At 36.8% G+C, this 103,407-nt stretch overlaps 1 protein-coding gene across 1 annotated transcript; it reads left to right on the top strand.

Annotated features, from left to right (window-relative positions):
• Nucleotides 1-2,287: 2,287 nt before the first annotated feature.
• On the top strand, nucleotides 2,288-99,958 carry ANAPC1 (anaphase promoting complex subunit 1). Its single transcript, XM_069494102.1, has 48 exons — nucleotides 2,288-2,497; nucleotides 4,488-4,724; nucleotides 5,707-5,868; nucleotides 11,065-11,119; nucleotides 11,321-11,421; nucleotides 12,027-12,109; nucleotides 13,475-13,548; nucleotides 15,257-15,402; nucleotides 15,626-15,846; nucleotides 16,731-16,940; nucleotides 19,743-19,838; nucleotides 21,288-21,378; nucleotides 21,557-21,622; nucleotides 28,115-28,249; nucleotides 31,094-31,234; nucleotides 31,795-31,855; nucleotides 34,146-34,333; nucleotides 38,834-38,908; nucleotides 41,286-41,554; nucleotides 42,892-42,983; nucleotides 43,788-43,936; nucleotides 47,829-47,907; nucleotides 48,303-48,339; nucleotides 48,436-48,506; nucleotides 50,815-50,993; nucleotides 53,576-53,790; nucleotides 56,665-56,783; nucleotides 59,945-60,216; nucleotides 61,864-62,098; nucleotides 64,586-64,677; nucleotides 66,432-66,566; nucleotides 66,742-66,824; nucleotides 67,704-67,782; nucleotides 69,174-69,248; nucleotides 70,139-70,215; nucleotides 70,737-70,827; nucleotides 70,928-70,981; nucleotides 72,216-72,409; nucleotides 77,215-77,301; nucleotides 80,283-80,400; nucleotides 81,349-81,426; nucleotides 81,782-81,849; nucleotides 82,879-83,017; nucleotides 84,890-84,976; nucleotides 85,910-86,005; nucleotides 87,638-87,836; nucleotides 92,922-93,056; nucleotides 97,898-99,958. The coding sequence occupies exons 2-48, from the start codon at nucleotides 4,512-4,514 to the stop codon at nucleotides 98,011-98,013; spliced, it is 5,838 nt and encodes a 1,945-aa protein (XP_069350203.1). The 5' UTR covers nucleotides 2,288-2,497; nucleotides 4,488-4,511; the 3' UTR covers nucleotides 98,014-99,958.
• Nucleotides 99,959-103,407: the final 3,449 nt, after the last annotated feature.

Raw genomic sequence — 103,407 nt, 5'->3', positions numbered from 1 at the left:
TCCTGCCTTGGGCTCGTGCTAGGATTACAGGTGTGAGCCACCACACCCAGCCTCTCACTGTGGTTTTGATTTACATTTCCTTAATGGAAAATGATGTTGATCATCTTTTCTTTTCTTGCTTTTTTTTTTCTTTCAGGAGTGTAGGACCTTTCTTTTTTGGGGGATGAGGTTTCACTATATCATCCAGGCTAGTCTTGAACTCCGGCCTCAGTCTCCTGCATAGTTGGGATTACAGGCACCAGCCACTGCACCCAGTCATCTTTTCTTAGGCTTTCTGGCCACTTGTACCTCTTTGGTGAAATGTCTATTCAAATCCTTTGCTCATTTTTAAATTGGGTTGTCTTTTTATGTTACATTTAAGACTTCTTCACATACTCTTGGGTAATCGACTCTTATCAGATATGATTTGCAAATATTTCCTCCTAGTCTGTGAGTTATCTTTTCACTTCCTTTATAATGTCCTTGGAAGCACAAAATTTAAAATTTTTTATAAAGTTTAATTTATCAGTTTTCTTCTTTGGTTCCTTGTGCTTTAGGTGCCATATCTAAGAAATCACTAGTTAATCCAACGTCACAAAGATTTACACCTATGTTTTCTTTAAGTGTTTTATAGTTTTACTCTAACATTTAGGTTTTTTTTTCCTTCCCCCTCCCCCTTTTTTTTCCATCTTAGAATCTAATTCCAGAGAAATATTTAGGTCTTTGGTCCATTTTAATTTTTGAATATGGCATGGTATATGGGTCATGATTCATTTTTTTCCTATATGGATATCCAATTCTTAACAGCAGTTTTTTTTTACTTTTTATTTGTTTAAATTATTTATTTTTTGAGACAGAGTCTCACTCTGTCACCCTAGGTAGAGTGCAGTGGCATCATCATAGCTCACTGCAACCACAAATTCCGGGGCTCAAGTGATCCTCCTGCCTCAGCCTCTGGAGTAGCTGGGACTACAGGTGCTCGCCTCAGATACCCAGCTAATTTTTCTATTTTTAGTAGAGTTGGGATGAGACTCGCTGGGAGAGGCATCTGAGGTATGTCCTAATGCAGATTCTCCTAGAAAGACCTGGTGGGAGAGGAAGGTGACTTTTGCATGCTGCCGAGACTGTGGGAAAAAACAGATAAAAGTTAAAGATAAGATGTGATTGTTAATTTAATCTCACTTGAGCTAGGCTTGGTGGCATACGCCAGTAGTCCCAGCTATTCAGGAGGCTGAGGCTGGAGGATTGCTTGAGCCCAGGAGTTTGAGGTCAGCCTGGGCAACATAACAAGACTCAGTCTCTAAAAACAAACAAATAAAAAAACCAAAAACAAAACTGTTACAATTTAAAAAGGACAAAACCCAATTAAAAAAACCCACAACTTTAACCTCATTTGTATTCTCAGGCCAGGGAATTCTGGGAATATTTTGGTTTCAGGTAAATGACTATAGTCAATGGCAAGTCTACTCAAAGTTCTAAGAGATGCTCCTTCCTGTTGGACTGAAGCCTTCTGAGAAGGGGCACCCCAAAGGATGATGTTCCAAGAGACGAGAATGAACCAAGACCCCTAGGTGCAAAATGTGTATGGGGAATCTCAGTATTATGTAAGTGAAGACGTAAAGTTGAAGTCAACTTTACATTCTTGGGTAAAGAAATGGACTTCATTTCTTAGGCAACAGGAGGCCTGTCAATAGTTTTAATGTAGAGATGCTAGGCAATGGGAAATCAGAGCTCAAGGAACCGTTCCTGTTCCCAGCTGAACCCACAGACACGGAGGGAGGGGTAAAGCTGGGGTTCTTAACCTAGGTCTATGAATCGCCTGGGGAAGTGTTTGTGAATCTAGGAAATTGCAAGCAACGTTTCTGTGAGGGCCTTCATACCGTTCATCAACTTTCAAAGGGTCTGGACCCCAAAGGTTATAATGCACTGGCACACAGTGAAAATCAGCAGCTAACCCGCTCTACAGCCCCTATCCTGGAGGCACATAACTCCCCGTGTCATGTTAGCCAGGAGGCAGAAGCAAAACCAGTCAGGAAAACCTCACTCAGAGTTAGGAGGCAGTTCAGGCTCCTAGTGACATGATCTGCACGCCAAATTTGGAAGCCAAGAGGGTCCCATCGTAGAAACAGTCCTGCTTTGGGGATCTCCCCAAACGTAAGGATGGGCTAAGTACCGGGTAAGTTCTCCCGGGCGCAGTCTTCCCGCAACTGCGCAGGCGCTAGGACCGCAGGGACGCCTCGCGCCTCTCGTGAGGCCCCGCCCCGGCGCGAGGCAGGACGGGAAAGCCAAAATGGATGCGCCCATTTGATCGTATCGCACACCTGCCTGCCATTAGCAGTCGCGTCTATTGCTGCTGCCCATTCTTCCTCCAGGATAGGGGAGGGAGAGGGGATGAGAAGCTACTGCGACCGAGGAGTCACTGTGACCGACCCTACCGCTGCCCTCGGGCCTTCTCGGCCCCTGCGCCTCCCGGGAGCAACCGGGGCTCGCCGCGCCTGACGCGTCCCGAGTTACACAGGTACGGGCCCGGGTCCGCAGCGCCCGGTGGCGTGTCGCGCGCCCCCAGACTTTCGCACCCGATTCACGTCCGGTGACCCTGAAGGCTAGGAACCCGGGGGCGGCCCCTGAGCGTGTCTGGGGGCTAAAAAGGCTCCCGGCCTGCGGGCTGGGTTGTACTTCCCAGCTCTCTCCTTGTGGTTCTCTTTTCTTAGCTAAACGCGGTATCTCATATGTGGCCTCAGCTTCTAGATTGGCCCCCCAGACCCCGTGAGCGGGTTTTCTGAGGCCCAGTCTCTTAGTCTGTTGTTTACACCGCCCGCTAAAGAGGCTGAGGAAGCTCTGTCTTTTCGTGGAGGCTCATTTCCAGGTCCCTTCTGTGTTTGCATTTGGGTCTCCTTTTTTTTTGGCAGAGGAGGTTTTGTTTCTAGCAATTAATGCTGGTATTTTCACTTGTAGCGTATCAATTTAATATAGTGCTTTTATGTGTAGCTCTTATGCTGCCCGTAACAAGTAAAAACATTTATGAAAGTTTGGGAGTGCTGTAAAAGTATTAAATATGTTACCTTTATCAGTACAAAAAGACACTGCGCTGTGAAAATAATCTTCAATTAATCATTCTGTATTTTTCTCTCAAAGTTATGAGAAAATAACGTCACAAAATTGCACAACTAAAGTTGGATAAAGTCGCAAATCCTTTAATGTTTGTTATCCTTTTGGAGAGAATATAGGAAGACCAGCTGAATTGTGTTGTTTTGTAAGGCATTTTTTTTAGTTCTGTCCCAAGTTCAAATGTTTTCAATACTGATTTATTTCTAGCAGGAAGAAAAAAAAAACTTGTGCCCTATTTTGTGACCTTATAATAATCTCAGGAATAATGTTAATTTGCACCAAAATTTGCGAGTCTAAAGGAGTGGCATAGGTACTATATAGACTTTGAGGTGTTTGTGCAGCAAAGAAAACTGATGCCAAAAAGACCTCAGATGAGAAGTCTAAGTCAAATTTAATTGAACTCTATTAATTTTGAGTGCTGTTTCACTTCAAAGATTGTAGTGCTGACATCAGATGTTTTGATTTCTGTGTTTGAGGATTGCCGCTTAAATGTGATGCCATGCATCCTGTTTTTATTGTAGATGTTGTCTCATAGACAACACTGGCACCCACATATACTACATTATACAGTGTCGAATTTTACCATCTGCCACTTCCTGTACGTAGAAATGTTTGGGAGGTACAGCAGCATGTTTCTACCCACACTTCATCCACATCTTTGCAGCAGTAAACTATATACAGTAATGGATTATATTAATTAAAAGCTAGGACTCTTAAATCTGCTATAAGCATAACTATTCCATGGCTAGAGTTATTCATGCCTTGGTTTCCTGCGTTTGGATAATTGAAATTGGAAAATTGATCCATAGTTATATATTTAGGTGGGATTGGGTTGTCAAAGCTACTTATGACATTTGATAACTTATTAGGTCTTTTGTGGATTGGTCAGCTGAAAGCAGTAGTTCAACTTCTGATGAATTAGAGAAATAAGTGGGTATTTTGGTTTGCTTTATTCCATTATGCCAGTGATCCCTTAGGCATGCTTTTCAAGTGAAGTTCCAGCATCTGAACACAAATGACCTTAAATGTTGAGAAGCCATGTAGTTATGGGACTATAAGGTACAACTTGTCTAAATACTTTATATATGAATTGTGGAAAATTAGTGAGGAGTAGTAGGAAACATGGGATAGGTATTGTGGGAGGGTATAATTATTTGTCTTAACTCAGTGGTTTCCTACAGTGGTAACTATTTGTCAGTCTGCAACTAAAATGTGACAGTAACCACAATTGCCCAATAGAATCAAACCTGGAAGGCCCTTTGATGTTGTAATACTTATGTACCTACAATATGATAGGATTGACAGTCATCTAAGGATTAATGACCTATGTAAGTGCTTATGGTATTTTTGTTCTGGTATTGAGTCTAGAAGCTGACCAGAATGTGTTTGAATTCATACAGAAATAATGTTGATATTTGGAACCCATGTCGAACTTCTATGAAGAAAGGGCAACGATGATTGCAGCCGGAGATTTACAGGAATTTGTTCCTTTTGGTCGAGACCACTGCAAGCACCACCCTAATGCTTTGAACCTTCAGCTTCGCCAGCTGCAGCCAGCCTCTGAATTATGGTCTTCTGATGGTGCTGCTGGCTTGGTGGGATCCCTTCAGGAGGTTACACTCCACGAGAAACAGAAGGTTCCATTGAATTTCCTGTTTTATTTTTGAAATGTAGGGTGATATGATCTACTGGTAATTTACAGTACCCAGATGCAACTGAGAAATGAGTATGATGCTACTTCTAAGGTAGAGGTTAAGGTTTGGTAATTTTAATCAATGCTAGAATATTGACTTTATTATAGTGTTCATTTAGACATACTATCTATCTTGTGGTTTTATAATGAGAGTCAAGTTCAGTACTATGATTATGATCCATTTCAAATCTCTTTCTCTCATGTAGTATGGGGGACCAGATTTCATGTTAGCTGATGCTTAAATGGTAGAGATCAGAAATGGTCCCTGCTACAAAAGACTTCCATATTTCTAAAGGAGGGAAGAAATGCCACATAAGTAGGTAGAGTAGTAGGGGAAGGAGTTGTGTGTGTCAGAAAATCACCCCTGCCCACCTTACTCCATTTTCATACCCTTTTCGGATACCAGAATCTCAGGGAGGGAAAGTCTGTGTAGTTAGAAATTGAAACCGCTCTTTCTTTCTTTCATTTCGAGGGTAGTACAAAGGAAGGAAGGTGAATGTATATATGTAATAGCTATGAAATAGGGAGTTCTGCATTGTATATAAACTCCCCCAATGAGTCCCATATGCGTTTCATTGATCCCTCTTCACCCACCCTCCCATATACTTAATATGTCTTTTTAGTTTCCCAAGGATGTGGTTTCATTTTTGAACCTATAGATAAGGCATAATTTTTGTTTATATTATTGGCAGAATAATATAGTGATATAATACAAAACATTTAACATAGAGAATTCTTGAGCAAACTCTTGTTCATGAAATCCGGTAACATATAATGCACATATACATACTCTGTTAATCAGTGCACAAAACCTTCTAGGAGTTGGGCTTAGATTGAGTCTTATGCCACAGGCAAATAAATCTTGCTCTACACTATTGAAAAAGAAAACAGTGCTTAAACATGTCTGTCATGTGTTAATTTTTAAGGAAAGCTGGCAGCTACGGAAGGGAATAAGTGAAATTGGAGAGGAAGCGGACTATGATGAGGAACTCTATGTTGCTGGAAATATGGTGATCTGGAGCAAAGGAAGTAAAAGCCAGGCATTGGCAGTTTATAAAGCATTTACCGTTGACAGTCCTGTTCAACAGGTGAGTTGATTTGAATTTTAACATTTGATTGATTATATAATGCATTTTTTAAAAAAAGCTTTTGTTTTAAAATTTAACAGAAATTATAACAGCATAAGGGTCCCAGCAGCTGGTTGTACATTGTAACATGTAGTGAAGATAATGGCAGGGGAATAAAAATTTCACTTTATTTTATTTTATATATCATCACTTTTTTTTTTTTTACACTATCCTTTGTCATTTTAATGATAAGCTTTAAATACTTTTTACTTGGGTAATTCAGTTTGTTACTGCCAAAAAAATGTTATAAGATACTAAAGGTACAAAAATTATTGTTTTTTGGGAGACAGAGTCTCCAGACAGAGTCTGTTGCCTCAGGTAGAGTGCAGTGGTGTTATTGTAACTTACTACAACCTCAAAGTCCTGGGCTCAAGTGATCCTCCTGCCTCAGCCTCCTGAGTAGCTAGGATTACAGGCATGTGGCAAGACGCCTGGTTAATTTCTCTATTTTTAGTAGAGATGGGGGTCTTGCTCTAGCTCAGGCTGGCCCTGAACTCCTGAACTCAAGCAATCCTCCCACCTCGGCCTCCCAGAGTGTTAGGATTGCGGGCGTGAGCCACCACGCCTGGTCCGAGTACAAAAATATTTTAGCACATGATTGTTATAATGGATTGCAAAATATTGAATAAATAAAAATCATTGGGTTCATAATGATACTCAGAAAGAGAAAGGAAAAAAAAACATTAATTTCCTACCATTGCAGTTGGCCATTACACCTAACTCCATTATGAAAATTGGTAATGAAAGGGAAGGAATTAAGCATTTGCGGTTTTTTTTCAGGAAGACATGCAGTTCATCTCCATTTGATTAAGGAAAACTCATAGAAGAATGCTAGTTAATAAATGTAGAAGGAATGGTAAAATTAGAAAATCACTATTTTATAACCTCCAGTGCAATAATTGATTTAGGCGAGGCTTGTAAATGGATATAACACTGTTGGGTGAAAGGATATTATATGGATCACTTGCTAAACCTGAAGAATTAAATGTATCTCTACTTTGGGGTTATCTGTGAAGTGACTGAGAATTAACAGTGGGATGAAGGAGTATTCATGTGCTTCCAGCTATAATGCTGAATGAAGTACATGATGTCATCTATTAAGTTTTCTTCCCAGAAATATTTAACCCAAACATTTAGACCTAACTTCCAGCTTATAGGAAATATAGAACCTAGAGGATCAAATTTTAAATACTGTGAGATAAAGAGTGAGTTGGAGGTATAGATGAGATAAGAATGGCTGAAAGTTGATAATTATGAATCTGGCTAGTGGGGCTTCATTATCATATTCTTTTTACTTTGTATATATTTGAAATTTTCCATCATTAAAGTTTATAATCTACTTTCTGGTCTCTTTTAAAAAGTTAGTCATGGAGAGAGAAAAAAGGTGGGGACTATCCTAGATTAAAAGAGACAAAAGGGGTATCACCAGGTGCAATATTTTTTGAACTTTGTTAAATGAACTTTGAATCTTGATTCTAGAAAACTAGCTAAAAAAAGACATTTTTGGGGAAAATTTGGAAAGTTGAAAATGGGCTGGATTATTAGGTGATGTTACAGAATTACTGTTTTTTTTTAAGGATGGATGGCGGTTTTGTGGTTTTATAGGAGAATATCTTTATTTTTAGAAAGTGCATGATGAAGTATTTAAGTGTGAAGTGTCATGATATGTGTGCAATTTATTTTCAAAGAGCCAGCACCCCCCGTTTCAAAAATTCCACATGTACCCATTTGCACACACATAAACAAATATGGCAAAATGTTAATGATTGTTGGATTTAGGAGAAACATGTTCACTGTATTACTTCAATTTTTCTTACTGAAAATTTTTAGAATAAAAAGTTGGGGGGAAAATCTAATACATTTATGGTAGTTGAATAGGTTTGACAAGAGGTTTTGGAGACTTTGACTAATGTTAATTTCTACATTTGTGAATACCGAAATCCTTGTACTAGGACACTGTTTCTTCCTTCCTCGCACCCCATTGACTATTTCCTTTTTTTTTTTTTTTTGAGACAGAGTCTCACTCTGTTGCCCAGGCTAGAGTGAGTGCCGTGGTGTCAGCCTAGCTCACAGCAACCTCAAACTCCTGAGCTCAAGCGATCCTCCTGTCTCAGCCTCCCGAGTGGCTGGGACTACAGGCATGCGCCACCATGCCCGGCTAATTTTTTCTATATATATTTTTAGCTGTCCATATAATTTCTTTCTATTTTTAGTAGAGATGGGGTCTCGCTCTTGCTCAGGCTGGTCTCGAACTCCTGAGCTCAAACGATCCGCCCACCTCGGCCTCCCACAGTGCTAGGATTACAGGCGTGAGCCACCGCTCCCGGCCTGACTATTTCCTGATGAGCATTGTACTCTTACTATTTATTAGAAAGGGTAAGCTGAATTATTATTCAAAAATTTGAGGGCACATGTGAAAGCATTTTTGTCTAGGGGTAGTGAAGCTAGTGATCTTTTTGATGATAATTTTTCTCATATAACTCATATAGTTAGTATAGATGTGAAAAGTGGATTTCACAATGTCCAAATAGTTCATTGTATGTTTTAGTCTTAATTTCTCCAAGGAACAGTTGCCCATTTACTAGATTCAGTGGATGTGCAGTTAGATGTAATGTCTCTTTTAAGATCACTTGTAAGTGTAATCATAAGATTTGTAATTTCAGTCCTTTTGGCCTGAAAAGTATATTGTAATTTAGTCTTCTTGCTAATATGGAGAAAGATAATTTTATATTTTGGTTAAGACATAATACCAGCTGTGTGTGACACATTCTATTTGTTCGTTCTTTTATTCATCCTATAAGTATTTAGTCTAACTCTGTTTCAGACATTGTGCTGAGCGCTGGGGCTACAAAGATGAATATACAGTTTCTGCCCTTGAAGGACTCATAGCCTAGAAAGGAGAACAGATAAGCTAACATGATGTATTCTGAGTGCTGTATAATAACTGGGCGTCCACAGTGTGGTGAGAGCCCAAAGGACTGAGGTCCAAAGGGAGGGTTTTTCAAAGAAGATGCTATTTGAATTGGAAATTGATGAAAGAAGGGCATTCTAGGCAGAGGGAACCACAGCAAAAAAGAATTATGGAAAACATTACTTTCTCTAAGTTCAGAATGGCTATACACAATGTATGGGTATGGAAAGATGTAAGTGGGTGCTAGAAGTATCCAGACGGCAGGGCCTTATATATAAACCAAGGAATTTGGTTTTAAACTGTATGCAGAAAGGAGCCTACCAAGGATTTTAAAGTGGGAAATAATCAGCTTTGTATTTTCAGAAATGATTATTTTGTTGGCAGTATACAGATAAGTTTGACTGGAGAGTGGGGAGGCTGTTGTCAGGGAAACTTTTTTGTGATAGTTCAGGTGAGTGAGGTTGGTTCCTTGAAGAAAGAGAAGACAGGTGAGAAAGCTGAAGGAGATATGAAAAGAGGCTAGTGATCTCTTAGATATTGGGGATAAAGGAAATGTTAAAATTTTTAGTTTTAGAGACTTTGAGGATGGAATTTCATAAAAGGAAGTTGAGACTTTAATAGGTGCAGTGTAGATTTTGGACATTTCAAATTGGAGTACAGCTCTGATGACTGTTTTTCTTCATGATTTTTCATTTGGTAACCATTAAAAACTTCATCTCAACAACAACCACAGAACAAACAACCCAATTAAAAAATGTGTGAAAGGACTTAAATAGACATTCCTTTTTTTTTTTTGACCATGAGAAATTGGTTTGAAGAATAGACATTTCTTTAAAGAAGATATACAAGTGGCCAATAAGCACATGAAGAGATATGCTCAGCTTTGCTAATCATTAGGCAAATGCAAATTACAACCACAATGAGATTCCACTTCATTGGGTTGGCTGTTATCAAAAAAATAAAAATAACAGCTGTTGATGAGAATGCCTAGAAATTGAAACCCTTGCATATCGCTGGTAGGAATAAAAAAAATGATGTAGAAAACTGGCAGTTCCAAAAAGTTGTACATAGAATTACCATATGATCCAGCAATTCAACTTCTAGGTGTATACACTAAAGAATTGAAAGAACTGAAAGGAGGGACTCACAGATACTCCAATGTTTGTAGCAGCACTGTTCGTAATAGCCAAAAGTTGGAAACAACCCATACGTCCATTGACAGATGGATAAACAAAATGTAGTATATGCAAACAGTGACATGCTATTCAGCTTTAAAAAGGAATGAAATTCTGATACATGCTACACCCTTGAAATTATTATGTTAAGTGAAATAAACCAGACACAAAAGGATACATATTGTACGATTTCAGTTATTAATATATGAGGTACCTAGCGTAGGCAAATTCTTAGGGAAAGTGGACTAAAGGTTACTAGAGCTAGAGGAAGGGGGAAATGGGGAGTTATTGTTTAATGGGCTCAGAGGAAAAGTCCTGGGTAGTGGTGAGGTTGTATAACATTGTGCAACCTCACAAATTATACAAACCTTGTAAATTTAATGTTAATGCTACTAAATTGTAAACTTGAAAATAACTAAAACGGCAAATTTTATGTTGTGTATATTTTGCCACAATTAACAAAACACAAAAATGCTGCTAAATAACTTCAATAAGTGATTGTGAAGCATGCCAGTTAAAGTTTAATAGTTTTTCCTTGTTTATAATTTGCAAGATGGGCCTTTAAGAAAGGGAGATGTTAGTTTTTCTAAATATTTTTCTGAAATGAGTCCAAGGAGAGTCTAAGAATGATGAGATCAATTGGTAAATCTGGAGACTGTAAAATAGCTTAGCAATTTTAAACTCTTCTGATAATATTTAGCTTTGTGTATAGGATACAGGGTTTGATACCAGTTGAGCCATTATTTGAATTTTTGTTATAAGATTTCTTTCTAGGAGGTTTTTAAATTTTGTCTTTTCTTTTTTCATAAAATTTATTTTTTTTATTTTTAAATTTTTATGGATCTTTTCATAAAATTTAATTGCAAACATAGTTTTTCTTTCCTTATAAAATTTGTCATTAATTAGTCTAATTTTATTTTTGCATATTCTATTTTGTTCCCATGGTGTATGTGTTGAGCTGAGAATGAGGGAAAGTTATTATGTAGATGCCATTATTATTTAGATGCCATTAGTTAATAGATCATTATTTAGATACAATTTTCTTAGGTAAGCATTTTGTTTTGATTTTAGGCATTGTGGTGTGACTTCATTATATCACAGGATAAGTCTGAAAAGGCCCACTACAGTAAGTTTCTTTGTGAAATTTTATTTCTCTTATGATGATTCTAAATGTTTATCTCATTGTTTTTTTCATTCAAAATAAGTAGCCACTAATAGTGGTTTAGCTTAAGCATCTTTTTTATTGTGAATTAAAGAATTTGTGTCGTTAGGATTGAATTCTTTAGGGGAAAAACTCCATAAATCTTATTGTACGCTTTCTTTTCAGGTAGCTATGAAGTAGAAAAATGCATATGTATATTGCAAAGCTCATGTATTAACATTCATAGCATTGAAGGAAAGGATTACATAGCTTCCTTACCATTTCAGGTAAGCTTGAATGTTTCTATTTTTTGTGTGTATTTTGTTGGAGAATATTTTTAATTAATTGATTTCAGAGGTATGTCCTGTGTTATGTCTTGTAGTAATCAAGAATGTTATTTTAACGCAAATAAAATAACTACATTTTGGTGGCTTTAGGGGTTTACCATTTTTCTATACTTCCCATAAAAAATAAATCATTTAATGAAGTGAATTATGAAGTCTTAGAGGTTTTTTTCATCAGTTTAAATGGCATATAAGAAACTTTGATTATATTAAATAAGGCATGGGAACAATACTGGTCTTTTTCCTGTTGTGCCTCCTCTTTTTAATGCCGAGTGCTATTGTTAACATTTTTATCACATTGTCATTTTGTTACTGATACTGGCCACTGGCAGGAATTTCACATTGGAAAACTCCTCTTCCTTAGATTTGATTTTATTTTAGAGTTGTCTGTCAGAATTACTTTTTAAAAATAAACTTAATGATCATTTTACTTTAGAAAGTTCTTATTGAATTAGAAGAACACCTAATGTTTTGTAATGTTTCCTAAAAACATTTTATAAAGGGTAGCTACTCTAATTTCTGTCTTTTCCCACTCTTTTACCTGATAGGTTGCAAATGTTTGGCCCACTAAGTATGGATTGTTGTTTGAACGAAGCAGTTCTTCACATGAGGTACCTCCAGGTCCACCCAGGTATTCATTTTATTCAGTTCAGAATATTACTGACTTGGGCTTTTTTAGTGTTGGTTCTGAGGTAAAATTGTTTACCTAAAAATTTAGAGTGATGATAATTTTTGTGCTAACAGCATAGATACACTGCCATTTTCTCTCATCTCAGTACAGGTTGAGTATCCCTAAACTGAAAATCCCAAATGCTCTAAAGTCTAAAATGTTTGAATGCCAACATGGTGCTCAAAGGACGTGCTCATTGAAACATTTGGAGTTTCGGAGTTTCACACTAGAAATCCTCAACTGGTAAATATAATGCGAATATTTCAAAATCTGAAAAAATCTGAAATCCAAAATACTTCTGGTCCCAAGCATTTTGGATAAGGGATACTCAACCTGTATTGTATAATTACGAGCTTTACTCACTTGGCACTTAATTATCTACAGTTTTTCCCCCACCAGGTAGTAAAATTGAATGAGCAAATAGCTTGAAAATAACAAGATTCAATTTTTAGCTGTTATTTTTTCATTGTACTACTTTGGGCAGATCATTAGAGCTTTCTTAGCTTTAGTTTCCTTATATGTTACAGGAATGTGATCATTTACCTCTTAGGATTTATGCAAAGATCAAATGAGCTAAATATATATAAGCCTGGTATGTGTTAGGTGTGCAATAAATGGTAGAGTTTTATTGGTAGTGTGTTTACCTTGTCTCCCTATGAATTGTGAGTGCATTGAAGTGTAGGAACATACAGCACCTATCTTAGTGGGGTAAAGAGGTAGACATTTGCTAAGTTTAAAAAATACTGCTTGTAGATTTTAATCTCTTTCTGTTTTGATAGAGAGCCTGTTTTATCCCTCCTTTTAAAAAGTACTCCTTAAAAAATGTAGGCTTTTAATTTACTTGAAGTAGTTTTCCTTCTTTTTTTTAAGTGTACTCCTTTGTAAGCAGGAGACAAAATTTCTTTCTTAGCTGCCATAGACACACTGCTACTAAGAGAGGTAAATAAAAAAAGACTGCCTTATGCTCATTACTCCATTGGTTCTGTAATGCTGCTACTAAGGGAGGTAAATAAAAAAGACTGCCTTATGCCCATTACTCCATTGGTTCTGTAATGTGAGGACTGCTGTTTGCAGATATTCCCTGGGTTATATTGATTTCCCTCTGTATGTATATGTAAAATTATTCTAAGGAGAGATTTCCAGGATTGAAATAGAAGATATTGTGAAAAACAATATGTAAAAAATTTAGAAGGTTGCATTTTGAGATGATGGGTTTACAGTTGCTCTTGTAATCTGGAGAAGACATTTCTTTGCAAGGAAAGTGCAAAATTTGACAAATGTAGTCATCTTATATTGGTGATTGATTATTTATTTCTTTATTGCTAGAGAACCTTTACCCACTATGTTCAGCATGCTGCACCCACTAGATGAAATAACCCCACTTGTTTGTAAATCTGGAAGTAAGTGTATTTTTATATTCTTTTATATGAGCTGTTTTTTGTTTTTTATTTTTGACTTGGAGGGGATAAGAAGGGAGCTTATTTGAAAAGTGACATGTAAAAATAATATAATTTAAGCATTTTACAAAATTGACCTTTTATTATGGAAGTAGTTCAAATTAAAGCAAGAATTTCTTCCTAATACCATGGTATTAACTGTTCAACATTTATTTTAGCAAAACAGGGAAAATGAAATATTAAAATTTACACAGTACAGGCATAAGGCCCTACATTTTTTTCTTCAAACAAAAAAATTTTAGTTCATCCTAATATCTATCATTTATTTATTCATAAGGAATGGAGTCATCTACAGGTAGTTTAATAAATATATCAGTATTTGTGATTGATTTATATATCTTATTTTTACTAGAATAACTTTTAATATTTCCTACAAGCAGTTCTAGCTGCTTATCTTTAAATTTTTAAGTTTGGACAAACAGGATAAATAATGAGGACCTGAAGGCTGAAAAAATATTTATATTCTTTGACATTTTTATATTTTTAGGACTTTATTCCAAGTGCATATTCTGATATTACACTGAGGCTTTTATCTACTGTATCATGTGTTGGCAAACTGCAGTCCATAGGCCAAATCCAGCCTGCAGCCTGCTTTTGTAAACCTTATGAGCTAACAATGGTTGTTACCTTTTTAAAAAGTTGTAAAAAACTATAAAGATTATGTGACAGAGTCAGTATGTGGATTGTAAGCCTAAACTATTTACTATTTGATAGTTTACAGAACTTTGTTGAGAATTTTATATTAGTAGCAGTTAGAGAAACCTAAATAAACATGTTAGAGCCTATGATTAAGTGGTATGCAGCCATCATTGATCATGTCTTTGAACAGTATGTAATGACCTCAGGACTTGCTTATTCATACTGTTAAGTAAGATACAAAATTATAAGCACAATATGATTCTAATTTTGTAAAAACATATAAAGTGTGTGTATATGTATGGAAAAAAATTGGAAGAAAAACTCCCTAGCATATTAATAGTTGATATTTTGATATGGTGGCATTGTGAGTGATTTTTATTTATTTTTTTATAAAGTATGTATTTCTTAATTTTTATAAAATAATCCTTTTTAAAATTTTCAATATTTTAACTGAGAGGGAAGCATTTAGGAAACATCAAAAAAGGATATCGAAACCAGTCCATGGTACTTAGGAAGTAAAAACTAAACTCACTAGGAAAAAACTTATTTTGCATGTGTAACCAGTTACACAGAAACAGTAATGTCCTGTTCAGCACTGTTTGAATAATTATTATAGAGGACAGATTTCATACAGAAGAAAAGAACCAGTAAGGAAGTTGAACTTGGCAGAGTAGTTGATGCAATTTATAGATAATTTGGTTCCTGAAGGAGTCACAGACTTTTTACCTATGACTGCTGAATTTAATGGTGAGTCATCACAAATCTTTAATATTTAATTGCATGTATGTGAAATTGAAACTTGTAATGCTTTCATATTTAATGTATTTTAAGGAAGTTGATGATCAAAGTAAATTATTAAAAATTCAGAGTTAATGTTGTAGTATATTGATGGATTTTGTACTTTGATGACTTGTTTTCTTTTTAGGAATTTTAAGAACTTGGTTCATAAAGATCAGAGCAGACTTGTAAAATCCGTTGTTCTATAACTGATTGTTTCTGTTTTATTTTTCAGGTCTTTTTGGTTCATCACGGGTGCAGTATGTTGTAGATCCTGCAGTGAAAATTGTTTTCCTCAACATTGACCCCTCCATTGTAATGACCTATGACGCTGTTCAAAATGTGCATTCGGTGTGGACTCTCCGGAGAGTCAGATCAGAGGTAAGGATAAAGCCAAGTCACTTCTCCTTAATATGAAAGGGTAGTTAATACTGAACACCTTCCTATGTTTTTGGAAGAATCATTTGTGAAATAGATTGAGCTTCTTGAAGAAAAAGAAATATTGTATCTTTAGTAACTGATATCTACTCTGCATTCTCATAAGGAAATTGCCCTTTTATTCTAATTACTGCCTCCCCCCCCCTTTTCTTCATTTCAACTTAAGGAAGAGAATGCTGTTTTAAAGTTCTCTGATCAGGGTGGAACCCCACAGAATGCAGCCACTAGCAGCTCCCTCACGGCACATCTCAGAAGCCTCTCCAAGGGAGATTCCCCCGTGACTTCACCTTTCCAGAATTACTCCTCCATTCACAGCCAGAGTCGCTCAGCCTCATCACCCAGTCTGCACTCTCGCTCACCTTCCATTTCGAACATGGCAGCTCTAAGGTGCGAGAGTTTCCTTGTTTTCCACAAGATACCCCAAGCAAAAGACACCTTTTTACAAGCTTTCTCTTCTGTGTTGAAGGATTTAGAATTTACTTTGATAGCTTTGGGTATTTTTAAGGGAAACTAGCCATTATCCCAGTTGGGCTACTTTTACTAAGACTTCAAAGTCTACTATGTCACTTTCTTGGCATTTAGAAGCTGCTTATGCTTGTAAGATTGGTTGCCTCATTCCTATCACTATGTGACAGCAGTTTGATGAATATTAATTCCCAAAATACTTTGGTACTATTTTCTTTTGCCTTATATTAGTTTTTCTTTTTTCTTGTTAATTGATATCTCTATATGTCTGCATATATATATTTGTATCACCAGCTATAGATACATACATATATCTGTTTTTGTTGATTGATATATATATCTGGTGCTATAGGGACATAGTTTTGTTGGTGTATATATGACTACAGGAACATTAGACCTTTCAGAGATGATGTCTCGCTACATTGCCCAGGCTGGTCTCGAACTCCTGGGCTCAGGAGATCCTCCTGCCTCAGTCTTCTGAGCTGGGACTGCAGGGATGGGCCACCATGTTGGTTTAGATCGTTTTGAATAATATAAACAATGCATTTTCTGAGGAGGAAAATGAATTAATGTTTAGTTTTAAAAGAATGAATTCTAATAAGAATTCTAAATCTTTAGAATATAGTAAAGCACATTGACATGAACCATTTAAATAGCTACTCTTTTTTGAAAAATTTTTATTTCTGAGTAGGATTATGCCATGAATGCTCTTCCCTTGTAGGATTTTGGCAAGTATCATGGGAGCATGTGCCATATAAGCCTGCATTGCTAATTGTTATGCACTCTTTTCTCTGTTTCTTTTGCAGTCGTGCTCATTCTCCTGCCTTAGGAGTACACTCTTTTTCCGGGGTACAGAGGTTCAACCTTTCAAGCCATAGTCAGTCTCCAAAGAGACACAGTATTTCTCATTCTCCAAATAGTAATTCTAATGGCTCCTTTCTTGCACCAGAAACAGAGCCAATTGTTCCTGAACTGTGTATTGACCATTTATGGACAGAAACGATAACTAATATAAGGTTTGGAGTATATATTTTTATATTCAAAGAAAAATGTTGCTAAAGTCTTGGAAAATATTTTTTTGCTTGAGGTTTCCATTTAATATCTGTTATTAATGTGTGCAAAAATAGAGATGTGTGTTAAGGCCACCTCAGTTTCAGTAGAGGATATTAGTGATATTAAAGTGATCACAAAAATATTTTGTCATTTGATATTTCTTATTAGTAATAATCTCTCAGATTTGAGGTGTTTAATGTTACAGGGGAGAAACAACTAATTTCTGTAGATTAGGAAATTTGGAGTTTTATAGCATTTTTTGTAAGTTTTATCTTCATGTTAGTTGAGTGTCAGCTTTACTTTCTGGGAAACACAATTCAGACCTCTCTTCTGTGTGATCTTCCTCCTTTTATGTTCTCTTCAATAATTCATTTATTAATTCAGCCATATGTCAGTGTGTATGTTAATTAATGGTGTGATAAGTCCCTCTCCTCAGAAGAGAGACATAGTTGAAGGATAGTCTCACAGGAGGAGGGACTACTTCTTGTGTTGGTAGGGCTTTGGAAAGATGAGTAGGTATTTGGTGGGCAGGTAAGTGGGGAAGGCCACAGTAGCAGCTTGGATCAAAACAGAAGTTCTCGTGAATGTGTGGTATACTCAGGGAATTACAGATACTTCCATTTTGGTTTGTGCAGTGGGGAGAGAAGGGCTGAGAAAGGAAGCTTGAGTGTAGGATTGCAAATTGCCCTTTAGGACTGTTCTATTTGATGACAGTGGTGAGGTGCTTTGTATGTGGGTTGTAAGCTCAGGGGAAGGACCAGAGCAATAAATGTGGAAATTGTCAGCTTATAAGTGGTGATTGAGGTGAGAGGGTTGGATTAGAATTTAAGGAGTGTGTAGAGGTGAGATTCATGGGGTTCCTGGAAGGCCCGTGGATGAGTTTGCAGTTGCAGGGCTTCTGTTAACTATGAAATTGTATTCAGTAATCATGTGTATGTGCAATGGTTAGTCTTTTTCCTAAGGAGAGGGTTTTAACGTTCATTAACGTATTAATTGCCATGTGAGTTATATTTAACTCATGCTAGTTTTGAGCCTGGGGCCTCATGAAGCATATGTAACTCACAAGTCTCTTCACCTTGGAAGCTGTGAGAATAATTTTTCAAGTTGCATATAATTCATACATGGAACACAGTAAAAAATAACAAATTTTTTGTTAGATTAGAAAGGATCATTTTTGAAGTTTTTATTTTATTTTCGTGATAAAACACTGTGGCCCCAAGGAAAATTTTTTTTTCCTAGTGTGGCAGTCAATATGTTAAATTCTCAAAGGGGTCTATAACCTCCAAATAGTTAAAACCCAGTGGTGTAGAATTACAAGGTGGTTAGGGACTGAAGTCCTTGGAAACTTAAGATTTTGGGGGTAAAAAGAGACAAAGCTGCTGCAGAGAGACAAAGCAAAAGAGGTCAGATGGGAGAAGCAGGATGGAATATCATAGAATACAAAAAAAGAGAGCATTTCAAGAATAAAGAGGTACCAATACTGCTAGGTACTGGTGAAGTGTGGCCCTGAGAATTGAGCCCAGAGAAGAGGTATTTGGGTGGCAGTGGGTTCACTGGTATCCTTGGCCAGAGCATTTTAGGCTTGGAGGGTGGCAGAGAGTAGGGGGGAAGTGGAGTAGAAAAAGTAAATGGGGACTGAGGATGTCAGCATAGGCATATGGACTATTTTAAGGAGTTTGCCTTTGAGTGGGAATGAGGATACAAAACTAGAGGGAATTTCAGGATCAAGGAGAGTTTTGTTTTTGCTAAAGTATATTAAGGAAAATTAGTTTTCATGACATCTTTCCCCTAAATACCACAGTGTGTATCTCTAAGAAGTTTTCTTAACTACAATACCATTTTTATATCCAACCAAATTAACAACAAGTTGTATATATGTCCTCTAATACTCAGTCTATCTTCGTATTTTAAGACTTTTAATATGAGACAGTAGGCTATAAGGACTATACTCAAAGCAGGTAAAGCATTGAAAATATAGGAGAGAGGAAATGGTTGATGGAACAAGGAACCAGAGATGAGCACAAGTGGAGAGGTTAGCCTTGGGGAGAAAAAAGTGATGGTTGATCAGATACATAGGGCAGGAGGTTGAGCTCAAGCCTTGCAGCCTGATTTTCTCTGTGAAATGGAAGGCAAATGCATGTCCTTAGAGGGTGGGTGGGAGGTAGGTAGGCCGAGGAAAGCCAAGATGTAGATACAGTGTTAAAGAGGCTTCTCTCTGTTCTTCACATATAAAATAATTTTCTACATTTAAAAATTATTTTTCTTTATCCTACTTGTAAGTTCAATACATTGTAGATCCTTATTTTTCAGACTTACGGTTTTCTATAGCACTTCAGAAAGAAAGATTTGGGAATTAGAGGTATAGTTTTTAAAAAAGAGGTGTGAGGTGGGGCCTAATCTGAGGAGAGGATAGACAGGAGAAGTGATGTTATAAAAAATCTGACCCTTTAAGGGGTAGGAATTTAAGTTTGCATTACTTTACAAGTAGGTGGCTTGCATAGTACATAATTAAAAAGTCCATTGATAATGATTAAATTTATTGTAAATTTCCCCAACAAAGCTGTGTAATCGGCTCATAATCAAAGAGCTGAAAGGAATCTTAGAGATCAGAAAGTCTAATTTTAGAAGTGTTTTTGTGTCTTCAGGGTCATTGTTTGATCTAAGTAGTTTTTAGATTTCTTGCAGAATATTTTCAGAGATCTTTAATATTTACTGTAATAGGTGTTTGGACTAATACTGACAGTTACTTTGTTAATGTATTATAGAGAGAAAAATTCACAGGCCTCAAAAGTGTTTATTACATCTGACCTATGTGGGCAAAAGTTCTTGTGCTTTTTAGTAGAGTCCCAGCTTCAGTTACGGTAAGTGTATGTGTTTCTCGTGTGTATGTAATTTAGGGTTGCTTTGTCTTTTTTTCCCCCCTGGCTTAAGTAGCTTTATTGAGAAATAATTTACATATCATAAAATTGACATGTTTTAACTGTACAATTAAATGAGTTTTAGTGAATTTACAAAGTTCTACAATCATCGCCACAACCCAGTTTTAAAACATTTCTATAACCATAAAAAGGTTCCCTTACGCCTGTTTGTAGTCAGTCTCATTTCCATTTCCAACCTCAGACAACCACTTTAGGCTTTCTGTCTCCATTGTTTGGCCTTTTCTGGACATTTATATATGTACATAAAATCATAAAATATGTAGTTTTTTTATGTTCAGCTACTTTCATTTAGCATGATGCTCTTTAGGATTCACCATTTTGTAACATGATGGCTCCATACCTATTGATATGTAGTAGTCTATTGTATACATCTACCACATTTTGTTTATTCTTCATTTGATGACATTTGATTTGTTTCTGCCTTTTGACCATTGAGGATTATGGCACTATGAACATTTGAGCAGAAGTCTTTGTGTGGACATATAGGATTTCATTTCTCTTGGGTACATACCTAGGAGTGGAATTATTGGGTTGAATGGCAAATTCATGTTTAACTTTTTAAGAAATTGCCAAACTGTTTTCCAAATAACCGGCACCATTTTATATTCCCACCAGCAATGTATGAAGGCTAATGTCTCTTTGTCCTTGACAACATTGGATATTGTCAATCTCTTTGTAGCCATTCCAGTGGTTGTGAAATGGTTTCAATTTAAATTTCCCTAGTGTTATTCTAACATTGATCATCTTCTCATGTGGCTATTAGCCATTCATTTATATTCTTAGGTGAAATATCTATTCAAATCTTTTGCCAATTTACTTTTTATTTTGAAATAATTATAGATCACAGGAAGTTGCAAAATAGTAAAGAGATCCTTGTAGCTTACACTCTTTATCTACCAAGAGTTAACATCTTACATAACTATAGTACATTATCAAAACCAAGAAATTGATGTCAATACTACCCACGTACTTTATTTCAAATTTTAGCAGTTTGACATGTACTCATTTGTGTGTGTGTGTGTGTGTGTGTGTGTGTGGTTTCATGCAGTTTTCTGACATGTATAGATTTGTATAAATACCACCACGATCAAGATACAAAATATCTTTATCATCTTAAAGATCTCTCTTGTGCTACCACTTTATAGTCGCATCCACCTTAGCGTCCCGTGTTTCCCTATGACCCCCAACTCCTGGCAATCACTGATTTGTTCTCAATGTCTGTAATTTGGCACTTGAGAATGTTGTATAAATGGACTCATCCAGTATGTAAACTTTTTAGAATTGTCTTTTACCATTCTGCATAATACTCTTAAGACCCATATAGGTTGTTGCATGTAAATAATTTCTTTCTCTTTTTATTTTAATATTTAGCTGTATAAAGTTTCAAGAGAGTAATGATAAAACCCAGCTCATCTTTGGCTCTGTCACTACCATACCAGCAAAGGATGCAGCACCAGTGGAGGTAAATGCATGCACATTTCTTTCTTTTTTTTTCCCCTAAATTTTTTAAATCTGTAATTGGTTGTGAAAATGTAGGCATGTTTCTTGAGAAGTTGAAAATTATTATGCTTCATCAGATTTTTCAGCTGAAAAGTTTGTGCATTTGCTGTTTGGAAATAAATTTTTTGTCTTTTCTGTAGAAGATAGACACCATGCTGGTCCTGGAAGGCAGTGGAAGTCTGGTGCTGTATACAGGAGTAGTTCGGGTAAGCAATAAATTGCACTTCATGCTTTTAGTAGGACCAACTCTGTTCTTATTTTTTAATGTTATTTTAGTTTGAGATTTAAAATCTATTACTCTCCTGGCCTGTACAATTTTGTAGAAGATTTTTGTTACGAGTTGACAATGAAGTTTCCAATTTAGGTTGTCCTAATTTGGAGTGCTGGGGCTCGCTGCTATTAGGTGCATTGGTGCTATAAACCTGGGAGAGATGGGGAACCTTTAATGAGTATAGGTAGATTTAAAAAAAAATAAAGTTAGTTAACTTATTTGAAATTGATGTATGGGTAACTTTGTTATGTACCACAGTTTTGGTAAAGTTTCATTGTATTAAATGTATATATTGGCTTCTTTTTTTAACATTTGTGAAGTTTTATGTACAGAATAATGTAAATTTTACAAATTTAAAATATGAAATTTATATGCATACAATTTGAAGAATAATAATGAAGTGATCACTCATATAACCACTACTCTAAATCAGGTTAAGAAATAAAATATTGCCAGGATCTTTATTTTTATCGTGTTCTTTTCTGATTGCATCCCACCTTCTCCCCTAGAGATAGACACTATCCTGAGTTTTATGATAAATCAGTCCCTTGTTGTTATTGCTAGTGTTTACAATTATACATATATATATTACTGAAGAATAAATTATGTAGTTTTTTGTTTTTGAATTTTTACATTAAAAATATCATACCATAATCTTCTTCAACTTGCTTATTTTGCCCAACATTAAACTTGTTTTAGGTTTATCCATGTCATCGTTGTTGTTTACTAATTCACTGTTATGTTTAGTATTCTGTTGTATCTTGTTTTATTATGCTTCATTTTATCATGCTTTCCACATAGTGGGTTTTTTTTTTTTTTTAAACAAATTGAAGGTTTGTGGCAACCTTGTTTTAAGCAAGTTTATCTGCCATTTTTTCAACAGCATGTGCTCATTTTGGGACTTTGTCACACTTTGGTAATTGTTGCAATATTTCAGACATTTTCATTATTATCATATCTATCTTCATGATCTGTAACAGTGATCTTGATGTTATTGTAATTGTTTTTGGGGCACCATGAACCGTGCTCATATAAAACAGGGAACTTAATCGATAAATGTTGTGTGTGTTCTGACCATTCCATCAACTGGCTGTTTCCCTGTCTTCTTCTCTCCTCAGGCTTCCCTATTTCCTGAGACACAGGATATTGAAATCAGGCCAATTAATAATCCTATAAGGGCCTGTGAGTGTTCAAGTGAAAGGAAAGTTGCATGACTAGAAAGCTTAGCGAGGAAGGCATGTCGAAAGCCGAGATAGGTTGAAAGCTAGACCTCTTGAACCACCAATTAGCCAGATTGTGAATGCAAAGGAAAAGTTCTTGAAGGAAGTTAAAAATGCTCCTCCAATGAACAAGCAAATCATAATAAAGTGAAACAGCCTTATTGCTGATATGGAGAAAGTTTAAGAGGTCTGTTACATGTGGCCTTCTGGATCGCTGAGTGTGGCCTTTTGACTGAATCCAAATTTCACAGAACAGATGCTTTTAATAAAGGGTTTGTTAAAAGGGTTTGTTTTGTGAAGTTTGGATTTGGTTGAAGGGCCACACTTGGGATCTGGAGGGTCTCATGCGGCTTTAAGGCTGCAAATTTCTCACCCCTGGAAGATCAAATCAGCCATTACACTCCCTTAAGCCAAAGCAAGGTCCTAATACTTCTAATTCTGTGAAGGCTGAGAGAGGTGAGGAAGCTAGAGAAGAAAAGTTGCAAGCTAACAGACATCGGTTCTTGAGATTTAAGGAAGGAAGCTTTCTCCATAACCTGAAAGTACAAGGTAAAGCAGCAAGTATTGATGTAGAAGCTGCTAAAAATAATTGATAAAGGTGGCTATACTCAACAACAGATTTTTAATGTAGGAACAGCCTTCTATTGGAAGAAGATGCCAGCTTAGATTTTTATAGCTTAGAGAAGAGAAGTCAGTGTTTGGCTTGAAAGGACAGGTTGACTTTCTTGTTAGGGGCTAATGCAGCTGGTGACTTTAAGTTGAAGCCAGTGCTCATTTACCATTTTGACAATCCTAGGGCCCTTAAAAATTCTGCTAAATTACTCTGTCCTTGCTCTAGAAATGGAACAACAAAGCCTGAATAACAGCACATCTGTTTATAGCATGGTTTACTGAATATTTTAAGCCTGTTGTCAAGACCTACTGCTCAGAAAAGATTCCTCTCAAAATATTACTGCTCATTAATAGTGCACCTAATCACCCAAGTGCTTTGATGGAGGTGTACAAAAAGATTAATGTTGTTTTCATGCCTGCTAACAAAACATCCATTCTGCAGCCCATTGATCAAGGAATAATTTTGACTTTCAAGTCTTAATATTTAAAAAGTACATTTTGTAATGCTATAGCTGCCATAAATAGTGATTTTTCTGATTGATCTGGGCAAATTTAATTGAAAACCTTCTGGAAAGGATTCACCATTCTAGATGTCATTAAGAACAGCTCTGATTCATGGAAGAAGGTCAAAATATCAACATTACCAGGAGTTTGGAAGGAGTTAATTCCAACCCTCATGGATGACTTTGAGGGGTCAGTGGAGAAAGTAACTGCAGGTGTGGTGGAAATCGCAAGAGAACTAGAATTAGAAGTGGAGCCTGAAGATGTGACTGAATTGCTGCAATCTCATGATAAAACTTGAATGGATGAGGAGTTGCTTTTTTGTAGATGAGCAAAGAATGTGGGAACAAACAGAAAACAAATATTTAGCACAGATTTAAATCCTATCAGGTCACTAATTACATTAAATGCAATGGCCTAATGTAATTAAATGACAGCCTAGCAGAAGGGATTAAAATAAAAATAACCCAGCTATATGTGTGGGCTATAAGAAACTCACTTTCAAATATAATGACATAGATAAGGTAGAAGTAAAAGGATGGAAAAGATAAATCATGCAAACACTAATCAAAAGAAAGTTGGAATGGAGCTGTAAATTAGACTTGAGAGGAAAGAAATTGACCAGGTACAAAGAGACTTTCATTAAAGATAAAGGGCCAAGGCCGGGCGTGGTGGCTCATGCCTATAATCCTAGCACTCTGGGAGGCCGAGGTGGGAGGATCGCTCAAGGTCAGGAGTTCGATACCAGCCTGAGCAAGAGCGAGACTCCGTCTCTACTAAAAATAGAAAGAAATTAGTTGGACAACTAAAAATATATAGAAGGCCGGGCGCGGTGGCTCACGCCTGTAATCCTAGCACTCTGGGAGGCCGAGGCGGGTGGATCGCTCGAGGTCAGGAGTTCGAGACCAGCCTGAGCAAGAGTGAGACCCCGTCTCTACTAAAAATAGAAAGAAATTATATGGACAACTAAAATATATATATACAAAAAATTAGCCGGGCATGGTGGCGCATGCCTGTAGTCCCAGCTACTCGGGAGGCTGAGGCAGTAGGATCGCTTAAGCCCAGGAGTTTGAGGTTGCTGTGAGCTAGACTGACGCCACGGCACTCACTCCAGCCTGGGCAACAGAGTGAGACTCTGTCTCAAAAAAAAAAAAAAAAAAAAATATATAGAAAACATTCGCGGGGCATGGTGGCGCATGCCTGTAGTCCCAGCTACTCGGGAGGCTGAGGCAGGAGGATCACTTGAGCTCAGGAGTTTGAGGTTGCTGTGAGCTAGGCTGATGCCACGGCACTCACTCCAGCCTGGGCAACAAAGTGACTCTGTCTCAAAAAAAAAAAAAAGATAAAGGGCCAGATCACCAAGAAGGCATACAAATTCTAATTGTGTATGCACCAAACAATAGAGCTCCAAAGTAAATAACTCAAAAACTGACAGAAGTGAAAGGTGAAATAGACAAATCCACAATTATATTTGGAGACTTTAACACCCTGAGTAATTGATAGAACCACAATTATGTGTCAGTACCTCAAAACTCTTGTATCAATACAAAAAATGAAAAGAAATTGCCATGGATGCAGAAGACATGAATGACATTATCAAACAAATTGATTTAATTGACGTGTATAAGATACTCCACCCAATAACACAAAATGCACATTATTTTCATATGCACAGAACATTCACTAAGATAAACAATATTCTAGTACATGAAACAAACTAAAATAATTAAAGGCATACAAATTACTTTCCTAAACTTAAGAGAAATAAACTAGAAATTTGTAACAAAAATGTTCGAGGAAATCCCTCAGTCTGGAAATTTAACAAAACATTTAAAAAATCATATAGGCAAAAAACCCACAATGGACATTAAATATGTTTACTTGAATGAAAAGAAAATTACACTCTTAACAAATTTGAGTGCAGATATGAAGCCTTGCTGAGAGGAAATTTTATAGCACTAAACACTTATATTAGAAAAGAAAAAAGGTCTAAAATCAATGAGTGAAGCTTACACTTTTCAGAAACCAGAAAAAGAGCAAATTAAATTGGAAGTAAGTAGAATGAAGAAAACAATATAATTAAGGGCAGGAATCAATAAAATAACAAAGTAAAAACCAATGAAATAAAAGGCTGGTTCATGGGAAAAAAAATCAGTAAAATTGATTAAAAAAAGATAATATAATACATGATGACCAGATAGGATTTGTCCCAGAAATGCAAGGTAGGTTTTAACATTTGAAAAATCAATCAGTGTAATTAACCATTAATAACAGACTAGGCTGGGCGTGGTGGTTTATTCCTATAATCCCAGCACTTTGGGATGCCCAAAGAGGGAGGATTGCTTGAGGCCAGGAGTTTGCCACCAGCCTTGGCAACATAGCAGACACTGTCTCACCAAAAAAAAAAAAAACAAACCACACAGACTAACAAAAAAATATGATCATCTAAATTAAGGGTTGGTAAACTTTTTACATAAAGGGCCATATAAGAGTTTTAGCCTCTGTGGGCCACATGCAGTCTCTTATTACATATTCATCTTCTTTTCCTTAACCATTTAAATATGTGCAAATTATTCTTAGCTCATAGACTGTACAAAAATAGGATGTAAGCCAGATTTGGCCATGGAACATAGTTGGCTAATCAAACATCTAAATAGATGCAGAGAAATCATTTGACAAAATGTAATATGTATTCATGACAAAAAATATTCTCAGCAAACTAGGAATAGATGGGAACTTCCTCAAATAAATGAAGGGGATTCAAAAGTTTCATTATACCTCCTGGTAGGGAGGATGGGAGGGCTGTGGCTTTTATCTTGGTGTTTGCATGGAGTAGGGCAGGTATAGCAGAAATGTTTCTCTCCTGCTTGGTCAGTCTTTTTCTAGCAATTTTGCTGGAAAGGACAAGGTTTTGGGGGGCCTCTTTTGTCTGTGACCATCGACATGTCTCCAAAACAAAACCAAACCACTAAAATCTAGGGAATTCATCATTAGGTCATTCCTGGGTCTCAGATCTCTAGGCCGTTTGTTGTCTTTTCCCCACTTTTTGTGAGACAGCGTCTTGCTCTATTGCCTGGGCTTCAGTACAGTGGTGTCATAGCTCACTGCAACCTTAAAACTCCTGAGCTCAAGTGATCCTCCTGCCTCAGCCTCCCAAGTAGCTAGAACTACATGCATGTGTGAGCATGCCTGGCTAATTTTTCTGTTTTTTGTAGAGACAGCGTCTCACTATGTTGTTCAGGCTGGTCTCAAACTCCTGGCCTTGAGCAATCCCTCCTGCCCTGGCCTCCCAAAGGCATGAGCCACCATGTCTGGCCCAACTTCTGTTATTTTATTAGCTTTTGAGTATTATATTAATATAAATATGTGTATCATTAAAATTTCACTTTAGGTCTGAGCATCTTTTTTTTAGTCTTTTTAAGTTTTTTAGCCCATATGGATGTGAATTTTTGTTGTGTTTTTCCTGGAGAACCCTACAGATAGCTTAAATAAGAGGTGGGTAGCATGGATTGTCAGCTCATTCTTTTAAGATCAAAGAATTTATTCTACTTTGTGTAAGTAATTTTGAGGAAGAAATATTTGAGATTTATGGTGGAAGACGAGAGATCATGAGCTGGAGAGCACAGTTTGAATTAGGTTGGATTTAATTTCTTCAGCATCACCCAGACTCATTTTTTTAGCACCTGGGGAGTAATCGGTGTTCTTTTTCTCTTCCTCAAGACTTAGTTAACAAGATTGTTGCGTGTAGCCTCTGAAAGCTGTCCTTGCTGTCTTTAGCACTAGTCAGCTAGAAAAAAGCATAGTGTATGGAATTTTGTATAATGTCTTAACTATATTAACATCCCCCCTTTCCTGCAAAAAAAAGTCTTCAGTAACAGAGAAGGAATCAGACCAAGAAAAATTATACCAGAGTATTTGCAGTTGGATAGTGGAATTTGATAGATTATTAAAATTTTAATTGTTTTTTAGTTATGTTTGGTGAGCATAAACTTTGAAATATCAAAAGAAATAAGTGCTTATATGTCTTAACATTTTATTTAAGGATGTGGTGCATTAAAGTCCATTTTTTTCCTACATTTTTTTATTGCTCAAAGGTGGGAAAGGTTTTTATTCCCGGACTGCCGGCTCCTTCCCTGACGATGTCCAACACAATGCCTCGGCCCAGTACTCCACTTGATGGCGTTAGTACACCTAAGCCTCTTGGTAAACTACTTGGATCATTGGATGAGGTAAGAAATGGATTAGGTATTGTAAAAAAAAATTAATATTGTTTTAAAGAAGTTTGGTCCAATATTAGTTCTTACCATGATTAACTTAATTTTAGTGCTTGCAGAATAAATGTTTTCAAACACAGATGATTCAGTTAACATACATTGACCTCCCTTGTGATGTGTGTGGTACCTTTTGAAGGTGCTAGGCAGGTGAAAATGATACATTCTTTTCCATCTATAGATCTTACAATTTACCTGGGCAGAATAGCTGTACTGTCTATATAAGACACTATATATATATATATATATATATACACACACACATATATATATATTTTTTAAACTTAGAGATAGGTTCTTAAGTCTTGATCTGTTACCCGGCTGGAATGCAGTGGTGTGATCATAGCTTATTGTAACCTCGAAGTCCTGGCCTTAAGCGGTCCTCCCACTTTGTCCTCCTAAAGTGCTGGGATTACACTGTGCCTAGCCAAGAAATTATAGTTTAAAATGGGCCATTAAGACTTATGAAAGAAGAACAAAGAATATCATGGTAAATTCATTTATGGGAAGATACATCCTGGTGGAATGATATGATAAAACCAAAGCCTCATCTCTGAGAGTCATGTCAGACTTGGTTTAAACCTTGAGGATAGGTAGGATAAGTAGGTGGAAGGGGACATTTGGGGCAAGGAGGAATCACATAGTACAGGCAGGAAGGAGATGGCAGAACATTTTTTTATGTATATTTGTTTCTTCATTTCCTAACACACAAGTTAAGGACTGATTCAACAGATCTGTGGAATGAGTAATTATAAAAGTACAAGTAGTGTGTTGGGAGAGGCAGGATGGGAGTGGGATAATAATAACCTTTTTTGGACATTTTATATGTGCTAGGCACTGTTCTGAGTGTTTTATAAATATTAACTCATTTATTCCCTTAGAACAGCTTTATTGAGAAGGTACTGCTATGATCTTTATTTTACAAACGAGTATATAGAGGTACATAGAAGTTACTTGTCTAAGGTCATAAAGCTAATAAGTGGTAGAATTGGGATTTACACTCCTACTAATATGCTCTTAAAGGCAGAAATGATGAAAAGGTGGTTTTATTCTGAATGCAGTTTTCAGGGCACTACAGGTGTTTGAAGAAGGAGTTATGACTGTTAGGATCTGAGTTTAGATATGTGTATCTTGGGAGATTAATTAGACTACAAGTGAGGTTGTCTGTGTCAATGTAAGAGGTATGAAGAGCATCTGAGCTGAGGCAGTATGTATGGGAAGAAGGGAGTGACATGAGAGGCCTAGAGAAGTGGAGAGGACAGAGTTTATCAGCTGATTGGTTTTGTGCTGCCGAGCTGGGGAGAGGTGATATGGAGCAAGGCTCAGAATTTTGTGAGTGACCTGGCTAGGTACCCATATTTGCCAATTTAGGAAGCCTGGAGAAAAGTGGTATTTTAGTGTATTTTAATTTAAGTGTGTTTTAGGGACATCTGAGTGCAGATGGTCATGGCAGTTCAAAGGGAAGGTTAGTGTTGGCAGTTGTATTGGATAATGTCTAGGCCCTGATTTTATTTTAAAATGTGCAACATTGAGCTTTGTCCCTTTAGGCCAACACATTTGCAGAACATTCAAAAGGGGAACTGGAGAAGTGTCAAGAGTGTTTTGTATAATTTGGAAGAATGTTTTTTATAATGGAAAATGGTTTCCAAGTTTTTTAGAATTCCATAAGTCCAGGAATGGTTAGTTAGTATCTTTTTGCTAGTGTAAGGTCACAGGTCATTGGCTGATGGCTTTCCTGCTCTTTTGGCAGATTGTGCTGCTAGGCTTGGAGCCAGGACCAATAAAGCTGAACTTTTCCTGGTAACTTTGGAAATAGAAGTTGGAATATAATAGATAACATCCTAGGCTTAAATTGTTGTCAGTGTTGACAAGATATTTACTTAGAAATGTTCTATAAATTGAATTAAAGGAATACAAAAAGGGTCAGTGGTTATGACTGGAGATTTAAAATTGGAAGCATCTACATGTAGTTAGTAACTAAGGTCATTTAAATTTTTTGTTTTCATATTTGCAGTTAAGCAAATAAATGCTGTCTTTTATATTTTTGAATAATATTTGCCTCTAGGGGAAATACCACTAAATACCAGTCTCATTTCTTTGGTTTTTCATTGCTTTCCTTTCTCCCTGGGTTCTTAGTTCCTTAAGTCCTGTTTGCCTTGGCCTCAAATTACAGTTTATGTCTCCAGCCCTGTAAGGTTGGAATGTGCTGCTGGCTTCTCTTCCTTCTATCCGTGGCCTTCTTTGCATATTTTTACCCTTTCCATATGCTCCCCTCACCACCAAAAATTGCAATGCCTCGAGCAGGTAAAGCAGGATGAAAATGTTGGACCTTCTTTCTCCCTGTGGATCTCTCCTAGATTTTGGTCCCTCAGGTCTGGGTTGCTTCCACAGCTTTCCAGTGTCATCAATCAGATGTTTTGCTTTTATCTACATCCTAGTTGTTCTCTGTGAGGACCTTGGTCTGCTGCAAGGTACTTCATCATAGCTGGAGCAGAATGTTTATTATTTTTTTTAAATAGACGGAATTTCACTATATTACCCAGGCTGGAAGTGCAGTGGTTGTTCACGGGTGTGGTCATAGTACACCATAGCCTCACACTCCTGGGCTCAAGTGATCCTCCTGCCTTAGCTTCGGAGTATCTGGGACATAGGTCACCACTGCGCCTGGTTTGGAGCAGAATGTTTTGAATCATTACACATAATTGTTTATTGGACCATGTGCACAAAAGAAATGGTTGAGTTTCTTTATCCTTAATTTCTCCAAGAATACTTCATTTGTGTTGTATTTATGACTTTTTACAGGTTGTTCTGTTGTCTCCAGTTCCAGAACTAAGGGATTCTTCAAAACTTCACGATTCTCTCTATAATGAGGATTGTACTTTCCAACAACTTGGAACTTATATTCATTCTATCAGAGATCCTGTTCATAACAGAGTAACTCTAGTAAGTATATTTTAAAACATTAGGTAGCTTTTCAAGAGATAGAGTTGACATTTCAAATTTATCAGAATGCAAAATTTTGTCTGAAAAATGAAAAACATTTTGTATGATTTAAAAAATCTGTTGTAATGTGTCATTTTTTGCATGATTTTACTTTTGACTATAAAGCAATTCTGCTTAAGTTTTCTAAAGTTTCTATTTTATTAAAAATTCATTGAAAATAAAAACTAATTCAGTTAGTTGAATTGTATATTGACATGATTTTTGTACTTTTATTAAAAGTAGGTCTCCTCCTTTTGATGATTGACTCTTAGTGTCTGTATAAAAATTAGGCACTTTTTATTAAAATAAGAATTTTGAAAATGTTTTACAAATAGTACATTTATAGTTTCTGAAAGGTGGAACTGTTCATTTTTGTTTGAAAAATAATGCTTTTCATTTATTTTATTGAATTTTACTTAGGCAAACAGTTTTGTAAAGCACCAGCTATTTTTAAGACATTCAAAGACTTAGAATGCACAAATCCTTTTTTCTTTCTCATTTGTTTCCTTTCTTTTCCCTAGGAACTGAGTAATGGCTCCATGGTTAGGATCACTATTCCTGAAATTGCCACCTCTGAATTAGGTATGTTTGAGAATCAGACCTCACTTGTGTGTATTCACAGTTTGATTTAGAAGATTTGGAGCAGTTGGTGATTTATGTTAATAATTGGGGCTTTAAAAATTATTTTGCCATTTTTGAAGCTACTGGATTAAGTTTTCTGCTTTGCAGAGAAACTTTAAATTTTTTTTTTTTTTTTTTTTTTTGACAGAGTCTTGCTCTGTTGCCCAGGCTAGAGTGAGTGCCGTGGCGTCAGCCTAGCTCACAGCAACCTCAAACTCCTGGGCTCAAGCAATCCTTCTGCCTCAGCCTCCCAAGTAGCTGGGACTACAGGCATGCGCCACCATGCCCAGCTATTTTTTTTTTTTTTCTGTATATATATATTTTAGTTGGCCAGGTAATTTCTTTCTATTTTTAGTAGAGACGAGGTCTCGCTCTTGCTCAGGCTGGTCTCGAACTCCTGACCTCGAGTGATCCACCCGCCTCGGCCTCCCAGAGTGCTAGGATTACAGGCGTGAGCCACTGCGCCCAGCCTGCAGAGAAACTTTAAAGAGCTGAGGAGTGCTTTGTGATGTTTACTCTATGTGTGCTAGAAGGCTGGAGTATAGTTGAAGGATGTGCTAATTCTGTTTCTCTGAAATTCATAAGTTGAAGAATATTATGCAGTAAGATTACAATATATGGACATGCCTCTTGCAAGAAAATCTGAGAAACAAGAAGCCTAAGCAACTGAAATATTTCTTGGCACATTTAATGATTTTAATCCTAAAATAAATTTCTCCATTTTTAGATAAGTTATAAAATTAACATATTTGCCTTAATTGAATAAAACTTAGTATTATTGTCAAAATATAATTAGAAGTATTTTGATAAATACTGGATTCTGCTTGAATTATTACTGAAATGTAATTTGGAAGATACTAGGGGAGAATATTTCAGAACATAGAATAGTAAACAAAATGTTAGAATTGAAAGGGTTTGCCAACAAATGTAAGTTAAGAAAAGAATGCATGTATGGTATAAGAAAGGTCATGATATCTTTTAGTTTTAAAATCTAACTGCCAAAGCAAAGCATTGGCAGATTATAGACTAGAATGACTTTTTCATTTTAGGAATTTTTTTTCATCAATGTGGTAAATGATATTCCAAGTTGTTATATAGATTCCTTGCCTTTCTAAAAGGTATTTAGTTAGTAATCGCAAGGGCAAGTACCTAGAAGTATTATAAGCCTAAACAAAATATATAAACAAATAATAATGGAGGAAATAAAATAAAAACAAAATAAAGTCTTACTCCTTTATAGCCAAATTGAAGTCATATAGTTCATGCACAGAAGTTTATGTACTCACAAAGGGTTGGTTACACACTCATGCAGCATCTGGTTTACACTTATTTTGGATTCAGCTTTGACATACTTAGTTATGTGGTTTTCTAACATTTATTGCCATTTGCTTCCAACTTTTGCACCTAGCAAATTGGTAAGAAAAAGGATATGCTGCTGAGGATGGGCCCATTGACGGTTACTATAAAAGAATCCTATAAAAAGAAGATACGCGAATGCAAAAACATTGCAGTTTGAGGTTGTTTACTACTAAAAGCAGATCCAGGCTTCTTCACAGAAATAGCCCTGGCCACCTTGAGGGGTTGACTGTGTGAGAGTATAGTACTATCACTGATGTTCATACTAATGATTTTCAGGCATAAATTATGTGGTATTTAATCCATTTAAGACAGAGAGCATGTAAAACACTTAAAAGACTGAATGCTGTCAAAAATAATTAAAAGTTATAAAGCTTTGGTTAACAGGAATGTTCACTCATTTAGACCATCTTGTATTACTAGTAGGCATTGCTATTTGTGGGTGTGTATATTGAATATTGTATATTTACTGAAGTATTTAAGCAATATTTTTAATACATTTAATAAATTTTAAGAAATTGTATGTCCTTCATAGAGTGACCTTTAATTTATTCAAGCTAGGCCATTTTTGAGATTGAAAGGGGGAGTGATTAGTAATTGCTGGGGCAGTGGATATAAATTAGGACTGTCTCGGGTTAACTGGGCTTTGTGATCACCTTATTTCTGATCCAGAATTAGTAATCGAAAAGCTGCCCTCAGACCTCTTGCAAACCCTGTTGAATTTAGTAGTTGGTTTAAACTTCAGATTATTGGCTAGGATTGGCTCATAAATGACAGTTCTCTTTTCATAGTAATTGACTGTTACATAGTAGAAGTTAAAAAACTTTTGTCATTGAAAGAGGAAAAGAAATGCATGCAGAGGAAACATACTAAAATAGATCTTTGCTTTTAATAGTACAAACATGTTTGCAAGCAATTAAGTTGATCCTTCCAAAAGAAGTAGCAGTTCAGATGCTTGTCAAGTGGTATAATGTCCACAGTGCTCCAGGAGGACCCAGTTATCACTCAGAGTGGAATTTATTTGTCACTTGTCTCATGAACATGATGGGTTATAACACAGACCGCTTAGCATGGACCCGAAATGTAAGTAAATACAATTGTTTTCTCCATGAGTTATTCTGTTATCACTGTTATGGTTACATAATTGTTACTATAACATTCTGTATATAACAGATAAATTTAATAATAAGCGTACCTTATTCAAAATAATGGAGTAGTACTAGGCTTATTGTATCTATGTATTATAAATCTCATTTAATAGTTAATGATACCATTTTACTATCAGTTATAATTATTGAGTCTTTATAATGTGCTAAAACACATTTGACTATTTCTCATTTCATCTTTGTAAAATGACTGTAAATTATGCTTGGATTAGTAATGGTCTTGCTTTTATTCTTAAACTGAATCACAAAGAGATCATAGAATTGTGATTTGCTCAAAATTAGGACTGAGTCTTCTGACTTCTGGCTTAACGTTCTTTTCTGAAGATAAGACTTGTTTTTTTATATGCATATTGCTTGATATATGGGGAAGAAGGTTTGATCTGAGGGGGATTTTAAGTGCGTTAGCGTAAGTATCTACTCTGTTAATGGTATAAAGCCGTATCCTTCACGCTTTTCCCACAGAAACTTTCTTACAGGCCCCTAATGGATTATTTACCAAATCAGCAGGGTAGTGCCTTCAGTATCAGGGATTTCCTTTTAGCTCTGGTGATGATCACTCTCAGGACAACCTTGCCTGGGTCACTCTGAAGAAATTATGCTAGAACACACTTCAACCTTTGTCCAGATAACTCTGCTGTACCCACCTGTACATTTTAGTCTTACACTAGCAAATCCATTTTAAAAAATCTTTTCTTCGTTATGAAAGGGAAATTGAGCAATTAAGAAGAAAATAATTTTACTACTCAGAAGATTACTGCTCTAAACATTTTTGATGTTGCCTTTTTGATAAAAATGATACCAATGAAAACTTCCGACCTCATATAAAAATTCTTTTTAAAAACCCCTTCATTTTATCACAATGTAGCTTTATCATAATGAACCAATAGCTAATAATTGTGCACCATTCAATCTGTTTTTTTTTCTTACGAGGAATTTGCAAACATCCTTTTTCATACAAATCTTTAACTACATCTTTAGTCACTTCCCAAGCATTGAATCTTAAGAGGGACTACTGGGTCAAATCACATTTGGAAAGGAGTTTTCAGTCAATATTCTTATAAGCATCATTGAAAAGTGCTCATTTCACCATATTATTTGTAATGTGGTGAACCTTTGCCAAATTCAAAATTTTATCTTGTTTCTGTATAAGTAAATGGGAATTTCTTTTTCAAATTCTCATTGATCAATTATGGTTCTTATTTTTTGATTTTCATTTCATGTCCTTTGTGTTTTAGTCTTTTCTCAGGCTAGCAGCCAAAGTAATCCTGTCTGATAAAGTAAGGACATGTTATTCAATCATCTTCTCAGAATCCTCCAGTGGCTTCCCATCTCACTCAGAGTCAATGCCGTAGGACGGCAAGATGCAGTGTGACCGAGCCCTCTCTTACCTTTCTGGTCTCATTTCTTACGCCTTGCATACATCGTCCCAGCCATACTGGCTTCCGCTCTGTTCCTTGACACACCAAACATGTTTCTGCCTCAGGGTGTTTTGTACTTGCTGTTACCTTTATAGAAAATGCTTTCCCCCAGACAAGACATACTTAGGTGTTTATTCACATGTCACCTCAGTGCCTCTTGCCCTGTCTATTCTGTGTAGAATTGCACCCTCCTCCATACATTTTGTCCCATTTACCTGTCTTATTTTTCTCTTAGCATTTAATTAAATATACTATATATGTTACTTATTTATTTTATTTGTGTGCTCCTCCTCCCCCCCATTGGAATATAAATTCTATGAAGGCAAGAATTTTTTTTTTTTTTTGAGACAGAGTCTCACTCTGTTGCCCAGGCTAGAGTGAGTGCCGTGGCGTCAGCCTAGCTCACGGCAACCTCAAACTCCTGAGCTCAAGGGATCCTCCTGTCTCAGCCTCTCGAGTAGCTGGGACTACAGGCATGCACCACCATGCCCGGCTAATTTTTTCTATATATATTTTTAGCTGTCCATATAATTTCTTTCTATTTTTAGTAGAGATGGGGTCTCGCTGTTGCTCAGGCTGGTCTCAAACTCCTGAGCTCAAACGATCCGCCCACCTCGGCCTCCCAGAGTGCTAGGATTGTAGGCGTGAGCCACCGCGCCCGGCCAAGGCAAGAATTTTTATTTAGTTTTGTTCACTACTCTCTCTTTAGGACTTGTGATAGTTCCTGGCATAGATGGATGCTCAGTGAACATTTGTTGAATGAATTCCCTTTTCCATCTAAATGAGATACTGTTTTTAAGAGTTTGTGTCCATCCTGTTGTAGCATGTGAAAGAATTGCCCTCTGCAATTTCCTTGAGAAAAATCTTACTGGGAAAATAGGGACAATTTTCTTTTTTTATTCCAAACATTGCATCAAAGTTACCTCATCCCTAATTTTTCTGTTCTTTAGTATGTATGAAAAGATTAGGCCTTATAGGAACTGAGGATTTCTACATAATGAAAAAGCACTTCAGCTTTTAGTAGTTTTTGTGTGTTATCTTATTGTTGACAAATACAGATTGTCGTGCTCTAGTCTCTGGCAGAGAACCAATGCCCCTCACATTTCCATGTTATGGAGAGGACTGAGTACCCATTCTTTTTTCCTTTGTGAAGAAGGACATGGCTCCTGGCTTATTTATTGCATGTTAGTTCTAAAGGAAGCAATAAGGATATCAGTTCTTGAGGCTGAATTGCTTTCACATTTATTTATAGGACCACATAAACCCTTGCTACTTTTTGACCTCATAATCAAAGCTCAGGGTGAAATGGTCCTCATTTGCAAATAGTTTTTATTTCTCTTTGTCCAGATTTATCCTCTTTTTGTTTTTATTTAAATAATGTGGTAAGGAGTACAGAATATCTGCCAATGACTAGCTACACAATTTTTGACATTTCATTGAGCTTTCTTTAATTTATTGGTGTGTGAAATGAGAGCATTGGACCATACATTCTGTGGACAGTTGTAATTGGGGCCAACTTTTTGTGTCCTTTTTTTTTTTTTTTTTTTAGACAGATCTTGCTCTGTTGCCTGGCTAGATAGAGTGCAGTGGTGTCCTCAGAGCTCAGTGTAACTTCAAACTCTTGGGCTCAAGTGATCCTCCTGCCTTGGCCTCCCAAGTAGCTGGAACTACAAGCATGTGCCACCATGCCTGGCTAATTTTTCTATTTTTTTGTAGGGACAGGGTCTCGTTGTGTTGCCCAGACTGGTCTTGAACTCTTAAGCTCAAGCAATCCTTCTACCTTGGCCTCCCAAAGTGTTGGGATTACAGGCTTGAGCCACTGCACCCAGCTTTTTTTTTTTTCCTTAGTTAGATAATTGAACCCCTGCCATGGGCCCTCATCATTTCATCCAGTTGGTTGCAATAGACATCCACTGTAATGGCTTGACCAGGTTTCATGAAGCCATAGTGGATAAAAACAGCACTGGGCTGCCAAACAGATACCATTAGCTTTTCTTGATGAATGTTCAGTTTTGGACTGTGTTTTGGCACTTCATCTTTATCCATCCATCCATTGTGCTGAACGCTTGAGATTGTCAGAAAGAATCCATTTTTCATCACACATAACAGCATGGTGTAGAAATGGTTTGCCTTTATGTCGTGACAGCAAAGAAAGGTAAGATTTGAGACAATTTCTCTTCTGATGCTCGTTTAATTCATGTGGAACCTTGCTGATTTGTTTCAATTGGTCCAATATTGTTGGACTAGGAACATCAAACCTTGCTGCTAATTCACACGTAGGTTGAGATGGATTTGCTTCCACTACAGCTTTCAGCTCATCATTATTCACCTTGGTCTTAGGTCGCCCACATGGCTCATTTTCAAGATTAAAATCACCAGAATGGAACTTCTCAAACCTTTGATATACTGTATTCATTAATTAGCCGCATCCTTCCCAACACTTCGTTGATATTTTGAGCTGTCTGCGCAGCATTGGTTCCATGATGAACTCCTATTCGAAAATAATATGAATTTTTGGCTTATCCATGGTTTCACAAAAATTGCTCTTAAAAAATTTTTTTTGAAAGATAATCCCAGGCCACAATGTGTGTTTTATAGATTGAGGATGTACCTTCACAATAAAAGTAAAACAAGAAGTGTCAAAGTGAAATGTCAGAGATAACATCTGTCAGACTTAGTCCTTAAGGACAGTGGACATTTCATACTTAATAACCCAATACTAAAGGTATTATTACAGAAGTAGGAGAGGGGGGGAATCTGCTATTGCAGTGCCTATGAGTCCAGGCACTGTAGTAGATGCTTTACATAAATGATTTCATTTTGTCTTCACAGTGACCTAGAGGAAAAATATTTGTGTCATGATTTTCCAGATGAAAAAAATGAGTTTTAATGGTTTTTCTTAGTTTCCTTAATTAGTAGAACTAATTTCTGAATCTTTTGAATTGATCAGTTGACAGTAATAAATTTATGATTTTGTCTTCTCTTTTGGGGTTATCCAGTTTGACTTTGAAGGTTCACTTTCTCCAGTCATTGCACCCAAAAAAGCAAGGCCTTCTGAGACTGGATCTGATGATGTAAGCATTATTACTTCTTGCTAATATAAATTAATTTATGGATACTCATACTATTCTCCCACTGCTTTGGTATTCCTGTCAATTTGTCTATATTTCCAACACCTTTTGCCTTATTTATTTTAAAACCAATAAGTTATTTTGAAGGATTGGATCTTTTATGTTTTCTTTGGTCACTTATTCACTTTTGTCTTTAATGATAATGTAAAAATTACTATACACCTGTGTATTGCTGCATGATTTCACTTTGGGCTTATAGGTATTTTATTACCAACTCATCACCTAAGATGACAGCATTTACCTTTTTATGCAGTGTTTCTCTAACTCAGGTTCTCAACATATTAGATTCTATGGGTATATTCTTAAGTGGTCCAAAAATTTTTTTAATTGAGGTATAATTTACATAAGTGAAATTTTCACATTTCAGTTTGACCAGTTTATTTATTTATTTATTTTTTTGAGACAGAGTCTCTCTCTGTTGCCTGGGCCAGAGTGCCGTGGCATCAGCTTAGCTCACAGCAACCTCAAACTCTGGGCTTAAGCAATCCTTCCACCCCAGCCTCCCGAGTAGCTGGGACTACAGCCATGCTCCACCATGCCCGGCTAATTTTTTCTATATATTTTTGGTTATCCAGATAATTTCTTTCTATTTTTAGTAGAGACGAGTGTCTCGCTCTTGCTCAGGCTGGTCTCAAACTCCTGACCTCAAGTGATGCTCCTGCCTTGGCCTCCCAGAATGCTAGGATTACAGGCTTGAGCCACCGTGCCTGGCCCAGTTTGACCAGTTTTGACATACACATACTCATGTAACCCACACTCCTATTGATACACAGAACATTTCCATAGCTCCATAAATTTCCCTTGTGCTGTATTTAATCAGTTTTTCCCTCTTCAAGCAACAGTGCTCTGAATTCTATCACCATACCATACAGTAGTTGTGCGTCTAGAACTTGATATAAATGAAATAATATAGTATGTAATCATTGGTTTAAGATTTCTTTTATTCAACATGATGTTTTTGAGATTCATCCATGTTATTACAGATATCAGTATTTTGTGACTTTTATTGCTGAGTAGTGTGAATACACCATAGTTTCCATTCTTCTGCTGGTGGAGATCTAGGCTACTTCCATTTCTTAAGTCTTATGAATAAAGCTGCTACCAACATGCAGTAACAAGTCTTTGTGGACATACAGTTTCATTTCTTTTGGATAAATACCTAGTAGTGACATTGTTGGGTCATTGCTGGCTCCCAAACTGGTTGTACTATATTATACTCTGACCAGTAATGTATGAGAGTTCCTCATGTTTTACATCTTTGCCAGTGTTTGCTGTTGTCAGTCTTTTTCATTTTAATCATTTGAGTGTGTGTGAAGTAGTTTCTCCTAAAGGTTTTAATTTGCCTTTCCTTGATGGCTAATGATGTTAACCACTCTTTCATGTGCTCATTAGCTACTTATGTATCTTTTTGTGAAGTTTCTGTTCAAGTCTTTTACCTATTTTTAAATTGGATTTTCAAAAATATATTTTGGAGCTATAGAAGTTCATCATATATTCTGGACATGAGTTCTTTACCATATACATATGTTGAGAATATTTTCTCGTAGTGTGTGGCTTAACATTGTCTTATGAAGAACAGAATTTTTTATTTTAATTATCCAGTTTATCAGTTTTTCTTTTATGGTTCTTTCTGTATCTGGTCTAAGAATAAAGTTACAATAACATACTATATTAAGCCTTATAAAAACATCAGTATATTCCAAGATCTGGAAATAGCATAAACCACATTCTCTGAACACAATACAATAAATCACTAGTAGAAGCTAAAATAGACCCACTACTTGGAAAATGTAGTACAATCAGTCTGAATATAAAATTCAGTTGATTATGTTACCAGCCCCAGCATCTTATAGACATGGAAAGATAAATATACCAACTGAATACAGGTAGATCTTCTCTCTTACCAAAACACAAATCAGGGTAGAGGCCACTAAACCTGCCCATCTATGCTTCCCACTTTTTATTTACTTTTGGCTTCATAAAACATAGCCTAAGATAATCTTAAATTTTCTCTGTTAATCCCTACATACATAGAATTCTTTTCTCAAAGTCTCTTCCCTAAAAGGGCATGACTAGATTTTTTTCAAATGGTTTTTAAATGTGGCTTGTTTTAATATTTGTCACTGGCATCTGGAAATTGCTTGCTATTTTGTAGTTGTTCCTTCTATTTTAGCAATGTAGTTTTTTTCATTTCTTAGGTTGACTTAATGTGGAAATGGAACTTGAATTGGTTTGAGTGAATTTGGTTTCTTTTTTTCTTAATGATGACATTACAAGGAGGCATTATTTAAAAACTTAATATCCTTTTTATTCTTCTTAGGACTGGGAATATTTACTAAATTCAGACTACCACCAGAATGTTGAGTCTCATCTTTTGAACAGATCTTTATGTTTGAGTCCTTCGGAAGTTTCACAGAGGAAGGATGAGGGTATTTCACAGAACCTCAGTCTGGATTCTTCTACACTTCTCTTTTCTCATATACCTGCAATTTTTTTTGTTCTTCACCTTGTCTATGAGGAGCTGAAGTTGAATACTCTAATGGGAGAAGGAATTTGTTCACTTGTTGACCTTCTTGTTCAGCTGGCAAGGTAAATATTGTTTGTAGGTTAGAAACTGTCAGGAGATACTTAGATGACTGTCTTTTCTATGATATCATATAGGAACCTTATAAATACATTTCTGAAATCTACCTTCTCAGAAAACTAGAGCATTTTCTATAAACCCAGTACTTGGAAAATGTAGTACAATCAGTCTGAATATAAAATTCAGTTGATTATGTTACCAGCCCCAGCATCTTACAGACATGTAAAGATACTGGTTATGTAAGGGCCTGTGTGTCATGCTGGGATTTTTAATCTTTATCTTAACATTAGTGGAAGGTCACAAAAAAATTGGGATTCATTTTGACAAGACAACTGGCTGCACCATGGTGGAAGTTCTGTAGTAACATCTGCTGTTTTGTAATAATATCTATATTCAAGTAGTGCTTTATAGTTAACAAAATCATAGCCTACTTGTAAAGTGTAAAAAGTGTCAAAGTAGGTATTATGATCCCTATTTTAGCGTTAAGGAAAGTTGCCCACGTTTGTTTCTGAGAGCATGAGTGTTGTATGCTAGTTGTGGACTGTCTTTGCTGTGCTTTCCTTGTTGCAAACTGTGGTCATTCCCGTCTTTCAGGCACTCATAGTGGACCCACAATAAGATAGCCCTAATAATATGTTACAACTATCTTTTTAGCACCTGTGTTTGGCTTTAAATTCTAAGGGTCATACTTAGGTGCTATTTGAGCCTTTGTAACCCTTAGTGATAAAGAAGTTGTATTTGAATTAAATTGTCAACCTCTGAATTAAGATAATAGCACATTTTTGAACTTCTGTGATGTTCCTTAAGATCCTGAAATTCTTTCCTGAGACATAGGAGTTTTAATTGATGGTAAATTTCACTTATGACATCATTCCTATTATGGAAATTCTTTTGTAACTAAATAATTTCCAAACATAGCTGTCTCAAATAAGTAACATTGTGTCATATTTTACATTTCATAATATATTTTTCACATATTTAATCTTCAAAACTTCAGAGTAAGTTAGCTGGTGTTTCCCCATTTTCTAGAGGAAAATACTGAAGCTTATAGAGATGACTTGCTGAAGTTCACACAGCTAATGAATAACAGAGCAGGAATTAGACCACAGTACTTTTACTCTAGTTTTACAAATTTTACAAAATTTAACTAACAGAAGGAGATTGGGTTGCTTTTGTCTCATTGGGTACTTTAAAGTCCAGAAACACATTAAAGAGAAGCTAGATTTGATTATCTTTCTCATAAGTAAGTTATTTTAAATTAAAATGTTCAACTGATGAATCCTAACTCTGCAGGGGAAAAATGCTGTAGTACCCTGTTTTTGATATGCTCTCATTGTTTCAGGGACTTAAAATTGGGACCTTATGTAGATCATTACTACAGAGACTACCCAACACTTGTCAGAACTACGGGACAAGTGTGCACAATCGATCAAGGTAAGTGTTTGTGTCATTAAAGATTTTCTGAACAGTGTAGTGACATTTGCTTCTATCTTTTTCAATGAATAGCAGAGGCTATATTTCTTACCATTAGCCTCTAAGTCAGGGCAGACTTTAATTTGTTGTGCTTGCTTTCTGATTCATAGTAAGCCATACCTTCTTTCATGTATAGGGAAAATTTAACCCATCCTTGAGGTTCTGACTTGGAAAAGTTTAGAGAGAGCTTCTATTGCCAAGAATGCTTTAACCTAGACCTGTGTTGTCCAGTTAGTAGCCACTAGCCATATATTACTTAAATTTAATTAAAATAAAAAATTCATTTCCTTAGTGCACTAGCCACATTTCAAATGCTCAGTAGCCACATGGGGCTAGTGGTTACCACATAGGATGGCACAGATACAGAACATTCCTATCACCACTGTATTGTCTAAGGCCCTGAGATAAAGGGACTCAAAGTTGGGGCCAGTTGTTAGAGCTGAATCCTGGGTATCTCTTCTGTTTTTTTATCTTTAGGGTTAGGCCAAAAAATTTTGGTTAGATTCTTTATATACCCTGGGCACAAGAATTTGCTTAGATTTCCATTCAGGATAGTATAAAATAGAAGTCATTTAAATTCTACTTGTAATAATATAGTCAGTTACTTACTGTGGCAGAAAACATGAAGCATTTTGGAGAATATGGAAAAATGTCATTCTGATTGTTTCAAAATGACAGGTACTGTTGATCATCTTCCTTTTAGAATAAAATAGTATTGTCTTCATGCATTCTTATATCTTTATGAACACTTGTCTAATTTTAAAGGCCAAACAGGTTTTATGCATCATCCATCATTTTTTACTTCTGAGCCGCCAAGTATTTATCAGTGGGTGAGTTCTTGTCTGAAGGGTGAAGGAATGCCACCCTATCCTTACCTCCCTGGAATCTGTGAAAGAAGCAGACTTGTAGTCTTGGTATGTATTTGGAATGTTACATATCTTGTTTAATTTTTTTCTTTTTCTTTTCAGTTTAATTTAAAAAATTACAATATGTAAAATTAATTTTTTTCTTACAATAACTTGTGGAAGAAAGTTATTTTCTTTCTATGTACAGGTCCATGAATTTCAACGCAAATATAGATTCATATAATCACCACCTTAATTAGGATATAGAACATTTACATCACCCGCCAAAAATTCCCTCATGGTTTTGAGATTCATCCAAGTTGTTGCCTGTATCAACACTTCATTACATTCTATTGCTGATTCATAGTTAATTGTATGGCTATGCCACAGTTAGTTTATCCATTCAAGATAGTTGGGTGGGTTTCAGTTCTTAGCAATCATAAATACAGATGCTATAAGCATTCATGTTTAGGCTTTTGGGTGAACATTAAGTTTTTATTTCTCTAGGATAGATACCTAGGAGTGGGATTGATGGGTCATGTAACTAAGTATATATTTAGTTTTTTAAGAAACTCTGTCAGCTATTTTCCAGAGTATTTGTTCCATTTTAGATTTCCTCCAGCAATACTTAAGAAATCTTTTTCTTGCACTCTTGTCAGTATTTGGTGTTGTCACTATTTTTTCATTTTGTCATTCTGATAGATGTGTAGTGATATCTCACTGTGGTTTTAATTTGCACTTCCCTAATGGCTAAGATGTTTTTGAGAGTTCTAGATACAAGGTTTTGTCAGATAGGTGGTTTGCAGATATTTCCTTCTGGTTTGAGCTTATTTTGTCTCATCATTCTCTTTTTTTTGAGACAGAGTGTCGCTTTGTTGCCCTGGCTAGAGTGAGTGCCGTGGCGTCAGCCTCGCTCACAGCAACCTCAAACTCCTGGGCTCAAGCAATCCTACTGCCTCAGCCTCCCGAGTAGCTGGGACTACAGGCATGCGCCACCATACCCGGCTAATTTTTTCTATATATATTTTAGTTGGCCAGATAATTTCTTTCTATTTTTAGTAGAGACGGGGTCTCACTCTTGCTCAGGCTGGTCTCGAACTCCTGACCTTGAGCGATCCACCCGCCTCGGCCTCCCAGAGTGCTAGGATTACAGGCGTGAGCCACCGCGCCCGGCCTTCATCATTCTCTTAATGTTTCACAGAGCACAAGTGTTTAATTTTGATGAAGCCAGCTTATCAAGTCATTCTCTTTTATAGATACTGTTTTTAGTGTTGTATCTAAGAATTCTTTAACTTCAGCTTATGAAAATTTTCTCCTGGGTTTCCTTGTAGATGTTTTGTAGTTTCATGTTTTACATTTAGATTTCTGATCCATTTTGTTAATTTTTTATAGGATGTGAGGTTTTAAGTCAAGGTTTTAATTATTCCATTTGGATATCCAATTACTTCATTATTATTTGTTGAAAAGACTATCCTTTTTCTATGGCATTTGCATTTTGTAAAAAGTCAGTTGGCTGCATTCTTGTGGATCTATTTCTGGACTTTCTATTCCTGTTCATTGATGTATGTGGCTGTCCACACTGTCTTGATTACAGTAGCTTTATAGTAAGTCTTAAAATTGGTTAGTGTTACTCTATCCATTCTTCTTCTTTTTCAAAATTCTTTTAGCTATTTTTATATATATTTTTTGCCTTTTTTTGTTTTTGAGACAGAGTCTCACTGTTTCCCCAGGTAGAGTGCAGTGGTGTCATCATAGCTCACTGCAACCTCAAACTCTTGGGCTCAAGTGATCTTCTTGCCTCAGCCTAGGATTACAGGTGTAAGCCACTGCGCCCAGCCCTTTTCGTATTAATTTTGTAATCAGCTTGACTATAGCTACAAAAAATCCTGCTGAAAATTTTTTTCAAAGAAAGACATTTTTATTTATTTTTAGAAATCAGTTTGTTTTGAGTAGTTCATACATGTCCAAGTCCAAACTTTCATGTAGAACCAAGGGCATTGGTAAAAGTGAGTTCCTTGGAGCACGTGTGCCTCAGTCCCTCCACACTGGAGCAACCTGCTCATAGGCCCCTTGCGAACCTTTCCAGAGGGGGTCTTCGCAGGGTTAACAGAGGACTATATGCTTTTGTCCCCTCTTTCAAACATTGGCAGACTATAAATATCCTTCACCCTGCCCTTCTTTTCCTTTACTCTGCATTCTGCTCTGCTTCATGTTGAGATGTTGAGAGCTTCAGAGCCCCCCATGGTTCCAAGGCAGACTCACAGAATGATGATTCTGTTTTTCTGTCCTCTGTCAGAGTCTTTCTGTCACCATGGCTAGAGTGCAGTGGCATCCTCATAGCTCACTGCAACCTCAAACTCTTGGACTCAAGTGGTCCTCTTGCCTCAGCCTCCCAAGCAGCTAGGACTGTAGGCGCAGGCCACCACGCCTGGCTAATTTTTCTATTATTTTGTAGAGATGAGGTCTCGCTCTTGCTCAACTCCTGACATCAGGCCATCCTACTGCCTTGGCCTCCCAAAGTACTATCATTACAGGTGTGAGCCACTGCACCGGGCTTGTTTTTTTCTTTTTAAAATGGTGTCTAAACATATATAACATAGTATTTATCATTTTAATCATTTTCAAATGTATAATTCAGTGGCATTTAATACATTCACATTGTTATGTAACCTTCACCACTATCTATACCTCAGACCTTTTCATCATTCCCAACATAAGCTCTGTACTAGCCCCTGGTAACCTCTATTCTGTTTCTATGAATATATCTATTGTAGGTACCTCATATTATTGGAATCATTTAGTATTTGTCCTCTGTGTCTGGCTTATTTCACTTAGCATAATGTTTTCAAGGTCCATGCATGTTGTAGCATCTTTCAAAATTACATTTTTTTTTAGGCTGAATAATATTCCATTGTATAGATATAACACAATTTATCATTTCATCTGTTATTGGACACTTGGGTTATTTCCACCTTTTGACTCTTGTGGATAATGCTATAATCAACCATGGGTATATAAATATCTGTTTGAGTCTCTGCTTTCAGTTCTTTCGGATATATACCTGGGAGTGGAATTGTGGAGTCATATGGTAGGTTGTTCAATATTTAACTTTTTGAGGAACTGCTAAAGTCTTTTTCACAGTGGCCACACCATCTTACATTCTCACCGGCAATGCAGGAGGGAAGGTCCCAGTTTCTCCACATCCTTGCCAATACTTATTATGTTGTTTGTTTTTTTAAAATCATAGCCATTTTAGTAGATGTGAAGTGGTATCTCTCATGGTGGTTTTGATTTACATTTCTCTAATGATTAGTAATGTTGAGCATATTTTCGTATGCTTATTGGCCATTTGTATATCTTTTTTGAAGAAATGTCTATTCAAGTCCTTTGCCTATTTTTGAATTGGGTTGTTTTTTAATTGTTGAGTTAGTGTAGCTTATATACTCTAGAAATGAAAACATAAACAACTTTGGTCATAACTGCTGCAAACTGGAAGCAACTCAAGTGTCTATTGGTTTTTGAGTAGATTAAGTTTGTGTCATCTGTATTATGGAATGTTACTCAACAGAAAAAAGGAACAAATTACTGACACTTGCAGTAACATGGATAAATCTCAAAGGCATTATGCTAAGTTAAAGAAGTAGGACACAAAAGACTTCATATTGTATGATTCCATTTACATGACATTGTAGGACAGACAAAATTATAGGGCAAGAAAACAGATGAGTTGTTTCCAGTGCTGGGTATAGGAGTAAGGGGTTGATTGCAAAAGACACAAGGGAACTTTTTGGCGTGATGAAAGTATTGTGTATTCATGAGTGTGGTAGCGTTCAGGTGATTGTATAAAGTTTGTCAAAACTCATACATCTGTATACCTAAAATGGATGAATGTTTATTATGGTTATTTTCTAATTATACCTCAATAGTTTAAAAAATAATATTTTAATTTTCTCCTTTGCAGAGTATAGCACTCTATATACTTGGTGATGAGAGCTCTGTTTCTGATGAAGCCTCACAATATTTGTCCAGAATAACTATAGGTAAGTTTGTGTAATGTTAGGCCTTCCAAAATAAATTTTTATAAATGTCAATATCAGAATTGAAATAAGAAAATTAAAATTTTCATAAGTGCTTCAGAGGCCACGTCTTGCCTCTTTAATACTGTTCTAGTCTACAGTCTACAACTGATTTTCAGATACCAGGATTACTTAAAATCTGGCAAATCTTGTATTTTCAGTGTGGCTAAAAGGACTATTTTAGCCTCAAGGAAATTATTATACTTTCCAGCCTGCCACATTATAGCTTATTGTATTATTTTTTAGGAGTTGATTGTTAATGAATTCTTACATCCAAATGTCTTCTACATATCATATATATTATATATTTTTTAACCAGGATGACTATCAAAATAAAATTTCTTTTTGTTGCCTTTTAGCCCCCCAGAAGTCGCAAGTAGAACAAGAGGAAAACAGGTGACTTTATTCAGATTGTGCTTTTATATTAAAAATTTAAAACAATATTATGTCTTACTGTTCTGTTTAATAACTTAATGTTTTATTCTCTTATAGGTTTAGTTTCAGGCATTCTACATCAGTTTCTAGCCTGGCTGAAAGATTAGTTGTCTGGATGACTAGTGTAGGTAAGAGCTTCTTTGTTACCTCCTAACTAGGTCCTGCTTCCTCCAGACTAGCTAGAATGGGGAGCCATGAGGAGAGACGGGCTCTGGCTTTATGAAGAGGCTTCACGAGGTTAAGATTATGATTCATCAAGCCATACTTCTTTTCCTGACGATCTCACAATTTCCATATGATATTTGGGATATCAGCTTTTTATCTGTAGGTGCATGAGAAATCTTTATTTGCCATTCACCTCGGACCAGTTGAGGCTGTGGCTATGTAAACTGGTCTCAGAATGGAGAACTGTAATCACTGCACATTCAGATGTGAGGCCATTGTGATACTCAGATATCAGAAATGGGTATTTCTAGCAAAGTCCTAAAAGTAATTGTATAAACATTTCAGAATATGCTTTTGAAGGGTAAAGGACAGGGGTTTAAGGTACCCTGAACATGTGGCTGGGAAGAGGAAAGGGAGGAAAAGAAATTGTATATTCCTTATTCCCAAATCCTGTGCTCCTAGGTTTTAAATTAAGTAAAATAAAGAGAATTTTTTTTCAAAAATCAAAAGCTGAAAAAATTAAAAATTACCGGTACAAAGATATGAATTCATATAGGATAGTATGTTAAAAGCAGTGCTTTTAAAAAAGTAATGCTTTGCTATTACAAGCAGTTTCTAAGTTCTTATCTAAAGTATGTTCTAAATGAAATTCTTCATAGTTCTTTTTCGTATACCAGCTTGAAAATGACCATAACTGACATGTAGTATATTTACAGGATACCTATGCTGTAAATATTAAATGAGTTCTGTCCATTTGTATATCACATAAAATTTAATAAGTGTTATTCTCATATAAGGAAGCATTTTTTGCCTGAATAACTAATCAACTTTTAATATTATAGTAATGCATATTATAAAATTTAGAAATTCCTTATAGGAAAAATAAATTTTAGTTAACCTGAGGATTCAAAAAAATTTAAATATGAAATATGTTATACATACAAAAGATTGTATTAAATGTATATGTTTAGTTTGGAGAGTAATACTGAAGTAAATATTGATGTACAGGTTATTCATCCTTAAAAATAGAATATTACTGGTATAGTAGAAGGCTCCCGTATATCTGCTCTTGAATGGTCTCTTCCTTCTACACACCCTCTCCTCCCACACACGCTATAGGTAACCACTGCCTTACCTACATTTTGTGTTATCTTCCCCTTTTTTCTTCATAGTTTTACACTTCATATGTTGCTTAGTTTTGTTTGTTTTTGAATTTTATGTAAATATATAAATATGTGTTCTTTTATCTTTCCTTCACTCAACTTTTTTTTTTTTTTTTTTTTTTTGAGATGGGGGTCTTGCTGCAGTGGTGTCATCATAGCTCACTGCATCCTTAAACTCCTGAGCTCAAGCGATTCTCCTGCCTTCCTGCCTCCTGCCTTAGCTTTCTGAGTAGCTAGAACTACAGGTGCACACCATCACACCTGGCAAATTTTTAATTTTTTGTAGAGAAGGGATCTTGCTATGTTGCCCAGGCTGGGCTCAAACTCCTGGCCTCAAGTGATCCTCCCACCTTGGCCTCCCAAAGTGCTGGGATTATAGACATCAGCCACCATACCTGGCCCAACATTATTTTTTAAAGCTTCATCCTTATGTAACAATAATTCATTCATTTTCATGTTATATTGTCACATTATTAATATACTGACTACATTACAACTTAATTATCACTTATATTCATGATAGACAATGGGACTTGCCATGATGAAACAATGTTGTTAATGAATATTTTTATGCTTGTGTCCTGGTGCACATGTGCACAAGTTTCTGTATGGTTATTGATGGACCAAAGGGATAGACATATCTGTACAAACCAACTGTTTTGCAAAGTGGGTATATGTTTATGCTGCCATCAGCTATGGATAAGAATTACTGTTGCTCTACCTAGTTGCCGGCACTTAGTATTGACTGACTTTAATATTTGTCAATTGAGTGTGAAATTATATTTCCTAGGGGTTTTAATTTGCATTTTCCTGATCACTTATTAGGTAGAGCATCTTTTCATATGTTTATTGACCATTTATGTTTCCTCTTCTGGGAAATGTCTTTTTTCCTTTGTGTTTTTCCTGTTGCATTGTTTGTCTTTTTTTCTTCAGGTTTTAAGGAGTTCTTTTAAGGAGGCCTTTTGTATGTCAAGACATTAGTCTGGTAATAAGATGAATAAAATGAATTTCTTTCTTGTAAGGATAGATGTTTACTAGCTTTAGTCAGAGGATGATGGGACAGTGACAAGTCTAAATTAAAAATTTTCTCCCTTCCTTTCACCATAAGGATTCACTTTAAGAGATCTGGAAACTCTTCCCTTTGGAATTGCTCTTCCTATCAGAGATGCAATTTATCATTGTCGCGAGCAGCCTGCTTCAGACTGGCCAGAAGCTGTCTGTCTCTTGATTGGACGTCAGGATCTTTCCAAGCAGGCCTGCGAGGGAAACTTACCCAGAGGGAAATCTGTGAGTATGAACGGAAAGTTCAAAGTAGTTTTAGCTTTGAATAAAATCAAAGTAGAAATGTTCATTTTCATTTCCTCTGTCTTTTTGCAAGTGTATATATCAGTTTTATATTATATGCCAGAAATTGGACACAGCTTATTAATTGTAAATTGAACGTGGTAACAGGAGATTCATGAATGCTTTGTCTTGCCTAGACCTTTCTTTTCCTTGAATTAGGACAATCACTAAGTCAGGAGTCATGGAAACTACTGTGACTGTTTCCTTACTTGTACCATGTTGGTAATTAACAGCTTTGTAATTATTACATAGGAAAAGGGAGAGTACATATGTACTGAATTTGGATAGTTAATATATAACTGTTTCCTCTTTCATACTTTTTGATGTGTTGAATTGCTTGAATTTAACCCTTAAACAGCTGTAAATATATTTTTTTAATCACATAACACTGAAGCCCCAAGAAAAAGATTTTTTTTTCACTAGAGTTGTTTAGATGTCCTAGATTATTTCTCCTGAAATACTGTCCTTCATCAGTCTTCAAATCTGTTTTTTAAGAATGGGTTCTAAAAAGCCTGCAAATGGTGAAATATTTCGTTACTCTTCACTTATCTCTCATTTTAAATCAGCCTCTTTTAAAACTTAAAAATGAAACTTTTAAAACTTCTTCTAGAACTCTAGTTAATTTTTTTAAATAAATAGTAGTACCTCATCAAGAATGATTCAGGAATGATCATCCTACTCTGGGGACTCTTCTATGTTCTCGTCCCTGAGAAAACAGTGGGAATTTGGCTTATCTTCTAGTAGCGTTTGAGTCAATACATAATGATCAATACATTGTAACTATTTATAAGACCACCTTAGGTCTTAAGCTATTAATGCTGCTTCAGAGCCTATATCAAAACTTAACTCCTAACCCCAGAGTTGCCTAATGTGGACCTGTGCCAGAAGCAGTTTCCATGGAGGTCTGATCTCCAGCAGGGTCATCCCAGCACATCTCTTTTAATCTGCATCCAAATAACGATTCTTAATTGAATTAGTGTTTGACCAATTTTAAACAGAAAAGCAACCTTTTTTGCTAATAATATGATTATCCTTTCCTGCACAAAGAAAAATCTTCAGGCTTTACATCTCTTTTGTTACTATGTGAGAGAGCAGTTTAACAGCATTAGAACTAAAACATTAATCTGTATTGAAATGTCATTTTAAAGTAATTCTGTCTAAATTCATTTTGTTGGTTATTTGAAGCTACATTTTATGACTAATCCCATCTAAATTCAATTTGTCAGCTTTTTGGGTCTATATATAGCTAACTCAACCATTAGAATATAGTTTCTTTTAAAAATTAAACGTTCCATAGGAACCAAAATGAATTTTTACAAAGATCGATCTGCTGTTATTTTTTTTTTTTAGGCTAACCTTGTTATTTCCACATTAAATCTTACAAAACGTTAACATTCCAACTAGGAATTAAGCTTTTTTTTTTTTTTTTTTTTTGTTGAGACAGAGTCTCACTTTGTTGCCCAGGCTAGAGTGAGTGCCGTGGCGTCAGCTTAGCTCACAGCAACCTCAAACTCCTGGGCTTAAGTGATCCTACTGCCTCAGCCTCCCGAGTAGCTGGGACTACAGGCATGCGCCACTATGCCCGGCTAATTTTTTCTATATAGAGTTTTAGGTGTCCATATAATGTCTTTCTATTTTTAGTAGAGACGGGGTCTCGCTCAGGCTGGTCTCGAACTCCTGACCTTGAGCAATCCACCCGCCTCGGCCTCCCAGAGTGCTAGGATTACAGGCGTGAGCCACCGCGCCCGGCCTGGAATTAAGCTTTTGTTAAAAGAGTATGAAACTCTTTTTGAGAGAAAATGAAGAGATTCTATGCAGTTCACATCTGTGTTGCAGTCGGATTGAATCATTTGGACTGGGAAGCCCCATATTAAAAGCACATGCTGAACTTACGAGGACAGGATGACAGTCAAGGAATTTATCCTCTCACTTGTTTTGCTGCTGCTTAATCCCTTTCCTTCTAAGAAATGTTTATTTGAAACATACTTAGAAAAAAAGTAAAAACCAACCACGATCCATTCTATTTAAAGTAGTAAAGTAAGAAAGTATTTTATTGCCCTGTTTCCTCAACCCATGGTGTATATCCTTCAGGTTTTTTTTCCTTCTGTTTCTATTAATCAATAGACAACATTTAAATTAGTGTAGGTTCTTTAATAATAGTGAGTGGTGTTTATGTTCTATTTGCATTAATTTGTTTCTTTTTTTTAAATGATTAATATGCTAAAATTTTACAATTTATTCAGAATGTTTCTGTGTGTATTCAGCCTCTTGGTTATTGTCCTAAATTTAAACTTTTCCCATCAATTCAATAAATGTTTCCCAGTAGGCAATATAATACATTTAAAAAGATTTATGGGTTAGGGTCTCAGTATACATTGGGACCCCATTCCAGCCCTGCTTTGGAATACATATTTCCCTTGTACTGGTATAGTTGTGATACATCAGCCTATGTATATCTCCTTATGTTCAATAAGTGCATGTTGAGTGTTTTTTAGATTATTATTACAATAAAGTCTGTTACTCAGGTGCTCTCGTCAGATGTCCCTTCAGGAACAGAAACTGAGGAGGAGGATGACGGCATGAATGACATGAATCATGAGGTTATGTCATTAATATGGAGTGAAGATTTAAGGGTGCAGGATGTGCGAAGGCTTCTTCAGAGTGCACATCCTGTCCGTGTCAATGTAGTGCAGTATCCAGAACTCAGTGACCACGAATTCATTGAAGAAAAAGAAAACAGGTAAAGGGGAACACTGTTCATTATCTCTTGTCAAGTTTATTTTTTAACATTTGGAACTTGTTTGTGTTTGTTTTTCCTTCAAGTTGTTGGCATTTAAAACCCTAAAAAGATTAAAAAGGTTCTTGAAAATTAAAATATATCATGAGTTTTAAGTTTTCATTCAACCACAACAAACCACATGTTTTCAAAATACATTTGGCTTTTGAGGACATTGTTTTATTTCAGACCTTCCTCCTCTTGAAATATGTATAACAGTGTACTGTTTAGAAAAGGTGAATCTAAAACCATTTTGCTGGTAGTTTCATTAAGAATTTACAAACAGGCCCGGCACGGTGGCTCACACCTGTGATCCTAGCACTCTGGGAGGCCGAGGCGGGAGGATCATTTGAGCTCAGGAGTTCGAGACCAGCCTGAGCAAGAGTGAGACCCTGTCTCTACTAAAAATAGACATTACTTGGACAACTAAAAATATATAGCAAAAAAATGAGTCAGGCATGGTGGCACATTCCTCTGTAATCCCAGCTACTTGGGAGGCTGAGGCAGAAGGATTGCTTGAGCCCAGGAGTTTGAGGTTTCTGTGAGCTAGTCTGACGCCACAGCACTCTAGCCTGGGCAACGGAGTAAGACTCTGTCTCCAAAAAAAAAAAAAAAAGAATCTACAAACAAACCAAAACACTGGACTTATTCTGTGTCTTCATTAGGAATAGATTTAGATTTTGAGTTTTTCTTTTTTTTAATTAAAAAAAATTTTTTTTTTTGCTACAGTAGACAGTACACTGTAAGCCTTTCTCCTAACACATGCTATTTCCCTTGATAAATTGTAAGATTCAATTGTAACCAACATCATATGCCTGTGGCATTCCAGAGCTATTGCCTTGGGGCACTTTAACTTCTATTTTAAAATTCTCCCCATCCTTTTATCTGCCTCGTCTCTATCACCTGTCATTCCTTTGTCACTGTTTTCTAGTTCTTCTTACTTTTTCTTACGGTGCTGCTGCAAGGGCAAGGACCACCCACACTTAGCCACAGGTTGCTGAAGATCTGAGTTAATCATAATTTCTCTGTCACTGTTTCCTCTTCATATGTTACCTGTGAATGAGAAGATGGGGTGACCGAGAAGTTGAATGTAGGGCATAGTAGTTATGAACATGGCATCTAGAGTCAGGTGTGGCCACTATCTAGTGGTTAAATTGCTTAACCTCTTGCTGCCTCAGTTGCCTCAGCTGTAAGACTAGGCATGATTGTAGCATTCATACCTCATAAGGTTGCTCTTGTGTATCAAGTGAGTTATTTCTACATAGCGCTTAGAATACTGCCTAGTACATAGAAAAACTCAGTGTAGTCAGCCATTGTTATTAACAGGTTTCATTGATTCTCAGATGCTAATTTTTTCACTTTTTATAATATCTGAAATCAGAATGTCTTTCAGTCAATAGATGTCATAGTTTAATTGACAGCGCTTTTTTTTTCTTAGTACCTCATGAAATGATGCATCTTCTCATCAGTGGCATCTTAGATTCAGAGGATACAGTATTATTATTATTATTATTATAATTTTGTGACTTCCTCACGGTTGAATTGGATTGTGTGTTAAGATTTCCTTCAAAAAATTTTATGGGATGCAGCCTCTTGGCCTTGAATTTTCTTGATCCCAAATTAACTCAGGGCAGTGTTTATTCCTAAAGAATCTTAGGACAGCAAAATTTTTCTCTTCAGTAAGCTAGAAAATCAGTTATAGACCAGCCTGAGCAAGAGTGAGACCCTGTCTCTACTAAAAAAAAAAAAAAAGAAATTATATGGTTAACTAAAAATATATATAGAAAAAATTAGCTGGGCATGGTGGCACATGCCTGTAGTCCCAGCTACTCGGAAGGCTGAGGCAAGAGGATTGCTTGAACCCAGGAGTTTGAGGTTGCTGTGAACTAGGCTGACGCCACAGCACTCTAGCCTGGGCAACAGAGTAAGACTCTGTCTCAAAAAAAGAAAAACAGTTACATGTGTATGTACATTTAGGGAGAGAACATTCCTGTGAATAGCTTTGTCTTCAGAGAAAATGTTAGTTAGCCTCCTCTCAGCCTCTAGAGGGATATTTCTATATTCAGATACAACTTGTGTAAGCATTTCCTAGTTATAAATACCCCTACTTCCAAAATTTCTGCTAGTTTTTGTCTTGTTTTAAGGGATTATGTAGAATGTAATTTATTTTAACATAGAAGTAAGATAAAGAGTGGTGTATTATTAATTTTGAAGTATATGCCATCGAAGCCATTTTAACATTGAACATACCTGATATTTGGTGTTATCAGTCACGTAAATCCTAGCCATCATGTAAATGAAACTAATTCTGTGTTTCCCCTTAGACACCATAGAATCCATTCACCTTTAACATAGGACTTCCTTCCCTTGTGTACAGGCCACAGAGGTGGCATTTCTGAGGGGTATTGGCAAAATGACTGGCTGGGAGGAGGGTCTCACATTTACTGAGGTCAGCTAGATCGAAAATAACACAGTGGTGAAACCCCAAAAGTACTGTATTTTCCTTTGAGAAGATTAGCATCAATCAGAATAGAATTTTAAATTTCTGTTTTTGAATACCTAGGGAGAGTTGGCTTGGTTTATAGGTCAGCTAGTTTTCATTCAAAGCAAATATAAAACAAAACAAAGGAAATATGTCTGTCCCTTAGGATCTCTAGTGGTAGCAAGAGTGTTAAAATGAGAACAGTCATGTTTGGGTGGCTCACCCACATTTTTGTATGAAATTACTTTGAGGTGACTTAATCTCACACAGTATACCTTCTTTAAAATATCTACCTACAGATTACATTTCAGTTATACTTTGCTTTAAAATTTTTCATGTTTTTATTTTAATTATAGATTGCTCCAGTTGTGTCAGCGAACTATGGCCCTTCCTGTAGGACGAGGAATGTTTACCTTGTTTTCATACCATCCTGTTCCAACAGAGCCATTGCCTATTCCTAAATTGAATCTGACTGGTATGTTAAATTCTGGGCTTAATGAGAAAGGAAAATGATTAGGTTCTTGCATAAGTGGAGTTCTTTGAATTTTTTTAGTTAAAACCAAAGAAATGCTCCCTTCTCTCAGTAATTTTAAATATTGTTAATAGCTGCTGTAGTGGTTGTCAAAGCTCAAATAGCAAATCAAACTAAACATTGAGAGAAGCAGAATATAGCCTATTACTAAATTTTACATTTTATCGAGATTATTTCAAAATATAAAAGTCACTTGGAAAAATTCAGAAAGATAATTAATGACAATGAGATTATTGAATTTTAAATAATCTTAAAGTATAATATGTAAAAACATTTAGTCTTAAAATGTCGTATGTATATATGGTCATTGTATAAAAATAAAGTATACTAAGCAAAAAGAAAAAAATGGTCACTTACAGTAGTCCCACTCTAGCATTACTACTGTTAACATTTTAGTACATATGTTTTCCAATTTTATTTCTACATATTTATAATTTTATTTCTACATATTTATAATTTTATATTTAATTATCAGAAAATTTTAATCTGTTTTAGAAATTGTTTTAAAAATTTATATTATAGTCAGCATCCTTTCATATCTAGTATATATTTGTATGTGTATATGGTTATTTTTATGTATGTACTATATACACGTATTTTTAATCAACACCATTTTTATTTGCTTCAGGATACTTCTTTCAGTGGATATGCTATAGTTTATAGAAACAACCTGGTGTTGTTGGAAATACAGTTTTTGATATTATAAACATTAGTGGGGCATATTTGTCCTATGTATTTAGGCCAAATGCTGAGAAGTAGAATTCTTAGGACAGGAAGATGACTGGTTTTAAGATTTGGATGTAATATTGCAAATTGCCTTTCTGGTTGCTTGCATGAGTTTTTACTTCTACCAGATATAACTGTGCCCATTTCCCAGTATTCTTGATTACAGTGGGTTTTACAGTGCTTGTTTGAATGTACTCTAAAGGTGACAGTTACATACAGTTGAAATTATCTAAGAAAAATTAGCTGGACGTGGTGATGCGCTAGCTACTAGGAGGCTGAGGCAGGAGGATTGCTTGAACCTGGGAATTCGAGGTTGCAGTGAGCAATGATCTTGCTGCTGCACTCCAGCCTGGGCAACAGAGCAAGATCCTATCTCTAAAAATAAAATAAAAAAATAAATTATCATTGAAAATCTCTTAAGATATAGTGTATGTGGTTTTTTGAAACCAGCACTATATATATATATATATATACACATATATATATAAAATATATATATGCAATTGTGTGTATATATAAGATACATGCAAATATAATAACATGATATTTTAAATTGCATACTTTTTAAACTCCAGAGTCCCACTCAGATTCGTAAAGCGCTCATGGTTTGAGCAGCATGCAGGAAATGAGATCAGCTGGGTGAAGAATACATTCCCATCTTCCATATCATGCCTATTCCGAGCCCTGATCTCATTGAGGGACATAACAAAGCAGAGTTACTTTCAGTATTTAAATTGTTCTCTCAGAGATAAAGCAATTATGGCAAAATCTGAAGAATTACTGAATCTCGATGGAAGGCATAATAGGTGTTCGTTTTACTAGTCTTTTCAACTGTTCATATGAAAGTTTTCTAAAAAGAGTTTGAGTTTGGGTTAAAAAGAAAATCTCATGCAAAATTGGCAAATGTTAAAAATGTATTAAGTCTGGATGATTTTATACTCAAGTAATGCTTGAGTGGGTATTAAGAAATAAATACCTGAATCACTTTTTTTTTAATATATTTAGTTGAATTTGTATAATTTAAAATGTGTTCATGACATTAATCCAGTACTTTATTCTTTTAGCCATTCTTGTAGGCAAAAAAAAAAAAAAAAAAAAAACTTAACTGTTTTAATAATAATTTAGGGAAAAATATTTTTTTAACATAGTTGCTTAACACACTGCCATGGCCTGTTGTACTTTTGTATTGTATGTCCTTATTGAGGAAAATTTGCTTTACTCTTTGCCTTTCATTTTCTCTTTCTGCCTTTTTAAAGAAAATACAAGTGTAATTAGGAACTTGTTATCCATTTTACTGTCTAACACTAGCAGTTGAGTTAGCTTTTAGGTACAAAAAGAAAATATTAAAGACAAATATGTTTTACTTTGTGCTTTGTATATGCATATATATGTTGGTATCTACATGCTACAAATAAGATATTCTGCATCTATTTATAATTTGTCTTAAATAACTTTTTAGAAGTCTTTGAAAACCATATTTTTAAAGTTCCAGTGATCTGGATAACTTTATGCAGTAACTAGAATATTTGTTTTAAATATTTATCCATGACTTGAGGTAAGTCAGTATTAAAAAAAAAGTATTCTGTATTTGCCTGGGTACAATGTAGTTCAAAACCAAAAGAGTCAAGAAAAATATTCAAAGAGAACATATAGCATCATGAACATTTAATTTACATCATTCTTAAACAAATTAACCATAAAATTGAATTTAGTGAGTACTGTTTTAAAATTCACTGGATGACTCAACTCTATGAAAGGACGCTTTTTATATAGCTATCTCTAAATGCAATTTGCTGTTGTAAAAAATAGCATATAATTAGCCGTCCATATATATATAGACAGAGAGAGACATATATAGATAAGAGATAGAGATAGATTTATAAATGTCATTGACTCTAAAATGTCACTTTTCCTTTATGTCCAGAGAAAAATATAGGCTAGACTATTTGAAATTAACATCAATGTCATCAATCAGATGTTGGAATTTATTATTCCTACAGTTTAACTATGTTATTAATCTTCATTTTGGTTTCTAAGTAAGCTCTCTGCTGTTTGAAAGAAAGATTTCAAAGCTGTGAGTATCCTCATCAGATCTGTATAAAGTTAAATTAGTACTAATTATCTCAATATATGGCCCTGTACATTTTATTTTAGCAAAAAGGGCATGAACTGTTTCAAACAATGAAGGGTTTTTCCACCTTACATTAAGTTTGACTCACCTGTATAAAAGTTTAAGTAGTTATAGAGACCTCACATCATTCTAGGGTTTAGGGTTTTAAATGTAGAAAAGGTAATCTTGTTCTTAAAGATCTAAATCTAACAATTTTGGTTTTGTGAATTTTTATTCTCCCAATGTTAAATTTTGTTTGACTGGATAGGGCGTGCCCCTCCTCGGAACACAACAGTTGACCTTAATAGTGGAAACATCGATGTGCCTCCCAACATGACAAGCTGGGCCAGCTTCCATAATGGTGTGGCTGCTGGCCTGAAGATAGCCCCTGCCTCCCAGATCGACTCGGCTTGGATTGTTTACAATAAGCCCAAGCATGCTGAGTTAGCCAATGAGTATGCTGGCTTTCTCATGGCCCTGGGTCTGAATGGGCACCTTACCAAGCTGGCTACTCTCAATATCCATGACTACTTGACCAAGGTGAGAACTTACACTCCCAGCACCTGGCATTGTGCCTCACCTGCTTATTATTGTAGTTGCTCCTGATTGCTCTGTTTGCTCTTCCTTCTTGTACCTCTAAATCATTTGTTCCATGGCAGGCAGAATAATCTTTCTAACGTGTAAATCAGAATATATCACTTCCCTGGTCAAAACCACTTAATGGTCTTCCCTTGCTCTTAATGTACAGTCTGGGAGCCTATGTGATCCTACTTACTTTTCCAGCTTTACTTTGTACCACTTTTCCCCTAGCTTCCCACACTGTAGCCATCTGCATTGGCTGTTTTAGCTTCCAGGCAGACCAAACCCTTTCACTTCACAGCCGTATTGTTTTAAGAAGCGCTCTCTATATAAATATATATAATATATATATAATATAAAATTCACATACCATACAATTCAGCAGTTTAAAATGTACAATTCTGTGGTTTTTAGTATATTCACAGAGTTATGCGCCTACTACCACTGTTAATTTTAGGACATTTTCATCATCCCATAAAGAACCCTGTACTCATTAGCAGTCACTCCCCATTCTTCTCTTCCCTCCAACGCCTTCTCAGTCCTTGGCAACCACTGATCCACTTTTTGTCTCTATGGATTTGCCTATTCTGGACCTTTCAGAGAAATGGAATCATACAATATGTGGCCTTTTGTGACTGGCTTCTTTAACTTAACATAATGGTTTCAAGGTTCATCCATGTTGTACCATGTATCGGCACTTCATTCCTTTTTATTGCTGAGTAAATATTTTGTTGTATGAATGTACCATATTTATCTGTTCATCAGTTGATGGATATTTGGGTTGTTTTTACTTTTTAGCTATTAAGAATGATGCTACTGTGAATATTTGTATGTATATTTTTGTGTGGATGTATGTTTTCATTTTTCTTGGGTACATACTTAAGTGTGGAATTGCTGGGTCATAAGGTAAGTTTTTAACTTTTTGAGGAACTATCAAACTGTTTTCCAGAATGGCTGCACCATTTTACAACCCCATCAGCATACACAAGAGTTCCAGTATCTCCATACTCTTGCCATCACTTGTTATATTATGTCTCTCCAGTTGTCCCAGCACCTTTTTTTGAAAAGACTATTCTTTTCCCATTGATATGTCTTGGCAACCTTATGGTTAATTGGTCATCAGTGCAAGGGTTTATCTCTGAATCATCTCAGAGCCATTTACATGCTATTCTGTCACCTGAAACAGTCTTCCTCACCTTGCAAACTTGAGTGCCCCCCCTTCCTGCCACTTTTCCTGGCTGATTTATATTCATCCTTCAGGTCCTATTATAAGTTTCTTTATATAATTTTCTGTAGAGATTCCTTTCCTAATAATTCTCCAGCCCCTCCTAATCTAAATTAGAGTCTTTAAAATACTCTGTCATAATACTTTGTACTTTTTTATTATATTTTTATTTGTATATTTTTAGTTTAACATTTCTTCTTTCCTTTTAGGGCACAGGTCCAGAGAACAAGGACCATGTTTATTTAGTTTATCACTATGTTCTCAGTGCTTCTCATTGTGCCTTTCACATAGAAGGACTTATTGAAAGTGGCAGGCAATATTTTATTTAAAACTACTTATTTGTTTTGGTAGTGACTCAAGTTTCAATTTATTTTCTATCTTAGGGCCATGAAATGACAAGCATTGGACTGCTACTTGGTGTTTCTGCTGCAAAACTAGGCACCATGGATATGTCAATTACTCGGCTTCTTAGTATTCACATTCCTGCTCTCTTACCCCCAACGTCCACAGAGTTGGATGTTCCTCACAATGTTCAAGTGGCTGCGGTGGTTGGCATCGGTCTTGTTTATCAAGGGACAGCTCATAGACATACTGCAGAAGTCCTGTTGGCTGAAATAGGTATGGAATTAATAGTGCTGAATCTTCATAGGCATATGTTACCCATTCCACATGAATGAATGCCCTGGCTAGAGTGCAGTGGAGTGATCATAGCTCATTGTAACCTTGAGCTCCTGGGCTCAAGTGATCCTCCTAACTCAGTCTCTTGAATAGTAGAACTATGGGCATGTGCTACCATTGCCCAGCTAATTTTTCTTATCTTTTGTAGAGATGGGGTCTTGCTATGTTGCCCAGGCTGGTCTTGAACTCCTGGGCTCAAGCGATCCTCCCACCTCAGTCTCCCAAAGTGCTGGGATTACAGGGGTGAGCCACTGCGCCCAGCCAAGTGGTCACATTTAATGAGGTACCTGTGGTTTTAATCACATACGAACATGCTGTTTATCCTGCTATGTCTTTACCAGGAAATGTCTAGCAGTGGCCTGCATTTAAAACTCAAAGTTTATTGTTTAGGTCCTTAATATCACAATGTTTATTCTGCTGGACAACAGCAATTCCAACAGAATTCAAATGATTGACTTTATTTCCTCTGTTCATGCTGGTGGGTATGTTGGTGGTGGACCTGGAAATGGTGAGGTGCGTATACTCACTGCAGTAAACATTTTCTCTGTTTTTCATTTAGTCTAAACTTTTTGGAAGTCCATGTTATGTGTTGTCATCCTTTTGTGACAAGTAGAAATACTGTTGGCATTATTAGTATGCTCAGCAATTTAAAAATAATACTTTCATGTCCTGTTCTGATCTATTCAGGACCTTTTCCACATATATTTCAGAATATATTATTGAAGATATATTGTTCTTTAGTATGATTTTATCAGTTAGCTATTGCCACAGTAATGATACATAACAGACAACCAAAATTAGCCTGAGCAGTTCTGCTTCAAGCTGCAGACCTTTGGGTCAGCTGCTCTGGTTCTGCCTCTTATGCATTTTTCCTGGATTCAGGCTGGAGAGTGTGTTTCTTTCATGGTGATGACATATGTAGGAGAGAAGCAAATAATAGAAGCACTTTTCAGGCCTTTGCTTAATTACATTAACCCTGCTGAGATCCCAGACCAAAGCCAGTCACGTGGCCAGGTCCACTGTGAAGAGCATGGATGTAAACTCGCATTGTAGGGTAGTGAAGATTGGGACCCATACTTTAGTCTGCTGTAATAAAATTTTTTGCAAGGTTGGAATGTTCCTATTACCAAAATATAGAATAGCATAAGTTATTTTTCTGAAAAACACTTATGCAAAAGATACTAAACACTGGTTGCTTAAAGCTTGTTCATCTACAAGGTAATTTAACATTCTTTGGCTATGTCATGATGACATCTGATGATGTCATCATACAATCTCACAGCCATGGCACACCTCTTTCATACTGTATGTAGAGAGTTTCTTTGATTCATATGCATATACCCTTGTATATAACTATCACCAGAATGTTCATACTTTTAAAATTGTACCTTTTTCATATATCATTGTTATGAACGGTTTTTAAATTAATTTTATATTGTGTAATATCTTATGGAGTTGATAGTCTATATAAAGTGCCAGTTTTCTTATTTTCAAGACTTTTTAGGTTATTTTTAATTCTTTGCTATATGTATAACTGTTACACTGATTACCTTTGTGTAATTATTTTCTTTTTTTTCTTTTCTTTTTCTATTGCATTTTTTCGTATGGTGATAGAATTCCAGGAGTATGAACTTTTTTCCCAGAGGGAGGGATCTTTATACATAATAAGTTTCCTAGCTCTAAAGAGTAGAGTTAAAATTATGGGGTGCTTTTTAAAAAAATTTTATTTATTTAAAAAATTTTTTTTGTAGAGATGGGTTCTCACTGTGTTGCCCAGACTGGGTTGAATTCCCTGAACTCAAGAGGTCCTGCTGCCCTGGCCTCCCAAAGTGCTGTGATTACAGGCATGAGCCACCCCTCTGGGCCTTGGGGTGCTTTTCAAAAGTATGAGTTTTGCATCCAGTCAAACTTTTAAGATCAATACACAGAAATTCTACCATAGTAGGGCTCAGCATTATGTAGATTCAAAATGAATGTGTGAAATATTTAACAACTTAACATAAAGTGACCTTCCTATTTATTCTCAGTATTTGAACATGTTTCACTACATCCAATGAATGGATTTGAAAGTAACAAAACAAAAACAGAATGCAAGAGATTAAAAGTTAAAACTTTTGGGGGGGTATTCATCCCTTCAAAAATTTTTCTCTACTTCTTGGTAATTTCTGTTGTAAAACCCAAGGTTTCATGTTATTTGAAAGTCATTGCTTATGGAGGCTTAAATTGGCAAACTTAAAAGGACCATTTTGAGTCTTTTTTTTAATGTAAACTGACAGCTCTGGACACCATTTTGATAGTGTTATAACTTTTTGAGTTATATTCCATCCATATCTCTTAAGCAACTTATTAGAAAGTTAACTTTCTAAAATTTTTATGAGTTGGGATTTTAAGAGATTAGCTTGAACTGTGTTGTTTTCTGTCTTACAGGGCGGCCCCCTGGTCCTGAAATGGAATATTGCACTGACAGAGAGTCATACTCTTTGGCTGCTGGCTTGGCCCTGGGCATGGTTTGCTTGGGGGTAAGAATAGTCTGTGCCTTCCTGTGCTTCGGTTACGACATCTGCATGTTGAGACAAATAACCTTAAACCCGCATATCACTCTGCCTTACTGTGACTTGATTCCCAGTTCTTTCTTCTTTCTGGATATTTTTCAAAGTTCCAGTTTCAAAGTTCGAAGATGTGTGAATGGAGAGAAATTGCAGTGAAGAGTGGGGCTTTAAGGTTTCTTTCCCCCTTGCTTAGATATAAAGTGTTCATGAATAAACTAAGGGAATGAAGTTTCTTGAAAAGAGTTCAAGACATAAGATGAAGGAGTTACAGCCTACTCTGCTAGGAAACAGAAAGTAGTGAAAATGTATATGATGAGGAGCTTTGAGAGTCTGTGGTAGTTGTTGGAAATAAACTGTAACCCCCTTTTGCCACTGTGGTGTTCACTTTGTATCCCAGAATGTTGCCACAGTAGCATTGCTCTGTGACAAAATACATTATCAGGTTGGCCCATCTTTAACTCCATCCAAGGCGTGTAGAGAATTACCAGAAATATTTTATATTGTTTCACTTGGAATGTGGTTCCCCTGAAGAACCACCAGTATGTTGTTATGATCAAACTAAATGATACAAAGTTACAATTGAAGGTGTTTTTTTATGTGTATCCTAAAAATCCACCCTGTGTTTGACCATCTGTTGGGGTTTTGACTTCACATTTGGCACATGAGCAAAAGGGGCAGGTGGTACAGTGGAAAAGCATCATACTGGGAATTGGGGCCTGAATTCTGGTCCCAACTGGTGAATCAAGTCATTTAAGTACATTATTGTCTATGAGATAAACAGCTATGTGGACTGTTGAGGCAAACTGCCTTGTTTTCCATCTACCCCTGCCACTTACCAGCTATGTAACCTTGGGCTTAATACCTTTGTGCCTCACTTTGCTTATCTGTAAAAGGGGGTTCTACTAGTAGCTATTTGATAAGGTTGTTAATTCATGTTAAACACACAGAACAGCACCAGCATTCAGTAAGTTATTGTTACCATGGTTTTTGTTTCTGGAAAAGTTTGTAGTCAAAATAATGAAAATATTCAGATATTCATAGTTTGGGTTTCAATTACATGGCTAATATTTTCCCAATTAATTTCTAATTAGTAGGCCGGGCGCGGTGGCTCACGCCTGTAATCCTAGCACTCTGGGAGGCCGAGGCGGGTGGATCGCTCGAGGTCAGGAGTTCGAGACCAGCCTGAGCAAGAGTGAGACCCCGTCTCTACTAAAAATAGAAAGAAATTATATGGACAACTAAAATATATATATACAAAAAAATTAGCCGGGCATGGTGGCACATGCCTGTAGTCCCAGCTACTCGGGAGGCTGAGGCAGTAGGATCGCTTAAGCCCAGGAGTTTGAGGTTGCTGTGAGCTAGGCTGACGCCACGGCACTCACTCTAGCCCGGGCAACAGAGTGAGACTCTGTCTCAAAAAAAAAAAAAAAAAAAAAAAAAAAATTTCTAATTAGTAGATGAAGTAAGTATAATTTAATGTAAAGCCTCCATGTATTTTACAAAATGAAAGTATATAATCTTGAACATACATGTATTATAATTTTTATGAGAATTATTAATAGTCTGAGTATTAACTCATGATTAATATTTAATTGGGAAAAAAAAAAAACCAAACCCAAAATACCCTGCTTTGAAGTAGTTCATTATTTTATTTGTCATGAGCATGTGGTATGGATCTTCTTCCATAAGATTTCTTTTCCCTTGTCTGTTATTTTATTTTCCAGCATGGCAGTAATTTGATAGGCATGTCTGATCTCAATGTTCCTGAGCAGCTGTATCAGTACATGGTTGGAGGTCATAGGCGCTTTCAAACAGGAATGCACAGGGAGAAACATAAATCTCCAAGCTATCAAATCAAAGTAGGTACAAGTCAAAGTAACAGATGAAAATTTTGGAAGCTAACATGTTAATTTGAAAGTACTAGTTTTCATACTGGCATTCTTAAATATGTTAATTTTAAGCATAGGCTAGTATTCAGAAGAATTTTAGAATAATTCAGAACTCTTTTACATGAATAAACTATTCTTTCAATAGGAAGGAGATACCATTAATGTGGATGTGACTTGTCCAGGTGCAACTCTGGCTTTGGCTATGATCTACTTAAAAACCAATAACAGGTATTTGTACCCACCTGCCCTCTGCCCCTCCTCATGACAGTATGACATCGTTTCTGACATCAGTAGCAAAACTAGCTTATATGTTTATTTCCTTTTTGTGAGATGAACCATTCATTCTCTCAAATACTGTAAGTTACACAAGTTTTACCTTGAAATAATACATTTGCTATTTTAATGCTATTTGACAATATAATTTCCAATTTTTATTCATTTCTGTTTTGTAGTTGATGTTACTGATACCCAAACAATGTCCAAGTTTCTTTTCATTAATTTTGCTTATCATTGTGAGGGCTAGTTAAGCCAGAAATGTTTAGCATTCTTCTGTTCGTGGTTTCCATTTATAAAAATGGTTTCTGCCTAGTTCAAGAGTTTTCCTAATGACCAAACCTTCTACCTTCCCAACTCCCTGTAATTAGTGCTGACATTTGAAAGTAGACCTTTGGCATCTATTCTTACATTTTACATAGAAGAGTAAGTTGCATAGGAGACATTATACCATGTGTTAAGTCTTGGAATTTAAAAAATATTCTAAGATTCAAGAAACTTTTCAGTGTTCCAGATTTTTTCCCTTAGAAAAAATGAATATGTGCAGAATTAACAGAGTAGTTACAAATAGATATTTATTCACCTACTATTTGGATGAATGTGATGGCAGTGCTTTCCTGGCACATTGGATATTTCATTGAACAAAACAAAACTAAAAATATCTGCCCTCATGGAGTTAGTAAGATATATATACGTAATACACATAATGTTAGAGGGTATGAAGTAGTACATAAAAAAAAATGGAGCAGTAGTGATTTGAAATACATCTTGAGATTCTTAATTATCTTGTCTTCTACTTGAGCAGTAACCCTCACTGATGTCCTTCGCCAACAGATCCATTGCAGACTGGCTTCGAGCTCCTGATACCATGTATTTGCTGGACTTTGTGAAACCAGAATTTCTCTTGCTTAGGGTATGCTGCTTTTTCATTTTTAATCTCTGTTACCATAAGGAGTCTATTTGTGGTTCTTAAATTTAGCTTACAAATATAAATGTCATTACAAGAGAGCATTTACTTTTAATCTGTCATGTATATCTAATTGGCAGCATTCTTTTGAAATTTCCCAAATATAACTTTAGGAATCTCAAGAAAGGTGGCCACATTGATATGTAATACATAGAGTGACAACATTTCATCTTCTCACATTATTTAAAACTTCCTAAAAAGCAACAAGTGACGAGGACCTTATTACTACTATGTTTTACATTTTTGGATTACTATTGAGGATGTAATAATACTGTAAGGTTGTATTTAATGGCAATAACAGTTTGACATAATTGCCTAAAAATTTCCCTCTATTATTTTAATGTTTGAACTTAGCATATGTAAGCCTTTCAGTTATGGTGTAGACAGAGCTATGGTTTTTTCTTTTGTGATTTTTCTTTAGTAGAGCACGTTTTTAAGTCTCCAACCCTTCTAAACTTTGATGATGATCAACTTAATTTTAGTTTTTCTTTCTTTAAATCTTAAATTTATTTTAATGAATGGCTTAGGTCGATACTACAGATGGTCCCCAATTTAACAATGGTTTGACTTACAATTTTTTGACTTCGTGATGGTGCAAAAGTGATATGCGTTCAGTAGAAACCATACTTTGAATTTTGAATTTTGATTTTTCTTGGGTTAGTGACATGTGGTATCGTACTCTGTTGTGATGTTGCTCAGTGGCGGTGAGCCACAGCTCCCAGGAGCCACTGATCACGAGGGTAAACAAACAGTACTCTACAGTGGACTGTGTAGACAGATGATGTTGTCCAACGGTAGGCTAATGTAAGTGTTCTGACCATGTTTAAGGTAGGCAAGGCTAAGTTTTTTTTTTTTTTTTTTTAATATTTGCATTATTGGCCGGGCGCGGTGGCTCACGTCTGTAATCCTAGCACTCTGGGAGGCCGAGGCAGGAGGATCTCTCAAGGTTGGGAGTTTGAAACCAGCCTGAGCAAGAGCGAGACCCCGTCTCTCCTAAAAATAGAAAGAAATTAATTGGACAACTAAAAATATGTAGAAAAATTTAGCTGGGCATGGTGGCACATGCCTGTAGTCCCAGCTACTTAGGAGGCTGAGGTGAAAGGATTGCTTGAGCCCAGGAGTTTGAGGTTACAGTGAGCTGTAATTGTGCCATTGCACTCCAGCCTGGGTGACAGAGCAAGACCCTGTCCCCACACGCGCACACACACACACACACACACACACACGCATTGTCATCAGTTAGGAACTGATTTTTAAGTTGTTGTATTTTTATCATTGTTATAAAATGTATGAATTTTGACTGCTCTAATTAATTTTATCTGTATTGCATTTTTAAGACACTTGCTCGATGCCTGATTTTGTGGGATGAAATTTTACCAAATTCCAAGTGGGTTGACAGCAATGTTCCTCAAGTAAGTACATATAATAAATATTATTATATCTTTAATAGTGTAAAATTATGATTTCTTGTGGGATTTTCCAAAATCCTATAAAATATTTTTTATTATGAAGGCAGTATTGACCATTAGAGGATCTCTTGAAGCCCCATGAATTTTCATTTTAAGATTGTGTATTGATCACAGAACTCAGCCTTCCCTTTTAGCTCAGATCCCTAGAATTTGTGGTTTTTGAAAATTAAGTATGTATACCAAAGTACTCTAAAAAAGTATTTTTGGCACTTTTATCCTAATTAAGTAAACATCTATCTAAGATGCTATTGTACTTTGTAAGAATTTCAGATTTTCTATATAACTTCTTTTAATTACTTTATAGCATATTTATTCAGTAAGCCAAGTATATTAGTTAAAAATAAATAGACTGCTTCGTAAAAACTCAATATCAAATATTTTATTTTATTGTATTTTATTGTAGATGTAATGTAGGTGTAATGCTAGAAACATCCCATGAAGAAGTATATATATGTTTCTGGTTAGAGTTTTCTCCGGTTGCTTTTTTCCTCTTTCCCTGCTTCTTCCCCACACCCCAGCCCCAATTCTACAGCCATCATCTCTGTATTTCAGTTGACTGTATAAAATATTATTACTCTGGTATTGATTCAGAATATACTTAAGTTCTCCTGTTTACATTTGTTAAATCGATTGTTATTCTCATTTATCCCATCTTAGGTTTGAAATTTGACTATATTCAATGTGATTAAGATATAAGCCTTTGAATGAAATGGTTTGGTAAAGCTTATTTTGTGTAAATATGGCCATGATAAGCAGTATGTTATTATTCAAATTATTAAATATTTGTAACTAGAACATTGATGTCCAAGTATTCTTGCTTTCTATCTTGACAGATTATAAGAGAAAATAGTATCTCTCTCAGTGAAATTGAATTGCCTTGCTCAGAGGATTTGAATTTGGAAACTTTGTCGTAAGTAATGTATAATACAAATTAGGTATCCTAGTATCTATCAGATAAGTAAATTGAAATATACTGTGTAGGAGTAATATTGTCATTTGTTTGAGTAATTCTGAATCCTGAATGTTTCTAGCCATTGTTTATCAGATATTCAGAAGGTTATGTGTGTGTGTTTTTTTTTAAACTCCGAAGTATAGAGCTCTTGTACTCAAAAAACAATACTGGAGATTTAACTTGTACATATTCCTGTTTTATCCTTTCCATTAAAAAAAATTTGGCAATAATTTTTAAAAATTATCTTTTGCTTGCTGCATATGAAACAGTATAGGCAAGAGGCAGACTTCATCAGTAGGGGTCCCATGATGCTTCTGCTGACCAAAAAAAAAAAAAAAGACATCTACTGAGAAGGCTATAAACTAGTTTAGAGGACACAAATATTTATTTATTTATTTTTTAATATTTATTATTTTTATCCCAAGATAATTTTAAAGCAAAATAATGACAATATTAAATTTCTTGTCATCTGTTTTTAGGCAAGCACATGTCTACATAATTGCAGGAGCCTGTTTGTCTCTGGGTTTTCGATTTGCTGGCTCAGAAAACTTATCAGCATTTAACTGTTTGGTAAGAAGTGTTTTAGTTTACTCTGTTCCATTTTCGTCTTTAACAAAGCCCTACAATGCTTCTTTTAACTTTGAATTTTTTCTTTTTTTTGTTTTTCCAGCATAAATTTGCAAAAGATTTTATGACTTACTTGTCTGCACCCAATGCTTCTGTTGTGAGTCTTTTTATGATTCTTCTTGGGAATAAAACTAAACTTGAAAAGAATTCACCGATAATCCAATTACTTATGTGTTGTCAAATATCTCTGTTTGTTTGAATTTAGAATGGGAAATTTGAAGCTTCTTTGTATTTTTGTTTTGAGATGTTAATTAGGTGAGAATATGATTACCCTTAAAGGATGCAGAGGTATCTAATTCTTGTGACAAAAGAATAAGAAAGGCGGGCCGGGCGCGGTGGCTCACGCCTGTAATCCTAGCACTCTGGAAGGCCGAGGCGGGTGGATTGTTCAAGGTCAGGAGTTCGAGACCAGCCTGAGCAAGAGCGAGACCCCATCTCTACTAAAAATAGAAAGAAATTATCTGGCCAACTAAAATATATATAGAAAAAATTAGCCGGGCATGGTGGCGCATGCCTGTAGTCCCAGCTACTCGGGAGGCTGAGGCAGTAGGATCGCTTAAGCCCAGGAGTTTGAGGTTGCTGTGAGCTAGGCTGACGCCACGGCACTCACTCTAGCCAGGGCAACAAAGCAACACTCTGTCTCAAAAAAAAAAAAAAAAAAAATAACAAAGGCCATAACATTCATGGATTGTCATACCTCATGTAATTCTGTCTCACTACTAAATATTGGGAATTTGCTTTTTAAAAAAATTTGTTCTTAGTAAAGATTCAATTGCTTTTGAGGCATTGCTGCTCTGATGACATGAAGACTGCAAGATTTTTATTTCCTGGTAAAAACAAATGCAACATTATTTATAATATGGAAAAATTATAAAATCAGAAAATCTAAAAGTAGTTAAATAAATTTGATTATGGCCTATTCATACATTCTTGAATGGTGGAGCTATCAAAATCATACTGTACAAGAATTTTTTGTGAGTAAAGATCGCCTATAATAGATTATTAAAAATGTTAAAAATATTCTGTATAGCAACATGTCAGTTTCACTTGAAAAAAGTATATATAGATATAGGAAAAGATTCAGAAAAAAAGCCAAAATGTTAACACCAGTTCTCTTTGGGTGGTGATTGAAGAGATTATTATTTCTTCTTGATATTTAATTTTTGAAATTTTCTATCTTGAACTTATATTTGATAATCAAGGGAAATATTTGTTTTTATAGATTTTTTAAAAGTTACAAATATTAGTTTTCTAATGGTGAGTAAATTAGTTCTGATAATAAAGAATTGTAACACAATGGTTACAGCGACGTCATTGTTTTGCATTTTCAGACAGGTCCTTATAACCTGGAAACCTGCCTCAGCGTGGTGCTGCTGTCTCTTGCTATGGTAATGGCTGGCTCGGGGAACCTAAAGGTTTTGCAGCTTTGTCGCTTCTTGCACATGAAAACAGGTGGTGAAATGAACTATGGTTTTCACTTAGCCCACCACATGGCCCTTGGACTTCTGTTTTTGGGAGGTGGAAGGTAAATGAATATGTATTTTTTTTTTCTCAATGGAAAGATCTCATGAGTGAGGTCTGTAAGTGTGACTTATTTTGATGTAGAAGGTACATGAAAATTTTAAATTCTGACTAGCTGTTGGCCTAAGGGGCACTATTATACTTTTTGGGCTTATTTATAGTTTAACTATCAGTTTATGGCCTACTCAGTAGAATTACCATCCTCTCTGACATATTTACCATCATTACATTTCTCAGAAGAGTCTGTATTCATTACTTCAGTGGATCACCTCTTGTTCCCAAATATTTAAAGATTTTACCCTTCGGCTGGGCACGGTGGCTCACACCTGTAATCCTAGCACTCTGGGAGGCCGAGGTGGGCGGATCGTTTGAGCTCAGGAGTTCGAGACCAGCCTGAGCAAGAGCGAGACCCCATCTCTACTAAAAATAGAAAGAAATTATATGGACAGCTAAAAATATATATAGAAAAAATTAGCCGGGCATGGTGGTGCATGCCTGTAGTCCCAGCTACTCGGGAGGCTGAGACAGGAGGATCCCTTGAGCTCAGGAGTTTGAGGTTGCTGTGAGCTAGGCTGACGCCACGGCACTCACTCTAGCCTGGGCAACAGAGTGAGACTCTGTCTCAAAAAAAAAAAAAAAGATTTTACCCTTCTACTGAAGTGCTTTTTCAAAAAGGTCATGAATCATGTCACCAAATTCTATGACATTTTCTTAATTTTCAACTTTCTTGCTCTTTTTCTAGCATATGTTATTCCTGACCACCTCATTTTTTATAAGACTGCCCTGGCTTTTAATGATCTATATCGAAAAAAGCACAAATACAGAAAAGTGTTCGAATCATAGGAGCACAGGTCAATGAACTATCTACCATACAAAAGTCTCTTTGTTACCATGTAGATACAAAATATATATAGTACTTGAAACTCAGAACACCCATCTCCACCCCTGTGATGCCCCTCCCAATCACTATTACCTTACTTCTTCTCAAAGATCACCACTAGTCTTCCAACACCTTAAATTGGTTTGCCTATTTTTGAAATTTAAGTGGAATCATACACTATGTGTCCTTTTATACCATCTTTTGCTCAGTGTTATGTTTGTGAGAGTCATTCATGTTGCATTCAGCAATGGTTTATTAAAGTTTCAGTGTTATATTATATTCCTTTGTATTACCATACCACAGTTTATTGATTTACTCTACTATTGATGGATGCTTGTTGCTTCTAGCTTGGGACTAGTATGAATAATGCTGTTATGGACATTCTTGTACATATCTTTGATTTTATTGTGTAGATCTATGAGTGGAATGAGGTCATAACATATGTGTATATGTTCAACTTCAGTAGATAAAACCATCAATGCTTCAATATAATTGTACCATTTTACATACTTATCAGCAATGAATGAAGTTCCAGTTGTTCCATATCCTAGTCGACCCTTATTATTGTTAAGGTCTTTTTAATTTTAGCAGTCTGGTGGGTATATAGCAGTATCTCATTATAGTTTTAATTTCTATTTCCCTGAATAATGGTGTTGAGCACCATTTTATATGTTTAATAGCCAGCCGAAAATCCCCTTTTGTGATATCTAGGTCTTTTGCTACCCAGTTTTTATGTTTGTTTACTCGTTTAAAAACTTTTATTTGTGTCAAAATATACACAACATAAAATTTATCATCTTAACCATTTTTAAGTGTGCAGTTCAGTAATATTAAGTATATTCACAATGTTGTACAACCAATCTCCAAAATTTTTTCATCCTGCAAAACTGATACTCTCTACCCATTAAACAACTCCCCATTTCTCCTTCCCCTCAGCTCCCAGAAACCATGATTCTACTTTCCGTTTTTATGAAGTTGACTACTTCACATTGGTTTAACTTTGTGTTGATTTGTAGGGATTCTTTAAACTGTATCCTAATCCGTTGGTCAGTTTTGTATGTTGTAGTTACCTTTGTCTCTCTTTGGCTTGCCTTTTCATTCTCTCAGTGGTGTCTTTTGATGACTGAATTATTAATATTTTTCTTTTGTTGTTTTGTACTTTTTTGTCCTGCTTATTACCCCAAAGAAATGGAGGTATTCTCCTATTTTAACTTCTAGAGTTTTTTTTTAGCTTTTCCATTCATTAACATTTGGATTTAAGTCTACCTGGCCCTGATTTTTTTGTATGTTTTCTTTATGTTTTTTTTTCCCACTGCTATTGAAAAGTTTATCCTTTCTCCACTGCTTTGCAGTACAACTTTTATTATAGAAATTAAGTGTCCATGCGCCTGTGTTTATTTCTGGGATATTAAGTTCTGTTGGTCTGTTTTTCTGTACTTGCACCAATACCACAGTGTCTTATAAGTCTTGATATTTTGGTAGAGTAAATCCTTCAGCCAGAGTTTTCTTCTTCAAAAATGTGTTTTTCTGTTCTTGGTTCTTTGCATTTTCATATAAATATTGGAATTTGTTATTTTCCATACTAATTTACCTGCTAAAATGTTGATCATAATTGCACTGATTCTTTATATCAGTTTGAGGGGAATTGAAATCTGAATCATTGAGTCTTCCAGTCTGTAAATTACTTCATTTATTTAGCTCTAGTGTGTGTGACCTTGGCCAACTGCTATAATTTCTACAAGTCATGTGGGCTTATTTTCTCCTTTTCTTTAAGACTGAGCTAACTATTGTAACTCACCTTCCCATAAGTACAAAAAGTAAAGAGTATCAGAAAGGTATGCATTTCCTCTTAACATGTTTTGTAGAATTGTCTTTCTTTAGTTGTTTAGAATTAAGAATGGTTAAAGAAATATTACTATGAAATTCTTATTTGTATTTTATTCTATTTTATGATTTTTGAAACTTTTTTTTTAAAATAAGCCCCTACATTTATTTTATGCTCTTATTCGATTCTATCTTTCATTGTTCCACATTGTACGACTCTACTTACTCTTCTTTAGTATTGAATAGATTTTCTGGCATTCTGCTACTGCTTTTCTAGTGATTTTTGTTCTTTAAATGGTTAAGGGTACTTTGTAACAGCATTTAAACTTAACTACACCACTATGTTTAATCCCCAAATTTCTTCTCCTCACGCTCTAACAGGTACATTGGATTACAGTAGCACCATTCTCTTTACTATAAGTTAATCATTCACCCAGCGTTTTTTCTCAAAACTCACAAATAACAAACACAAAATACAAAAATTCTCAATACAAAATGCCATGGCTGACCAAATGGGAACCATCCAAACAAAAACCAAATTCTGAAATGAGAATCAACATCTCCTAATCCAAAGGGGATAAACGAGAACCAAATTCTCTCAAACGAGAACCAACATCTCCCAATATCGCTTGGTTCCCTGGGAACCACAAATGAGCTCCAAATCCAAACCAGGTTTCCTAGTTTCACTCAACCTCTTGTCTTCCATCCCCAAATTGGTGCCTCAAAACAAATCCAATAGGAAGGTATGAAAACCTGCATATGGGTGGAAACAGGGTCTTGGTGTCCTGGGGAACTTTACTTACAAATGGCCGTGCTGTTACAATGCTTCCCAAATCTATTTCCTTCTCCTCAACTCAGTTCAGGTTGTGGGGAGCTGGTCTAATTCCAGGGAGAAAGAGATGGGAATTCCCTGGAGCTAAAACATGCTCTGGCAGCTGCTAGGACCGTCTTGTACTCTCTCACCTCAAAAGGAAGCCATTCCTTCCATTGAAGACCCACAGTTTATCCCAGGGCTGCTCCCTGCATCCTCTAGCAGTTGCAGGGTGCCATTCCCCCACGAGAGAGCCAATGAGCCCACTCAGGGTCTCCAGATTCTGTTATCAAAAGTTCTGCACTTGTCCCTGAGGCCGCATCAGAAGAATGAGGACAAGTGGTTTGAGGAGAAGAAAAGAGGAGTTTATTATTTGCCTGCAAATGAGGAGGTTGGCAGACTCCTGTCTCTAAGTACCAATGTCCTCTAATCCCCAAATTTCTAATACCAGTATTTTAATGTTTATCTTTGAATTTTGGTTTATCAAAATGGTACAGAGAAAATGGCCTATTCTATCACATGCCGAAATAGATGTTATTTCCTTGCTTAAATTTTGAAATCTTTTCTTCCTAATTCATTAAATATATGAGTATGTGTAATGAATGCTAAGTTCCTATTTGATACTCTAATTATCAGAAAAGATAGGGAAAGAGATTTGCGTAGATGTGTGTGTTTGTGTGTAATAAAAATATATATTTATATTGAATAGTTTTATGTGATCTCCTGTACCATCTTTATTTCAAAGTATCATTGATAAGAAAACATTATGCATTAGAGGAATAGCTGTTTATGCATTCATTGTAACTTTTTAATAACTTTTGTCTTTTTCATTTAGTCAGTCGTTCTAAAGGAATAGTCATGCTTTACAGAAACAGAAAAAAGTGTTTACCCAGTAAAAAAAAAACCCCATATTTTTAAAATTCAGGTTAATAATTTTATAAATAGGCATATTTAAAACTGAAAAAGAAGATGGCTTTATTACTGACTCTTTAATATTTATAATTTCTAGGTCTGTAATCATGGCTCACTACTATGCTATTTTAGGTTAAAACTTTGCTTATTAATTTAAGCATTGAAGTTTAAATATTTGTGGGATTTAAATAGCAGACTATCTTGAAATGGCTTAAGGACTAACTAAAAAGTGAAACATTCACACCGTTGGCACACTTGTTTTTATGAGGGCATCTCCTTAGTATGCCTTGCCACGATACCCCAATTTCCTAATTTTCAAGAATGTCTTGAAAGTATGCTCAGTGTAATTAATACATCTGTCCCTACCAAATTTGTTTTGCAGGTACTCTTTGAGCACATCAAACTCGTCCATTGCTGCTCTTCTCTGTGCCCTTTACCCACACTTCCCAGCTCATAGCACTGACAACCGGTAAGTCTAGTGATTCTGTCTTCAATGTGCTATTTCTTAAGTTCTCTAAGGGGATAATTTGGTTGTGTTATAGTTTCATGGACTATTTCCAAATTAATGTTGTTCTGTCCTTAAACTTAGTTATCTTCATGGCTAAATCTTTTTTTTTTTTTTTTTTAATTTTATTTCAGCATATTATGGGGGTACAAAAGTTTAGGTTACATATATTGCCCTTGTCCCCCCGCCATCCCCCCGACCCCGAATCAGAGCTTCAAGCGGGTCCATCCCCTAGACGGTGCACATTGCACTCATTATGTATGTATACACCCATCCCCTCATGACTAAATCTTTTAAGAAGTTTCTCTTACAAAGTGTTAGACCAGAAGAGAACTTTGGACATCTGTTGACTGACCTGTGTTCCACCATTCTCAAATCTATAGAACTGCCCTAAACCTAGGAGTAGGCCAAACAAAGTTGTCTTTAGGGAAAAATTCATCAAACAAAGGATAGTTGCCAAAGGAAGGTCAAGATGATATCTTTTGTGCTACAATTGTTTAATTTCACGAGAAAAATTTATCTGATTTACTGGCAGAGTTCATGTGAATTCCTTTTTTTGCCTCTTTTACATAAGTGCTGAGAAATGTTGTATTGATGACATAGATGGGGCCAAGAAAAACAAAACGCAACAAAAAATTGGAGACAATCATAAGTGGCAGTGAGCAGTAGAACCTCAAACCATGTAACTTTATAATAAACCAAATAATAAAATAATTCAAAAGCTCAGCATTTTAGAGTATAGGCACCACCAACAATCCAGTTTCCCTAGAAGTTTGAGATATAGCAGATCTCTCTTGCAGATGGGAGAAGGGAAGCAAATAGCTCCTCATAGCTCAGTGTCAGCTCAGATGACCACTGTGCTCACCTGAAGGCACCCTGTGTTGTCTGCCCAGAATGAGGGTCAAGGGCACTCATCATGGTAACCTAAGCCATCATTTTAAACTACAGCGTAATATATAACCAGTGGTGGAAGAAAGATAGCTGTTTCATGTAAGTAGCCTGATCTGAAATCCAAACTGTGATGATAGGTGGAGCATAAGAATATTATTGTTAATTTTTTTGAGACAAGGACTTGCTCTGTTGCCCAGGCAGGATTGTAGTGGCCTCATCACATGTATGACTCACTGTAACCTCAAACTCCTGGGCTCAGGCAATCCTCCTGCCTCAGCCTGCTGAGTAGCTAGGACTATAGGAGCATGCCACCATGTCTGGTTAATTTCTTTTCTTCTTCTTTTTTTTTTTTTTGAGACAGAGTGTCGCTTTGTTGCCCTGGCTAGAGTGCAGTGGCATCAGCCTAGCTCATAGCAACCTCAAACTCCTGGGCTCAAGCAATCCTCCTGCCTCAGCCTCCTGAGTAGTTGGGAGTACAGGCGTGTGCCACCATGCCTGGCTAATTTTTTTTTTTCTTTCTATTTTTAGTTTCCTGGCTAATTTTCTTTCTATTTTTAGTAGAGATGGGATCTCGCTCTTGCTCAGGCTGGTCTCAAACTCCTGACCTCAAGCTATCCTCTTGCCTCAGCTTCCCAGAGTGTTAGGATTACAGGTGTGAGCCACCACACCTGGCCTATTATTGTTAAATTAATACAACTCTGTCATGTGGTCTTGTGCCTGCCATTTAGGAAACATTTTTTGATTGTTAAAGCCAGTTATTGTTTAGGGAAGAAGGGAGAGTAACACTCATATTGCTGGCCATTGTGTTAGTTGGTCTAGCTATTATAAACAGAGCAATCTGATGATAAGAATCTTTATGTAATTGATAAATATCAGTTTTTTTCCTGACCTTTATTGATTTCATTTTTAATAGATTTATATAAGTGAGTAGATTAGATGGGAAGAAGGAAGTTATTTTCTATAACTATAGTTTTTTTAAAAAATTGAAGTCTCATTTTATCTCTCTTTTATGGGATCATAAAATATAAAAACTTTTTTGTGTTTATATTCTGAAATATAAACTTAAAATTTTTTTTTTAATTTTTGGAAAACTCAAAAGCACACATAGAAAAATATTGTCATAATCTGACCCGTAAATTTTTGATGTACTCTATTTCAAGGGTGTGTGTTTGTATATGTCCATTTGTGTGTAAACATGTATATGTAGAAGAGCTTTACTATCTGAGGAAAACTGGCATTCTTTCTCCCCTGCCCCCCCCCAGGAAAAAAAAACTAGAAGTAAATCCCTGAGAAGGTACAAAGAGGTGCCTTGTGCTGAACAGAAAGGGTTATTTGAAAGGGATTGCTTTTTTGGGGCGTGGGGTGGAGACAGGGTCCCACTCTGTTGCCCAAGTGCCCAGCTGGGACTGCTTTTATAAGTAGTCAATTCATTAGTGAATATTTTCATGTTTTGACAGTTTTTGCTTCCCTGTAAAACCTCCTAACTATGAAAACTCAAGTAAAACATTCTTGGGTAAAGGATCACTTACGGGCTGGGTGTGGTGGTTCACACCTATAATCCTAGCACTTTGGGAGGCCAAAACGGGAGGATCACTTGAGGCCAGGAGTTCAAGACCAGTCTGAGCAATGTAGCGACACCCTGCCTATACAAAATAATGATAATCATAAAACTAGCCAGGTATGGTGGTGCATGCCTGTAGTCTCATAGTCCCAGCTGCTTGGGAGGCTGAGGCAGGAGGATCACTTGAGCCTAGGAATTTGAGGCTACAGTGAGCTATGATCACACCACTGCACTCCAGCCTGAGCAACAGAGCAAGAGACCTCATCTCTAAAAAAAAAAAAAAAAATGAATAAAAAGGATCACTTATATATAATTTTTAAAGAGAGTTTCTCTATTACTTTTAAATTGGATCTCATCATCTGCCTTTAAGATTGCTGTTCATTTGAAGATATACTCCCACTCTGTCCTCTTTCAGCTTACAGGCAACAGCACATTGCGGAGCTCATGCTGTTGCACCTGTTTGTTACCTCCTCTCCATCTTTTCTGTGACCAGGTATCATCTCCAGGCTCTCCGGCATCTCTACGTGCTGGCCGCAGAACCAAGGCTTCTGGTGCCTGTGGATGTGGACACAAACATGCCTTGCTATGCTCTCTTAGAAGTTACCTACAAGGTAACTCTTTCTCCCTGTAATTTATTTGTAATTTTATTACCCACTCATCCACCTTTGCAGGTCATAAAAATCTCAGTATTGTGCAGTAAAAGGTGACAGTAATGAGTTGAACTCTCATAAAAATCGAAGCTTCCAAAGTTCTTGTATATTCTGCCAGGCCATTCATATTCATTTATATTCTATGAGTATAGTCTTTCAGGGATCATCAGCTGCTCTTTTGTCCTTAGAGCTTATAGTTTGAAAATGTCCCTGTTAATTTCACATGGCTGATAGTAGTGTTCTAAAAAACTGAGTTGGAACTATTCTTAGATTTGTCAGCTGAGTACTTTAAAACTCAAAATTGTATATTTGTTGAGAGAGCTTTCATTTAGGTACACAAATAGATTAGAAGTCATATATCCTTCCTTCATTCAGCAAATTATTAAGTACCTACTATGTATCAAACTGGGGTATAAAAACAAGATGACATTGTCATATTCCTTAAGGAACTTCTGTCCACTGGGGAGCCAGGCATGGATGCAGTGAGATAGAGTGTGATAAGGTGTGTGTGGAACACAGAGGGAGCAGAGGAGAAGTGCCCTGTTCAGCTGTGGGGGTAGGGGTGGCTGTCACAGCGGACAGTGTTTGGGCTAAGACTTGCCAGCTGAGTGGGGCTCATTCCCAGGGGAGAAGACAGTAGGTACCACACTGCAGAGGCATTGGAAGTGCAGCACTTCAGGACTGCTGGCCTGTGGAGAGCAGGCTTGAAGTGGTGGGAAGCGATACATGCCCTATAAAGGAATTTATACTTCAGTCCCTTGAGATTTGAGTACCAGAGAAGATTTTATGCCATTTAACAGTCTCTGTATACACTGTGGGGAAGAGGAAGGTGTAGAGTGGGGTATTTCTTCTTTGTCGTTTCTGCTGACTGCCTCGTGAACTATGGCTGTGCTTTTTACATTTGTAAAGGGCACTCAGTGGTATGAACAAACCAAAGAAGAATTGATGGCTCCCACCATTCTTCCAGAACTCCACCTTTTAAAGCAGGTAAGTTAGATGTGACTTAGGGAGATCTCTCCAAGGGATAAATTTAAACAGAGCAACATAGCATTAAAGATAGCTACATAAAAGTGTCTGCTTTTGCCATGTTTTAAAACCAGAAAGCAGCAGCGGGACAAATAGTCATGAAGAATAGAGAAGGTCTTGTCTTAGGGATCGTTACTGATAGATGGCCTCAGAACTTGATTCACCTACATGTGTTTGTCTGGAAATGGAGCCTCTTAACCTCTCAGTGTCTCTTTCCAGCTCAGTTATTGTTTCCTCTGAGAAGCATGGGTTTCAGCTTGTCAGACTAGCACTTTTTTCAGCTTTGGGTTGACTATGTTTACATTTATCTTGCCAGATTAAAATTAAAGGCCCAAGATACTGGGAACTGCTGATAGATTTAAGCAAGGGAATGCAACACTTGAAGTAAGTATATTGAATTTCTCAGATTTACCTTTTAGGAAGTGAATAGAAATATATGGGAAGCTATAAATTATAGAATATTATCCAGAATGTGATTTGTCACCCTTTGATCTCATCCAAGACAACATGTAGAGTAGGTATTAAATAAAATAGCCTACATGTTTGAAACAGGGTTTGTATTAGAAAGTGAAAGTTTTAATTTAGAAATCAAACCCTAAGCGTTTATATTAATTCATTGAGAAACTTGAACTGACTTAACTTAGGACAGTATTGGATTTGTCTGTTTTGGTATAATAGTATAATATTTAGTTTAAGAAAATAGGCTGATATATATGTCCTCAAAAGGAACTTTATTATGACAATCGATGTTTGTCAGACCACATCTTCTGGTGCATCTCTTTACCATTCTCATGTTAGAATGTTCTCATAAATTCAAGATTATAGTAGATTGCTTTTGGGTGGAAATAGTCATATGCAAGTAATTATTTTAGAGTATGAATAATTTTATACCTTAGGTAGTGTGTAAATTAAGTCTTAAAATTTCCAGAAAGTTTAACAAGCATGTAAAAATTTTTATAGTTTGGTTCTAATTTATATTTTCCCAAATTATTTATATATTAGCTGTTTTCTGTATTGTTCTGTCTTTAGATTTGCAGCCTTATTCTCTTTATGCTGCAAACCAATTAATAGATATTTAGTACTTCCAGTGTCCTATGCATAATGCTAAGGCGATACAGGAAGTACAAAGAGGTGTTAGATAAATACTATTACCTTTGAAGCTCATACTTGAGCAGATAGTCAAAATGTCTTCTCATTTAACAAGTTCCATGAATCTAGACACCAAAGAAGGCAGAACTTTATTTTAGTCTTTCTCATAGGGATTGATTTAAGTTCAGACATAATAAACAATCGTATACCTTGGTAGAAAGTGGTAAATACTTCATCTCCTGAGAACATGGTATTGGAAAACACTGTTTCCAGCCAAACACTGCCAATAATACCTCATATTAAACTCATTCTTTTTTATTTCAGGTCCATCCTTTCCAAGGATGGAGTTTTGTATGTTAAACTCAGAGCAGGTCAGCTCTCCTATAAAGAAGATCCAATGGGGTGGCAAAGTTTGTTGGCACAGACTGTTGCTAACAGAAACTCTGAAGCCCGGGCTTTCAAGGTATAGTATGGCTTGTCACAAACTGAACGCTGAAAAGAAATAGTTCCAGATTCCACCAGCTAGCTTCCTCTCTTAGCGCTGTAGATTGTAAAGGTGGATCTGTTTCCTCTTTTATCACTGCAGATTGTAAAGACTGATTGACCTTGGGTTCATTTACTGTTTTATTTGACAGCCATAATAAAATATGGATAATCTGCCAGTACTCTGAGTAAGATTTACATTTAGTGGCAAGGACAGCCACAATATATTTTGACACTTAAAAAAAATTTACTTACTAATCTTCAAATCAGTCAAGATTTCCTTAATTTGTAGTAAAAATAGAAAAAGTTTTTCGGGTTAGCATTTACTAACTCCGTTTTAAACCACCATTTGTTTGTTAAATCTTAGGATAAAATGATGACAGATTCAGGCTTCTTTTATTAGTTTGCATTATTATTTGCATAATACTTGACTGCCAACACAATAGTGTTTGAAATGAAGAAATAGTTAAAAGAGTATATGAAACAATCTCATTCCCATGGAGGGGGGTCAGTATATATTTTGTTATACATTATAGAACTCAAATAAGTTTCCAACACTAGAAATAGGTTCCATAATCTCGCATTAAAATTTCTGAATTTAACCCTAGTTTTTAGGAATCCATGAGCAAATGTGTCCCTGCTGGCAATATATAGAGGAGCAATCTAAAGATTGGTTACAGACAGCAAAAGTGTGGCAGGTCAACTAGCTGAGTGGCAGCCAGAGGACTGAGTTAGAATTCTTTGCTCTTCCAAGTAAAAAGATACACTTTATTTTAATTTGACTCACGTTTCATTTTGGGTCAGTTACTTTTGACTGAGCCTTTATAGTAGTTCCCAGGGTTTAAATATATAAACAGTTCCTAGGGTTGACATTTGTGAATTTTATTTGGCAGTGTTCTGTAGGTTGCCTATGAAATATTTCTGAAACATTTTTAGACAAAGTTTAACTTATTGCTTCTTCTAAAAATTAGAGCCTTTCTCAAAGACTCTAATCCAATTTGTAAAGAAGATGAAGTTTAGACTTGAGTTTGAATGAGGAAAGTACATAAAAATTAAAAGATGTGTCAATTCCCTGCATGCTGGGAGTTCAGAAATAAAATGTAAATCTCAATGGAAAATAGTAATACCATCATATTCATTTTCAGTCTTGAACCTTGAGTGATATTCTGTTTTTTTCCAGTTTTTAAAAATTGTGGTAAAATACACATAACAAAATTTATTATCTGAACCATTTTTAAGTGTACAGTTCAGTGATATTAAATACATTCACATTGTTGTGCAACCATCACCACCATCCGTCTCCAGAACTACTTCGTCTTGCAGACCTGAAACTCTATACCCATGAAATGGGGGATGTGGGGATGTGGGGATGTGGGGAGTTACTGGTTAATGGTCCCAGCCACCACCATTCTGTTTTTTGTCTCTGATTTTGATTACACTAAGTACCTCATCTATGTAGATTCATACAGTATTTGTCTTTTTGTGACTGGCTTGTTTAGTGATATTCCTTTTTCCTTTTCAGTAACAATTCCAGTTTCTAGTAGGCTTTTTAGTCAGTGAAGGAGAGGGAGGAAAGCCTTTTTTGGGTGAATTGTGTAAAAAGGAAGACCTGTCTATTATTGGCCTTTTGATAAATCAGAAGCTCCTGTTAACTTGTGCAAAAAACTTCTTATAACTTCTTAGCAGAACAGGTTGGTGAATCTCAAGCAAGTTTATACCATCTTGGGTTTTGTGGGAATGTTGTGTGAGAAGGCGGTGGTGGAGTTCTTAGAATTGCATGCATTATAATTTGATCAGTGAGGAAAATAGTCTTTTATTATTTTACTTACATTGTTGTTGTTTGTTCTTTTAGCCAGAAACAATTTCAGCGTTCACTTCTGATCCAGCACTTCTGTCATTTGCTGAATATTTCTGCAAGCCAACTGTGAACATGGGTCAGGTATATATTATATGATTTGCTGAGCTCCCAGACTAGAATTTTTTATTACTTCTGTGGACCACCAAAAACATCCGTAATATCCGTATCTACTGTGATATTGATGACATGCCATGCCTCAGTTACATTGGATGAGTTTTGCTTGGCTACAGATTTTCCATAGTCTAACCATTAAATTCAGTAACTTCCTACTTTGACAGAAGAAACAACTTAAAATTTCTAAGACATTAGTTTTAATAGATGATAATTTCTATCATGTACAAGAATGATGGCCATTCTTGTACTGATTTATGTTTTTAGTATTTACCACCTTTCTTTTGTTTTTATGTGATTTCATTAATTTTGTTTCCTCTGTATATTATAACTCTTCTTTTCATTTTTCATACTACTGCTCTCTTCAGAATTCTAAGGGTGCCTAACAGATCTTTGATTTAGTCTACCATGCAGACAAGGAAAGATTGGTTGTAGGAATTTGATGATCTGGAATTGATAGCCTGTTGTCATGTAGTTTCCTCATTTCTAAAAGTGAGATTATAATAGACTTGAATCTTCTGCTTTCCCCAAACTTGTTCTGGTCAGTGTTTTTTCCTGCATCTTTGTTGATGCTGTGTTTTCTCTCTGGATCCTGCTCTTCCCAGCCCAACCCAAGGCTTATCTCTGGGATGTTCTGTCTCCTCATTTTACCCTAGTTTGATCCATTCCTCTCCTTCCACAGCACTTACTATCCTTAACTATCTCTTGGGACTAAATTTTGATTGTTTTTTATTAATGTTTAATGTTATATGCACTATGATTATTAAAAGAGATTGCTGTTTTACTTTTATATTGTTCACTGTAGAGCTTGTGAATGGGCCATAATAGTGCTATACAATTGTTTCTTAAATGGGTTTTGGAGTATACTTTGATGTGCTACAAAAAGCTTCTGATTTTCTACAGAAACAGGAAATTCTGGATCTGTTTTCTTCAGTACTCTATGAATGTGTTACTCAGGAGACCCCAGAGATGTTGCCTGCGTATATAGCAATGGATCAGGTATGGTTCCAGAAACCTATTCCAATTCTGACGAGACTCATCCTGTATTTCAAGTAACCTACTGACAAGTGTGGTAAAGTTCCCTAGTGTCCTTCCTTTTAGTTTCTCATTTGCTTTTAGAAATTAACAAAAAGGAAATCTTGTCAAAGTTGAAAGCTCTCTATGTATCCAAGAAGCTTGGACTTTATGATGACAGGAGTGTCCCCTGCGGGGCTGTCTTCCTTTGAGGGTTCCCATTCTCCCCGTCTGTCCTCATCCCCTGACTAGGAGAGGAAGAGAGCATTCCTTCCCTCTCTCCTCCTGTATCCTTGTGTGGTCCCTCGCCTTCCTCCTGGCAAAGCCTCTTTGTGGAAGAGATTTCAAAGAAGCAGTTAATGAACAACTAGTGCCCTGATGATGGCAGTGCTGTGAAATTATGCCTACGTGATTAAGCTTGCACGAGGTCACAGAATTAGTATGCAGTGACTTAGGGGAGTTGGAGTTCATTTTAAAATTTCTCTTGTTATTACTCTTTTAAAAGAACCTAAAAGGAATAATGCAGAAATTAATGCTTAACAGCTTTCTTAAAGGATCAAGCCAATTTATTCACTTCAGGTCGTTAGTAATACAACATTTTAATAGTATCTTACCTTTCAGATCTAAAATTATAGTTAAGCTAAGTCAGTAGTTTTCTAACCTGGCTAAAATTTGGCAAATTGTAAAAATACAGATCCTCAAATTCCATTCCACATCCACTGAATCAGAATTTCTGGAATGATATCCAGAATCTATAGTTTTAAACAATTCTTCAAGTGAATATGATATAAGTTCACAGATGGGCTTTTGGGACTCAATGACTAAAACCAAAGAAATAATCTCTAATAGTAAAATAGTCTGCTGGAAAGTTGAGTGGAGATATACATTTAGGTAGGGGATAATTCCCCCAAACCTAAAAACCACGCTGTGTTAAGTAACATGGTTAATTAAAAGCCAAGTTCCAATATAACCAAGTAAGTCCACAATGTTCTTACTGTCTGGAATTCACCCTTTTTTGACTGGAAAGTAGGAATTTATGGTGTCCGTGCCAGCACTGCTTCTCACACTCTCTCTGTGCAGCAGCCAAGCAATGAGTTGTGTTTTTCAGTTGCTGGCTGAGAGTATGTCTCCTCTTTTACTCTCTGAACCCCCACCTTTTCATAGTCATGAGCAGGTCTCTGTGGATGAACATCTCTGGTTGCAGCTATGGTGACTTTGTAGATGGGTTTCAAGAGCGGTATTACCAGTATTGTTCTTGCCTTCTGCTCCTGGGTATCCCTAGCCGGATCCCTGCTATGTCATTGTAGCCCATCTGAGTTTTCCAGAGGTGACTGGCTGTAGACCTGTTGGGTCTTGGTTGTTTGGAGCTTTTGAGCCATGAATGAGCTCATTTGCTTTTGTCACTTTTACCTGCAAGCCGCTCACCTGGAGGCTGTATTGGAGAAAGAGGGCTCCTCTGTGAGGCAGACTGCATCAAAACATAGAATGGATCCTCCCGCTACTCTTTATTGATCTTATGAGCCACATTTAAGAAATACTCTATACACAGTTTGAGGGAAGAGACAGAGTACTTCTCTCTTTCGTTAAATGGATTGCTGTTCCGCTTTCCTCTTCAAGGTTATAAGAAGACTTGGAAGAAGAGAAATGTCTGAGACCTCTGAACTTTGGCAGATAAAGTTGGTGTTAGAGTTTTTCAGCTCCCGAAGCCATCAGGAGCGACTGCAGAACCACCCCAAGCGAGGGCTCTTTATGAACTCTGAATTCCTCCCTGTTGTGAAGTGCACTATTGATAATACCCTGGACCAGTGGCTACAAGGTAATAATAGTACTGTGCCCGTGTGCTTTTAAGATACACTGGGCTCAGGCTTCTCTGTTTTAACATTTTTTTCATTAATAAGATAAATCTGAGTATCAGCCACATGGCTATAGATTTAATATTGCCGGTTAGGTGAATTAGACTCTGATTATCTACTTCAACTTCTTTTAAAAATACACTTAACCCTGCTTTATAAACCATGCAGAGAACATATATAGCATCTTTAGTACTACTTGACACTTAGGACTTTGTTCTATCTTTCCAGCATCAGATCATGTTTCCTTTTCGGTGTCTCTGTCTTCTGTTTCTTAGGGGTATGGCCTGTCACCTGCCTGAGGCCAGGAACCATTTTCTTCCCATTTTTGTACCTCTACCCCATGTCCACTTAGAACTTGATGGTGCTTACTGAGCCAGTGCTTGTGCCTGCTCTGTGATTCAGTCATTGAGAACCTGGGACATCACGTAATGGTGGCTTTCTATCAGAAGTACTGACTTGTGAGGAAGTTGCAAAGTTAATCATGACAATGTGTAGAAGTGATTCTGACTCACATGAGGCAAATATTAGGCCCTTTTGATATATGGAAATGTATCTTATGTGTTATAAAGGCCTGAAAGTGATTTTTAGTAGTCAACTCCTTGATCTTTCCATGCTTTTCAGTTTATTTAAATGCTCCCAATAAATATGACAGCCACCTGCTTTGGGTAAATACTAACCTGGTAATATCAATAGTAACAATTCTTGCTTGATTCTTTAAAGCTATTAGTAATCAATAGGACCTAAGAATTTGGATATAATTCATTTCAAAACTACTCATCTTTTAATACTAGGAAATAAATTTCTGAAAAATTTAAATTGTAAACCATATTGTGAGGGATGTACATGGAGAGCAGCAATTTCAAACTCTCAATGTTATATATTTATAAATAGTTGCATTGACTCTATTATTTCCTTTTGGGATTCAAAAAATCATGTAGTTTTGAAACTTTTTATGCTGGGTGCAATAGCTCACATCTGTAATTTCAGTGACTCAGGAGGCTTAGGTAGGATTGCTTGAGGCCAGGAGTTTGAGGCTGCAGTGAGCTGTAATTACACCACTGTACTCTAGTCTGGGCAACAGACTAGACTTTTTTTTAAAAAAAAAAAAAAAAAAAAAATTTTTGATGGTCATTTTATTCTCATTTTGGAGGAAATATGTAAGTTATTTTATAAGTTTTGATGTTTTGTTCTTATTCAGTTTAGCATTTGATCACTTATAGCAGACCTTGGCTATTGACAACAAATAAGTCCTTAAATCTTTGAAGATTCTCTCATTTGCAAATTTCATATAATACAAGGAAACTTTGGCAGTGACTGGAGCATTCTCTAAAACAGTCCCCTGAATTGTCTTGTTGCTCCTTAGGACATTGCTGGTTTCGAGTATTGCTGTGAGCCTCCACCAAATTTGATTTATCAAAAAAGTGTGTTTATTTTCTAGTGAAGAGCCATCACTTTTTTAAAACCCTTAAACATGTGGTCTCCTCTCTCATAAACACTAGCAGCTGGCTTAGGGGTGGAGAACAATAAATTAAGTGAAGATGTAAGGACCTACATATCAGCATTGGAAAATGTTTATATTTCTGTGATAGTAAAAATCACAAATGCATATGTAGACGTTTAGGGTCACTCACTAATACTCTATACTCATGAAATCTGAAAATGCAGCAGATTTATCATACTGTCTAATGTTTTGTGTGTATCTTGTCAATTAACTTATAATCTTGAGCAAAGGAAGTAGGTTTTGAATTTAAGAACTTAAAAAGGTTTTATTAACTTTATAATATTTTATTATGGAAAATTTAAAGTATATACAAAGTAAATAAAGTAGTATAATAAACCCCATAATTGAGTTTCAATAGTTATTAGCATTCTGCCATCCTTGTATCATCTGTATCTTCACCCGTGGCCACACTTAGTCCAAATCATGCCATTTTACTTTCCCACCTGCAGTGGGATGCCATTTTTGGCATTGTCAGTCTTTAATTTTAGACAGTCTATAGAATATATAGGTATGTCATTGTAGCTTCAGTTTGCATTTCCTTGATGACAAATGATGTTAACTACTTTTTTATGTGTTTATTAGATAATCATATACTCGTTGTGAACTGCCTCTTTAAACTTTTTTTTTTTTTTTGAGACAGAGTCTTGCTTTGTTGCCCAGGCTAGAGTGAGTGCCATGGCGTCAGCCTAGCTCACAGCAACCTCAAACTCCTGGGCTCAAGCGATCCTACCGCCTCAGCCTCCCGAGTAGCTGGGACTACAGGCATGCGCCACCATGCCCAGCTAATTTTTCCTATATATATTTTAGTTGGCCAGATAATTTGTTTCTATTTTTAGTAGAGACGGGGTCTCGCTCTTGCTCAGGCTGGTCTCGAACTCCTGACCTTGAGCGATCCACCCGCCTCGGCCTCCCAGAGTGCTAGGATTACAGGCGTGAGCCACCGCGCCCGGCCTCTTCTTGTTCATTTTTTAAATTGTTTGTGTTTTAACTGTTGAGTTGTAGGAATTTTTATGTGTTCTAGCCATATCTTTGTCAGATATGTTTCACACATATTTTCTCCTACTCTTTGCGTTGCCTGTTTATTTTCTTAAGGATGTTTTTTGATAAACAGAAGTCTTAGGTTTTGATGAAGTCTAATTTATCAGTTTGTTTTCTCTTGTGGTTATTGCTGTCTAAGAAATCTTTCCTACTTTAGGTCATGAAGATAATTTTTTATGTTTTCTTTTAAAAAGCTTTATAGTTTTAACTTTTATAGTTTGTGATTCATGTTAATTTTTTATATGATATGAGGTAGGAGTTGAAGTACTTTTATACACACACATACACACACACAGTTGTTCCAGGACCATCTGTGGAAAAGATATTTGCTACATTTCTTTTTCACTGATTGCTTTAGGGCCTTCATTGAAAGTCAGTTGATTGTAGAAGTGTGAGTTTGTTTCTGGAGTCAGTTCTGTACCATTGACCTATTTGTCTATCCTTGTGCCAGTGCAAGGATAGAGGACGTCAGTGAAACAAGCTAGTAGACAGGAGAAAGGTATTCAAGGGAAAGTATGATCCACCGTGCTCTCTTTCTTGATAAACTGTTCAAAGAAGAATCCCATCTTGCTGCCTTTATTCTCTCCCTCTGCTGCCTCCCCCAGACCCCGGTGTTTCCATCTCCCAGTAGACTGACATCTACATTGTCGTGTTCAGTAGACTCTACAGTTTTCCTCTCACTGTATCTCTATAACATTGAGACTTTTAACTACTTTCTTATTAAAATGGGCCTCTCTCAACTTGTTTGACACCACACTTTCCCAATTTTTTTTTTAATTTCTTTGACAATTTCTTAGTATTCACCACTGTTTCACTGTCATTCCTTCACTAACCCTTCTGGGAGTCATCCGTGCTCCTTCCTCTCCTTCCCTTCTTCCCTCCTCTGCACCAGTTAATCCATTACCCAACTCTTTCAGTCCTAACTCAGCAATAGTTCTTGAATCTGCCCAAATTTTACTACTTCTGTGTAGAACAAAACTATTATTTCATGCCTGGATCACTTAAGCCTCCTAAATAGTCTGCTTGCTTTTTATTCTCATCTCCCTTCTAACCATCTCAAGTCAACTGACAGAATGGTCTTTTAAAGAATAAACTGGGTTAACACTCCTGCTGAAAACTTTCCAAAGGTTTCCAGTTCAGTTGTGACAAAAAGCTTTACAGGTGCCTGCATGAAGCACCTGTTTCCCTCTACAGCCTCTGGTTACACCACTTGCTCCCCACAAACTCCACTTCAGCCATCCCAGCCCCTTCTGTTCTCCAGAAGCACTGAGCTCCTTTTCACCATGAAGCCGTTGAATGTGCTGTTTTCTCATTCTTCACCTGCCCAGCTTGTATTCATCCTTGCAGCCTCAAATTAAATGCCCCTTCCTCACAGGCCTTCCAAGACCTCTCTACCCCAGGCAGCTTTCCTGCCATCATTAGTGTGTGCACGTGCTTGTGCTCTCTCTCAACCAGCTTTTCTTTCTGTATCAAAATGCACTTTTCTGCAAGTAATAGAAGGCCTGTCTTAACCTGTCGTTAAACAATAAGGACACAAATAAGCTTACATTATTGGAAGTCCACAGGTAAGGCATGCTTAGGGGTCATCTTACTCCAGTGGCTTCAACTCCATTTCTCTGCGGTTGGTCAGTTACATTCTGCGCCATGACTTCATCCTCACGGTGCTTTTTTCTCATGGTAATAAAACGGCTATAACAGTTCCTCACCTCAAGCTCAGCATGATGCCCAGAGGAAGAATAGAGTTGCTTCTAGGAGCTTTGTCATAAGAATGAAGAAATTTCTTTCCCTGAAGCCTCCAGCAAGCATGTCATCAAGCATCTCCTCATGTCTCTGGCTCAACTTGCATCTCATGCACATTCCTCAGTCCAAATCTGTGGCGGAGAATGTCTCTTATTGAAGAAATGGCTTAGGTCTGCCTGTCTGTGGACTAACCACTTTGTCAGGAGAATGGGATTGCCTTCATTGCCTAAGACCATGGTTCTCAAAGTGTGATTCCTGGAGCAGCAGCATTACCTGGGAACTTGTCAGAAATGCAGTTTTTCTGGCCCCACCCCAGACCTGCTGAATCAGAAACTCTTGGGGTGGGGTCCACCTGTCTGTGTTTTAACAGGCCCTCCAGGTGATTCTGATACATGTTAAGAGTTTGAGAATCTCTGGCCAAGAATCATCAGTATCTAGTCCCAGAGCTGAAGTCAGTTGCCACAAATGTTGTACATAGTGGAGGGAAGGGTGGCAGAATGGGTGTTTAGGGGAGACAACAGTGACCACTATACCTTATAGCACTCATCACAATTTGTAATTATGCATTTGTTAGTGTCATTATTTGTGTAATATCTTTCTCCCCCACAGCACTGTAAACTCTACAGTGACAGGCACTCAGTCTCGTTTACCACAGTAGCCTCAATAGGACCTGCCTGGTATATGCTCACTGTTGAATAAGTTCTTGATGAAAAAGTAAGAAAAATGTTTTTTCTTGTGCCCCTCAGTTCCATTTGTGTTTCTCTCATAGCTGGGGGCGATATGTGTGTGCATGCCTACCTCAGTGGGCAGCCCTTTGAGGAATCTCAGCTGAGCATGCTGGCCTGCTTCCTTGTCTACCACTCGGTGCCGGCTCCACGGCACCTGCTGGCAGTAGGACTGGAAGGTAATTGCATATCTAAACCCTCTGTTCACTGCCTCTATTACTGACCCATTTATATTTTGAGTTTCTAATTAGTTACTTCCTCTAGTTTGACTTTCATCTTCGTTATGTTTCAATGTCATTGTTAGGAACCTCTTTTTGGGAAAAAAGAAACCTATCAACTTTATACATAAATAAACTTTCATTTATATTCAGAAAGGGATGGATGCTTCACAGAGCCCCAAATACCAGTCTGTACTCATAAACTAAATGTTCATATTATTGATTTTTTAATTTACTTTATTTTCTGGGCTTTCAGTTTTTTTAAAATCACACATAACCTTATTTCTAACATTATAAAGCTTTATATTTAACAGGTACCTAATTTTGTAAGTGTTTGAATTTTTTCATAATGGAGAGTTTAAAAATTAATAGTGTTAGCACCTGATTTTATTTTTCAGAACATGGAAACAGATACTAAGTTTATCCAATAAGCTGAATAATAAAATATAATGAAGTCTAAGCACTTTACTTATTTACATCACTTTTAAGTTGCTGCCCCTTTACTGAGAGTAAAAAAATATTTTTGAGAAGGGTGAAAATTATTTAATCAATTAAACTTGTGAAGTTTTATGACTACTGGTTTATTGCTGTTTTAAAAACCTCAGATAAAAGCGCACTGTCTAGAGACTTACATTTATGGCCACGATGGAATTGCTTGTATTGGACTGACTCTTCCACAAAAACAAATATAGAAGCTAGACAAAATACATATTTTTGAAGGAATTGGTAGCAACCATGCTGGCAGGACTTAATCTAGGAGCAACATTCCCTAACGGAGAGAAGTAGAATGAGGAGAACTCCTTATTTACCCTGGCTTTCTCCCCAAAAGGCATTTGCCAGTTAACAGCACAAGAAGTATACTCCCAGCAAAAAGCAGCAGTGCTACTGGGCTGAGGAGCCAGAGATGGGTTTATGATTCCAAGAGCCTTGAGGAGCAAATCCCAGATGGGGGAACAATAGTAATAATAAAAACCTGGATGCGCTTTTCCCCTGAGGCATTTACCAGTTTTTAATCTGTGTATACATAGGATGAGACTTCAAGAGATCTAGCAGAAGCCATAAGGCTAAAAATGTGAGCAAAACCGTCAGCAGCAGCATAGTGCCAAGGAGACAAAGGGTAGAGTTCAAGGCCTGTTAAGGTGAAATGGCTCTGTCAAGCATCCCAGCTATTTAGGTGAAATAATAGCAGGACCAAGCCCTGTGAGCAAAGGTAAAACTGAAGTAGACCAGGTCTAAAATTAGCCTAGAGCAGAATTGAGGAGAATTGTTTGTATTCTATCTGCCTGATAGGAGAAAATTTAATCTTCATAGGAGGAAGAAAACATATCCAGAGCTTCTGTAATTTTTAATATACAGTATTCAGTGTTGAATCAAAAATTATAAGACATAATAAGCAAAACACAGGTAATAGAAACAGACCTATATGTGATATAGATATTGGAGTTATCAGACTGGGACTTAACTGTGATTAATGTTTCCAAGAAAATAGAGGGAAAGATAATTTCACCAGAAATCTGGAATCAATAAAAAAATGTTAAATGGAAATTCTAGCACTGAAAAATATGATAAGTGAAATTAAGGCTTCAATATATGGATTATTTGCATATTAGCAGAAATGTGAACTGGAAGACAGGTATGTAGAAAGTACACAGATTGAAGCACAGAGAGAAAAATGGGTGGAAAATATAGAAAAGAATGTGAGACATGTGGAACACAGTGAAAAAATCAAACATGCATGTAATTGGAATCATAGAATAACAGGAGAGAGAAAATGAGATAGACACCATATTTGAAGAGACAGAGGCTAAGAATTTTGAAAAATGGTTGGTGGTTATCAACCCACGGTGAACCTACGCAGGATTAATACAAAGAAAACCACACCTCATCACATATTAATAGTCAAACTACTAAAAATAAAAGGAAAAGATTTTAAAGTACAGACTTTTTTCCAGGCCAGCATAGAGTAACAGGGACCTGATTTACTCTCCTGCTTGAAGCCAAAATACTGAGGATACATATGAACCCATGGTTTTTGAGATACTGTACATCAGGCAACTAAGAACAGTGATTTCTGAGGGATGAGAAACAAATGAGATAAGCCAGCCCTGTGATGGCCCTAGCTTACTACCTTAAGAGAGTTTCCAGATTGTGGGGGAGGGGGAGGGAACCCAGAGCCTTCCAGAGTTGAGGAGATACAGCTGAGAGTACAGACCAAGGGAGCTAAAGTTTGCAAGATGGAGTACCAGAGAGGAGAGAGCTACAGACAGAGAAAATGACAGACATCTACAGAGGTTTCTCAAGTATTACAGGAATATTTACCAATCAACACATGCGTGTGAAGAAATTATTTGAGGCTGAGGGAAGAGCTGTCCAAATGGATTAGAGGCATGTAAATTGTTCACATGGCCAGGCAGGATCAGTGGCTGTTCCTACAACTTAACTCAAGGGGCCTAGTAAAGTACTTGGCAAGGTATTGCCTCCATCATGGGAAGTAATTAGCCATAGACTAAACAGAGTTCTGGACCCACCTAACATCTTAAAGCTTAACACAAAAGGATCAAACCGTTTTCAAGTAATTTATATCCTAGAGCAAATCTCAACAATACAGATGTACAAAAATATCTAGTACCCAATGAGGTGAAATTGACAATGTCTGGCATACAGTAAAAAAATTACATGATATGCTAATTACAAAGAAACAAGAAAATATGAACCTATAATGAAATGAAAAATCAATTACAACTGACCCAGAACTGGCACAGATATAGCAGATAAGGACATTAAAATAGTTACAACTATTTCATATTTCAAAAATTGCAAGACATAGAAGATACAAAAAGACTCTAATTGAACTTTTAAAGAGAAAAACTGCAAAGTTTGAGATGAAAAAATACACTGAATGGGATGAGGGCAGAGTAGACATTGCAAAATAAAAAATTAGTGAGCTTGAAGATATAGCCGCAGAAACTATCCAAAATTAAATATAGAAAGAAAAAGAATTTTTTAAAAAAGGAACAGATTAAAAGTGGAGTAACCTGTGGGACTTAAAATGCCTAATTTATATGTAATTGGAGTCCCTGAAGAGGATAGAAATGGGACAGAAAAAAATATTTGAACAAATAACAGCTGGAAAATTTTCCAAATTTGATGAAAACTATAAACCCATAGATCCAAGCTTAATGAATTACTATCCCATGAAACAGCAAGGTGCATCAAAACCAAATTGCCCAAAACCAGTGATTAAGTCTTAAAAGCAGCCAGAAGAAATGGACATGTTACAAAAAAGAAACAAAAATAAGAGTGACAGCATATTTCTTGAAGTGAGGAGTTAGTGGAGTAATGTCTGTAAAGCACTCAAAGAAAAAAAATGTCTAGTTAAAATTTAATACCCAGCAAAAAAATGTCTTTCATAAATGACCACGAAATAAAGCCTTTTCAGACACACTAAAGGTGAAAGAATTTATCACTTACACTACTGGAAATGTTACAGTAACTCCCTCAGGCAGAAGGAAAGTAACATCAGATGGAAATGTGGATCTACATAAAGGAATGAAAAACATTGGAATGGTAACTACATGAGTAAATACGCAAGATTTGTTTTTGAAAAATATTTTTTAAATATTCTTATATGTAAAACGCCAGATGATTACATTATAATCTCTGTGGGACCAAGTTTGAGAATCATTGCTTCTTAGAGGAAGATGCATTAGATCATTTTCAGCCTATGTTCTTTTTTAAGATAAAGTATTGGTTCTTAGATTAGGAATTACAGTACAGTTGAGCCTTAAATTATATGGGGGTTAGGGGATCTGACCCCCTCACAGTTGAAAATCCACGTACAACTTTTGACTCCCCAAAACTTAACCACTAATAACCTGCTGTTGACAGAAGCCTTACCTATAACAAATAGTCCATTAACATATATTTTGTATGTTACGTGTACTATATACGGTATTCTTACAATAAGCTAGAGAAAAGAACATATTAAGAAAATCATAAAGAAGAGAAAATATATTAACTAATCATAAGTGGAAGTGGATCATCATAAAGGTCTTCATCATTGTCTTCATATTGAGTAGGTGGAGGAGGAGGAAGAAGAAGAGGGGTTGGTCTTGGTGTGTCAGGGGTGGCAGAAGTGGAAGAGATGGAGGAGTTGGGAGGGGAGGCACGAGAGGTAGGCATACTTGGTGTTACTTTTATTTAAAAAATTTGCATACAAGTGGACCTGTGTAGTTTAAACCTGTGTTCTCCAAGGGCCAACTGTATTAGAACTAGTAAAACATCACTCAAATAGTAATTGAAAGTGGACGGACACATTTGCTAATTACATTTAAATAATATATTTAGCTAAACAATATTAGTAGTCGCACAGTTATAAGTCACTTTCTAAGAATAGATAAGTTCTTTGAGTACCTTAATCCAAAAACCCAAAACCTGAAATGTTCCAAAGTCTGAACTTTTTGAGTGCCAACATGACAGAGGAAATGGTCATTGGAGCATTTCAGATTTCAGATTTTCAAATTAGGGATGCTCAGCCAGCAGGTATAATGCAGATATTCAAAAATCTGAAAAAATCTGAAATCTGAAACACTTCTGATTCCAAGATCTTTGGATAAGGGATACTTAGCCTGTATTAGAATGCCTTAGGGAAATTCGTAATTTAAATATTGTCCTTGGGTAATTGTTTCAAAGAGAAGAAAACCTGCTTTAAACATGATTATTTTTCTTAAGCTTCCTCGAAAGGGGATGTATGGCTGAATTTATTTAGAGATGTGACCTTTCCCTCATTTCCATTTCTTTAGGGAGCACAAGCTTTGCCGAGCTACTCTTCAAATTTAAACAGCTGAAAATGCCGGTGCGTGCTTTGCTGAGATTAGCTCCTTTGCTTCTTGGAAATCCACAGCCAATGGTGATGTGACCATGTCTGGTGGTGAACCTACCTTGAGACGTGACTTCCACACAAAAACATGACCAAACATCAAAAATAAAGCAACATTTATAAGTTTTATAATATAACTGGGAGGAAATGAGCTGCATAAACCTCAATGTATTTTAAAATCTATGTGTTTTAAATATTCCAGAGAATCTGTTGCTGTCAGCATTAACATTATATGATATAGAAAAGTGAGTTAAAATTTACTTTTGTAAATAAAGTGTCTTGGTTTGTTTTTAAAACCGCTGATTGCTTTAGTTTTGGACTTCAGAGAATAGAGAGGTGGGGGCTGGGGTAGATATTGGTTTTTAAAGTCTGTATGGTAGTACAGGTGAAGTGAGTGTGCTCAAAACCACAAAGTTTTAAAAGAAGCTGTATCATAAAGTTTTACTATGTGTGGCAACAAAAGAGCTTTTGCATTTCCTAAGATGTTGCAATTGTCCTTTCTAAAGTAAGCTCATTTGTACTTCTGTGACAGTGCCAGTTATTCTTATCATCACCTTAAATGGGAGATTTAGACCCCAGTGAACAGTTGCTCAACATGAAATGCTATGGACTGAATTGTGTCCTCCCAAAATTATATGTTGAACCCCTAACCCCAATGTGAGTGTGCTTGGAGATAAGGCTTTTAGGAGGTAAGGCTAAATGAGGTCATAAGGATGGGGCCTTAATTCAGTAGAATTGGTGGCCTTATAAGCAGGAAGAAAGATACATGTTTCTCTCTCTTTCCTCCATGTGAGGACACAGCCAAAAGGTGGCTTGTCTGCAAGCCAGGAAGAGGGCTCTCACCAGGAACCTAATTGTCTGGCACCTTGATCTTGAACTTCCAGCCTCCAGAACTGTGAGAAATTTCTGTTTACCTAGTCTATGGTATTTTGTTATGGCAGCCTGAGCAGACCAGTACATGAAGCCTGTTCTAAGTAGATAAAATATGAAACTTCTACTTCAGAGAAGTTTTCAGAAAAAAGAAAAAGTCCATTTTTACCCAAGATTTAGAGAATGTATATCTGTACCAGGGAGGGAATTTTGGACTAGACCATGATGAAAGATACTCATATAAAGGTGTCTCCAGCTTCAAATTGCCAATACAGCATAAAGAATGCTCCCTGCTGTCCACATCCTGAACAGTGGTGTATAACTTTAAAAATTAAGGCAAAAGGAATGTTTCCATTGAGATTTTGCCAAAAATCCATGTGATATTTGCCTCTGCATTTAGGTGTGCAGCTAGAGGCAGAGTGATTCTCAGCATGCAGTATTCCATTGTGTGCCTGCCCCAAGGACTTACTCTTTGCTCCTTCCTGGTTGTGAAGCATAGGTAAAATGTGCTTCCCTTCACACTTAAATAGGTTTTTCTTCTAATTAAAAATTTTAAAAAATTTAAATGGCAGATTGTTGGCCTATAAGAGACATAAAATATTTCAGGAGTTTTGCAGGGCTTTGCCTTGAAGGAATATGTGAACATGTTAGTTGACAGATCAAAAGCTGCCTTGCCTCAGGAGGGCATTTCTGATGCCTCTGTAGGACAACACTCGGTATGTGGTCACAGGTTGAGAACTGATCAAAGAATGCCTGCCCGACAGTCACCTGCAGCTAGAGACAATTGGCCTAAGGGACAGTTCCTTCTTCACTCCTGACTACTTGTCTCAATCAACAAAAAACTAAAGAAATATAGAGGCTCTGTATTTCTGTTTGGCCTTTCTACTAAGTGATAATTTTATCTTAGGACTTAGAAGTTTATCATAGAAAGATTTTGTAACCGTTTGCTCACATAGATAGAGTTAATTCAGGGATCTCTAGAAGCTTTGGGGAGACTTTAAACCTAACTGAACTACCTGTTGTTATTATGTAAATCTGTTACCACTGGCAACTGATCCGCTGCACCAATAAATACTGATGCGGGACTTCACTCGGGGCCTCACAGCTCACGGGAATGCTGGAGGATCCCCTGACTCCCCCATCTTTTAAAACTGTACTTTCGTCTCTGTGTCTTATTTATATATTCTCTATTTTCTATTTCTATTGTCCATATTCGTTGCGACAACTGCTGCCAAGGGACTCGATTTTGCTAGGCGTGTAGCTCACTCCCTGCAGCAGATTATGAAAATTCCATTTGAATCAAGATTTAAAGAACTCAATATCTAGGCTACTGTTGGTGTGTTCACTCTCAGTCGTTCAGGATTGATTGCTTTTCCCTGAATAAAGAATGGAAAGATTTAGTTATTTGCACACATATTAATTCATATGAAGGAGAACAGTCTTTAGACTGTTGTCAACAAAAGCAAACATCCGGCTTTAAGAGAGACGGAATAAAGACTGCAGGTGGTCTGGAGACCACCTGAGCCCTGCTGATGAGTGGCAGAGAGTGAAGGGGAGACTGGGCAGTGTGCCCTGAGCAGTATGCTAGGATCATCAGAGAAATCAATTCCAGCATTTTTGGGCCCTCAAAAAAAGCCCGAGGGTGTAGCTCTCACCATCCAGAGCATTCAGCCTCCTCAGAGCCATGGCAACGGGCGAGCTGGAGAAACCTCTGGCCGTGAAGTCTTTTGGTTCAGAAGTGGCACACACCACTTCCTGTTAAAGCCCATTGGTCAGGAGTAGTCCCACTGCTCCACATTGTGGACCCAGGACCGAGAGGAGAGGCAGATGCTGGTGAGGACCAGTACTGTCTGTTATGGTGTGGTTCTTAACTAATAATTCTTATGTTCATCTTTTCTGTAAAGCAAGGCCACATTTCTAATATAGAAGGTGTCAATCAGAAAATGTAAAACACTGCTCAGTGCAGGGCTGTGGCCTGCAAATGACTGAAGTGGGGAGGGAGGAAGAAGGAGAGCCTTAGGGAGGAGAGGAGCGAGAGAGTGGGGCCGGAGTGAGGAAAGTAGCAGCCAACAGAACTGCCTTGCATACCCTTGGGCCTGATGCTGTGGGGTCCTGAGACCTGGTTCCAAACCAGAGGAGCCCCAGACCCCTCACTGTGCCTTTTAAGAAATTGTCTTAATGCTCATGTTCCTGATAATGGACTGAGTTCCCCAGTTCACTCTAAGATGACCCTTGAGTCTTGGCTTCCTCGGCTTAAGCTAAATTTTGGCCCCTGAAGTGAATGCAATACTTGCATTTGTTGGCTCTTTCATTGTACTGATTCCTGAGACTAAAAAAGGGGAGCCAGACAGAAGTGACTTCTGAGAGGCACTTGTCAGAAAGAGTAAAAGGGGACTTTAGTTAGAGTTTTGGCATCAGGTCGTAGCAAACCGTGGGCAAGAGCAGAAGTGGTGACCCCCTGAGCCACCTGGGGTCTCTCCCTAACATGTGTTGAGAGGACTCACTAAAGGAAGAATGTATTTGCTCTTGTACAAACCCAGGGTCCTTTAGTTGAGAAACTTGAATAATTTGTGTTAAACTTCCAGGTGTCAGTGGGAACATCATGGGCCCAGTGCTGTCAGTTCTGGGTTTGCCATTCAGTGGCTGCCCTGAGGAGGGAGACTCAGGCCCTCGGCCCACTGTCTCCGCCTGGACTCTGGGGCAGCGTGGACTGGGCCTCACAGATCACAGGACTGTGATTGTTTGCAGCTCGAAGGTTCCTAAAGACTCAAGAAGAAAATGCTAGTAGTCCCTCATGGGATAGGGTTGAACAGCAACTATATTGCTTCCTAACACAAGTCAATTTTTATAGGACTGGCTGATCTATTTAATACTTGACCATGAGGTCTCTGGGCACCTGCATTTATCAGATATTCCATGGCAAAATCAGTCAATCCCATGGGAAGAAAGAGGTGAAAGCACTAGACGGTGTCTGGCCACTGCAGTTATTTTTCCTGTAAGAAGCTCCATAGTGAAATTCCCTGTCCAAAATAGCTATACATATATAGCTGTAAAACCTGAACACAACTGAGAAAACCAAACTGCGGTCGCCTGGCCCAGGCCTCTTGGGTCACTTTCCACGCCTGACCACCTGTCCCAGCTGTATGGGTTTTGACGCTCACAGCCTGCTACCAAAGTGTCCTTCCCGGTCCCCAGAGGATTTGCACCCGAGCTCCCCTTCCCTTGGCATCCAGATCCTGTTCCTGCCCTCACTTTGAGGGTGTTTGCCTGGTGTCCCTCCCTCCTAACACCCTTGCTTTTAGCACCTCTGAATCATGGAAGCGTAATCTCTTGCAAACAGGGGTTTGCTGGAGTTTGCTTCGTGAGTCCATCTGAAAAGCCTTTTTAGCAGTGAATTCAGATTTATTAATACAGATAATGACCCATCTCAGTTGTGTCCCATTTTGTATATTATAGTTGTGTGTTTCTTATATTTGCTGTGTGTCTTTATTTGGTCTGTTTGCTTTTCAAAAAGGTGTCGTATTCATTACTTTTGACATTTAGGATGGCTCATATTTTTGGTCTAGTGAATCTTCATGGGACTCCTTGGGTCCCTCTTTTCCCTTACCTGGGCTTCCGTTGTTTTCTTTCCAGCTTTGACGATGCCCCAGGACCCTCCCCCTACCATCCCCCTCACTAGACCCTCCCTTTCTCTCATTTTAAAAGTTGGGTCATTTCTGTCTTGTCAGAGTGTATGACTGCATGTAATTTCTCCCCTCATATTCCCCTCTGTTCCAGCCTTCCAGTGTCTCAACGCCCCCATCAGCTGCTGGCTGAAATCCCCTGTCGTCTTCATCCACCAAGGCTTTGGTTGGTGACCTAGTGGATTGCTCAGTGAGGCTCTGCGTACAGAGTGGGCTCTTCTGCTCCTCTTTCCTCTGTTTCTCCCCTTTCAACTCCTCCTCCTTTCCTTGCCATCTTTCCACTGGCTGCCTTGGCCTCTTCCTTCAAGTTCCTCCTCCTCGATGGTCCAGGACTTATCCTGGACTTTCCTTCCCTTCTTCTTCCTCCTGTCCTCAATGACAGGAGAGGGGATGTGTCCTGCTGGGCTGGCTTGGCACCCAGGTGCAGGCTGCTGTGGCTGGGGCTCCCCTGCACCCATTGTCTTGCAGGTCTGAGGGAAGGTAGAGGCTGGGTGCTGCCCCCTGCAGCTGCCTGGAGCCTGGGGAACTGCAGCCGCTTCTTTGCTGTGGGTCGGGGTAGGGGGTGGGGGTTGGGGGAGGGGGTGGGCGAGAGCTGCAAGAAGAGAGAGAAAGTGAGATCAGAGCAGAGTGGACAGCAAACTCCTGAGCCCTCCCCACTGGCACCCGTCAGAAGGACACTGGGAATATCAGCTGTCACTCCCCACATGTGGCTCCTGTAAGCTACAGCACCCAAGAGAGGCCCCAAACAGTTCTTTGTCTTTGGAATTTTGAGATTCCTGACATAGTTGGTGGTTCTTGGTCCTCACATAAAAAGCCTGTGGATGAATTAAACTTCATACCCAACTTGGTTTCTCTCAGATCACTCTATCTGCTTTCCTCT

The sequence above is a fragment of the Eulemur rufifrons genome, chromosome 19 (genome assembly GCF_041146395.1).
Source record: "Eulemur rufifrons isolate Redbay chromosome 19, OSU_ERuf_1, whole genome shotgun sequence".
NCBI lineage: Eukaryota > Metazoa > Chordata > Mammalia > Primates > Lemuridae > Eulemur > Eulemur rufifrons.
The sequence above is the reverse complement of the archived record's forward strand: the minus strand, read 5'-3'. Positions and strand labels throughout refer to the sequence as shown.

Coding starts and splice junctions, on each gene's coding strand:
- ANAPC1 (XM_069494102.1), top strand. CDS start 4,512: ATGTCGAACTTCTATGAAGAAAGGGCAACGATGATTGCAGCCGGAGAT. Junction 5,869..11,064: donor TTGACAGTCCTGTTCAACAG/GTGAGTTGATTT, acceptor TTTTGATTTTAG/GCATTGTGGTGTGACTTCAT. Junction 70,828..70,927: donor TATCAGCATTTAACTGTTTG/GTAAGAAGTGTT, acceptor TTGTTTTTCCAG/CATAAATTTGCAAAAGATTT.